The sequence below is a fragment of the Xyrauchen texanus genome, chromosome 12, assembly GCF_025860055.1.
Source record: "Xyrauchen texanus isolate HMW12.3.18 chromosome 12, RBS_HiC_50CHRs, whole genome shotgun sequence".
NCBI lineage: Eukaryota > Metazoa > Chordata > Actinopteri > Cypriniformes > Catostomidae > Xyrauchen > Xyrauchen texanus.
Genome location: NC_068287.1, coordinates 8236729 through 8380907, shown reverse-complemented (window position 1 = coordinate 8380907; position 144179 = coordinate 8236729). Strand labels below are relative to the sequence as shown.

The 144179-nt window shown below is 41.2% G+C and overlaps 2 protein-coding genes across 2 annotated transcripts in view; one reads left to right on the top strand and one right to left on the bottom strand.

Moving 5' to 3' along the window:
• The first annotated feature begins 30437 nt into the window (after positions 1 to 30437).
• baiap2l1b (BAR/IMD domain containing adaptor protein 2 like 1b) lies at positions 30438 to 141282 on the top strand. Its single transcript, XM_052140029.1, has 14 exons — positions 30438 to 30736; positions 40971 to 41046; positions 42061 to 42147; positions 82429 to 82490; positions 89381 to 89452; positions 89826 to 89960; positions 112985 to 113137; positions 114610 to 114765; positions 114882 to 114981; positions 116672 to 116885; positions 123002 to 123061; positions 128226 to 128397; positions 136707 to 136747; positions 139534 to 141282. Exons 1-14 carry the CDS (start codon positions 30686 to 30688, stop codon positions 139604 to 139606), a joined length of 1452 nt encoding a protein of 483 aa, XP_051995989.1. The 5' UTR covers positions 30438 to 30685; the 3' UTR covers positions 139607 to 141282.
• Positions 141283 to 143858: 2576 nt separating this feature from the next.
• Positions 143859 to 144179, bottom strand: part of bri3 (brain protein I3) — a 7637-nt gene continuing 7316 nt past the window's right edge. The window contains exon 3 of the mRNA XM_052139597.1: positions 143859 to 144179. This exon is cut by the window's right edge and continues 837 nt beyond it. The gene's annotated coding sequence lies outside the window, so the exon portion shown is untranslated.

Below are 144179 nucleotides of genomic sequence, written 5' to 3'. Positions count from 1 at the left end.
TTTGTAGCAGTCCTGAACACGTCCCAGTCAGTAGAGTCAAAACATGTCTGGAGATCCTCCACAGCCTCACTGGTCCACTTCCTTGATGTCCTCACTGCAGGTTTGCAGAGCTTTAGTTTCTGCCTGTATGCAGGAATCAGGTGGACCATGATGTGGTCAGAGTGTCCCAGTGCAGCACGGGGGACGGCATGATAAGCATTCCTGACAGTGGTGTAACAGTGATCCAGAATGTTCTCCTCTATGGTCGGGCAGTCTGAATTTAGGAATTCATGAGTGAGGTTTCCTTTGTTAAAATCACAGAGGACAATAACCACAACACACATCAGTGTGTCTCAACGTGCCTCACAGACAGGATAACTAGAGCTCTGGTGTAGCGCAGAGTGTGCGACTCATCATGCATTTGATATCATGGCGCACGGACACCTCAAAACTAATGCACTTAATATGAATTCTACTGAGAATCATCTCATTTAAATCGCTGGGGAACAAGTAAAACCTCTCATACTGCTAGACGGTCTCGGCATTATATACAGCACTGATAAGGTAAAGAGGAGACAACATCATTCATCAACATCAATTTATAAGGCTTTTTAAAATACACATCATCACCCTTACTAAAATGTATCATGCTTATTGTGCAGTAACACAGTGACAGAAAAGTTATAGTTTCATATTAAATCTTTTAGGAGGAATCTGTTTAACTTTATATTATTTTATAGGGATGTCACTATACCGATACTGGTATCAGAATTGGGTACGATACCACACTCGTAATCATAATTGTAATCATAAAAAATGCTCCGATATCAAAATTGTCTATGTTACTATTGTAACCTCCATTCCCTGATGGAGGGAATGAGATGTTGTGCCAAAGAAGCGACACTAGGTGTCTCTCTTGAGAGCCTCGCGCATCACTGAACTTGAGAAAAGGCCAATGAGAAATTGGCAGACAGAATTTTCATGTCCCACCCTTGGACATATGGGTATAAAGGGAGGGAAAAGCATCTGTCCATTCAGGATTTTGCCCAGAATGAGCTTTGGCCATAAAAGTGTCTTGGTTCAGCATCTTGGCCAGGAGGACACAACATAAATGCCCCATAAAATCATAATAACCTTCTGGTTCCCTACACCCTGAATGGGGGGAACAAGGTGACGTGCCAAGCATGGGAGCAAGCCGCAGGTGCCATCTTAACATTATCACATGCATCGGGGAAGGTGTTCTTTTCCAGTTTCTATTCTTTCAGGGAGAAAAGATCCCATGGAGACCACACCTGCCCAGGCTGGGGGAGGTAAAGAGTGGTGAAATATATCACATGGGTCTTCAGGCCACATGTGGAGAATGGTGTGGTAATAGATCATACCTATTGAGAGGGAGGATTTGGTACAAACACGGCTACCGGGGGGGCAGTGGGGACTGCTCAAGGAGACACGGGTCCGATCGCAAGGAGACCGTTCCGTGGAAATACACACAGGGGGATTAATCCACACGGGGGCCTGTCCTGTGGAGCACCTATTCCAGTACAGAGTAGTTTCAGTACTCATAGTGGTTCTGGTTGGGGAATTCCTCCACTGTATTTGTGGACCAGAGGGCTAGGGAGGAGTCATCCAGGGAGCTGAGTTAGTGGGATCTCGTGGGATAAGAGCACACGTGATCGCCTCAGTGGAGGGGAAAGGCTCTAAGTGCAAGTGGTACACACAGTCAGTTGTTCCGCATTACGGATTTGTACTGGCTCCGACCTGAGAAAACACGGGACGAGACCGACTCAGCTCGTAAAGGTATTGGGTGTTGCCCAGCCCGCTGCTCTGCATATGTCTGCTAGGGAGGTGCCATTGGCCAGTGCCCATGAGGATGCCACACTTCTCGTAGAGTGTGTTCGAACCCGTAAGAGGGTGGGCACAGCCTGGGTGTGATAGGCCAATGCTATGCCATCAATGACCCAGTGGGAAAGCCTCTGATTGGAGACAGCGTTCCCTTTCCGCTGTCCACCAAAGCAGACAAAAGAGCTGCTCAGAACATTTAAAGCTCTGCATGCGGTCCACATAAGTATGCAAAGCACACACACAGCAACGAAAAAGGCTGGGACTGCCTCTTCCAGGGGCAGCTTCGCTTGCAGGTTCACTACTTGTTCCCTGAAGGGGGTCGTAGGAACCTTGGGCATGTAGCCCGGTCACTGACTGAACTGCACATCTCTATGGGTCTACAGACTGGGAAGAACACCAATTTGCGAACAACTGCCACTTTGGGGCGTAAAGTTGCCTGGTAGAGGGCTTGGTTGATCGTGTCAACGATGGCAGGTGGTAGGCCAATTAGATATTCCGCATCCCATCAGGGGCCAGACTTGGAGTTTCCAGAGGTCTGGGTGCGGATGCCATAGTGTGCCCCGTCCCTGAGACAGAAGGTCCTTCCTCTGGGGAATTCGCCAGGGAGTGGCTATCGCGAGGAGCACGAGATCCGAGAACCAAGTACGAGTGGGCCAGTAGGGGGCCACCAGAATGACTTATTCCTTGTCCTCCCTGACCTTGCAAAGCACCCATGCAAGAAAGCTACCTTGGGGAAATGCATACTTGCGCAGCCCTGGGGCCAGCTGTGTGCCAGTGCGTCTGTCCCAAGGGAAGCTTCCGTTAGGGAGTTTTGACATGTGACGGGAGCGCATGCCGCCTTGGCGATTTATGTACACTACCGTCGCAGTGCTGCCTGAACGGATCAAGACGTGCTTGCCCCGAATTAGTGGGAGGAACCTCCATATGGCAAGAAATATAGTCAGCAACTCTAGGCAGTTGATGTGCCAACGCAGTGGGGGCCCTTTCCAAGAGCCAGCGGCTGCGTGCCCGTTGCACACGGCGCCCCAACCCTGTTTGGAGGCGTCTGAAGTGACCAGAACCTGTAGGGACACCTGCTGTAAGGGGACTCCTGTCCGTAGAAAACAGAGGTCTGTCCAGGGTTTGAATCTGGTGGCAGGCGGGGGTGATAAACACATGGTGCGTGCCGTGGCGTCATGCCCATCTCAGGACTCGAGTCTGGAGCCAGTGCTGAAGCGGTCTCATATGCATCAATCCCAGCTGTGCAACCACCGAGGAGGATGCCATATGCCCCAGGAGCCTCTGGAAATGTTTTTAGAGGAACCGCCGTGCCTGGCTTGAACAAGGTGAGGCATTTCCCACACTGGTATGGCGGCGGGGCATGATGTGGCCTCCGTCTGTTTCTTCACCGCTGAGAACGGCTGGACGAAGTCGTCAACAGTGTCACCGAATAGACCGAGCTGGGAGACGGGGGCATTTGAGAAAGTGTGCCAACCTGCGATATGCGCAACATCAGGACCAATATTATAGTTCTATCAGAAGGGCAACTGTTCCCTTTTGATTGTAATTTCTCGTCTTCAGATTGCATTTATTTGTGAAATTAAAATGATAGTTAAGCTGTCTAATTTCAATGAATTGTCTCAATAATCTCCAAAACCAAAACTTCAGAGGAAAAAAATTATTTATTTAGCGATTTATTTGGCGAATTAGCGATTAACTCACATTTCTGAATGGAAATGGCTTCAGGGCAGATTTATTTTGCACTAAACCAAAACCTATGTGACAAAGTGTTTTTCAGGCATGGCGTCATCATGCACAACATTTTTATCGCTAAAAGTCCATTTGAATGGAAACGGCAGAAGGCGGCAAATGTCGCAGTTTGTTTTTCCACATTTTCACTTTCTCGATAACAAAATAGCACGAAAGGTGGATGGAAACTAGGCTATAGTGACCAGCTTTTCCAGAATGGGAAGCTACCATCTTATGTGAGAGCTCCTTGGTCATAACAACACAGAAACACTTCAAATTAAAAGCTCCGCCAAAATAAAACCTCAATTTAAAGGCAAAAAGGTACCACAGAAATAGATACTTTATAGTTATGCAATATTCACTTGTATTACATTCAAGCAATATTTCACATCTTTGCTGTTATGCAGTACTTTATTTGACAAAAATAACTCCAATGTTGTATTAAGGATTGTGTTATGAGGTTCTGTTTAAAATCACTTCATTTGATAAAAATAATACCAAATCATGTTGAAAATTAATTGTTATACTTTCAGTAACTTTATTAAGTTGTAATTCATTTATTTATTTAAACACCATTTTGATGATAAATTTGAAACAAATGTCTAGGTTACGTATGTAACCTCCGTTCCCTGATGGAGGAAATGAGACGTTGTGTCAAAGAAGCAACACTAGGGGTCTCTCTTGAGCGCCAAATATGCCTCTGATCTATGAAAAAAGGCCAATGAGAATTAGGCTGACAGTATTTGAATACCCCGCCCCGGACATATGGGTATAAAAGTGGGCAAATGCATCAAGTTCATTCAGAAATTTTCTGAGGAGCCGGAAATAGTCCGGCCACCACAGTGGCTCGGCTCAGCGACGTGGCCTGGAGGACACAACGGGGTCCAATTTAAATCACGCCATGCGCTGAGCCGTGTACGTGTAAGGCTGACACAAGAGCGGGCAAGTATTTCACGTGCAAAGGAGACCAGTTGTGTCATCTGCACGTACCCTTCCCCAATGCCCCATAAAAGTTGTCAGAATCCTTCTGGTTACCCTAAACGGGCCGAGCCTAGCCGGGCCTATTTTCTCTCTATGTTTCTCGCATAGAGCCAAACGGCTGGGCCCTTACACGCATCGTGGGAAGGGGGTCTTACCAAGTTTCCTATTCTTTCAGGGTGAAAAGACCCTGCGGAGACCACACCTGCCCTGTGAGTGGCGCGGTGCCCCCAGGAACCAGTCATCCAACCGCGATAGCTGTGGGGAGGACGGAGGGTTTCAGTCCAGCCCCACGCTGGCGGCGGCCCGGGCAAGCATATCGGACATCTGTGTGTCAGCCTCAGCCTGGGCGTGCCGGCCCGAAGGCGGCAGCCCAGGGGAGTCATCAGCGTCAGACACCGCATTCTCCGATGCATCGGCAAGCTCATCCACCTCGAGCTCTAGAGGATAGGCAGGCTGGCTGTAAGTAAGTAAGTAAAATGTATTTATATAGCACATTTCTCAGATAAAAATCACAAAGTGCTTCACAAGAAAAGGAGAATACACAACATTAATAAATACATGACACTATATGATCCAAATAAATAACTAAATCAAAAACAAAAAAACATTAACAAACAAAATACACATCAGACAGGCCTAACCACCCTACAGTCTAGCTAAAAGCCGCTATAAAAGAGTTTTCAACTGTGTTTTAAAATTTTCCACCGAATCCAAGGAGCACAAGGAAGGAGGCAAAGCATTCCACAGTCTAGGAGCCACTGCTTGAAAAGAACGGTCCCCTCTAGTTTTAAAATGTGTATGGGGAACAATTAAAAATCTCTGACCAGTTGATCTCAGACTACTTGAGGACGTGAGCAGCTGTATCAGGTCAGAGATGTAAGGGGGTGCTTGTCCTTGTAGGGCTCTAAAGGTAAGAACCAGGGCCCTCATTTATCAATGGTGCGTAGAAAAGGTTCTATATTTTGTCCAACGAATGAAATTTAGAATGTGCCTAAGTACAAGAAAATCCGCATTTATCAAACGTGCGCACGCAGTTCTTACGCACATGAGTAAGCAATCATTGTTGATAAATATCACATGTGCGTAAGTACCATGCTCGTTCACATTCATGGTCATTAGCATTCGGAAACGCCTCCAATTAACCATATATGGTGACAACACTTCCCTTTAAAAATTACGTGATTGTGTTTTTTCCTCACTGCAATAATGGCAAAGAGAGCAAAGAAGAGGAACTTCACAAACACAGAATTAGAGATACTTGTAAATGAAGTTGAATCCAACGAACAGATATTGTTTAGTTCATTCACTGCAGGAGGAATTACAAATAAAAGAAAAAATGCTGCATGGGAGAATGTCACCAATGCAGTTAATTCCGTTGGGTCTGAGGAGAGAACTGTCCCAGAAATTTAAAAAAAATGGTTTGATATTAAAGTATTGGCTAAAAAACGTGTCACAGCACACAGACGAGAAATGTCCGCAACTGGAGGAGGACAGACAACAACGGAACTTTCCCCATTGGACAACCGCATAGCCTGTATCATCGGAGACATGGCTCTGTCCGGGATTACTAAGGACAGTGACATTGATGCTCTTGCGACAGAACAAACCGGGCCATCTAACACCCAAAGTGAAGGTAAAATAAACCAACTGGAATAGGATATTGTGTTTGCATGCATTTTATTTCAGTTTGTAAACTTTTAATGAAATCATTCATAGGATAAACTCAATTAAATTAATGTGAACATGTGTTTCCTTAATAGCGACACCCGTTGTGCCTGAGGAGCTTGAGGAGCCGGGCCCATCCATTGCCCCTTCCATGCGCCTTGCGCCAAGAGTGCTGAGTGAGGCGGTGCTACAAAATCAAGAGGAAACAACAAAATCCATTAACGACCTAAAGGATCAACTGAGCAACATAACGAATGTATTGATTCAAATCAACGAGTCTCTGAAACAGATTGCCTCTTGCGCAAATACAATTGCTAATAAACCATAAACCACTGACTAATGTGATTTCAGTTATTTGTTTCCACGAAGCTGCAAAACACAAAATGAAATCGCTGTAATGTTTCTGCACTCGACCAATGGCCAGACTTACCTAAAATGTCTGTATGATCCTCTGTCTTGTCTGAATGCCAGCGGCATTAGGAGGTGGCAGGGACACTGCATCGGGCATAGGGCCGTCTGGTCTTGGGGGTTCCTGCAGAGGGATGCCCTGTCTGATGGCCAAGTTGTGTAGCACACTGCAAGCCATGATGATTTTGCACGCTTTTTCTGGCTGAAACTGCAGTGTCCCTCCCGTGCTTGACAGACACAGCCATCGTCCTTTCAGCAGGCCTATTGCGCGCTCAACTGTGCTCCTTGAGCGCGCATGGGCACGGTTGTACGCCTGTTCCTGCTCGGTCCTCGGGCTGGTTAGGGGGGTCATTAGCCATGGCTTTAGCGGGTAACCTTGATCACCTAATGATGAAAAAGTTTTAAGTAATTGTACATAGCCCTACAATAGCATTTTAAACATGTTGTAGCCTTAAATTCACCAATGAGCCAGCCATCCTCAACAGCGCCTTCTTGGAGACGCACACCCACAGAGCTATTCTGCAGAACGAACGAGTCGTGTGTTCCTCCAGGCCACCGCGCAACGACGTTTAATAACAACAAATTTGCATCACAAATTATTTGCATGTTAACAGAATGAAACCCTTTTCTATTTACATAATTAAATTCGTTGGTTGATGGTGCTTTTATGGCGATGTGGGTGCAGTCTATAGCTCCAATTATGTTTGGGAATCTAGCAATGGCATGAAAGTCCCGTTTTATTGCAGCTTGTTGAGGATTTCGATAAGGGAAACACTGCCGGCATGATCCTACTCACTGATGGCTGGGATATACCACATATGTCTCCAACCTCACGCTGAAATGTGCCAGTAGCTAAAAATCCAAGGGTGGACAGGAGTTGGATGTGCACAGGAATGGCTTTCGTGCGATTTGTTTCTCTCTCCAACACTGGTCCTAAATCACGACACAAATCCAGCAGTACATTTTTGGGAAAGCGGTACCTACTTAGAAGCCACTCTGTGCTCTCGCCAAGCAGATCAGCGCGATCTTGGAAAATGCGCTCTCTGCGGAGCGCATTGTTTACCAAGTCTTCCAATAACGCAAGATAAGCCATTGCACTGAGACAAATATATTTCACATCTGTCTTTTATAGGGTTTGACACCAATTAAGCATCGTGTTTAAAACTAGACAAATTATAAATTGAGTGTTTTAAAGGAAACACAGGACATATGTGGATTGCTTAATGCTTACTGTGACACTCTTAAATGCTTTTTATGTGTAGTGTCGCTATTCTACCACTAGATTATCTGCGTAAGCATGCTCAGAGGTGTGCTTATATTTACACACATTTCTACGTATAAGTACAACTTGGTGAATCCCACACTTTGCGTGAAATTGTTCTTACGCACTCACTACGCACAAATCTGTCCGTACGCACCATTGATAAATGAGGGCCCAGAATTTTAAAACGCATTCTAAATTGCACTGGTAACCAGTGAAGAGAAGCTAAAACAGTGTGCCCTTTTACTGGTGTGGGTTAAAAGCCTTGCAGCTGAGTTCTGAACAGTCTGAAGTCGATAAAGCTCTTTCTTATTAAAACAAGTAAAAAGACTGTTACAGTAATCTAAACGAGATGAAATAAAAGCATGAATGATCATCTCCAGTTTGGCCTTAGATACCAGGACTCTTATTTTGGATATATTCCTTAATTGAAAGAAACAATTTTTGATAAGTTGTTTCGAGTGTTGCTCCAAGGACATGGCAGAATCAAAAACCACACCTAAACTTCTGAGACTCGGCTGCACAGACGAGCCTAATATACTAATGTGTTGCTTTATCTGAGAGATGCTTTGCTCAGGGGCAATTATAAGTGTTTCAGTCTAAGCCGAGTTCAGGACTAAGAAGTTATCATTTAACCACTGCTTGATACTAGTTAGACAGTTGACAAGAGAGGACAGTTTATGTAACTCAGAAGACTTAAAAGAGCAGTACAACTGAATGTCGTCTGCATACAGATGATAAGAAACCTCACTAAACTGACTGATTATCTGTCTTAGAGGGAGTATGTACACAAGGAACAGAATCAGTCCCAGGATTGAACCCTGAGGTACCCCACTCGATAAGCCTGCAGTATCTGACATGATCTGATTTATAAAAACACTAAAACTTCTACCAGAAAGGTAAGATGATAACCATTTTAAAACTGATCCAGATATCCCTACCAGATCCTGAAGTTTATTCATCATAATATTATGGTCAATAGTGTCAAAGATGGATGAGAGGTCCAATAAAACTAACACTGTGTGCTTCCCAGAATCAACTGACATCATAATATCACTGGAAACTTTAAGTAGTGCAGTTTCCATAGAATGCTTTTTGCGGAAGCCTGACTGGTATTTGTCAAAAATGACATTTATCTCTAAGAATCTTAGCTCTAAAATCTTAGCCATAAAAGGGAATTTAGATATTGGCCTGTAATTCTTGGGTTGTGATGGGTCCAAACTGGGCTTTTTCAGAACAGGTTCAACAATAGCATGTTTAAAAAAGTTGGGAACCACACGAGTTAAAAGAAAAATATTGATCAATTCTACAACACAAGGGCCAATAGAATCAAAAGCCTGCTTAATCAACACAGTTGGGAGAACATCACTGTGACAAGAAGAGGCTTTCAACTTATCTAGCAGAGCGGTGACATCATGTAATGTTACTAGTTTAAAGGAGCCAAGGCACATGCCTTCTTATAAGCAAGTGGAGGCAATATACTTGCTCTAATATTAGTAATCTTATCAACAAAGAAATTAAGGAATGCGTTACTGTCTGAAGTAGAGAGCATTGCAATGGGAGGGACAGATGGTGAAACAATTGAATTAATGGTGTCAAACAAGAATTTGGGGTTTTTCTTATTTGAGGATATTAGCTGAGAGAAGTATTTAGTTCTAGCACTTTTCAGCAGTTCATTTAAGGAATAATGTTAATTCCCTAAGATAAAGCCTATGAACTTCGAGTTTAGTTGCTTTCCATAAGCGCTCTATCTTTCGACGTTTACTTCTACAACTCTGGATAGATTTATTTATCCAGGGGCAGGGCTTTTTAAGAGAGACAATGTTTGATTTCACAGCTGCCACCTCATCTAAAATTGTTAAACATTGGCTGTTAAGAGACTGAGCATATACATTTGCATTACTGTAACCCTTTAGCCGGCATGGATCAAACAAGATTGAAAACCTCTCGGCAACATCCTGGTTTATAATTCTCCTTTGAGCCTTAATTCTCAGGGGCGGGGGGTCCCGAGGTAAGTTCAGGTCAAAGAGTACACAGCTATGTACATTCTCCACACACACATTTACTATATCTAGACCCAGTGAAAAAACAAGGTCCAGGGTGTGCCCCTTTAAATGTGTAGGTCCTGAGACATGTTGAGTAAAGTTAAGAGAGTCAGTGATGGATAGGAGATCTGCAGCTGCATTACATGAGATATCATCAATATGAAGGTTAAAATCTTCAATAATTACAACTTTCTCTAGCTTGATGATAGAGGATAAAAATTCAGTAAAATCAGTAAGAAAGATGTCTGCAGGGCCAGGAGGGTGGTAAATTATTTATTTTTATATTTTTATATTATTTACAATAATTAGAGGTTATTGCTATGCATACGAATCTGTCACGATGCACAACAGCAAGGCCACCGCCTCGGCGTGCCGTGCGACATTTAAATGTATAGATTCCTTGTCCTTTTGCCACGTTTCAGTACGAAACATAAAATCCATCTTGTCCTTGGTGAAAAGAAAATTGATAACATGAGCTTTATTAGAGATGGAGCGAGCATTGAGCAGAGCTAATCGGAGCGATGATGGCAGGCCGGCCTCCTTAACGACAACTTGTAGTGACCGCAAACACCTGGAACAATCACGTGATTTCCAGCGGTGCCGTGCGGTCAATCGCTGGTCATGCAGGTCGGCCACCAGTGGTAGTAGCCTGACTGTGTCTCCACCACTGCACCACGATGACAGAAGGGGATCTCGCCTGACAGGCAGGACGAGCCGAAGGCAACGCCGCGAAGGAGCGTCCCCACCACCTATATCCTGGAGAAAAACCGGCAGCAGCCACCGCGGCCGCCACCCGCAAAAAGGCTTGAGCATCCCCATCCAGGAACACAGCCTCATCCCGACCTGAATGCCAGCTCTGCAGCCCCTTCTCCTTCGTCTCTTCTTGGGATTACCATGGCCCCCGAATAGGAAACAGAAATCGGTATTCAGGTATGGGTAAACACACCAACGGGGGTGGAAAAGTTTGACTGTAACTCTCCCAACTGTTACAAAGTCCTTCCATAGACACTCTGATGTTCATTAGGGTGAGTCGATCGTACATCCGAGCAGCAGTGACACCGAAGTTTGAAGACAGGGTTGACAGGGTTGATGTGGCCATAAGAGAGATGAATACAAACAGAAAAAGACGACACAAATGCAACGCAGCAGCGGCCAAGCCGAACATAGGCGCCATCTTGCTGCCTTGCTGTCATGCCAGTAAGGCGAGCTGCTGTTGCCTCGAGCACGGACGGAAGTCAACGGGCAGGTGGTCCGATGGGGCGTACCCAGTGGAGCTGCACCCGCTGCCGTCCCCAGATCGCCTCCATCACCAGCCGCATTGTCCTCAATCCTGTGGGAAGAAGGAGCAATGCGGCTGGAGTGGTGTGCTCTATTGAAAGCGAGCCATGACTGCAACGTTGCCATGGTCATGTTCTCGCAGTGAACATGACCATGAACCATCCACAAACGCTGCCTTGATGTGATCGCAACCCAGACACACAAGACAACGCCTGTGGCCGTCTGAAGTGGAGAACACTCTACCGCATCCAGGAACTACACAGGGGCGGAAGGGCATCTTTATAAAGACCTGAAAGTCCTGAAAAGGACATTCAACACCAGCTGTGTATTTGCTCTTTTAGAGGAAAATACTCTTTCAGAGAAAATCACTCTTTTAAATAACTCTTTTAGTTTTGTGCTGTTGAAGCGCCCAGGGGCAAACTGCACTGTCGTGCAGAGACGGAGAAAGCCACTGAAGTGTGCCATAGATCCAACAGCAGGCAAGCATCAGAGGAAGAGGAACGGGTGTGTAACTCGCAGCTGACTGCAACATGACCATCAGCTCTGAAGAACATTTCTGAATGAACTCGACGTATTTCTTCACTTTTATACACGGATGTCCGGGTCGGGGTATGCAAATAATGTCTGCCTAATTCTCATTGGCCTTTTTCATAGATAAGAGGCATCTTACTTTTGGTGTTTTTCAGAGTCAGTAGAAAGGTCTCTTTAGTGTTTAAGTTTTTATAACTGTGACCTTAATTGCCTACAGTCTGTAAGCTGTTAGTGTCTTAACGCCACAGGTGCATGTTCATTAATTGTTATGGTTCATTGAACAAGCATGGAAAACATTGTTTAAACCATTTACAATAAAGATGTGTGAAGTTATTTGTATTTTTACAAAATTATCTTTAACAAACAGTGTCCTGAAAAAGGGACATTTCTTTTTTTGCTGAGTTCTTAACCGATTTACTTTAACCAACATCTTTGTTTATATGGTTACTTTGCTGTGGTTGCATGTACGGTGTGTGTGTGTGTGTGTGTGTGTGTGTGTGTGTGTGTGTGTGTGTGTGTGTGTGTGTGTGTGTGTGTGTGTGTCCAGGTATTCCCTACATTGTGAGGACCAATTGTCCCCACGAGTATAGTAAAACCTGAAATTTTTTATGTTGTGGGGACAATCAGTCGGTCCCGATGAGGAAAACAGCTTATAAAGCATACTAAATTATGTTTGTTTTTTTATGTAAAAATGCTGAACGTTTTCTGTGAGGGTTTAGGGTTTAGATTTAGGGTTAGGGTTAGGGGATAGAATATAACGTTTTTACAGTATAAAAACCATTGTCTATGGAGAAGCCCCATAAAATCACAGACACAGAACAACAATACCGGGACTCAGTTATTATTATTCTTGGGGACTTTAACAAAACAAATCTCACTCGAACTGCCCGAATACAGACAGCACATTACATGCCCCACCAGAGACAGGAATATACTGGATCACTGCTATAATACATTAAAGGATGCATATCGCTCTGTCACACGTGCAGCTTTGGGACTCTCTGATCACTGTCTGGTTCATCTTCTCCCATCCTACAGGCAGAAATTAAAATCAACAAAGCCAGTTGTAAGGACTGTAAGGAGATGGACTAATGAAGCAGAGCTGGAACTACAAGCCTGCTTTGACTGCACTGATTGGAGTGTTTTTGAAGCTGCAGCTACAGACCTGGATGAGCTCACAGATACTGTTACATCATACATCAGTTTCTGTGAGGATATGTGCATCCCTACTAGGACATTTTTATCATTCAACAATGATAAACCATGGTTCACAAGAAAACTCAGACAGCTTCGTCATGCCAAAGAGGAGGCTTACAGGGGTCTTGTATAATCAGGCCAGGAACACACTGAATAGGGAAATCAGAGTGGCTAAAAGAAGCTACTCTGAGAAGCTGAAAAACAAGTTTTCAGCTAACGACCCTGCATCAGTGTGGAGTGGCCTGAAACAACTTACTAATTACAGGACTCCTACCCCCAACCCTGTGGAGGACCAACGACTGGCTGAATGTGTTCTACTGCAGATTTGAAAGGCCCAATTTCACACCCCACATGCACTCGGACCTTCATTTCACACAACCATTAACACCTCCTGCAACCCCCCTCCTCCACCTCCTGCTACACTATCTGCACTCAGGATCTGTGAAGACGATGTGTGCCGTGTCTTTCGGAAGCAAAGGTCAAGGAAGGCTCCAGGCCCAGATGGCATCTCACCAGCGTGCCTTCGTTCCTGTGCTAACCAACTGGCCCCCATCTTCACTCAGATCTTCAATAGATCACTGGAGCAGTGTGAATTCCCATGCTGCTTCAAATGCTCAGTTATTATCCCTGTCCCTAAGAAACCTAAAATCACAGGACTTAATGACTACAGACCTGTCGCCCTGACATCTGTGGTCATGAAGTCATTTGAGAGACTGGTGTTGGCCCACCTGAAGGACATCACTGGACCCTTTCTGGACCCCCTTCAATTTGCTTATCGAGCAAACAGGTCTGTGGATGATGCAGTCAACATGGGTAGACATCACGCCCTGCAACATCTGGACAGACCGGGGACATACGTAAGGATCCTTTTTGTGTGGACTTCAGCTCGGCTTTCAACACAATCATCCCAGATATACTCCAGACTAAGTTAAACCAACTCCCTGTTCCCACCTCTACCTGTCAGTGGATTACCAGCTTTCTGACGGACAGGCAGCAGCTTGTGAGGCAGGGAAAATTCACTTCCACCACCTGTACCATCAGCACTGGTGCCCCCCAGGGATGTGTGCTCTCCCCACTACTCTTCTACCCTGTACACCAATGACTGCACCACCAAGGACCCCTCTGTCAAGCTCCTGAAGTTTGCAGACGACACCACTGTCATCGGCCTCATCCGAGATGATGATGAGTCTGCATATAGAAAGGAGGTTGAATGGCTGGCTCACTAGTGCAGTCATAACAACCTGGAGCTGAACACGCTCAAAACGGTGGAGATGATTGTGGACTTTAGGAGGAACACCCCTACACTGTCCCCCCTCACCATTCTAAACAGCACTGTGGCAGCAGTGGAGTCATTCAGGTTCCTGGGCACTACCATCTCACAGGACCTGAACTGGGAGATACACATCGACTCCATTGTGAAAAAGGCCCAGCAGAGGTTGTACTTCCTTCGCCAGCTGAGGAAGTTCAACCTGCCACAGGTGCTGCTGAAACAGTTCTACTCAGCTGTCATTGAGTATGTTCTCTGCACTTTAATAACTGTCTGGTTTGGTGCAGCTACGAAATCAGACATTAGAAGACTACAAAGGACAGTTCGGTCTGCTGAGAGGATTATTGGTTGCCCCCTGCCCCCCCTTCAAGAACTATACACTTCCAGAAGGAGGAAAAAGGCTGGTAAAATCACTCTGGACCCCACACACCCTGCCCACTACCTTTTCGTTCTGTTGCCTTCTGGCCGGCGCTTCAGAGCTCTGAACACCAGAACCGTCAGCCACTGGAACAGTTTTTTCCCTCAGGCCATCCAACTAATGAACAATTAAATTGCCCCATTGAGCAATAATTATGTGCAATACACATCTGTATTGATGTAACATTCTATTTATATTATCCAACATATCCACTTCTGCCATTACTTACATTGCTCTGTACATTTATACTGTTTTTTGTTCTTTATATAACAGATTGTAATAGATTTGCACTACGTGTGTGTATGTGGGTATGTATGAAGGTATTTTGTATTCTTTTTTGTTTTAATTACCTATGTCTTGCTGCTGTTTTTGGTATGGTTTGTATTGTTTGTATTGTTGTACACTGGAAGCTCCTGTCACCAAGACAAATTCCTTGTATGTGTAAGCATACTTGGCAATAAAGCTGTTTCTGATTCTGATTTCTTCTGATAAAACATGAAAGGAGAGGAGAGGAAAGGCTTCTGCTCTCCAATCTCCGCCTTCCATGGCTCTGCCTTCCACGTTCAGCGAACCAGAGCTCACGCATGCGACCGTCAACGAACCAGCGCCTGTAACCTCGACCGTGCCAGAGCCAGTGCCTGTAGCCTCGACCGTTCCAGAGTCAGAGCCGGCGCCTGCAGCCTTGACCGTCCCAGAGCCAGAGCCAGCGCCTGTAGCCTCGACCGTCCCAGAGCCAGCGCCTGTAGCCTCGACCATCCCAGAGCCAGCGCCTGTAGCCTCGACCGTCCCAGAGCCAGAGCCAGCACCTGTAACCTCGACCGTCCCAGAGCCAGCACCTGTAGCCTCAACAGTCCCCATGACCACGCCTCCTGCTAGTCGAAGGAGAAAGAGAAGGAAGAGGGCACCTTCTCCCCAGTGTCCGCTAGTACTCGCGACCACTGAGGTCACTCCCGAGCCTTCCAGGGCTCCGCCTCTCGAGCCTCCCAGGCGCTGGACTGCCTGTTTGCCCTTTGTGCCCCCTTGGACTACCTGTCTGCCCCTTGTGGCCCCCGTGGACTGCCTGTTTGCCCTTTGTGCCCCCCTTGGACTGCCTGTTTGCCCTTTGTGCCCCCTTGGACTGTCTCTTTGCCCCTTGTGCCCCCCTTGGACTCCTTGGATGGTTTTGTTTTTGTAGGTTTTTTCATTTATTTTTAGGAGCGTCTGGAATCTGCTCCTTTGTGGGGGGGGTTATGTCACGATTCCCCGTTGTCTGCTTTGTGTTTCTCCCCTGTCACCTGTCCCGAACTACACTTCCCATAATCCCCTGCCCTCATCACTGCAAGTGTCATTGTTCTCACCTGTGTGTAATTTAATCATCACCCCTGTGTATTTAAGCCCTGTTGTTTGTTCTTTCATTGTTCGTCGTTGAATGTTATGGTTGTCCTCTGTGTTTCTGCTGCCCATGCTCTCCGTGGATGTTTTTCATGTTTATGTTTTGTTTTCCCCTCGTGGATGTTTTGTATGTTCCCAGTGTTGTTTTATTTTTAGTTATCCTGTTCACCGTTTTTTCCTTCATTAAAGAAAACGTCTCGGGTTACATGTGTAACCCTTGTTCCCTGAAAAAGGCGGAACGAGATGTTGCGCTACTAAGCGCTACGGGGAACAGCTTTCGCTGTGAGCCGAGCTGAAATAATGTGTGGAACACGTCAATGAACATTGACCGGAATTTATAGCCTCGGTTGATGTAATCATTAGATGCACCTGAGGCCAGGCTATAAATGGATACGTCACCAGGTGTCGTCAGATACTTCTTTTTGAAGAGCAGTCCTGGGACGTCCCAGTGCGGCAAAGCAGCGCAACATCTCGTTCCGCCTTTTTCAGGGAACAAGGGTTACACATGTAACCCGAGACGTTCCCTTTACTTTGATGTTGCGCTGCTAAGCGCTACGGGGAACGCAATACCCACGCCGCCGCACTTGGGGCTGTCCGGACCCCTACAGTTGTGCAGTGTACTCACAAAAACGCGAGAGGTCTCAGACATGAGCTTGAGATGTCGACTCAAGGGCATAAGAGCCCGGAGTAGCATAAACATCTAAACCATTCAATTTTGATGAATGTGTGTGGAGAGGACCAGCCTGCCGCATCACAAACTTGTTCAGGCATGAGCTGAGATGTCGACTCAAGGGCATGAGAGCCCGGAGTGCAGAACATCCAAACTAAAAAAGTCCAATGAATGTGTGCGGCGAGGACAACCTGCCGCATCACAAACTTGTTTAGGCATGGGCTGAGATGTCGACTCAAGGACTTAAGAGTCCGGAGTAGCAAAGCATCTAGCCCATAAAGTTCGATGAATGTGTGCGAAGAGAACCCTATCGCAACACAAACTTGCCATAAAACTGATGAATGTGAGCGGAGAGGACCAGCCTGCCGCATCACAAACTTGCTCAGGCATGAGCTGAGATGTCGACTCAAGGGCATAAGAGCCCGGAGTAGCAAAGCATCTAACCCATAAAGTTCGATGAATGTGTGCGAAGAGAACCCTATCGCAACACAAACTTGTCATAAAACTGATGAATGTGAGCGGAGAGGACCAGCCTGCCGCATCACAAACTTGCTCAGGCATGAGCTGAGATGTCGACTTAAGGGCATAAGAGCCCGGAGTAGCAAAGCATCTAACCCATAAAGTTCGATGAATGTGTGCGAAGGGAACCCTATCGCAACACAAACTTGTCATGAAAACTGATGAATGTGAGCGGAGAGGATCAGCCTGCCGCATTACAATCTTGTTCAGGTATGAGCTGAGATGTCGACTCAAGGGCATAAGAGCCCGGAGTGGCAAAACATCCAAACTAAAAAAGTCCAACGAATGTGTGCGGAGGGGACAACCTGCCGCATCACAAACTTGTTTAGGCATGGGCTGAGATGTCGACTCAAGGGCATAAGAGCCCGGAGTAGCAAAGCATCTAGCCCACAAAGTTCGATGAATGTGTGTGAAGAGAACCCTATCGCAACACGAACTTGTCATAAAGACTGATGAATGTGAGCGGAGAGGACCAGCCTGCCGCATCACAAACTTGTCCAGACATGAGCTTGAGATGTCGACTCAAGGGCATAAGAGCCCGGAGTGGCAAAACATCCAAACTATAAAAATCTAATGAATGTGTGCGGAGAGGACAACCTGCCGCATCACAAACTTGCTGCAGAGGGAGACCTCTAGCCAAGGTTTTAGAGGAGGAGTGCCCTCTGGTAGAGTGCGCCCTGAAACCTACTGGCGAAGCTTGACCGCGCGCCTCGTATGCCCGGGCAATAATGAGGATGCCTCTTTGAGGGCACCCCGCCCACCAAGCCGTGGCAAACCGCAGTGGCCAAATACAGCCTGGCAGTGGCGAGGCAAGTGTCCGCTGACAGTTCTTTCTACAGAAAATCCAGAACTGAAGCAAACTGGCAGTTAGCTGGTTCTGTAATAATAACTTTAGCAGAAGGAAACGCATGCAGGCGCATTTGCGTTTCTACGTTCAGCCCCTCCCGAGGGGGGGGGGGACTGGGCGACTCGGGGAGAAGTAGAGGAGACATTGCGCTATCAACAGAGGCGAAGAGGTCCTCTTCTGCCCTGTAAAATCTACCCAGATCAGTTCCAAGTGGAGGGAGCCCTAGCACTTGAAATGCTCTCGATGACCTCAAGGATGAGAAGGTCCTCCCTGTTCGGAATCGCCCAAGGCGAGCCGTCGAGGAGAGGAATTAACTCCGAGAAACATATCCTGTTCGGCCAGCGCAGCACCATTAATAGGAGGCAAGACCCTTGCTGGCGAACATTGCCAAGACTCCCGGGAGCAGAGAAACTGGGGAGAGAAACACATACAGACGCATTCTGGGTCATGTATGTGTCTTAACGTCCAGACCCAAGGGGGCTGGGTGATTTCAGGGAGAAGTAGAGGAGACATTGCGCTATTCATAGAGGCGAAGAGGTCCTCTTCTGCCCTAAGATCTCACCCAAACTTGTTCCAAGTGGAAAAAGCCCGGCATTTAAAAAGGTCTCGATAACCTCAAGAGAGAGCCCTGTGTCCCTCAGTTGGTACCCTTAGGGGCCAAACATGAAAGATTCCACAATTTGGGGCAGGGATGAAATATTGCCTTGTGCCTGAGATAGAAGATCCTTCCTGTTCGGAATCGCCCAAGGCGAGCCATCGAGGGAAGAGATTAGCTCCGAGAACCAAGCCCTGTTTGGCCAGTGCGGTGCTATCAGTAAGAGGCAAAAACCCTTGCTGGCGAACTCTGGGCAACTACTACCTTAGGGTGGAGTTCTTAACTCCCCCGTTGGTATTTCCTGTCTGGACCGTAAATCTGCTCCCGTATACGGGCATCCAGGGATATAACTGACCTGAGTGACAGGAGCTTACCCTGGGCCCTAAGGAGAATCCGACGTGTCAGAAATACAGCTGACAAGAACGTGGGTCTCCTTGAAGATTTATGTAAGAGGCTACCGCTGTATTGTCCACCCGCACCAAGACATGGCAGCCTCAGGAGGAGGTATTTCAGGGCCAGAAATACAGCCATCAACCCGAGACAGAGACTGTGACAACCGAGCTGATGACCCTCCTATCCCCTTAAGCTGGACGACCACTTAATGCCGCTACCCCGCCCATCAGGGAGGCGTCTGTCGTTAGCAGTCTGCGACAACAAGACGCACCTAGAGTGGGACCCAAGGCAGAAAACCGGGGTCTGAACCACATAGGAAGGGAACGAAGCCTGAGGCGCGTAACCCTATTTAGCCCAGGGGTTTTGGCCCTTGGAAGAAATCCCCTGGCTTTTGGCCACAACAAAAACAGTCTCATGAGCAGAAGGTCCAGAGGGATCACCGTGGACGCGTTTGCCCTGAGACCTGGAAATTGTTGGTACTGATAACAGTGCAACCTTGACCTAGCCTGACTTTGCTCAGGGTGATCTGAATGGACTCAATCCTAGCGGGAGACAGTTGTGCCCGCATTGAGATTGAACTCCATACGATGCCCCGATAGACATTGTTCTGAGTGGGAGAGAGGACGCTTTTCTTGGCGTTGAGCCTCAACCCCAGAGAAACAGATGAACTAAGACGATGTCCCTGTGCTGAACTGCCAGTTCCTGGAACTGCGCTAGGATCAGCCAGTCGTCTACGTAATTCAGAATGCAGATGCCCCGGAGTCGCAAGGAGCCAGCGCTACATCATGCATTGTGAATGTGCGGGTAAAAAGGGCTAGGCTGAGTGAAAGAACCTGACCCTGGAAGACTTCGCCCCGGAAGTGAACCTCAGGAACTTTCCATGTTGTGGCAGAACTTCTAAATGAAGTATAGAAGTGCGTCATAAGATCGATGGTGACCAGCCAAACGAGTTGTAGGGCTTGAGACACGACCGTCTTGACAGGCATCATCTTGGACTTGAACACCCACGGGTAGTTCAAGCTTTAAGATCTAAGCCAGATGCCACCCCTCACCCTCCATGGGAAACGGGAAGTATTTAGTGTAATAACCTAACTCTCTCTCTAGAAGGGGAACACATACCATGGCCCCTTTAACCAGGACATTGAATTTTTTTTTTGGTTTGTTTTTAAAAAAAAGAAATCCGGTTTACGGTAGTGAGAACACGCCGTTGAAACACGGAAAAGCGGCGAGAGAATTAAATCCTGATGCCCTTATAAGACCCACAGAAAAGAATATATCCGGCAGAAGTTTCCACGCTGCCAGGATCTCTGAGATGGGTATTATATTTTAACACTTCCTGTTGAGGGGTTGTCGGGTGTTTCGCGTCCTGAATAAAATGCAGGAACAGCGAAAACACCCAATTTTGACGGAAGCCTCTGCAACCCGAAACACCAAGAGGTGGCGGGAATGGAGGGGCTTCGAGGGGGTACCGGGAGGGGTGAAGTGAAGCACGCGCCCCGTCCCGAGGGGAGCTACCCCCTAATCTAGGCGCAAGACCGTCAGGGTTTTCTCTTACTAGAATTTATAGTCCTTTGGTCTTGCTTCGGGGGCTGGCGAGGGCGGCGAGACTGTCCCCAATCCCTGGGAGGAGGAGCACGACTCGCCACGCTTTGCTTTTGAGCCTCCCTTCAGTCAGGACCGAGGTGGGTCTGAGGCTTGCTTGTCAAGCGCAGAACCCACACTCAGGTCGTCCAGGAGGTCAGCCTGGTACGCCTGAAAAACAGCATAGTGTGCAGAGCAGCACCAGCCTGACCTGCTGCTTGATAAGCCCTTCCCACTAAAGTGGAGGTTGTCCTACAAGGCTTTGAGGGGAGAGAGGGCTTCTTAAGTGACGATGCCGAGCCCGGCGAGAGATAGCCCTCAAGCGTCTCTTCGACCGGCGGCATCACTGAATACCCCCGTGCCTCAGCACCCACGATAGTCGAATATAATGACGTCGAGGGTATGTGAACACGGGAAGAAAATATATATATATATATATATATATATATATATATATATATATATATATATATTTTTTTTTTTTTTTAGGGGTTCTCCATGAGAGAAAAAGCTCTTCATGGAGGTTATCAAAGAAAGGGAAGGGACCCATGAGGCGTTCCCTTTCTTAGACTGGAAGATCAAATCTATCCCCTAATTTGGAGCGTTTGGCGGTCTCTTTTTCGCGTGGCCAGTCCAATCTGGCAACCGCAGGAGTAACAACATCGAGCAATTCCTCCGTATATTTTTTTATCGGCGAGCTCGGAGGCGGGAAGAGGCGCTTCGAGATCATGTGAAGGACCAGCTGGGTTTGGGGAGAGAGTGAGAGAAAGGGATCAACCCGTCTCTTGCTCCTCAGCCAAATCCATGCACGAGCCCCACGAACGATCTTTTCGTGAGTGCTGACTCCCGGAAGCAAGCGAGGCGAGCACGACGCACTCTGCCTGTTAAAGCAAATCGCAGTGCTCGCACCCGCCCTGCTGCAACGCGAGAGCAGTGTGCTCTTACCCCCAAACAAACAGCAAAAACTGATGTGTGCCGTCTTCAGCTATAGAGCGAGAAGAGAGGAACACGCACCGTTTGCTTTCAGTCATTCTAAACAGAAGAGAAAAATAGAACAACATTCACTGCACACTGCCTAACTGATTCTATCTCCTAACAGAGGAAAGAAAGTTTTGACAGGGTGTGTGAAACACACAGAAACAGAATCGCTCTGAAAAAAGAGTTTCTGACGACACCTGGTGACGTATCCATTTATAGCCTGGCCTCAGGTGCATCTAATGATTACATCAACCAAGGCTATAAATTCCGGTCAATGTTCATTGACGTGTTCCACACATTATTTCAGCTCGGCTCACAGCGAAAGCTGTTCCCCGTAGCGCTTAGCAGCGCAACATCAAAGTGAAGCCTTTTGTAAAGGGAACTGCATTTAGATCCTCACTCCTCGTCTGCCCTCGTCTGATTCATAACAAAATGAGAGAGAGATAGAGCAAGAGAGAGAGAGAGAGAGAAAGAGAGGGAGCCCAAGGATGCTTTTAAATCAAAATTTAAATACATTTAGGAAATAATAGACATTGTTTGTCATTTTAATCTGATGTACTTAACCAATGCCTTTGTTTTAAGTGTTTTCTCTTTGAAACAAATGAAATAATTTGGCAAAGTGATATAGAACCGTTTTATGGTCAAGACCTGGAACTACTTCATAGCCGTGCGTTTACTGGAAAATAATTGCACACCTTGGAACGTCTGTCAACCAATCAGCATCAATCATTTACCAGACCCGTGGTATAATACAGATTAAACAGTAGATTCTTTGAGGAAAGAGGATTTAACTGACATCATCTGAAAGATCTCTTCAGAGAACTACTTACATACAACATCAGTGGCAAATTTGCTGTGCTAGTCGATTCATAGCTTGTCAGATCTTATGGATCACAGCCTTGTAAAAGAGAAAAGTGGAGCACACATGTTCTGTTGCTCTTCAAAAACTGAAACATGCAGCTCTCACATGTCTGTTTGATGTTAGATTTGATCTTTGAATAGCTGGTTTATTCTAGCTATGAATACTGGCACTAACAAATGGAAAAATATATCATTTATTAAAGTCATGAAATACTTGTATTATCCATGTACAATTTCTTAGCTTGTTTAAACATATGAAGTCTTTATAAAGCTCTTTAGACTGCCTTGTAATGATGTCACAAACGGGCAGCCTTATGGGATTCCATCAAATAATTTAATTGTATTTATGGTTCCTGCTAATAAGCCCTAGATAAATGCACATCATACACACAACAGCAAAACACATCATGGCGCCATCAGGATTATCTTCAATATCTGAAAGCTTCAATGTACTGCGAATGCAAATAGTTTTCAGTTTGTCTATTTACCCATACATTTGAATTCTGAGGAGCACCATGTAATTGTAAGAACATGAAAACCAGATGTAGAATAAATCTATTTCAAAATATCAGTGATGCACTGGCATACAATGCTTTACACTTGACACACTCGATTCATTATTTGAGCTTTGGATGACCCCTTGTGGAAGGCAATGGAAACCCATACTATCGCATTCATATACATATACATAACAGCTCAAAACAATGCCAATACAAATAACATTATAATATTGTCTATTATTATTTATTTGTAGCAAAAAACATATCAGGTCCAATTCATCTCGATTGAGACTTTGTTATACTATGTTAAATATATATTTTGTATTCATAAATATAATAAATATTGCCATCTGCTGTTGATTAATTACTAGTATAAATGACAGATGAATATATGATGGATGTTTGCACTAGTCCATCCATTCATCCATCTTCTATTGCCACTTGTCCTATGCAGGGTTACAGGAGCTGAAGGCATTGAAACACCCTGGGCAGGTGGCCAGTCCATCACAGGGCAAACACACACAGACAAACACACTCACACCTACAGGCAGTTTAGGGTCTCCAGTTAACTTAACCTACATGTATTTTTGGACTGTGGAGGACACCCATACGAACACAGGGAGAACATGCAAACTCCACACAGAAAGGCCCATTGAGTCAGAACTCAAACCCAGGACCTTCTTACTTTGAGGCGACGGTGCTACTCACTGAGCCACCATGTTTGCACTAGTGCAAATGTAAATTCTTGATATAAAAAAAAATATTTGCAGAAATACCTAAACTTTATTTTGCAGAAATACCTAAAACGTTATTTTTAGATTTTTTTTGTAATAGCATTTTCACTAGTAGAATTTCACAATGATCTCAATTACAGTTCCCCTTCTGTCGCTCTTGACGTTGTGTCGGAGAAGCGACACTAGGGGTCTCACTTGAGCGCCGAAATATGCCTCTGACTTATGAAAAAAGGCCAATGAGAAGTTGGCAGACAGTATTTGCATACCCCGCCACCGGACATACAGGTATTTAAGCGGGCAAATACGGGAGTTCATTCAGAAAAATTTCTTCGGAGCTGATGGTAGTGCATACAATCTGCTGTGAGTCACACACACCAGTCCCTGTTTATTCCTCTGACGCTCTGCATGCTGTTGAATTGAAGGCGCATAACAGCGGCTTTCTCCTTCCTTGCACGGCTGTCCATTGTTGCCCCTGGGCGCTTCGACAGCGCAGACAACTCAAAAGAGTTCCATATAAAAGAGTGATTTTATTTAAAAGAGTAATTTCCTCTAAAATAGCAAAACACAGCGGCGTTGAACGTCCTTTTCAGGACACGTCTTTATCAAGATGCCTTTCCGCCCCTGTGTTGTTCCTGGATGCGGGAGAGTGCTCTCCGTTTCAGACGACCACAGGCATTATCTCGTGTGTCTGGGCAGCGATCACACCGAGGCTGCGTTTGTGGATGGTTCATGCTCTCAATGCGAGAGCATGACCATGACAACGTTGCGGTCGTGGCTCGCTTACAATAGAAAGCATGACACTCCAGCCACCCCATGCATTCCCACGGGATTGAGGACGATGCGGCTGGCGCTGGAAGCGGTCCGGGGATGGCAGCGGGTGCAGCTCGGCGGGTACGCCCCCCGGCACGCTCGTTGACTCCCGTCCGTGCTCGAGGAAATAGCGGCTCGCCTCAAAGCCAGTCTGCCTATCCTCTTGAGCTCGAAGCAGATGAGCTCGCCGCTGCATCGGAGAGCACAGCATCTGACGCTGAGGACTCCCCTGGGCTGCCACTTTCGGGCCAGCAGGCCCAGGCTGAGGCCGACGCGCAGATGACCGATATGCTTTCCCGGGCCGCCGCTAGCGTGGGGCTGGATTGGAACCCTCCATCCTCCCCACAGCCATCACGGCTGGATGACTGGTTCCTGGGGTCCGGGCGGCACTCACAGCCTAGCCTACCCCCCCCGGTCCCGTTCCCGGAAGTGCACGATGAGCTGACGTCATCGTGGAGAGCACAGCGCCACTCGCTCATCCGCTCTCGCTACCCTCGACGGCGGAGCGTGCCACGGATACACGCCGATTCCCCAGGTGGATAGGGCGGTTGCGCTCCACCTATGCCCCGGAAACCCTACCACCTGGCAGGGTCGCCCTGTACTCCCCTCCAGGCCCTTCAGGACAACATCCTCGCTGACCGCGAAGGCCTACAGCGCCGCGGCTAAGAAACACCCTGCTCCGCCTCAACCCGGGCCCAGCTCTCAGCCGCAGCATCAAGCAGTCCACAGTAGTCCTGGCTCACGGACCCCCTCGAGGACCAAGGTAAGTGCTTTGAGCTTGTTCTCAGCACCAAAGCCTCGGGACGCACCCTTGCCTCCCTACGCCACACTACCTGCTCAAAGACACAATAGAGCCTGTCCCTCCTGTTCCAACCAAAATGAAGAAGGGTTTCTACAGCCCTTACTTCATTGTACCCAAGAAAGGTGGCGGCTTACGTCCGATCTAGGACTTGCAAGTTTTCAACCGATTCGCAGCGGAAGACCTGAAGGACACGTACTTTCACGTCTCGATTCTGCCGCGACATCGACCCTTCCTACGGTTTGCATTCGACGGCCAGGCGTATCAGTACAAAGTCCTCCCCTTCGGCCTGTCTCTGTCCCCTTGCGTCTTCACGAAAGTTGCAGAGGCAGCCCTTGCCCCACTCCGAGAAGCCGGCACCCGCAAACTCAACTACCTCGATGACTGGCTCATCCTGGTCCCCTCGTGTGAGTTACTATGCGCGCACAGAGACCAGGTGCTCAGGCACCTCAGCCATTTGGGACTTCAGGTCAACTGGGAAAAGAGCAAGCTCGCCCGGTTCAGAGCATCCCTTTTCTCGGCATGGAGTTAGACTCAGTCCCAATGTCAGCACGTCTCACAAACGAGTGTGCACAGTCGGTGCTGAAATGCCTTGCTTCCTTCAAGCCAGGCACTATGGTCCCTTTAAAATGTTTCCAAAGTCTCCTGGGATATATGGCATCCTCCGCGGCGGTCGCACACTTCAGCACTGGCTTCAGACTCGAGTCCCGAGACGAGCATGGCGCCGCGGCATGCACCGTGTGATTATCACCACCGCCTGCTGCCAGACACTCAAACCCTGGACAGACCTCAGCAGGTGTCCCGACGTGTCCTGGTCACGACCGACATCTCCAGATCGGGTTGGGACGCCGTGTGCAACAGTCACGCAGCCTCGGGCCATTGGAAAGGGGCCCTGCTGCACTGGCACATCAACTGCCTAGAGTTGCTGACTGTTTTCTTTGCCCTGAGGAAGTTTCTCCCCCTATTTCGGGACAAGCATGTCCTGGTCAGGTCAGACAGCACCGCAGTGGTGGCGTACATAAATCGCCAAGGCGGAGTGCGCTCCCACCACATGTCATGACTCGTCTGTCGTCTCCTCCTTTGGAGCCAGCCACTCAAGTCGCTGCGTGCCACTCACATCCCCGGCAACCTCAATGTGATAGCGGAGCGCTGTCACGACAACCCTTGCCCTGTGGAGAGTGGAGGCTTCACCGGTCCAGCTGATTTGGGAACGGTTCGGCAAGGCCCAGGTAGACCTGTTTGCCTCCCAAGAAACCTCCCACTGCCCGCTCTGGTACGCCCGAACAGAGGCTCCCCTTGGGGCAGATGCATTGGCACACAGCTGGCCCAAGGGGCTGCACAAGTACGCATTCCCCCAGTGAGCCTTCTTGCACAGGTGCTGTGCAAGGTCAGGGAAGACGAGGAGCAAGTCACATTAGTGGCCCCTATTGGCCCACTCGGACTTGGTTCTCAGATCTCACGCTTCTCGCGACAGCCCCTCCCTGGCGAATTCCCCTGAGGAAGGACCTTCTTTCTCAGGGACGGGGCACGCTCTGGCATCCGCACCCAGACCTCAGGAACCTCCATGTCTGGCCCTTGGACAGGACGCGAAAGATCTAGCCGGTCTACCATCTACCATCGTAGACATGATCAACCAAGCCAGAGCCCCTTCTACCAGGCATCTTTACACCCTAAAGTGGCGCCTGTTCACAAATTTATGTTCTTCCCGAGCTGTAGACCCACAGAGGTGCACAGTTAGGTCAGTGCTTTTGTTCCTACAGGAAAGGCTGGAGAGGAGGCTGTCCCCTTCCACCCTCAAGGTGTATGTCTCACCACGATACAGTAGACGGCAAATCTCTGGGTAAGCACGACTTAATTATCAGATTCCTAAGAGGCGTCCGGAGGCTAAATCCCTCCCGGCCAAGCCTGTTCCCCTCCAGGGATCTCTCAGTGGTCCTCACGGGCCTCCAGAGACCCTCCTTCGAGCCGCTAGACTCAGCCGGACTCAGGGCTCTCTCTCTCAAAACGGCCCTGCTGATCGCGCTCGCCTCCATCAAAAAGGTCGGGGACCTGCAAGCGTTCTCTGTCAGCGACACTTGCCTGGAGTTCGGTCCGGCAGACACATATGTGATCCTAAGACCGAGACCGGGCTACGTGCCCAAGGTTCCTACCACGCCCTTCAGAGATCAGGTAGTGAGCCTGCAAACGCTTCCCCGGGAGGAGGCAGACCCAGCCCTTTCGTTGCTGTGTCCGGTACGTGCTTTGCGTATCTATTTGGACTGCACGCAGAGCTCTAGATGTTCTGAGCAGCTCTTTGTCTGCTTCGGGGGACAGCAGAAAGGGAACGCTGTCTCCAAACAGAGGCTTTCCCACTGGGTTGTCGACGCCATTTCATTGGCTTATCACACCCAGACCATGCCTCCCCCCCTTGCGGGTTCGAGCGCACTCAACCAGAAGTGTTGCGTCCTTGTGGGCACTGGCCAGGGGCACCTCCCTAGCAGACATCTGTAGAGCAGCAGGGTGGGCAACACCTAATACCTTTGTGAGATTTTACAATCTCCGGGTTGAGTCGGTATTGTCTTGAGCTCTCTCAGGTCCGAGCCCGTAGAACTCGGTAACACGCTGACGAACTGGCCGGGTGAATCGCTTGCGCCTAGCGCCCTTTCCCTCAGCCGAGGTAAAATAGTGCGCCTTTTTTCCCAGGAGATCCCATGTCTCGGATCCCTGGATGATTCCTCCCTAGCCCTCATGGGTCCGCAGTTCAGCGGAGGATCTCGCCGACCCAATCAACTACGGGTACTTAATCTACCCTGTACTGGAATAGGTACTCCACAGGTTAAAGGCCTCCTACGCTGACTCCCCCTGTGTGTAATTTCCTAAACTGTCCCCTTACGAGTGGACTCCCGCGTCTCCCTTAGGCAGTTCCAGCTGCCTTGGTCACCGTGCTTTAGCACCTCTCCGAGGCTGGATCTACCACCGCGCCAACTTTCCCACATAGGACCTAAGCGGCCATGTGATGTATTCGCCACCTTTACCTCTCCTGCATGGTAAGTGTGGTCTCCGCAGGGTCTTCTCCCCCTGAAAGAATAGGAAACTGGGTAAGACCCCCTTCCCTTAATGCATGTAAGGGCCCTGGCCGTGATTAGTCTATGCGAGAAACATAGAGAGAAAAGAGGCCCAGCCAGGCTTGGCCCGTTCCCAGGTTGGCAAGCATCACCTTGTTCCCCTCACTAGGGTAACCAGAAGGATTCTGATGACTTTAATGGGGCATTGGGGAAGGGTACGTGCAGCCTGATACAGCTGGTCGCGTTTGCATTGGTTACATACGTAACCTAGACGATAACTATAATTCATTTCTTACTAGTTTAATTTCTAATTACACATATTAGTTATGAGCATTTTACTAGTAAAAAATGTGTGATGATATCTATAATTACTTTGTTGCAAGTATAAATATCCATTTCTGATGTAAAAAAATGTAATTACAACTACAGCTGCTACATTTTTATATCTGTAAATATATTTCAACATGTTAGATTTGGAATTTCAGATATCAATACATTGAAGAGTATTAAAGATATCTTAATAGGCTTTCTTTGTATTTATAATTTTTTTATATAACTTAAAATTGCTACTAGTGAAAACCAAAATACCAATATCAAATATTAGCACATTTTCTAGTTGTAATTCAATTGATGGTATTAGTAATTGACATTTGCACTTTAATAATTACATCAAAAGTTATAATATTTATATTTTGGTGAAATTTTACTAGCGAAAATGTAGTTACAGAATTCTATTTTTACTAGTTGAAAATAATTTTTTATTTCCATGAGTAATTATGCCATTTTTTTATATCAAGAATTAAAGACAGACGGACGGACGGACGGACGGACGGACGGACAGACAGACAGATAGATAGATAGATAGAGAGGAACACAAACAGATGTGTGTGTATATATATATATGTGTGCATAGGGTTGGGAAGGTTACTTTTGAAATGTATTCCACTACAGATTACAGAATACATGCTGTAAAATGTAATTTGTAATGTATTCTGTTAGATTACGCAAGGTCAGTAATATATTCTAAATATTTTGGATTGCTTCTTCAGTACTGGTAGATTTTTTCACTTGTTTTGACTATAAAAATTCTGCCAGTACAGTAAGACAAAATACACATGTTAAAAATACATTCTCTGACAAACAGAAATATCTTATGCTGTGTTGTTTCTAAAACAAGATAAACCAAACTGATCTTGTTTTAAGGATTTTTAGATATTTTTACAAGAAAACAAAACAAAAATTATTAGCAAGAATATGATTTTTGCCCTAATATCAAAGGTCTTACTAGAAAAAAGAAATTATGATCCAACGTGAATTTTCTTGATAAAAAAAAACATGATCATCTGCCATCTGGTAACATGTGCATGTAAAATGGCTAGAAATAGCATTTTAGCTTAGCGTAAAGCTGACAATTTACACAAGGTTTATTTCTATTTCTTCTGCTCCAAACTTCAAACTTACTTCTCCGTCTGCTCGTATGAACGAAACACATCATAAGAAAGTGTTTCACCGCTGTTCAAATGCACTTTGGATCGCATCATTTATATGGATAAATGTTTTCCATCTGAAAGGAATAAATATTAAATGAAACAAATGACAATAAAATGTAAATTATCTCTTCAATAATCAAAATACTTTTTGAATGTAATGTATTCTAAATTCGTAGTTTAATACTTATATTTTGTATTTTAAATACGTAATGCCGTTACATATATTTCCCCAACCCTGTATGCAACATTTGCAACATTTTTCACAAGTGCCTAAAACTTTTGCACTACAGTGCAAAAGTTTTAGGCACTTGTGAAAAAGGTTGCATATGGATGTCTTAAAAATTACGCAATAAATAGTTTTCATTTATTAGGAAAATAAGGAACACAATCAATTCTTCACAATGATTGTGAAGAATTGATTGTGTTCCTAATTTTGTAAGTCGCTTGGGATAAAATCGTCTGCATTTATGACTAAATGTACATGTAAATGCACCCCATGTACACCAGTTTCTGCTGAATCAATTATAGTAAGTAATGAACAGCAGATGGCGCGATGTATTTTCTTTCTGCGTGAGTCCAGCTGTCAGAGCGGACTGTGTGTGCCCTATCTCCCGCCCCTGACGCAGACAGACACGTTCACGCACTCAGAAGTTTGAAAGTAAAGCTCTCCACAGCTCAACACCACCTGCCCGTTATTGAGGAACAACACAGTCACTCTCTAACACAAATGTATCACACAGCTCCAGTAGACGCCCGTCTTACTATGAGGACTTGTGGGAGGCGATAAAGCGTGTTGTCCTGTGCGAGTTATTTTGGACGATTGATCAGAGACTTTGGACGGATCAAATCAATCGGTATTTGAGGCGCGCGCTCGTCGCGAGAAGGGCTGAAGAATGTCGCGCGACCCGGAGGAGGTGAATAAACTGACCGAGAGCACTTACAAGGTGAGAGAAGGACACTCACCTCACGATTAAAATCATGACCTGGTTAAGCGTAAAACCTCCCAAATGTACACCGACAACATGTTGACAGTTTCTGGTTAAACCCTGTCATTTTCACTGGACAGGAAACTTTCTTTTGACATTAAACTGTTTCCAGAATGGGTCAGTTGAGGTTTATTTCGGGGAACATAGCGGTACTTTTCTTCAGGTCATTCACATTTAAGGGGTTGGATACATGTGGTATAGATTTATTTACACACCCAAACGAGTTTCAACTTTAAATCCCAGATAAACAATTAGATTTGGTGAGAACTATATTATTGATATAGTTATTTTGCCTCATCATAAACATTTGTTTTGTTACAGCTCAACCCCAATGTAAACAACATGCTTTTGTGTAAACCTACCCAAAATCATCAGACTTAATATTAGCAAAAGCTGATTTAAAGGAATATTCTGGGTTTAATAAAAGTTAAGGTCAATCGACAGCATTTGTGGAATAATATCGATTACCACAAAAAAAATTATTTTGACTCGTTCCTCCTTTAAAAAAAATAAAAGCAAAAGTATTTGTTATGGTGAGGCACTTACAATGGAAGTGAATGGGGGCCAATACTTAAACATTCATATTCTCACTGTTTCAAAAGTGTAGCCACAAGACGTAAACAATATGTGTGTAGACATGATTTTAGTGTGATAAAATTGCATCCAATTTACTATAAATGCATATTATGTTCGTTGCTATGACTACATAATGCTGTAAACCCTTAAATGACCATAACGATTATGATTTAAACAACTTTACAGCTCAAATAATACTCCAAAATATTTAATGTAAGTGCTTTAATAAAATGATATGCTTCACATTTCTGCCTTCAAACCCTACAAAAATTGGCCCCATTCACTTCCATTGTAAGTTTCTCACTGAAACTTAAATTTTAGCTTTTTTTCAAGTTAGGAGGGATGAGATGAAATAATTATTTGTGGTAATCAGTATTATACCACAAATGCTTTCGATTGAGCTTCATTTGTATTTAACTTGGAATATATCTTTAGTTTGAATATTAAATATTAACTATATATGTTGACTAGAAGTCATGCAGGTGTATATCACAAAAAAATGTGAATATGTCATTGCATTTGAAGCCTACTTTTAAGACATTATTATTACAGTTAGCCTAAGAATATCTCCCCTCCCCTCATTGTCATTACTGTAATGCATCCAGATTAGTGCCGTCATTTGATTAAAATATATAATCGAGATTAATCGCATTATCTTTTTGTAAGTGCTTAAACTTGAGTCTATTTATACATGGGCACAACTACCCATTCTCGAGTATGTATGTGATACCTACATTTATATATTTTTAAACAGGCTAAGTCTTTGCCATAGAGCTGTCCCACTGAGTGTTTTCTTTGGGAGATGTATCAGAGAGGCCTACTCCCACGCCCTATCTGTCCATAAATGCATCACTGTAATAAAGGTGCATTCCAGTATACTGTAATATCAGCCGTGCCTCCTGTTTTACAGTCACAGACGGTTCGATATGTGTCAGGGAGTGGGCTGACTTCATGAATTGAGGATTAGTAAGCATTAAGTAAGCACATGTACTGTATGTGGATTCTTGAAGTTCAGTAAATATAACCAAGCCCAAGTGTTCTTTAGTGACTCATTCAAATCTCTGCCTCCTTTCTTTCTTCAAAGTTTAAAGTGCAGAGAAAAGAAACTGGAAACTAGTGGAGTGTTGGCAACTTTTAAAACACATACAGCTTTTGCACAGGAACTGGGATCTGTAAAGGATATTGTTCTATAAATAACCGGTTCCTGGAGTTTCCAATTCTTTACTCCAAACTTCCTTCTTCCAAACTTAGTCAGATGATGTCACCAGACCATTGGAAATACAAACAAGGTGATCTCTGCATGTTAATGTCAACTCCAGATTTTGTCACTCTACACACTTTTGTTCTTGACATCAAAGAATCTGGCAAACTCAACTCATGTAGAACCTGAGTGCTCAAGAGATTGACAGCTGTCACGTGATGGAGAATAGGGCTGGGTATCTATACAGATTTCCTGATTCAATTCCGATTCACAAGTTCACGATTAGATTCTAATTTAGATTCGATATTGATTCATGTGAATATGCAGGGCTCAACGCTAAGAATTTCTTCTACTGGCCAGGTTGGGCCAGCGCTTCAGATTTTTACAGGCCCTGGCAAAATCTTCACTGGCCCCAACACAAAAATTACAAATAGCTGTTTTTATCATCATGGCTTTAAATAAATATGTCAGAAGATAAATATTTTTTACATATCTTATGTTTTTAATAGGGTTGTGCCGATGGACGATATCATCGATATCATGTAGAGCCACCATCATGATGCCACGCCCCCTTTTGCGAGTCTTGCTAGTGTGACTCACTAATCCTAGTCTCTTCTATAGTTAACCTAAAAACTTTGCAGGGATTGCTCTGTAAATTAAATTGAGAATATAACTAATGCATATATGCTATTTTAAATACTGTAGTATATGCCAGAGACGTGACGTGTTAGTCTGTGAAAATACCGTGTCAGGCAGGCTACACAAATATCGATCTTGACATTGTTAGCTTCTTGTCATTTTTTTACATGTCTTACACTGTACATTTAGATTAAAATATTTTATGTTGTAGGCTACAAGAAAATAGCCTTTATTAATTAATTATTAGTAGTTGTAGTGTCTCAGAAAATCTTGCTCATTGTCACATAGCTCTTGTTTACACTGAAGCGGCAGTTTAAGATAAACCCAGACCAGCGAACGTCAAATAACTTTTGTCTGGTTAATACTTTTAAAGAAAAATTTCCTTGGCCATAAATCCATAATGTCAAATCAAATGAAAGAAACAAGGTGAATATGAATAACACACATTTATTAAAACATAGAAGAACAACAAATAAAGAACAAGAAAACGGGAACAAAACTCGGCATTAACATTTCACTTATAATTAGCAGCACAATTAACTTCAGCACAGGCTACACAATAAATTATGTTATTGAAATATTGTAAAGTGGTCAGATGAGCTACACAAATGAACGTTTAAAAAATAATATGCAAAATCGAATAGCTCCGCAACGGATGGCGAAAAATGCAGATTGGTCGTCTGCCCATCTTTTGCGCGGATCACACATGAGCAGATCTTGCACAAAACTTCGGACGGGTCCCTTGGCTGTCCACTCTCATCAGGTCTAAATCCATATAGGCGAAGTAGTACTCTTTTTAGCAACCAACACCAACGCCATTGTATCAACTCTACGTGGAAGGAAGCTACTTTTTTTTCTTACGTGCAATATATTAAAAAGTCCGGATGAGTACTAATTAGTTTGGCTAGTAAAATAACGAAATTATAGTTTTTCAGTAGAAAAAAAAATATTTATATAAAGAGATATATTAAAATAAAAAGTGCTTAAAAGTGCACAACTCTTCTTAAGTGGAAGAAATATTTTTCCCCTTACGTGCAACCTATTGGAAAGCGCGGATGAGTCAGTTGGGATAGTAAAATAACAAAATTATAGTTTTTAAGTGGAAAATAGTATTTATGTAAAGAGATATATTAAAATAAAAAGTGCACAACTCTTCTTAAGTGAAAGCTAAAAACAAAAATGCTTCACGTGTCGTGCAACCTACTGATAAAGCGCCGAAGAGTCATTAGTTGGGTTAGTAAAATAACGAAATTATAATTTTTCATATAATTTTTTAAAATTATATGAAATTATATAACCCCCCGCCCCGCCCCACCCCACCGACGATATCATCGTCCATCGCGATGTTTTACTGTCTACATCGTCAACTGCAAATTTAGGGGACATCGCCCAACCCTAGTTTTTAATACAATGTCCCCTAGGGGCCTGGGAAGCTCAGTGAGTAAAGACACTGACTACCACCCCTGGAGTCGCGAGTTTGAATCCAGGGCATGCTGAGTGATTCCAGCCAGGTCTCCTAAGTAACCAAATTGGCCCGGTTGCTAGGGAGAGTCACATGGGGTATCTCCATGGAAAAGCACTCAACAAGCCACGTGATAAGATGCACAGATTGATGGTTTCAGACGCAGAGGCAACTGAGATTCGTTCTCCGCCACCCAGATTGAGGCGATTCACTACGCCACCAAGAGGACTTTGAGCGCATTAGGAATTGGGCATTCCAAATTGGGGAGAACATTTTTTAAATATAATGTCCCCCAAAATTGAATCACATTTATAATTTGCAAGATATGATTTATGCCTTATGTAATCCTTTATATGCGCTTTACAGATATAAATACATCATATTAACCTCAGCCGTCCTGCCATTTACACATGTGCTTTTAAGCCAGGAGTTCTGTGGAGGAGATGATGGGTTTTCGGTCACCCATTTAGTCATGCTGTCATGCAACTTTTGCCCATGTGTAGTGTTTTCACAAGAAGGATCAAAGATTATTCACTGAGTTAAAGATTTGATTATTGGCTGAGAGAACAGACTTCTTACTAAATCGTTTGTGATGTGTAATATACAGTAAGTACATATTAGGCCTAATCTGTGAATTAAAAATGTGTATATAACATGAAATCAGACAACCCAAACAAGACCAACACTTACTGATATACAAAGAACAAAAACTTATATCTGCATGGTCCAGAAATGAGACATGTAACTGGTGTTTCACGATGATGATATGAAGTATACAGTTTTAAATATTCATCTTCACCCTGCAGCTGAACAGCTGTGATTATAATAGCCATAGCGATCTTGCTTCTTTTCATATCAAACGGCAATATCATGTCAAATTAATGTTTAAATGTATACTTTTTGGATATTGAGCAGCTCAAGATTTCCAGACACATGTATAACTGGGGTTTAACAAAGTTTATTACGTCTCATTCAGCGCTTCATCTCTAAAGGCGAATTGAGAGAAAATGTGTGTTTTTACAGTGGGAATAAAACTAACGTTCTGTCCCTTTATGAGAGCACATGCGTGTTAAACAGTTTACGCTGCACGGAAGAGATGGATTTTCAGTCGTATAGAAAAAAAACTGTTGATTTCTTATGTTCCAATGTGTGGATTACTAATTTTCACCAACATGTAAAAACGAAAAAATTTGGGGATTTCATGGACTGTAAACATGGAATGTGCGGGGATACTTAAAATGTTGCACAAGACTTTAAATCCCACTACGAAATTCATTAAGTGGGATTTTGTCCTGCTATTTTCTACACATTGGTAATAGCTGCTGCTAAGACACTTGGAAAAGAGTGAGGACAGTGATAGGAGAGTCCGCTCGTTGTCTGCACGATCTTGTGCGTGCACACGACTGTGCCTTGGCGCGTCCAGTATATTATGCATTTGCGTGTCTTTAAGAGATAAATATACTTGCGCTTGCTTCTCGGTTAGAAGACTTCGTTCGCTCAGAGAATTTTTGTGCTCTCTCGCTTGTTTGCTTGCACTAATGTTATAAATGCAGCACTGGCCCGAATCTTTCTCATACTGGCCCTGGGCCATCGGGCAGTCCTTATTTTCAAGCCCTGATATGTCAGTTATTATGTTCCTTTTGCTTACAGATGAAAAACTGTTGTTTTCTTGTGTTTGATCAACAACTGGCTGTAAATAACAGAAAGATATTAAAAGAGACATTATTTAGTGACATGGAACAACTTTTACTCTCAACATGCAGTGAAAGGATCTCGCTGCTGAATACTCCACCTACATATACTACACAATTCATTCACCATGAGTGAAATCTAAACATTTACCAACCAGTTGCCAAATATTACAATTTTTAGTCACATAGCACGAAATTTGGTTGCAAATGCAAGTGGTTTCCACTCATTAGATAGATCTTGAGATTTAAGAATCGATATCGAGATCAAATAAAGATCGCAATGCATGATAAAATCTATATTTTTACCCAGCCCTAATGGAGAGTCCAGTGGATTGAATTGATCTCTCTCCATCTGTTTTTTCTTACAGTTCTCTGCCATGCCCAAACAGGATGTGCGTCTGTAGTTATATAAATGATTGGCTCTTTAGGTTTGAGTTTCCTGTGGTGTTGATAGGGAATTTAATGAGAACTGACTCTCATGGAAAGATCTGCAGCTTGCTGCTCATTAAATTAAATTACCCAGATTATTAGTATAAAAGGAGTATAATTGGGGCTGGGTAAAAAAGACCATTGTTCTGATGCATTACTATCTTCATTTGAACGATATTTATACTTAAATCCCAAGATTGATACATGCAGCAACCCTCTACGATGCAAGAAGTCACTCGCATATGCAACCAAATTTCATGCTATGCCACTAAATATGTGTGCTATTTGACGCTGACTGGTAAAGTGTCTACAATGGATGCGAGCGATGTTGCAATGCCATGCGCGTACATCCATTGTAGACATTGATTATAATGGGATCAATTTGTTTTTCACATTCATAGTGCTGTGGAAAAATTAAGTGAACCCTTGGATTTAATATCTGGTTGATCTTCTTTGGCAGCAATAACCTCAACCAAACGTATCTGGTAGTTGCGGATTAGACCTGCACAATGTTCAAAAGGAATTCCTACAGAACTGCTTCAGCTTAGCCATATTATTAGGATATCTGGTGTGAACAGCTCTCTTGAGGTCATTCCACAGCATCTCTATTTGGTTAAGGTCTGGGCTCTGATTGGGCCACTCCAAAAGGTGGATTTTCTTTTTTTTTTTAAGCCATTCTGTAGTGGATTTACTTAGATTTTTGTCCTGCTGCATCACCCAACTTCTACTGAGCTTCAGCTGGCACACAGCCATCTTGTTGGATATCTTGGGAATTACTCTTGTGGGATAAACATGGGAATTCATTTTTCCATTTGTGATGGCAAGCGGCTCAGTCCCTGAAGCAGTAAAGCAGCCCTAAATCATGATGTGCCCACCACCGTACTTCACCGTTGGGATGAGGTTTTCATGTTACACCATTTGTAGTGCTGTGTGTTTTCCCCAAATAATTCAACCTTGTTTCATCAGTCCACAAAATATTTCCCAATAGTATTGTGGAGTGTCAAGGTGGTCTTTGGCTAACTTCAGGTGGGCAGCAATGCTTTTGTTGGAAAGCAGCGGCTTCCTTCGTGGTGTCCTGCCATGAACACCATGCCTGTTTAATGTTTTCCATATAGTAGACTCATGAACAGAGATGTTAACCAGTTCCAATGATTCCTTCAAGTCTTTAGCTGTCACTCTAGGGTTATTTTTTTTTCTCCTCATTGAGCATTCTGCGGTGTGCCTTTGTGTCATCTTGGCTGGATGGCTACTTCTAGAGTGAGTAGCCACAGTACTAAATCGTCTCCATTTATAGACAATTTATTTAGAATAATTGTGCTTTTTAATATCAGCCTTTTGCAGTTTAATAATCATATTGTGTCACATAGCAACCTGCTTTTCATAGGTAAGAAGCTACTGTCAAAAACATACAGAAATGGCAAGGGCTTAACTTAAAAATAAAAGCTTCTACCAGGCACGGACTGGCCATTGGGAAGTTTGGGAACGTTCCCAGTGGGCCGGCCGTGAAACGGGGCCAACTGGGCTGCGATAATATGAAATGGGCCACCACGTTATGACAGTGACACCCCCCACAAGCTCAACAACTTCTGGGCTGGTTTCTATGTATTTAAATGGAACCAGATATGACAGAAATATATCACTTCTGTATATTTATGTAATATTCACTGTAATACCACTACTACTACTAGAGGTCGACCGATATTGTTTTTTTCAGGCCGATGCCGATCTTTTGAAATCCGGGTCGGCAGATGGCCGATTAAAGCTGCCGATTTATTTTGGCCGATATTTGGCCGATATGTGCTTGTTTTTAACCTCTTATTTGAACCTTTTATTTGAAACATAAAATGTAACACAAATAATTACTTAAGATAGACAAAATTTCTCAACAAATACATTTATTGAACACTTGACCAATCTGCCCTTGTACACTTAAATAAAAAATGTATAATGTAAAAACATATTGTATAAATAATGTATAACAAATATATTAAATAAACAAAGCAGGTGTTACGAACTACTCCGAGACACGAAGGTTGAGATCCAAATGCAGCTTTAATTAAGGGGCAATCCAGACACGTAATCCAATATTCAGAGCATCCAAGAGAAGCACAGGCATAACTAGGGATGGGTATCGTTAAGGTTTTAATGGTATTACTATCTTACCGATACTGTTTATCGATCCGGTACTTTAATGGTATTCTTAACGGTTCTTTTTGTTATTTATATATATATATATATATATATATATATTACACAAAGATAAACGTTATATAGGCACAGTGATTTAATTTCAGGAAGGTCTACTAACATTACTGTTCAGGTGTGGTCTAAAAAGAAATCTAATAAAGTAATCAATTTTAAAATAACACTGCATAGTTTATCATAGATAGATTAATGCTTATTAAAGCAGAAGTTATTCATTCAAGAGCTGTAAGTGATTTTCTCTTTGCCTTTTGTTGTTTGATTCGCAGTAATGGCTCAATCATCACATGTTTATTAGACCGCTTCCTCTTTAAGACCGAGTTCAGATCTAATAGGCTCCTGATGCAGCATATTTTCTCCCCAACTATTTCCATAACTACGTCCATTTAAGACATAAACTGTGTTTAAGTGAATCTCCAAGTCGGTCGTTTTGACATATTTTTGTGTATATTTGATCGTTTAGACGCGCACATGAAACCCACAGTAGCCTATACTTTGCTTGTCTCTTTGCGGTGTGTTTCGGAGCGCGTGCCGCCTTGGGAACGGTATCTCTTGCGCTCTTTTTATTATTAAACACGTCCCGCAATTTAGCAACAGTAGCTAGACTGCATTTTACAACAATCACCGATCGTGCTGATTCTGACGTTAAGTTTGAGTTTTAGGGAGAAATATCAGTGCACCGCTGTGAAGGGAAGGATGTTGTGCTTGACAGAATGCGGCTTATGTATAAATATTCTTTTTATAATCTTTGGAAGGCGAAATCTAAAATAAAATCAGACTAATAATCACAGATCTAAACCAGGCTATGTTTGAATGTTTAGTTCTGTCACTCATTAAGCAGGGCTCGTTTTGTGCTCGCTGTGGCACTGCGTGAGCGAGTTCTCTCTCTCACTGCGAATAGCTAAATTGCATCACAGACAAATGGTTTCATATTATTATACATAGAAATGGCTGGCAAGATAAAATAACTTTCTCTTTATAGCAATAAAGAATGTATTTTCTTAATTTCTCCAGTACCGACAGCAGAACCGATAACGTCCGAGCTTACCAAAGCAATTGCAAAATTCTTGCTTGCTTATTGTGACATGATAGCAACCCTTCTGCTGTGATCATGCAACTTCAACTACGCTATCAATATCCAAAGTAGCCGAACGTCATGTCAACTATCGCATTTGTCACGTTTTTTCTTGAAGTTGGCAGTAACATATCAAAAGTTTTTAATTAAATCTAAAGAAGTTATACAAATTTAACCCTTACTGTTTTCTCCAAGGAACTTAGCTCCTTCCTTAGGCACTGGATGAGGTCTGCTCACTCTGCTGGAAAATGACTCTAGGGGCAGCATGCATCGAACACGTGTTCCACAACAACACTAGGCTGCCCACAGATGTGCCTGCCTAATAATCGGCTTGATATGCGTGGATATTGGCCGATGACGATTATGTAAAAAAATGCAAAAAATCGGCCGATTAATCGGTCGACCTCTAACTACTAATAAATCAGTTAATTATCTTTTATCATTGGATAAAAATAAAACAATATTATATATTTATTTATAACATTTAAATAAACTGTTGAAAGTATCGAAAAGGAAGTGACAGTACTTGTACTATCCAAAAAATGGTTGTAGGATATCCCTAATGTTAAGATATGAATAACCCAAAGTTATCCATGAAAAACTGGCCTGAACCTAGCCAGAAACCAGACTGTTTTGTCGGGTCCCATTGGACTCATCATCCACACAATTAAAGTAACACTAAAAATGTTCCACTAGGCAGAAGCACTTTTACATCTTGAAATCAGGAAAGGAACTTTTGATGTAACTCTGTGCAGTACATTAAATCAGCAATACTTAAAACATGGGACTAGATAGGCTACTTGTGATGGGCAGAATTGCTCAGTCCACACTAAAACACTCTTTTGATTGCGGCTGATTACATAAGAATTGCTCATGCTAATGTATTAACCATTTCCTTCTAAAACCTCTCTTCTTAGAATGTTATGGAACAGTTCAACCCAGGGCTACGTAACCTCATAAACCTGGGAAAGAGCTACGAGAAAGCCGTTTCAGGTGAGCCTTACATTTCTATGTCCTGACCACAGGAGCATTTAGAATAAAGCACATTTACATGCCATTGGCAGAAAGGCAATGCTGTAGTGTAGGGTGGCTCTGATGTGGCATTTCATTTATAGTGAATAAAAGCTGCAGAGCCGCCCGCCTAAATGAAAGTTGCCTCTGATACTTTTTATTTGATTTAGATTGGCACGTCAGAGTAGACCTAATTTAGTCCTGCTTTTTTGCAGCATTTTTACACAGAATTTGTCATATAGCTGCCTTAATTTACCATAGAAATGCAGCCCTGTGCTGTTGCTGAAAAAATTAAGGCCACATCAACACTTTTCTATTTTCTTAAGATTCTTCAAACCTAGTTTTGGAAGTTTTGACTACCTCAATCAAAGTTAAATCGAATCCTGAGGTGGAAATAAATGAATAATATTTACTTAAAAACTAGTGGAAAATTAATTATGCATTAACAAGACCTAAGAATCTGTTTATTGGCCAAGTATGCATGGTTGTTGGATGGTAAATCAACTAATAATTGGCATTGTGAGATTATCATTATCTTGGCTAATTAACAGAGGTGTGAAGTACGTAATTCTTTCACTATTATTTATTGTACTACATGTTGTAAATGCAGAACTTGTTTGCCAGAGTTCCCACGGTCTTAGGAAAACCAGGAAATATCATTGAATTGTTAAATTATTATTTCCAGTTCTGGAAATTAGTCACAGAGATCTTAAAGTCATGAAAATTTCAATAGTCAGTACACATTTTCTATAGTTATGCTCAGCTCAAACATATTTAATCGTCTACACAAAGCTTTTACAATTTTAGGGCCCTATGATTTCTAAGAACTGGAAATGTTGTGTGAAAGTCATAGACATTTTTTTGACTAAAGGGTTGAGAACCCGATTTACCCAATTTCTTGTCAAAGCGACGGACTATTACAAGATGACTGGTCAACGGTCACAATCACAAACTATCACACCTCAGTAGAAATGTTTTCTTATCCCTGTCTTGCAGCCATGGCCCTGGCGGGGAAGCAGTACTTTGATGCTGTATCTAAGATTGGAGAGAACGCAGCCGTATCTCCCGTGTCCAGAGAACTGGGTGAGTCAAAACTAATGTACCCACTGTTCTTGTTAAGAAATGGATGAACACTTCCATTTACTCTTCACAGCATCCAAAGCTTCCCAGGTCTGGAGATATTAAATATGATGCAATGCTTTATGCTTTTCTGATTACACATGCAAAAAACATCTAATAGATGATTAACTAAATGTTATTCTCGACAAACACTGTAGCTTGCTCCTAATTAACACTGAATATTGAGAAAGAAATTGACTTTTTTATCTTTCATTATCACAGTTTACTCATGTTAAAGGTAAACTACATTATAATCACTGATGAAAAGATAATGTACAGGAATGTGTAATAAAAACAGTATAAAGAATGCTATGCTGCCAAGTCACATCTTAGTTTAATCTGCTTTTCGGCATGTTTGTTTGCATTGCGTTGTATCTGCCAGACCATAATCATTGTGAATTTATGCCTCTCTCCATTATTGAATCATCTTGGTCACATTTGAGAAATCAGTATGCGTGTCCTCATGTTCTTAGCTCGGACTAAGGAAATACTATCTCAGAAATAACACTTATTTTGCATTTTTTTATGTTGAATTAAAATGCTTTAACTATTGATTGTCCCATCGAATAATGGATCAAGATAGAAATGTAAAAAAAAGAATCTGCCTGAATCAATCAATCAATCACTTATTTTGTGAGCTCTGTTGTTTCCTGTGCATTGTGTTCAATACTTTGCACAACTAACATAATACAGTAATAGTGGTAGTATGCTGTTCTATCCGTTGTGTGAGCATCTGGGGTCTTCCATGGCTTCCTGAGACCTTTAAGACACTTTAATCTTCTTTCGCATGATGGGAGACAAAAGGACAGATAACAAGCCATTTCGATCTGTGCCTCTTCACTATCTTAAACTACAGTGACTTATGGATGGTGATTGTTTTGAAATATTTAGTCTCTGCTTTAACCAGCTCAGACTGCCGCTGGCTGACATCCTGTCACTGCCATAACCTACATGGTGATGACTTTGAGGGAGACAGTATTTGCATGTGTTTCCTGTGTATACATATAGGCCTAATGTTAAAACAGCTTTTTTCCATCAAATTCGACCCAAATCATTATCAAAGGACAAAGATTATTTACTCTAGTCATTACTAGATTATATATTGTGAACATGTATCTTTCATATAGCCTACACCATGTATTTTCAGTTACAAGGATATTGTTTTGTGGTTTGACAGCTTGAATGAAAGACCCATTCAAGGCTACATACAGAGAAATTGCATAATAAACGTCGCCATTCCTAATCGTTAATTTTGTGTAGTTTCGCCAGTTTCCTACACTATCCTGGAAAAACAACGTCACTTGGTTCATTCTTGAAGAAGTAACCTTTAGAACTTTGAACTGGCATTGTTAGTCTTTAAGGGAGCAGGGCAGGACCTAAACGCAAGAGGCAATGTCAAAAAGGGGTTTATTTACAATAACAAAAAGTTCAAACCAAAACACCTGTGAGGGGGGAAAAAACTGAAACAGTATGATGAACTTGAAAACTAAAAACTGACCATAGTCTACATAACATCTCAGGATCACACCGACTGGAGACACACAAACATTTAACAGCAAGCAACAACAACAAAGGATTCAACAAAGAACTAAACATGATGGGAGCTTAAGAAGGGAAAGGATTGACAGGGAGCAGGTGCCGCCGATGATAGTTAATTGGAGAACGAGCTTTTGTCTGGCTAACAGAGCTGGCGTACTCCACGTGGCACCTGCAAGACACAAGTGGGAGTGAGACACAAAACCAACACAAGAAAACACTCGGACGAGACAGACAGGCAGTCAGGAGAGGCACAGTCAGGCCAGACCGTGACACTGTGTGTGTGATAAATGTTATATCCCCCTCTTGTGGTCTCCCAACGCTATTACACCAGACTGTTATACAAAGGCCAACTGAGTGAATTAGAAAGCATGCAAATTAGGCTTCTAAGTTAAATGTCGGCTAATTTAAATATATCGCTGCCTAAAAAATATACAGATAATATAATGTGCCAATCAATATTTTTGACATCCATAGTTCTGCGTATTCAGTATTTATTACATGGTACTGTATGTGTGCATATATATGACCTGAGACTGTACTGAGTTTGTGTTGTTGTTGGAAGAGTAGTCTGTGATCCTCTATGGGTCTAAACTAATCAAAAGTAATTTATCACTGATTCTTTAAAGAAATGTTCCGGGTTCAATAAAAGTTAAGTGTGATCAACAGCATTTGTGGCATTATGTTGATGACCACCAAAAATAATTTTGATTTGTCCCTTGTTTATTTAAAAGGTAGTAGATACAGTAAGGAACTTAAAATGAAAGTAAGTGGGGCCAGTCCATAACATTAAAATACATATAAAATATACATAGTTTAAAAAGTGTAGCTAGCGATTTTATCACACTAACAAAAGCTAAAAAATATTAATGTGATCAAATCGCTAGCTATTATATAGGGATGTGCAAACTACCAATTTTTGTAATCGAGTATTCGTCTGTTGTTTGAATGACTAGTCAACTAAGTGCAGCATGTTAACTGACGGATATTCAACAAATAGGCTAAATAACTGTAGCATCTTATTGCACAAAAAAGAAAGAAATAAGAATGGCTCCAATACAGATTAGGGCTGGGCTATATGGACCAAATATCAGATCTCTGTAGTTTTAGGCTAAATGGCGATACACAATATATATCTCAGTATTTTCTACGAAGTGGACTAAACGTTCAGTTTAGTCTAAGTCATGTGTGAGATGGTAATTGAAGCTTGCAATGTGCTTTTTTTCTGGGCAGAAGACTTTTTGGGCTGTGAAGGCTTCACAGCCGGGGTTACAGCAGCAGCACGGAGTTTAACACATACTAAAGTTTATGGCGCTGTTGAAAATGGTAGAAAAGATTTGAAGTGCTTCCACTTTTGGATGCAACCCGTTTTTGGCATTCTCTACAGATGACATGCATTAGCATTGTGATGTTCTTGTCCTTTCGACATGCAAATTGGTCATTCAGAGTAAAAAAGTTACTTGTCCAGAGAACAAAAGGACATGTATTAGTTACATGCTCAAGTAACAGTTTCTGTTGTATGTTTTCTAAAATTATGACATGGCCAACCTAATAATATTATATCTATGCAATCAACTACATTATCTGGGACAGAACTGTAAACTGCTCTGGGTAGAGGAGGTTATTTTATGTTACATGTACGCAGGGTAGTCAAATAAAGGAAAGCCTCCATCACCACCATTTACAGCAGGAGTGCTCACACTTCTATGAAATAAGATATCCTTTTCCATCATGTTATTGCAGCAAGATCTACCATACACAATATATACTTTTATCACAATACCAAAATTTCAGTAGTCTTAGTGAAATGTGATGATTTTTATACCAGCATTAATACCACAAACAAATAATAGCCTAACTCTAATTTGGTAATTGTAAAAGTTACTAAGGAAAAAAAATAAAAAATACAAATTAAGAAAACAGTGCTTTTTAAAAGATTTTTAACAAATGTATGGTATCAAGTATTCAATTAAAGATTCAGAATGAATTTGGCATAAAACTACTATTGGTCTTCCCTGTATGAGTAATACTTTCATACTAGACTTATACAAGTAAAGTTATCCAGCCAAGAGCAGTGAGCTTGAGTGAAGTTTGAGATGCCATTTATTTGATAGATGTAAAACGGGAGGTAATGTCTCTATCTTTGGTGTAGGCCCCGTCCGGCAGTCCGAGGGATTTGTACCCGGAACCGTCATGTCCTGCCGGAGATAGGAGGCAGGGGCGAGGAGCCTACCCCCCTGCGGGACAGGGCTGAACTGGTGGTGGTGGTGGGAAGGTGGAGGTTGCAGTGTTAGCACACCGAAACAGCAATGTGATAGATTGTGAGCAGACTTATAAAGCAATGGCTTACGTGCGATTGGCTAGGAATTACCCCGCTAATGATGTGATGTACACCTGGTGGTCTTCCCGCTAGAACTACGCTCCGCTTCCATTTGTTGCCGATATATTTTCCCAGAAATAATTGCTATAAATGCTATTATTGTCATTTTAAGACCATTTTATGCCACTGATATAATGATAATTTAATAGCATAATAATGAAAGTACACCCTTTCAAAGAGCAATGAACTTTTAATTCTTAAGAATATTCAGACATTGGAATCGGAATATAAAAAAACAACGGAAGTCCACTCTTCATCTCAAACAGTTTTTTTTTTGTTCCCAGCTCGGAAAACTGGATGGAATGGTTATGTTTTAGATGAGCTTTTAGATTAAAGGGGTCGACATGAAGTGCTTGTCGTTTGGACTGTTAAAATGTTCATTTATTTGTCTGAGTAAAAATGTGACTTGTTCAGAAAGAAAAATGTATTTGTTGCTGTTGTGTTTTTTTAAATTAGCTGTAAAAATGGCTATTTAATGCCAAATGAATGCAAATAATCATTGTGGAGAACCTTAATTTTGATTGACCCATGTATTTTAAAGACCAATATGTATTTTCATTTTTTGTATATTGTTAATATTATAGTGTTTATATGACCTTTTTTATGTTTGTAGATTATTACATATTAAAATTGACTGATTTACATGGCAGAGAATACCTGTATAGGTCAGAATTAGCTCCAGAGAGATGAAGATGAGAGATGCAGGTGTTTAAACATTTCTCTTCATCCTGCATCAGGTAGCATTACACAAAGCATTTTTGCTATTTCTGCGGCTCTTTTTAAAGGTGTTGTATTATGACTTATGACGGAGGCTGCAAACCTGGATCGCTCCGATGTTACGCACTTGCAACACTGACAGCTTTGTTGTTTATAAAAAGGTACAGTACAGGCGCAGTACAATGACATTCACATGTCAAAAAATGTGTCCACTTCTTTAGCTCACACCAAATTCAACAAGCGCTGCTGCACGAGAGACAGAGAAGGATGCGCAAAAGCGGATACTCAGAAAACACTCTGATTCCTGTGCCGAATTTCAGACACTGTAAATTATTTTCAACAGCAGGATATGTTTTTTTTTTTTTTAATAAGTTATACAGGCATATGCTAAATCATAAATAATCCTGGTATTTTGTACCGTTATTAAGGCTTCAATCAGTCCTTGCAAAAATCCACTTGTCCTGGACAAGCGTTAATGTCGAGCCCTGAGTTATATTGCTGTTTTTTTTGTTGTCACTGTTTTTAAACGAAGTCGACATACTGGCTCGTTCATGTTAATGGGTTCTCTCTCACTCAGCTTAAAGCCAAAATATTCCCACACTGGAGCTCTGGAATGCGGCATTGAAACCAAGTCCATTTGACTTATTCTTCCAAACTTTCTGGCTGGAATGGCACCTGTCAGTCAAACATCACACAGCTGTTTTGCTGTTCATCTGATCTTTTACATCCAAACCATCTCCTAATAAGTGAACCATTGTTTTTATTTTACTAACCAGGTCTTCTTCGGCAGTGTGAACTGGTGCTGTGTCTCCCTCCATGTTGCAAGAGAACTTGTAAGCGAGTGGGGCCGGGTTTGCAGATGCAGAGGGAGAGTGGGGACGGGGTTGTGCAGAGAGCGTGAGAGAGGAAAGATGCAAACACAGCACGGCTTTACGGAAGAAACGGTTTACGTAATGCAACATCAAACCATATCGATATAAACGGTATTGTCTCATCCTATATCTCATTTAAAAATCTATATACTTTTAAAACTCGATATACCGCCAAGCCCTAATACAGAGTGGCACAAAATCAGTAATGCACATCCTAAATACAGAATGACGTGCTTCAATGTAATTGGAGTGCTATGGGGCGATCCAGAAACTGCAAGACGATTATGCATGTACACATCTAGTCATGAAAGTTGCAGTTTCACCACAACTTTGTTATTTATGCAGTGTCAGTCAGAATCACCATAAGACTTTAATCTCTCCATAGCACCACACAAATACATGAATATTACTCACAGCAGAGGATTTCTTGCCCGACAGTGATCTCCTTGAAATTTATTGTTGATGTGGCACTTTGCTGTAACAACAGGGCATAAAAAGACTAAATCATTAAAGTGGTGAAACTTCTTGCCTTCAGTACTACTGCGCTGACAGTTATTCCAAGAATTACGACGACTAGGGATCCACCGATATAAAATAACTTTTTGTCCGATACCGATTTTAACAAAAACTATAGGGCGATACCAATATCCAGGGCTCGTACAGAGTCTTGAAAGTTAGGTTTTCAAGGTTTGGAATATGCTTGAATTTTCAAATCATCCTTGAAAATGCTTGATATATATATATTTTTTTTACTTTCTTTAAAAATAGCCAAATCTATTTGACATTTCTTTTCATTTTCCAGTAAAAATCACATCCTATATATAACTGGTGTTGCCTACTGCAGTGGTTCTCAACCTAAAACTGCTCCTGTGAGAAATCATTCACATCTATGATTTGTTTACTGTCTTTGGCATTTTGCTCTAACACAAATCACTAATTATTAAGCAAATGCGTGAAGATATAATTGCTGTGATTATTGGTAATGTGACCAACATCTGATTTAAATTGGGATCCTCACAGAATAACTATATTAAGAGCACCTGGAGAGTGTTTGATTGACACCTTGAGTGAGCATATTGAAGGGAGTGAAGCTGAAAGTGCTCATGATCGCTCAAACAGTCTCTATTGCTCAACACGTCTGTCACGACTCATGTTACATCGTGTATGCTCAGATTTGTATTTGCATGTTTATTTGTTGTTTAGTTTGCAGTCGCTTTATCCTCTCTGTGCTCACTGTGCAAAGAGTCAGATTAACTACCGTAATGACTCTTGAAAATGGGCAACTTAATATTCATACACGTGTAATTCTTACACATTTTTAAAAACAAACCTGCATTATTCATCTAAATTACAGCAAGTTTGAAAGTTTAAATTCATGAATACTTTGAATTGCCAATAATTCACCCTCCAGAAGCCACTCTGTCATGCCTCAAGGAGAAAGCGCTCAGCAGCAGTGTATGTGTGATTCCCTGCGTGCTGCAAAAAAGATCCGCCCTGATTCTAGTGCACAATCGCCGATCACAGACTTCAGGCGAAGCTCGTCCAATTTAGATCAGTGGCCGATTGATCGGTGCACCTCTACTTAATATGAAGATGATTGATATGAAAATGTTTTATTTTGTACTTCTAAAACATTTTTGCACGTATGTTCTTTTAAGGTTTATTAATCGCACAAAGCCATATTACAAGTTCAGTCTTAATTAAATCAATTATGCAACATTAATAGATATCATAACAATGTCAAAATCTACTGGTTTCAAAGTGTTTTGAATGGTTTCCCTCATAATGTAGCCTATAGGTAAGTGCCGCTTTCACAACTGTCACGTTCATTTATGGCCATGCTGGTTCTCCTCTATCAAGTTGATAATGTAGCTTCTACGTAGCTCTCAAATCTCAGTTGTACTGCTACATATTTAAACTTGGGCTACTATTATGTTGCTTTTATGGTACTTATTAGTGCTTTTTGAAGCTTGATAGCCTCTGGTCACTGAATGCTTCATTGAATAGAAAATAACTTCCATCCTTATGTGTTACACTGAAGAAAGAAAATCACACGTTATTTTCGTTAAACTATTTATTTAAAAAAAGCTTTTTTGTGTACTTCTTCTGTTTAAAGTACTTGTTCTGTGTCTTGGTTTATTTAACTCTCCTAATGCAGTTTTTTTTCCACGGACATTGTTCCTTCATGAGGGTGTGTATGAACACTTAGTAGCATTCATACTTCAGGTTGATGGATTGTCTTTTCTTCATATCTGGGTCTTTAGTGTGGCTGATCTTTCCTTGACCTTTTCCTCCGAGGGCCATAACATTTGGACATCACCTTAGAGACCGTTAAAACAATGCTCTCCCTATCCGAAGGTGATAAGAGCAGAAACTTGCCTCTGTTTGGACAGATAACATCCAAACACAGCCATCGCATTACACGTCACTGGCCGTTCCTCAGCTAGTGGAACCTCTTGAGTTCTGAGTGCTCTGTTTAGCTGAAACTAGAGTTGACTTCAGGTAATTGAGCTGACATTGGATAGTCTTGAGAGTCACGGACATATTGACACACCTGAAACCCCCGCTTTCCTGTGGGGTCAGGTGTCAGAGCTACAGAGATGCTTTCATTCTTTACCTTACCCACCAAAGAAAACACTTTAGCCACACAGGTGCCCCCTGTGTTGTTTTTGCATCTCTAGTGTTCCCCTGTAGCCCATACAGGTATGATGTCACAATCGCAAAGAATGATGACTGCATCATCACATTTCGTTGGAGGAACCTTGTTTTGTTGTAGCATTTGACCGAGTAGGATTCCAGCGTGCCTCGTTGACAGCTGAGCATCATGTTACACTTGTGGAGTTCACTGGAATATCATTCAAATACCTGTATTTATTCCCATAGAGGTGTACTGGTATAGTGGAAATGCTGAGTAATGCATGAACGCACATGTACGGCACAGTAAAATGTATTCTTGTCTTAACAGAATTGGGCATACCAGTGGATAAACCAAGAGCCCTCATCTGACAAAAGTCTTCATGAGATAAGAGTAGGTCATTCAGTTTAAGTGGGTATTTATGTTCAAGTGTGATTGTGCTTTTCCGTTGGCATGGTTACAGAATAACAAAATAAAAAGGTGGGGAAAGGTGGACTGTGCACTCTTTATAGAAATTGCTCAAGTTTGTCATGAAGTAAATTAAACTCCCCTTGGTAATACAATTGACAATGGTTACTAAAATCGAACAAGCAATGCAATAAGCAGGTGAAATATTTGTCTTCCTGTGTCTACTGATAAGAGCTCATCAGTATTTAATAAGTCCTTGTTATTTATTTTTTGGGTGGACATGAGCGGTCAACAAACATGAGTTTAAAAAGGTTGAATCCAATGGCGATGTCTTAAGAGGAGAATGGCCGATGTAATGCATATATACACTCACTGAACTCTTTATTAGGAACACATGGTCTTCTGCTGTTGTAGCCCATTCACCTCAAGTTTCGACATGTTTCTGAAATGCTATTCTGCTCACTATAATTTTACAGAGTGGTTATCTTTTAATCCTGTCTCAACCGGAGAGACTCCGTTTGGTACTTCTGACTAGCTTGAGTTTTTCATGTGTTTCCCCCTCTGCTTTAAACTTTTCAATAAATCCAAGCATGTTTGCCAGAACCATTGCACCTGCTGTTTATTTAGCGAGTCTGAGTGTGAGAGACTGCGAGAAGGAAATTTGTATGCTTTCTGTGGTGTCTGATTTTCCCCTGGCTGCTTCTGTTCCCAGAAACTGCCTGGAGCAATGTGATGTCACCCGGTGCTTTTATTATCTGTCTTTCCCTATACCACTTCATGTTATGATCACACTTTCAACAATTTAGATCCATTAAAGTACACAAACGCATATAAACAGCACTTACTTGCATTAGTTTGCTGATATCAGTGGATTTAATGTACCCTTAATGTAAGACAACAGAATGGTGAAGGACCTGTATGACATGGTTTTCTCTCTCTGGTTTTATTTTTTGTTTTAGTTTAGTTTGTTGAGTTAAACACAACTTCACTTTGTCAGGAGTGCTTAGGTTTAGCCTCACCTGTTGCCAAAGGTTGCGTTGTTCTACTGGAAGAGCACATAAACAAAGCAGGGGTAAACCACATTCAGGAAAGATGCAAATCAGCTGTTGTGTTTCTCGAGTCGATCTTCTGGTTATCATCATTGTGTATCAGGGCTCTTGGCATGATACAAGCATCTCAAAGCCAGCCTCTGGCAATTGACTTTCTTTCTTTTTTTTTTCAGATTAACAATTTTATTGGTTTCTCTTTAAGTATGACACATAACAAAGCAAAACTTTAATGTACAGAGTCATCCATTATCCTCCTTAAACCCCATTATTTCCCTTCCCTTCCCCCCTCCCAATCCCCAACCCCACCCTGACCCCCAACAAACATCCCTGTGGCCAAAGCCCGAGTACACATGCAGGTAAAAATATATATATATATATATAGCTGCCCCACTTTTTATCAAACAACTCCCAGTTTCCTAGATTTCTATACACCACCTTTTCAAATGCCACCACCCTGCCCATCTCTGTGCACCACTCCTGAAATGAGGGCACTTTAGCCAACTACCATCCCCTAAGGATGACCTGTCTGCCATTCATAACACTGGCTAAGACCCAATTTCATATGTGCATATCCCCTATATTAATGACCGCCCCATCACAAAATTATGTCTCCCTCCGCGGATTGCCAAACTGGAACTGTGAGCTCGATTGAGTTCCATCTTAATGCCTGCAATGACGAGCAGATTCAGAAGGAGCCCATCCAGGAATTTCACCATATTCTGTCCCTTTTCGCCCTCAGGAATTCTGAAGATACGAACGTTATTTCGCCAGCTACAGTTCTCCATGTCCTCCAACTTTTCCCAGACATGCTCCAAATCCACCTTGGCCACTAGCGGATTAGCAGACTCCACGTAATCGATCCATTTTTTCTCGACATCCCCCACTCTTAACCACCTAATGTCATCAGTGGCAGTGATCGCTCGATGGATCACAGCAAGATCCTCCAAGTCAGCAACGACCTTCGTCAGCATTGCCGACATGTTCAGCATCTCTTGCCACATTTCCTGCTCCTCCTCGACTAAATCGACTCCCTGGTTCGTAGCCTGTTCAGAGGCGTCAGATTGAGCTCGTAAGTGTCTTCAATGTCTCCAGAGCCTGACGATTTTGAAGTCTTTGACATATTGTCCTCCTAGAACAATTATAAAACAGAGTGTATCGAATCTCACCGGTTTATGTCATTAAAAGTGTTAAAACTAGCAAAGTGCGCAGAGCTCTCTGCTCACACATGGTGCCACGGTTTGGTTGGTATCACAGTTTTAGGGTCACCTTTTCGGTATGAACACACAATGCTCAGGAACAAACACTGCTCCCAAATTCAAAGTAAGAATACTCTTTATTTGGTAACAAACACTTCCAACTAATTTCTCCCTAACTCTTTTCAAATCACTAAATTAAAATTTTAATGTAATAATACCTGCATTAATATGCCACATGCATCAACATAAAGTGCACTACAATCTCAACATATATTCAACATTCAGATGCTGTACATCATTATAGAATAATTTCTTTGCTATTAAAATGTATACGAGAAGGAATGTCGTAATGTGACTTGGGTATTTAATCTATATGCTAAAATACCAAATCTTCATCAACGGAGAAGGTCAACATACACTGAGTAGGGTTGGGAATTGAGAACAGGTTCTTGTTCAAAATCGGTTCCATTCTTTACAAAATACCGAAATCGGCTGATCTTCATAACTTTCGTCCCGTTATCGGTTCCCCTGTCTAAATTTCCACTGATGCGGTTGGAACACCATACTGAAATACTCTGACAGTGTTTCCAGCAGTGCATTTCTGCAGCAGCACTGCCCTCTACTGGGTCAAAAGTGTAAAACACACAAACAAATGCCTTATAAGCTTTGAATCAACAGCGCAAAACAGACAGTGCTTCTGTAACAGTCCGATTCCCGAAAGGATGACACATATGAGCTGATACTTTTGAATCTAAAGCACGAAACATACAGCGATTGCGGTCTAGTCCAGTATAGTATTAATCTTACACTTGTGTGCAAGTTATGAATGTCCAACTCTAAATTAAATAAGAACGGTTGAAGTCTTACAAGCTTGAAGTTAGGGTTGCAGCGGTATACTGGTTTCACGTATACCACGGTTTGAAAATTGACGGTTATTATACCATGTATACAACCGGTCGGAGAATATCACATGCGCATCTCCTTTATTCCTTGTCTGCCTGACAGACTCGTCAACTTGCGCATGCACGCGTGAAAATGTCTGAGAGAAGCGAGGCGAGGGGGTCTGACATGATTGTGTGTGTGAGTTAAGGCAGTGTTTCTCAACTGGTCTATTCGGACTGGGTCGCGGATAGCAGGGAAAGAGCAATGCCATGGTTCTATGGAAGATATTTCGGCGGCCGCCCAAGTGATAGACTCTTTAAGACTGCCGACGTAGATTTAATGATAATCTCGCAAACAGCTAAAGCAGACGTGGGCAACATACAGCCCGCGGGCTGGATCAGGCCCTCCACATGGTTTAATGTGGCTCTCGGCTCATTTATCGTAAAAGCGTTTTTATTTTTCATTGGATATTTCAGTGAACTTGCATTAGGACCTAACGTGTCTCCACAAGCGTTTGACATGCTCAGGGTTGCCAAATAAGAGACGAAACACCCCCAATTTGAGAATTATACTTGCGCAAATTGGAAATATTCCGCCTAATGTTATACTTATTTTGTGCAATCTGGCAACCATACAAGTCAGTGCACTTTTTCTGTCTCTCGCTTTCTCCTTTGAACAAACGTAGCGATCTGTAGTGCAATATTCTGCTCAAGGAAAAGTGTTATATGGCTACTCTGTATCCATTCTTGAGGCTGCTTGTGATGTTTGGTGCTACTAATTTTGCAGGTAAACCTTCACAGTGATTAAATTAAATATAAAAGTAGATCTCGGCATCATTGACACACGGAGGGGTAATCATTGACATGCGAGCAAAAGCAAGCCAGAGACGAATATGTAAATGTATTTTTTATTTGTGTTATTTAGAAATGTTGAAGTCCCTTCGCACCTGTATGTTAATCTAACTCTTGCAGTAATCATTTATCATATTCATGCAGCGGTGTTATTCAGTTGTGTGCTGAAAGTCAAACCATCGAGGAGACCGCATCATGACTCTTTTAGCATGTAAGCGGGTAGCGTTTTAGAAAAAAAAATAAGTAAACTCCCTGCTTTGCAACAAACATTAAAAGTTCTATAAATTTCTTTTTTATTATTATTATTAAAACTGAATAATAAATTAACAGGGAAGTAGAGACGGCAAAATAAATGTATAATCTCAGCCTTTATTCAGTTTTTTAATGCCTGCTAGAAAAGTATCTATCTTTGTAGAGCAATATAATACTTTAAGCAATTGAAGAATAGTCTCACTAGTCACAGATACACTTCAGAAAATTGAGTACACAACTATTGCTGGGCTTAAAAGATACAAAAACCAAATCAATGCAGAACATTGTATCTCAAAAGCAATACAATGTGGCCCCCCATGCACTACTTAAAGCCCGATGTGGCCCCTTAAACAAAATAATAAAATATATTTATAATTACACACATATCACCTTTTAAAAAAAATGTCAGGATTTTACATTAGTAAAAGTAACTTATATTTTGACAAAATGTTATTGTTTCATATGAAATAATCTAAAAGGTAGAATCTATTAGACCTAATTTTATATTAACAGTGGCAGTTGTAGTTTCAGATTCAAGATGTGTTTCAGCTAGTATTTATTTTTCATAAATACTGTAAATTATTATTATTATTATTATTATTACTATTATTTAAGACTAGCACACTGATCTAACAGTGGTAATGAGGAGACTTTCCTTTTGTGTAATATGTGTATAAATATGTAATATTAGGTAACAAATGGGATAATAATGGGCTCATATAAGTAAATATGCTCTTCAATTTTTAAAAGGGGGGAGAGAAAACTTCCTGTAGATTTTGTTGTTGACATCAACAACAAAAATAATGTCACTTGATGCATGTCTTTGTACTTAAAAACCATGAACAAATCTATGCAACATAAAAAGAAATGCATCCCAGGATACATTAAATACAGTTAATGCTTTTACTATAGTTTGTCGACACTTGGTTTCCAATGTAAAATCTGTCACTGAGTTAAAGGTACAGACAGGAGCAGTCTACAGTATATGGTAACTGTTAATAATCATAGGACATTCATTTAAAAGCTCACACAGCTGATGTTATTTTTCATTTAGTTGTTCATTTAACATGTAAACTAACATGCTTTAGTTATATAACATTTTATAGTTACATGATATTTTTTTATCATTGTTTATCATTCTGTTTATTATAATTCTGTTAGCGTTCTTATTTTTTCTATTTATTTTATTTTCAAAAGGGAGACTGTTTTCACTAATAATAGTAATTGTGTAATACCGTATACCGTGAAACCGTGATATTTTCTGAGACGGTTGTCATACCGTGAAAATCTCATACCGTTGCAACCCTACTTGAACTATAACATTAGACAGCAGAACACAGTCTAAACTATCTCTGGAACTGTTACTGTTATTTCATGTGACTTTAGACCTGTGAGCCTTTAATCAAGCAGTGCAGTTACTGACTGGTTGTTCATATGACAATGTTTAATTAAAGATACATGAGTTTAGTAATAGAAGAAATTGTATATTAAAAAATAAAATGAAATATGCCATCACATTTCTTGTTTGTTTGGATACAGTCCCGATATACCCTAGTTATTATCAATTATTGGATTGGATACTGTTTATGTCTCTAAAAATTCAGGAAGTCAAAACCTTTTACAAGAATTGTATTAAATGTATTTCTGATTTGTTATATCTGCTCTGGAGAAATCTTAAAGGATCTCATCATTTGGCAACAGACTGTAGAAAGGACAGTAAATCCAATAAGAATTTAATTTCTTATTTCCAAATAATTGTTCCTCAAAAGTACTAAAAGAACTACTGGAATCGTAACTGGAATCGTTAAGAGGAATCGGAACCGGAATCGTTATATTCCTAAGGATTCCCATCCCTACTGATGAGCCAAAAACATGACCCACCACAGGTGAAGCGAATAATATTGATCATCTCCTAAAAAATCCACGTTGCAAGGTCTGGGTAGATTAGAGGGTAAGAGTACAATCAGTTCTTGTAGGCAACATATTGAATGCAGGAGAAATGGGCAGGAGTAAAGACCTGAGCGACTTTGAAAAGAGTCTTTTCAAAACTGTTATGGCCAAATGACTGGGTCAGAGCGTCTCTGAAATCACAAGGCTTGTGGGGTGCTCCCAGTCCACAATGGTGAGTACCTACCGACAGATTTACAAGGAGGGACAAACAACAAACCAGCGACAGGCTGTTGGGCGTCCAAGGCTCATCGATGCGCGAGGGTAACGAAGGCTATCCCATCTGGTCCAAACCAACAGAAGGTCTACTGTGGCACATAAAATTTTAATGATGTTATGGAGGAATGTGTCACAATACAGAGTGCATCACACCTTGCTGCGTATGGGGCTGCACTGTGTAGCCCATGATGACCCCTGTCCGTCGGAACTGCCCCTTGGAGCAGTGGAAGAAGGTCGCCTTGTCCGATCGATCCAATGACCAACGATCCAATGTTAACAATACAACGCGTAAATATCGATATAGACATTTTTTAAGATGTACCTTTATTTTAATACTCTCACGTCAACCACGTCCGTATGCATTTCCGTGAGGCGAAGAAGCAACCATACATTAATTTCACTATGAGCTCTAAATACGCTTTTCATGTGGGACAAGGATGTGCGTGGGGTCTTTGAAGCCAAATTGTGCTCCAACCGGGCTTCCTGCAAAATGCCAACTGCATTAACAGGATCAGTGTGAGCACATCAACCGGGCACTCTTGTGACAAATGCAGAGCGGCTCACATGTGTGATTAATTTGGGCCTCCATTGATATTGTTGCACATGTGACCCATTTGAATTTAACATGAGAATTTGCTATTTTAATGTTCCATGGAGAAGTCCAACCATGTGAAACATCTTGACAACGGTGACATTCTGAACAGTACTAATGAGGGAAAGAGAAATCACCTGCTCAGCTCCAGCATAATTTACAAGACTTTACACATCTACACATCAACACCCTTACTAACATTTATCCCAGTTAAAGTAACAGAATTTTTCATTACAATTGTGGAAGTTGTAGCAAATAAAACCACTGATAGCACTGATAGTTGTCATGGGTATATAACTGAATTGGACTAAATGGAACAATTAGCTGTCATCAAACGAGTGATGATCACTAGCTTTGACTTTATTTTTTATATTATTTATCTGTATAATTTTTTTCAACATCTGAAGTACCTTATGTTGTTGTGGATGTCCTAATGTGGAGTGCTGAACAGAATAAACAAATTCGATTTTTGTTCGATTTGAGTGCCAAAAAATATATAATTGATTGTGTAAAAAAGGCACATGAAATCGGAATATCAATCACAGGCCTCTGAATCGAATCGTCTCGCAGCAGACTTGGAAGTATCTGCAAAAATCAGATTGCAGGCCAAGAGAATCGATACAAGATCGTATCATGATGAAACATCTGATGTACACCCCTAGTACCCATGTGTCATTTACCTGAGGAAGTGATGGGACTTGGATGCACTGTGGGAAGACAACAAGCTGGTGGATGGAGTGTGATGCTCTGGGCAATGTTCTGCTGGGAACCCCTAGGTCCGACCATTCATGCGGACATCAATTTGACACGTGCCACCTACCTAAATATTTAGGTCCCTTCATGGCAGTGGTATTCCCTGATGGCAGGATAATGCGCCCTGCCACACTGCAAACATTGTTCGGGAATGGTTTCAGAAACATGATTTCATCCATTGAGGCTCAATCTCACAACTTTCAGGACTTGATAGGACCTTCAGTGTCTTGTAGAGTCCATGCCTTGGCAGGTCGGCACTGTTTTGGCAGCACGCAGAGGACCAAATGCATATTAGGAAGTTGATCATAATGTCTAGGCTCATCAGTGTATATTTGGCAATGATCACCCCAAGTGCCAAGTTATTGCTTTGTGTTCGTCCGAATTAGCACTGAGTGCCTGCTTAAAAATGTAAGGTTTAACTGTGTCAGCCTATCTATCCCAGGGATATGTCATTGTAAATAGCTAATCCTATTCGAAGTACTAACTGTGTTGAAATTGACTGCAATATAAAATGTTCCCAGACAGAAGACTTAAATGATGCAGGGGACTTCTCTATCTGTGGCTTGTCTTCTCTGCTTGCCATTTTTAATTACACATCAACACTTATAGAAAGTTGACCCACGTGAAACACAGGTGGAGACCATTCACATACATACAGAGCAACAGAACCATACAGGCGTACTATAACTGTGCCTGTCTATTTGACGCTGTCTTCGTCAAACCATTATGCTCAGATGCATTGATAGTCTTCAGATGAACTGCAGTACAAATGTGCACCAAACTGTGGACAAACCGAGCGGTTAGTTTTTTTTTAATATAGAGAACCATTTAGGCCAAAATGTACTTTGGTTTGCCAGATGCCGTTATGCCCTGCACACAGTGTGTGGAACGCAAATCTGTCATCAGCACAGTCTGTGTGCAGCCCAGTTTTTCTAGACACATGCCTACAGTTGACTGTACTAATGAAGAGTATCACAAAGCAGTCATAGTGCACGTGTGTCGAACGCATCCGTATGTGCTTGTTGTATCACAAGATGGAACGGCATGCAGAAAAAACTAAGTAGAGGTCGACTGATAGTGGATTTTGCAGATAGCGAAAACTAAGGTGTTAAGGTCTAGAAGGTGTTTTATGCAATAGGTAAACAAAAATGTAAACTTGTTTAAGGCTATTAAATGGAATAATGCCAAACTGAACCATGTCAACACACCAAGTTCTTTACCTTCTTTGAGATCTTTTCCTCTTTTATTTTTACTTGGGACAGTCTTCAAACAGTATAAAGGTTCCTATTAGACCCATTGTTGAGTTTCTTTTACACAATGTCACCTGGTGCAGTGTCCACACCCCTCTTGCATGATTTGTGTAACAGTGAAAGCAGTAGTGGCTGCTAGCACACACACACACACACACTCCCGCTCTCACTGTTGCCACAAAGGAAGCTTTTTACCAGGATGTCCTGCTGAACTTTAGTCTCCTATGTTGTTTGAACTGTGCAAGGCTGGCCACAGGACAGTAGTCAAAACACACACACACCGCATTACCAGCCAGATCAGCCTGAAGTCGTTGATCTATTTGTCTGTCTATCTGTTTATCTGTTTTTTAGGGCTGTACAATAGTGGTTTAAATAAAATCACAATTATTTTGCTCAAAGTGTAGAGTGCAACATATCCCACTCACCTTTTCAGCCGCCTTGTTTCCTAAGTATTTTTCCCATTCATTACTTTCATAGGGATTGCATAAACGTATTCATAAGAGTTCTAAGCCATGAACGAAACCAACCAGCTCCGAGTTGAACTTTAATTTGAAGAAAAAAGATTTTTGAAAATCTGGCAAAAAGAAAAACATGAGTAAATGAACTAAAATCCCATGAAGCATAGGTCAATAGGACAATGTAATCGGATATATGAAAAATATCCTGATGCCAATTGCAACACTATTTACATTATCAGGAAATGACAAAGCCATGGAGCTGGAAAGTCACCAAATATATAAGCCCAGGGTATAAAATTAGCACCTGTCAAATGCAGGTATTTCATTTTATTTAGCCAGAACCAAAACGAAATGCAATACAAACATAAATTTGATAAGAACACCATGGAAATTATTAGGCAGCATTAATTTGGCCTCTCAAGGGAATTTATTAGGCTTATTCAGGTTCAGACCAGAGGTGTCGAGAGCGTCAAATTGACCGGAAGTCATTCATTTTCTATGGCAGCCAGCGTCTCTCGGCATTGTTGTGGGCGTCAGAGGAATGTTCAAGTGCGGGCAACATTATGGTAATGAGCTTTGACACTGTTTGGCGGCAACCTATTGGAATATAGATGTGCTCTGCTCTAGCTAAGTCTAGTTTACAACAGTGTAAACTTTGGTTCCCACCAAACAATAGTTATGAAGACAAAATAGAGGAGAAATTAATTATTGCCGTGGCGGGTTTTCCCATAATATACAATCTGTCCCTGTTTGCTTACAGGGATATATGTATTTTATTTTGTTAACAAACAACCATAATTTGAATTACTTTTTGCCATCGATCATTTGATTTCTTTCACATTTAAAAGATTACATGAGGATATACGCTACTTGTGATATGTCGGCAAAAATATTCTGATTGTCTTTAGATCCTAATTTGTATTAATAATCTTCCACCTGTTGTTTTAGATGGATATTTGTGTGAGTGCTGGTGGAGTAAGTGGGAGATTGTAAATGTTTAGATTTAGTGAGGTAATTATATACGATTTTTTGGCAACTTTATATTAATAGGTTTTTCCGTTTGTGCAAGTTGATTGTAATTTTTTAATTAAAATCAATAAGTCAAAAATATTCACCAATGCCTCAGCAGTGGGGGCAGGGTGGTTGATGATGTAATGGGATAATAAAAATATTGTGAAATTATGTATTTGTTTGCATATTGCCCAGCTGTATTGCAAATGATGCAATATAAATATTAAAATTGAGGTATTGATTATAAGTATAGAAGTAATATATTAGGTACCGTAATTTCCGGACTATAAGCCGCAACTTTTTTCCCACGCTTTGAACCTCGCTGCTTATACAATGACGCGGCTAATATATGGATTTTTTCCGCTTTCAAATTTTATATATATTAAAAAAAAAAAATATTCTATGACGTGCTCAGTTTTTTGGCGGCGTGAAGCTTTCATTAGACCAATTGAAACTGCCAAACGGGTTAAGGTCAAAACAACTTTTTTTGTTTACTGTTTAGATTAAATCGAGCGCGCTCAAACTTCCCATCATTCTGATTACGGTAGTCATTTTGTCACCCTCACCATGGCAAAGACATGGAGAAACGCATATGATGCTGCTTTCAAGTTGAAGGCGATTGATCTGGCTGTTGGAAAAGGAAATAGAGCTGCTGCGAAGGAGCTTGGTCTTAATGAGTCGATGATAAGATGTTGGAAACAGCAGTGTGAGGAATTGACTCAGTGTAAAAAGACAACTAAATCTGAGGCTATTCAACTCCGACACCGAAGGAGATGACTTCAGTGGTTTCAGTGCACAGGACGAGGAAGATAGTGACCAATGACTTTCTTGGTAGGCTACTGTTTACTGCAAATGTTTTATTACAAGCCAAGTGTGGCAGCGGGGGCATGGTCAAGCGCCCGTCCGGGAGAGAAAAGGGCGCTTACACCTGTGCTAAATTATGTCTAACACCGGTGTCTAATTTCAAGTGCCCTGCTTCACGTGTCCTTCTTGGGAAAACTGTCACACGGGCACCAGTGTGACAGTTTTCAGCAGGGCACTTGACGTTCCAGGTAAGGCTTAAGGCCACAGCAATGTTTACAATCAATTTTATAAAGTTTCTCAATTCTTCTATGCGCCAACACTAGACTGACGTGTGTCACTCTCTCAGCTCTGTGGCTGCTGCCTTTTTATGCCGCTCTCCCCATGCTTACTGAAATTAGACACCGGTGTTAGACATAATTTAGCTCAGGTGTAAGCGCCCTTACCGCTTTTCTCCCGGACGGGCGCTTGACCACGCCCCGCTGCCACACCGTGTTTCGTTAAAGCCTATTTATTTTTGTTACAAGCCGTGTTTCGTTAAAGCCTGAGTAAAGTTCATTTGTTTCAATGTACCGGTAGGCACCTGCGGCTTATAGACAGGTGCGGCTTATTTATGTTCAAAATAATATTTTATTTAAAAATCAGTGGGTGCGGCTTATATTCAGGTGCGCTCAATAGTCCGGAAATTACGGTATATTGTAAAATATTGACATATACTGTATACAAAAATATAAGTAGTTTGACAGTTTAGGGAGACGGACTTGCTGCATCATTTGCAGTGTGTCATGGGAGTGGACGATCACTGCAGAGCTCTTTTACTGCGTTTTGTTTGCCACGATTCTCTGATTGGTTCATCTTTCTTTGCTGGATCATGGGAATTCAGCTGTTAAATATGACTTCTAAAAATGAAGTTGAAATAGCACAGATTTCAACAGAAGCATAGGCTATACCATCAAATAACAAGAGGTCATGGCAGGCCTGTTTTTAAAGGTTTATAATCTAATAATCTATATAAGTTTCGTTAATAATCAATTCCCCTATGGAGAAAAGATTATAATTACTCCATTATAATCACGCTAATTCTGTCATTAAGACATTTTTTTAAACAGATTTTGTTTTTTTTATTACACATTTACATTATCTTAAATCAGTTTACTATACTATACTATACTAGTAAAAATACTATTAATTAAATTAGCCTTACTGGAAAGGTCATAGAAAAGTCATTTAAATGTATTCGTCAGAAGGTATAGGAACCCTGTTGGCAGAAGTATTGTTTATGATGATTATTATTATTAATAAATGTGATTATTTAATAAGCATTGCTGTTTACACCTTTTTTTACATCATACCAAGATATGGTAAAATCTCTGTAATGCATGACCTCTGCGAGCTTAAGTTCTCTTTTGGGATCTACTGTCCAGGATGCTACTCAGTGCTTAGAAGCATTCATTTAAATCAATCTAGAAACTGTGCAGTTGAAGGGAGTGAGTTTTGATTCATTTCAGGCTCACCGGCTATGTCTCTGTTTCACATTCATTGTAGATGGAATGTTTGCTGTCTTTGTCTTTGATAGTACAGAAGCGTTGGATGATCTATGATCTATTGTATCACATAGTAACTGTCTACTGTAAAGCTCTGGTCATGTCACTGTTATGTCTCTGCCATCATTGTCCATCCCCACCCTGCCTACAGCTTTTGTTCTTAGCAGTGGAAGTTTCTATGAGTGACTGTTTAGCACCTACAGCAGCCCCTGCATCAACCGTCCCATTACAATTCAACCTAACATTCAGGTTTGATTACATGAACAGCTGAATTCAAATTTAGGTGGGTCTACCAACAAGCCCTTATAAATCAATATTTGACTAAGGAAAGGTTTTGACATATATAGGCCTAAACTATCTTTTTTCCTAAATGTGGCCTTATTGCAACTTTTTTTACAAGGCCTGTGTTGAAACAATCATATTTTATATTCATATATGTGTGCATTCCTATCATATCCTATAGTTTGGTGCTTCTCAATGTTGTCGCAGCTGCTTTTTTGGGACAAAAATCCAGCGAACTTTGCAAGAGACATTAAAACTGATCTCACAGCTTTAGTCACTCCAACGCATTTGATGCAGTTTCAGTTGCAATCCCGTTATGACATTGTGATGGATTGTGACTAGAGGTCGATAGTGGATTTTGCGGATACGATAACTAAGCGAGCGGGAAAGTCAGTTAACTGATTTATCGGCCAATGTTTTTTGTTTTTTTTATCTATTTATTAAATTTTATTGGGAGAAAAAATCTAAGTGTTTCCTTACTGTGACAGGCAAATACATAGAGGCAACAAGAGTTCAAAATGATTACGATTCCAGATGCAGTTTATTGTCTAAACAAACTTTTTTACTATTAACAGGCTTTCAATAAACCAGGGGAATCTGTAACGGTTACCCTGTCTTGTCTCACTGTTGCCCTTTGTTTGTAATTTTGTCACTTTTGTTATTCCTTAGTTTTCACTTTTGTCACCCTTGTACCTCCATAGTCTTGTTTTCCCTCGTGTTCACTGTTCATTGTTTTCACCTGCCCTTGTTAATTTGCCTTTGGTTTCTGTTAATCACCTTGTCACCTAGTTTGTGTTCTGTTTGATCATTGGCCCCTTTTTCCCATGTTTTTGTATTTATATCCTGGTTTTTGGTTTAGTCCTTGTCTGTCGTTGAATGCTGTTGTACGTAGTTTGTGCTCGCTCCCATGCCTGTGTTCCGTGTTCCAGTTCCTGTGTTTTCGTGTTTTGTTTTCATTTGCCCATCGTGGTAGTTTTGTTTATTCCATGCCTGTGTTCCCGTGTTCCAGTTCCTGTGTTTTACGTGTTTTGTTTTCATTTGCCCATCGTGGTAGTTTTATTTATTCATGCCTGTTTGTTTCCTTTAATCAATAAACCGCATTTGGATCCTCATCCCTTGTCTGACTCCGACCTCATTAGATTACAGAGCGACAGACCACACAATGGATCCAGCGGTTATTCGGACCAACTACCGGTTGCTCAGCCTCAAACAAGAGGACCGCCCTGTTGAAGACCACATCAGCGACTTCCTTGCGCTGGCGAAGTTCAGGGACTTCCGGACTCAGCCCTGGTGGTTTTCTTCAGGGACACTTTACACGTTTAAGCTCAGGGAGCGTTTGCCGCCGGCTACGCGTGATTGGACTCTCCACGACTTCCTAGAGGCGACCTTACTGGTCTGCGGCTCGCCGTACACAGTGGGCTTCGCCGAGAAGGACCCTACCTCTCCACCCACTGTGGAGACCCTTCAGCCGTCCGGGGCTCCTCCTGTCACGCCTACCCCGGTCTGCAAGCCAGAGCCTACTCCTGCCCTGGCCAGCGAGCCTGAAGTCACGCCAACCAGGAACAGCGTTCCAGCATCGCCAGTCGCCTTCCATGAGCCAGTGCGGCCCACTTCGTCTGCCCGGAGGAGGGAGAGAAGACGGGCTTCCGCCTCCCGGCCCGCGCCAGCCCCGGTCTGCGAGCCAGAGCCCACACATGTCACGGTGAGCGAGCTAAAGCCCACGTATGTCACTGTGAGCGAGCCTGAGTCCTCGTCAGCCACGGTGAGCGAGCTAGAGCCCACGCATGTCACTGTGAGGGAGCCTGAGTCCTCGTCAGCCACGGTGAGCGAGCTAGAGCCCTCGCATGTCACTGTGAGCGAGCCTGAGCCCTCGACCGTCCCCGAGCCAGTGCCTGTAGCCTCAGACGTCAGTGAGCCAGTGCCTGTAGCCTCAGATGTCAGTGAGCCAGTGCCGATAGCCTCAAACGTCAATGAGCCAGTGCCGTTAGCCTCAAACGTCCCTGAGTCAGTGCCTGTAGCCTCAGATGTCCCTGAACCAGCGCCTGTAGCCTCGACCGTCCCTGAGCCAGCGCCTGTAGCCTCGACCATCCCTGAGCCAGCACCTGTAGCCTCGACTGTCCCTGAGCCAGCGCCTGTAGCCTCGACCGTCCCTGAGCCAGAGCCTGTAGCCTCGACCGTCCAAGAGCCAGTGCCTGAAGCCTCAACCGTCCAAGAGCCAGTACCAGAAGCCTCGACCGTCCAAGAGCCAGTGCCTGAAGCCTTGACCATCCAAGAGCCAGTGCCAGTAGCCATGACCGGCCAAGAGCCAGCGCCAGTAGCCGTGACCGTCCAAGAGCCAGCGCCAGTGGCCGTGACCGTCCAAGAGCCAGTGCCAGTAGCCATGGCCGTCCAAGAGCCAGTGCCAGTAGCCAGGTCCGTCCAAGAGCCAGCGCCAGTGGTCGTGCCCATCCTAGAGCCAGCACCTCTCGAGCCTTCCAGGGCTCCTCCTCCCGAGTCTTCCAGGGCTCCGCCTCCCAAGTCTCTCAAGTCTTCTAGGGCTCCTCCTCCCGAGCTTTCCTAGTTCCGCCTTCCGAGTTTCCCGAGCTTTCCAGAGCTCCGCCTTCAGAGTTTCCCGAGCTTTCCAGAGCTCCGCCTTCCGAGTTTCCCGAGCTTTCCAGAGCTCCACCTTCCGAGTTTCCCGAGCTTTCCAGAGCTCCGCCTTCCGAGTTTCCCGAGCTTTCCAGAGCTCCGCCTTCTAAGCTTTCCAGAGCTCCGCCTTCTGAGCTTTCCAGAGCTCCACCTTCTGAGCTTTCCAGAGCTCCGCCTCCTGGGCTTTCCAGAGCCCCGCCTTCCGAGCTTCCTGAGCTTTCCAGAGCTCCGCCTCCCGAGCTTTCCAGAGCTCCGCCCTCCGAGCTTCCTAGAGCTCCACCTCTCAAGCCTCTAGAGCCTTCCAGGGCTCCGCCTCTCAAGCCTCTCGAGCCTACCAGGGCTCCGCCCCTCAAGCCTCTCGAGCCTCCCAGGGCTCCGCCTCTCAAGTCTCTCGAGTCTTCCAGGGCTCCGTCTCTCAAGCCTCCCGAGCTTTCCAGAGCCCCGCCTTCCGAGCTTCCTGAGCTTTCCAGAGCTCCGCCTCCCGAGCTTTCCAGAGCTCCGCCCTCCGAGCTTCCCAGAGCTCCACCTCTCAAGCCTCTAGAGCCTTCCAGGGCTCCGCCTCTCAAGCCTCTCGAGCCTACCAGGGCTCCGCCCCTCAAGCCTCTCGAGCCTCCCAGGGCTCCGCCTCTCAAGTCTCTCGAGTCTTCCAGGGCTCCGCCTCTCGAGCCTTCCAGAGCTCCGCCCTCCGAGCTTTCCAGGGCTCCGCCCCTCAAGCCTCTCGAGCCTTCCAGGGCTCCGCCCCTCAAGCCTCTCGAGCCTTCCAGGGCCCCTCGAGCCTACCAGGGCTCCGCCCCTCAAGCCTCTCGAGCCTACCAGGGCTCCGCCCCTCAAGCCTCTCGAGCCTTCCAGGGCTCCGCCGCTCAAGCCTCTCGAGCCTTCCAGGGCTCCGCCTCTTGAGCCAACCGAGCCTTCGACGGCTCCACCCTCAGAGCTTCCCGAGCCTCCTACAGCTCTGCCTCCCGAGCCTCCTACGGCTCCGCCTCCCGAGCCTCCTAGGGCTCTTCTCCCCGAGCCTCCTGCGGCTCCGCCTCCAAAGCCTCCTGCGGCTCCGCCTCCAGAGCCACCTGCGGCTCCGTCTCCTGAGCCTTCCTCAGCTCCGTCCCCGGAGCCTTCCAGGCCTCCGCCTCTAGAACTGCCTACGGCGCCACCGCCCTCGGCTCCACCTCCTGAGCCATCCTCGGCTCCACCTCCTAGGCCTTCCTCTGCTTCGTCTCCTGAGCCTTCCTCTGAGCCTCCAGAGCCTCCCTCAGCCCCGCCTCCTGAGCCTCCCTCAGCTCCGTCTCCTGAGCCCCCAGAGCCTCCCTCAGCTCCGTCTCCTGAGCCCCCAGAGCCTCCCTCAGCTCCACCTCCTGAGCTCCCAGAGCCTCCCCCAGCTCTGCCTCCTGCTCCGCCAGAGCTTTCCATGGGTCCGCCTCCCTTGGCTCCGCCTCCTGGGCCTCCAGAACCTCCCACAGCTTTGTCTCCAGAGCCCCTCTCAGCTCCGCCTCCGGGACCTCCCCCTGTCCTGAGGTTGCCTCCCAGGCCTCCGGGACCTGTCCCTGTCCGATGGCCACCTCCCAGGTCCCCTGAACCGGCCCTTGCCTTGTGGCCAGCTCCCAGGCCATCCAAACCGGCCTCTGTCCTGTGGCCACCTCCCAGGCCCCCCGAACCGGCCCCTGCTCTGCGGCCATCTCCCAGTCCACCTAAACCCGCCCCTACCCGGTGGAAGCTTCCCAGGCCACCCGACCTGGTTCCCAGCACACACCCCCAGAGACTGCTAATCTGCCCTCTCGCCCTCCTTTGTCTGTCTCCGTGTCCCTTGTGCCCCCCTTGGCCTGCCTGTCCGCTCCTCGTTGCTCCCTGGACTGCCTGCCTGCCCCTCGTCACCCCCCGGACTGCCGGTCTGCCTCTCGTTGCCCTCTGGACTGCCTGTCTGCCCTTTGTGCCCCCTGTCATTTGTCAGTTGTTCTTCCTGTTTTTTTTGTTTTGTTGATCGTCTGGTATCCGATCCTTGAGGGGTGGCTATGTAATGGTTACCCTGTCTTGTCTCACTGTTGCCCTTTCTTTGTAATTTTGTCACTTTTGTTATTCCTTAGTTTTCACTTTTGTCACCCTTGTACCTCCATAGTCTTGTTTTCCCTCGTGTTCACTGTTCATTGTTTTCACCTGCCCTTGTTAATTTGCCTTTGGTTTCTGTTAATCACCTTGTCACCTAGTTTGTGTTCTGTTTGTTCATTGGCCCCTTTTTCCCATGTTTTTGTATTTATATCCTGGTTTTTGGTTTAGTCCTTGTCTGTCGTTGAATGCTGTTGTACGTAGTTTGTGCTCGCTCCCATGCCTGTGTTCCCGTGTTCCAGTTCCTGTGTTTTCATGTTTTGTTTTCATTTGCCCATCGTGGTAGTTTTGTTTATTCCATGCCTGTGTTCCCGTGTTCCAGTTCCTGTGTTTTCGTGTTTTGTTTTCATTTGCCCATCGTGGTAGTTTTGTTTATTCATGCCTGTTTGTTTCCTTTAATCAATAAACCCGCATTTGGATCCTCATCCCTTGTCTGACTCCGACCTCATTCGTTACAGAATCGCAGCAGTATAATCATCTACAAATGATTACAAGAGAAACACTACAAAAACATTGTCATATAGGCTAATGAATACTGTACAGATGTAGCCTTTAAAAATGCAAATGTTTTTGTGGGTGCGTCATACAATAGATCTCATGTGCATTTTAGTTATGACCTTGTAAGACAAGTGTTAGAAAATATTTAATTCAATGTGCGGTAATGAGAAACACTGGACTGCAAAGGTGATTGAAAGTGAGACTGATTTTATTGCGAGTGTTTCCAACGTGTGAGCCATACGCATATGCCATATTTAGGTCACGAGTTCCTTGAAAATTTGTTTGAGGCTATTTAAAAATATATACAAATTTCATTATGTAGGGCAAATGTATTGTTGTTTTTAAATCATGTTTTATTGCAATAAAAATGGGTTACTATATGAAATAACTATATTGTACTGCTTATTTTTGGGTAAGTCAGTCAGTGAATTAAATACTTCCTCTTATATCATTTTCTCTTTATTTGGAACTTGCCAGTAGTCTAAGTAAAAAAAACAGAAACTTGGTTTTAAATCATTTTTACCATAATGCTAAATTTCACATTTCAGTTTGATATATTGTTGACCAATATTTGTATTATTATAAATATTCTTCAAGTTTATTTGTGCCTTATGTCAAGTGAAACCAGACAAAACTTGGGAAAACCACAGCATTATTTATTATAAATATTTCTCAAGTTTATTTGTGCCTTATGTCAAGTGGAACCAGACAAAACTTGGGAAAACCACGGCATTATTAACAGAAAGGTTGTGTGAACAACCTTGATAAACCTTCATAAGCTTGTAAGTTCAACATGCAAATGGCATTATACCACGTCTCTGTGAGCAAGTGATGTGATAAAACTATCACTCCTGTTTATAGTCAACAAGGCTACATCACAAGCGCACACAACGTTGGCACAATCTAGTTTTGCCTTGTGACATCATGTTGCTCCATAATAATACAGCACCTTTGACAAGAAACAGCAAAAATTATTTGTGTAAAGCTACCAGAACTACAGCTGCAGGATGAAGAGAAACACTTAAACACCTGTTACCTCTCTCATCTCCATCTTTCTAGAGTTCTGCCTGATGTATACAGGTATTTTCTGTGCACTGTGAATCAGTCAATTTTAATAAGCATGTAATAATGTACATAATAAAAATATTAATGCTATAATATTAATTAAATGCATAATATGGAAATATACACTCACCTAAAGGATTATTAGGAACACCTGTTCAATTTCTCATTAATGCAATTATCTAATCAACCAATCACATGGCAGTTGCTTCAATGCATTTAGGGGTGTGGTCCTGGTCAAGACAATCTCCTGAACTCCAAACTGAATGTCAGAATGGGAAAGAAATGTGATTTAAGCAATTTTGAGCATGGCATGGTTGTTGGTGCCAGACGGGCCGGTCTGAGTATTTCAAAATCTGCTCAGTTACTGGGATTTTCACACACAACCATTTCTAGGGTTTACAAAGAATGGTGTGAAAAGGGAAAAACATCCAGTATGCGGCAGTCCTGTGGGCGAAAATGCCTTGTTGATGCTAGAGGTCAGAGGAGAATGGGCCGACTGATTCCAGCTGATAGAAGAGCAACTTTGCCTGAAATAACCACTCGTTACAACCGAGGTATGCAGCAAAGCATTTGTGAAGCCACAACACGCACAACCTTGAGGCGGATGGGCTACAACAGCAGAAGACCCCACCGGGTACCACTCATCTCCACTACAAATAGGAAAAAGAGGCTACAATTTGCAAGAGCTCACCAAAATTGGACAGTTGAAGACTGGAAAAATGTTGCCTGGTCTGATGAGTCTCGATTTCTGTTGAGACATTCAAGTCAAGTCAAGTCAAGTGGTTTTTATTGTCGTTTCAACCATATACAGTTAGTACAGTACACAGCAAAACGAGACAACGTTCCTCCAGGACCATGGTGCTACATAAAAACAACAAAGGACCAACACAGGACCACATGAGACAACACAACGAAATAAAATACCTATATAAAAAAACCTACATATACCTATATAAAGTGCACGTGCAAACATGTGCAAAAAGTACAGGACAGTACAACAAATTTCTGACAATGAACAGGATAATAGACAGTGCAGCGCCGACCAGTACTCAGTAGTGCAAAAAGATGACAGTTTCTAAAATGTAAACATAACATACTATGAGATAATGTTCTATGCACATAGCAGTTATTGAGGTAGCAGACAGTTATAAAGTGACAGTAATTAAAGTGCAACTCAGGACACGTGTGTGTCAAACCAGTCTCTGAGTATTGAGGAGTCTGATGGCTTGGGGAAGAAGCTGTTACACAGTCTGGCCGTGAGGGCCCGAATGCTTCGGTACCTCTTGCCAGACGGGAGGAGGGTAAAGAGTTTGTGTGAGGGGTGTGTGGGGTCATCCACAATGCTGGTTGCTTTGCGGATACAGTGTTTTTTGTAAATGTCTTTGATGGAGGGAAGAGAGACCCCAATGATCTTCTCAGCTGTCCTCACTATCCTCTGCAGGGCTTTGCGGTCCGAAGCGGTGCAAGTCCCAAACCAGGCAGTGATGCAGCTGCTCAGGATGCTCTCAATAGTCCCTCTATAGAATGTAGTGAGGATGGGGGTTGGGAGATGTGCTTTCCTCAGCCTTCGAAGAAAGTAGAGACGCTGCTGGGCTTTCTTGGTGATAGAGCTGGTGTTGAGGGACCAGGTGAGGTTCTCCGCCAAGTGAACACCAAGGAATTTGGTGCTCTTGACGATCTCCACAGAGGAGCCGTCGATGTTCAGCGGAGTGTGTTCACCTTGTGCTCTCCTAAAGTCAACAACCATCTCTTTTGTTTTGTCGACATTCAGGGACAGGTTGTTGGCTCTACACCAGTTCGTCAGCCGCTGCACCTCCTCTCTGTATGCTGACTCGTCGTTCTTGCTGATGAGACCCACCACGGTCGTGTCATCGGCGAACTTGATGATGTGATTCGAGCTGTGCATTGCTGCACAGTCGTGAGTCAGCAGAGTGAACAGCAGTGGACTGAGCACACAGCCCTGGGGGCCCCAGTGCTCAGTGTGGTGGTGGTGGAGATGCTGTTCCCGATCCGGACTGACTGAGGTCTCCCAGTCAGGAAGTCCAGGATCCAGTTGCAGAGGGAGGTGTCCAGGCCCAGCAGGTTCAGCTTTCCAATCAGGTGCTGGGGAATGATTGTGTTGAATGCTGAGCTGAAATCTATGAACAGCATTCGAACGTATGAGTCCTTATTGTCTAGGTGGGTGAGGGCCAGATGGAGGGTTGTGGTGATGGCATCGATCCGTTGAACGGTTTGAACGATCACGCAAACTGCAGTGGGTTTAGTGAGGGGGGCAGCTGGGTCTTAATCTGCCTCATGACGAGGCTCTCGAAGCACTTCATGATGATGGGTGTAAGTGCGACGGGACGGTAGTCGTTGAGGCAGGACACTGAAGACTTCTTTGGCATGGGGATGATGGTGGTGGCCTTGAAGCACGTTGGAACGACGGCGCTGCTCAGAGAGATGTTGAAGATGTCGGTAAGAACATCTGCTAGCTGGTCTGCACATCCTCTGAGCATTCTGCCAGGAATGTTGTCTGGTCCAGCAGCCTTCCGTGGGTTGACTCTACATAGAGATTTCCTCACATCTGCCGTGGTAAGACAGAGCACCTGGTCGTTGGGAGGAGGGGTGGACTTCCTCGCCATCACGTCGTTCTGCACTTCAAACCGAGCGTAGAAGTCGTTCAGCGCATCTGGAAGGGAGGCATCTTTGTCACAGGCAACTGATGTTGTCCTGTAGTTGGTGATGGCCTGGATGCCCTGCCACATGCGCCGCGTGTCACCGCTGTCCTGGAAGTGACTGTGGATTCTCTGGGCGTGTGCGCGCTTTGCCTCTCTGATTGCCCGTGACAGTTTGGCCCTAGCTGTTCTTAGGGCTACCTTATCGCCTGCTCTGAAGGCGGAGTCTCGGACCTCAGCAGCGTGCACACCTCCGCAGTCATCCACGGCTTCTGGTTGGGCGTGTGGTGATGGTCTTGGAGAAAGTGACATCATCAATGCACTTGCTGATGTAGCTGGTCACTGATGCTGTGTATTCCTCCAAGTTGGTAGAATCGCCATATGTTGCAGCCTCCCTGAACATGTGCCAGTCAGTACACTCAAAACAGTCCTGAAGAGCAGAGATGGCTCCTGCTGGCCAGGTTTTCACCTGCTTCTGAAGCGGTTTTGTGCGTCTGACAAGCGGTCTGTATGCTGGAATTAACATAACAGAGATGTGGTCTGAGTAGCCGAGGTGGGGGCGGGGCTCCGCCGGTATGCGCCTGGGATGTTTGTGTAAACAAGATCAAGCGCGTTCAGCCCTCTCGTTGCAAAGTCCACATACTGATGGAATTTAGGGAGCACTGTCTTGAGATTTGCATGGTTGAAATCTCCGCGACAATAAACAGTCCGTCGGGGTGAGCGTTCTGCAGTTAAGCTTATAGCCCCATACAGGTCACAGAGCGCTTCCTTAGCGTTAGGCTGGGGAATGTAAACTCGGTTATGCAAACAGTGGTGAATTCCGTGGTAGATAAAAAGGTCTGCATCTAACAGTCACAAGCTCCAACAGCGATGAACAGTAACTAGAGACTAGCATAGAGTTCTTGCACCATTCCGTGTTGATGTAAACACACAAGCCACCACCGCTGAGTCTTACCGCAGAGAGCTGTATTTCTGTCGGCACGAAACGAGGCGAGCCCGTCTAGCTGAATGGCGGCATCCGAACTCTGTCGCTGAGCCACATCTCCGTGAAAACAAAGACGCAGCAGTCTCTAAACTCACGCTACGTAGCCTGCTGGAGTCAGATATAGTCCAGTTTATTGTCCAGGAGCAAACATTTGAGAGCAGGATAGACGGAGAGCCAGCCGGCTAGGGTTTGTTTTAGCCTAGCATGGACCCCGCCCTCTTTCCGCTTCGCTTTCGCGACACTGCTTACGACGTCCTCTCCCCCGGCCACCGGCATCAGGCGACGCCGAGGGCTGGAGGCCTGGTCTCCGCAGCAAGCCGAGTACGCGTAGCGCCTCCTCCAGGTCATCATGCAGCTTGGTTTTTGCATGAGTCTTATATTTCAGTAGTGTCTGGCGATGGTAGACACGAATACCGGTTGCTCCGATGTCCATGTGTTGCAAAAGTCGGGCTTTTTTAACAAAAATAGCACCATTGTGGATCCGGAGTGGCCGCTGCGTGCTACCGCGCCGCCATCTTGGATCAATCCGATGGTAGAGTCAGAATTTGGCATAAACAGAATGAGAACATGGATCCATCATGCCTTGTTACCACTGTGCAGGCTGGTGGTGGTGGTGGTGTAATGGTGTGGGGGATGTTTTCTTGGCACACTTTAGGCCCCTTAGTGCCAATTGGGCATCGTTTAAATGCCACGGCCTACCTGAGCATTGTTTCTGACCATGTCCATCCCTTTATGGCCACCATGTACCCTTCCTCTGATGGCTACTTCCAGCAGGATAATGCACCATGTCACAAAGCTCGAATCATTTCAAATTGGTTTCTTGAACATGACAATGAGTTCACTGTACTAAAATGGCCCCCACAGTCACCAGATCTCAACCCAATAGAGCATCTTTTGGATGTGGTGGAACGGGAGCTTCGTGCCCTGGATGTGCATCCCACAAATCTCCATCAACTGCAAGATGCTATCCTATCAATATGGGCCAACATTTCTAAAGAGTGCTTTCGGCACCTTGTTGAATCAATGCCACGTAGAATTAAGGCAGTTCTGAAGGCGAAAGGGGGTCAAACACAGTATTAGTATGGTGTTCCTAATAATCCTTTAGGTGAGTGTATAGTATATATCTTTAATATATATATTATCTGTTTTCCATATACATCATAACTGAGCAGCAAGGTTCTCTCTCAGGATTTAATCTGCAAAAATGTTCAATGTATTTTGTCAACACTAAACAGCCATTTTTAATGTAACTGGTGAGAACTGATTTGAACTCTTTAATGGATAGTTCATCCAAAAATGTAATTCTGTCATCAGTACTTGCCTTCATGATGTTGCATACTTGTTTGACTTTCTTTCCTCTGTGGAACTCAAAAGGAGATGTTAGGGAGAGTTTCAGTCACCATTCACGTTAACTCAATGGAAAAAAGATGCAGTGACAGTGAATATTGACTATTCTGCCTTATATCTCCTTTAGTGTTCCTTGGTAGAGAGAAATTCATATGAGCTTGAGGGCGAGTATTTTATTTAGCTTACAGAAATTTCATTTTTGGGTGAACTGCGCTTTTTTTAAAGAATTTGTTAAAGGTATCAGCCAAGAACAACAACATAAAAGTAAGTCAGCATATGATTGCATCACGTCTTGCTGGGAAACACGTGACTGAAGGACAAAATGTAGGCTGAAAACTTTAAAAACATTTTCATGTGAGTAAAACAAGGTAAAAATGTTGAAAAGTACAGACTTATGTCCGTTGAGTAAGTTGTTATGTGTCTCCGATAGCCAGAGGCTAGAGGGTGTGGCACGTGCTGGCCTAGAGGTAAGAGGACAGACACTATCAAGTTATTAAGTTAATGTTGAGCAAAGGGCATTTGTTTACATCAAGGGAAGTAATTAGTGAATAGAAGGGATGCTGAAACCATAGAAGAGAAGTGAATGGGAGAGGTTATGGTGGAAGGAGCCGTACAGCCAGTAAAGACAATTTTGGCTGGCTCAGTTATCATATAGTCATTTTACTTGACGAATGGGACAATACAAACAGAGAAATAAGATCACAAAAGTGAGTGAGTGAGAGATATTTACAGCAATCCATCGCATGTATTTCCTGAACACTGGCCCAGAAAACAACCAGAGACACAGCTCCGGATAGGATGGTTTACCCTTTACTTTGCCTAATCTTTTTTATGGCATTGCCGCAGACACACATAAACAAACTCACATGCCTTGACTGAAGCCGTTGATAAGACATCCAGGCTGAATTAGGGTCAGAAAGCAGATAAAGTTAAAGTGGGTCAGCAGATGCAGAGGAGGGAACCAACACCTGCTGATGTCATGTGGCCTTGTGACTCATGAGACGTGGGACCGAGGCAGGCTTGATGTTCTGGATATCTTGTAGAAAGTGCAAGGACCCCTCCGCCCCTTCTCTTATTCACATGGCCTCACATTGACCTTTTTGCTCTGAGGCAGAAATTCATAACACAGTCTATTAATCCTCTGGTGTCTGAGGGTGTTTTGGGCCCTGGAGATGTTTTGACATGCCTTGACATTTGTGCTTTTTCAGTTGCTTAAAAACATATTAATGGCTAAAGTCTGATAACACTGTATTCAACACAAGCTGGGTTACAATAATATGTGTGTATATGTTTGTATTTTTTGAGAAAATAAAATTTTATGCATGGTTTTTTTTTAAAAAACAACAATTGTATGTCATTGAAATAAAGCCATATAACACATACTCAACATTTGTCCACAAGCCTTTTGAGAACTGGATCTTGTAGCCTTGAGTTTGTGTTACAAAATGATGTGACAACCATCCTGATCACTCATTCATACAAAACAATATAGTAATTTATCTTTTGTAAGACACTTTTAGTGTTAGAAAGGTCATATGCGAGGAGGCATGAATATTGATTGTAATTCACACCTGAGGAGACAAATACCCCTCCCCTGGGCCTATCAATGAGAAATATGACAGAAAGAGAATGAATGTGAGGAGTCAAGTCAAGTGGTTTTTATTGTCGTTCAACCATATACAGTTAGTACAGTACACAGCGAAACGAGACAACGTTCCTCCAGGACCATGGTGCAACATAAAACAACATAAGACAAACACAGAACCACATGAGACTACACAGACTAAATAACATTTCTACATAAATTGCACATCCAAACGTGTGCAAAAAGTACAGGACAGTACAATAAATGTCTAAAAGGAACAGGACAATAGGCACAGTGAGAGACAGTGCAGCGCCGACCAGTACAAATTTGTAATCGAGTAGTGCAAAAAAATGACACTTTCTAAAATGCTAAATGTAAACATAACATACTATGAAATAGTGTTCTGTGGACATAGCAGTTATTGAGGTAGAAGCCAGGTATAATGTGACAAGAGGAGACTTAATGATCAAAATACATTTTTAAGTTAAATGAAGTAATCGGACTATACATTTTCTTTACATAAAGACTTAAAATAAAAGAAGTATCTTCTGCTCACCAAGGCTGCATTTTTTTTAATCCAAAATAGAGTAAAAATATTGATATTGTGAACTAATTTGAACAGTTTTCTATTTGAATATATTGTAAAATGCAATTTGTGATCAAAGCTGAATTTTCAGTATCATTACTGCAGTCTTCAGTGTCACATGATCCTTCAGAAATCATTATAAGATGCTGATTTTCTAATATGGGCATATTTAAAGTGCATTTTACTCATTTAACCCGAACAGATATTTGCAAGATAATTTTGATGATAATTGTTGATGATAATGAGGCATTATAAACACTAGATAAAATATAATCTAAACATTCATATTATTTTTATATCATATTACATATCATATTTATATCATACAGCATACAATTGAAATACCTGCTTTAGCCGAAACAGCATTTAAATGTAACTAAAACTTGCTTATTAGGACATATTTCAAATGTCAATACTCTGAATCCTGGCTGGCAAGTCTGGAAACAGTCCCACTAGTAAAATATGTACATGTTTATAGAAAATAGCATGTCAACTAATGAAAACTAAATTACTTACTCATCCAAAATTGTATCCTCGGCTGGATCAAGTCTCTCTTCAAAATACAAATGTTCATCGGAGTCCCGTTCCTCTTCTGAAGAAAATGATAAGTCTTTGTCACTATCCAGGAGTTTTCTCACTTGTGTATCGTTACAGATGTGCAGAAAAGTGTATGAACTTTGTTTTTAATGCACAGTCGGGGGCGTTTACCATTTGCATTGATCGTCTCAGCACATTAGCGTAGAATAGCTAATCCCATTTACAATCCCATTTAAATCTGGTATAATCTTTTTTAGCAATTTTGTGACTTTGACAAGGTTAACTGGGACAAATAAGGTTGTCCGAGATTGTTAAAATAAGAAATCTTTTCAAAATCTAGTTCAAAACACTTGCATCACATTCGTAGAAATGTAATATTTGTTTCAATATTGGTTTCAAATTTTTTTATATGTATAGCATTTTCTACAAAAAAATAAAAGAGAATTGAATGACTTTTAAAAAAGTGGTGTAACATCAAGACTAAAGGATATTAAAATATTTTTATTGCACCTTGAATGCATGTTAATGTACACTAATACGTCATAAACATTAATTAAAAAAAAAAATCAAGGTAAAAACATATCTTTTTTTTATAAGTATGATGATTGTTTTGAGTCACAAATTTCAATAACTTTTCTTAGGGTTACACCATTTGACCCCAACAAAAAGAAATTCATAAAAATTTCAAAATATTATATATATTTTTTAACATCAAACACAGCCACGATGATCTAAGACCCCATTTCCACCTGTATTAAGATGTGTTTCAGGTGATCCGATCACGTTGACAGTAGGGCTCAAACGGTTATTCAACAACGTTGACAATAAAAAATTGTCGACAAAAAAATGTTGTTGTCCAATAGTCGTTTGATCTCATTTAATGTAACATGAGATAACTAAACTCTAATGATGAGAGCAGCACTGCAGTTCACTTCTGACTGAGGAGAGGAATAATTACGCAGCTCACAGTCCAGATGCATTCTAAAAACAACTTCAGGTGATGTAGATCGCAAAGTATGAGGGGAATTATACAAAAATACCAAATAAGTAAATACAGAAGCACTCTCGTTGTGGAATAAGTGGAGCTGGAGCTGCCACTCCACTGAAGAAAACTTGCGTGTCGAACGTCTTTAAAGGAAACACCCCGACGTTTCATCTTAAATGCAGTTTTAATGCGTTATAGCTTTATTTAAGTTCTAATAATACAGAAGCAAATCATGTAAATAACTACAAACTCCGAAACTGGCATTTTTCTGTGCAGTCAGCACCTCTTCGATGATTGTTCCGATCAAAGGGGGAGAGACTGAAACTGCATCCGGCTGATGTACATTCTGTCACGTGGACACTCGTCCCTCGAGTGCACACACTTAATGCAGCTAGATTATAATGTATTGACTCGCTACTTATTGAATCATAATATATTTCACTGTACATTTCTTATCGGGAAAAAATTGGCAATACACAGCTTATTAATAAGAGAGAGTTTGTTTTTTGTGTGAAAGATGGATTAAAGTGAACAGAAAAAGAGAGAGGAAGTCTTCTTCCCATTATACATTGCAACAAAAGTTTTTTGATTTGTTTTTCTTTTGACTTGTTTTCTTATATATGTAAAACTCTTTTAAAACAATGTAACATTTTTTAGAAACTATACTGCAGAATAAAAAATTGTTATCTAAGAATGTTGAATATAATATTAAAAATACAAATATTTTAAAATATCTAAAAATCCTTTAAGAAAAAGACGAATTCACCTGAGAAGCAGCATATAAGATATTAATACTTGCTTTTAGAGAATAGACCTTGAATATAAGTATATTTTGTATTTGCTGCACTCACAGAAGTATAACCAAGTCAAAAATACACTTATATACAAAATACACTTACTGTATATTTAATATACATTCTCTTAAAGCAAGTCTAAATATCTTATATGCTGCTCAAGTAAATGTATCTTTTTTAAGGATTTTTAGACATTTTTAAATGCAAAAACACTTGATAACAGTAGGATTGTTCTGCAGTGAATTTCTTTACTGAATTAAACTTATAAAAACTATTTTTTCCTTCCATTAATTCAGTGAATGTCATTTAGAGGTATTTTTAAAAGAAAATTGTTTTCCTCTGTCAGTAAGCACATTTAATTCAACCTTTTAAGTCGGGACACAAGCAGAATAATCGGTTAAGAGCTAATGATTAATCGTTGCAATAATCGCTGAATATTCGGTCTAATAATCGTTAGTTTAATCGATTATCAAAATAATCATTAATTGCAGCCCTAGTTGACTGCATTAAATACAGGTCTAAACAGGGTCTAAAATATTTTTTGATCAGATCACAAAAACCTTATATGAATGTGATCAAAAACTCATGTGACCACATCACATTTATGGTGTAAATGCTAATCCGTCCTGTATGCATCCTGGCATCAATGATGTGCCATTCCTTACCTGTCTGTCAACTGCTGCGCTTAAACAAGAGATTAAACTTTGCCGGTTAAGAACAGCTTTAAAAGGAAATAACCGTCCGATCGGAACATTTAAAAAGTGGATACATACACAATCACAAGAGCTTCACAGATCTTCTTCAATGTGTCTGATATCAACACAGATTTGATGCACGAACACCTGAAGCTCTAAAATAGGTAATCTACTAAAATAATGGATTAATTCTGCTTGACATGTTGCGTTTGTGCTCAAGATCAAATTAAACCAAGATTAATGGTGAGGTTGTGGTCAACAGATGAGTTGGCAAGGTTGACCTGGAGATGCCGTTCCTTTATCCAGGCCGAGATATCTGAGAGGCAGGCAGAGATATGAGCAGAGACAGTGGGGTTGTCAGGCTGGAATGACAGGTAAAGCTCTGTATCATCTGCGTAACAGTGGTAGGAAAAGCCATGTGCCTTTCAGTCTGAGTGACGATCAGTCTGAGTGATGTAGTGTAGATCAAGAAGAGGAGGGGTCCAAACACTGATCCCTGGGGAACACCAGTGGTTAACTGGAGTGACTTGGACACCTTGAAGGATCTGCCTGTGAGGTATGACTCAAACCATCCATTCCTGTGGTGCCAGGTCGGAGAGGGTGGACGGGTGGTACAATGTTGAAAGCAGCAGACTGGTTAAGAAGCATGAGGACAGATGATTTGAAGTTAGCTCTCGCCAGTCACAGGGTTTCAGCAACGGAAATGAGGGCAGTCTCTGTTGAGTGTCCTTTTTTGAAGCCAGACTGAAGTCTGTCGAGTAGGTTGTTCTGTGTCTCCGACAGCCATTGGCTAGAGAGTGTGGCCTAAAATAACAGATATTTCTGCTTGACATGTTGCGTATGTGCTAGGACAAAATTTCAACGTATCTGTGAAAAACAGCGTGCAGTTTCTGACGTTGTTGTGCTTTAATATCATGCAGGAACACACTGGCATAGTGTTTGATGTATTTCATCATAAAACATAGACCCTCTCCTCCAAATCTGAACACAAGTGGTCACAAGAGATGCATTTAAGTGACCAGGTGTAAACGGCGACGTGTCTTTCCTCACCACATGTGGAATCACCCGAGACGCATCTTAATACCAAGTGGAAACAGGGTCTATAGGGATCTTTTCTGGGGTCACATGACAACAAAATGGCAACTTGCTTGTTGGTTACACCACTTGACTTTGATTTGGTGGACAAGGTTTTAAAATATGAATTATATGAATAAAACTTTTTGAATAATTTTAGCTTTTAATGAGACTTTAATTACTAAATGTATTTATTTATTACTGTTTATGGAAAGTTACACCACTTCAGCCCCATAAAATATTATTTTTTAATAATTATTTTGTTTGAATTGTATTTTTTATGTATTTTTTTAATAACTTGAAAAATCTGGACAAAAAAATTAGCATCACAGCATTGGCCCAACTGCTTTATACAAAAAGTCAGATTTCCTTGCTTCCATTGAAGCGCACAAGATGCTTTTTGAAAGTTTCTTAATTTATGCTTTGACGTTAATGAAGAGTGTGTAATGAAGTGAGATTCTTTGTTCACCAACTCTGTCATTTCTTTGTTTTATTTTCACTCTGGTGCTAGTTACATGTACATGTTGTGGGAGAGTGACCTGAGAAGTCACACCGACAGATGATAGAAGAGAGAGAGACTTCAATATTGTTTTATGGAAAATGCTGTTATTTTCTCATTTCATATCGGCATGCACCAATCCCTTGGGCAGGGATAAAATCTTTCTGCAGATGTCAGAGTGAATTAGCTCTCGTTAAAGCCAAGCAGGAACTCGGTGTCTGTCCTGTCCTCTGTCTAACCATCAAATCCATTTCTTAAGGATGTTTGAGAATCAGCTCTCGAATAAGTGTTGACTAAGTGTGTGGTGGGTGTATTCTTTTTATAAATTGCTCTGATGTACGTTTTAGCTTTTGCATTTTAATCCTCATTTGATTGCAACGAGTAGGAGCTGAGGATCCATGCTGGCAGAGCGTGTTTTAATTACAGTAGCTGCTCCGAGGCATGACTGTTCTTGGAAAACAAGGCCTTGTGGGGCTTTATTAGTCAGGGGAATTATCTGGATTATTATAATAAAAACAATGGATGTGTTAATGCCCTTTGTATTGGTGTGAGAGCCTAATTTTATTTCTCTCTCTCCTTAGGGGTTGTTCTTATGGAGATCTCAGACGTCCAACAGAAAGTCAATCTAGAACTGGAGGAGAATGTGAGTTTGTCTGTTGTGTGCATGCGTGTGTGTGTGTGTGTGTGTGTGTGTGTGTTTGTTTGTTTACTTTCTGTAAACACACCCTAAAGCTGACTGTACACTCATACACCCAAACAAATGATCACTATCTGCAATTTAACACCATTATCATATATCAAAGATATCATTTTCCATAAACTTTGTGAATGCAGCTCTATTTCCTATTTATTTTCATGCAGTTATATTTAAATACACAGAGTACGAGTAGAGGAATAAGCTGGACACACCTACTGTGTGTGAGAGCAGGTTTGAACATGCTCGCTCATACACCTGAGCCCAGCGCCTGATGATGACACGGTTGTTCCTGCTAATGCAACGCTCACATGCTCGATCATCTGCCAAAAACAGACAATGTAACAGAAGTCCATTTTTAAAGAGTTTTTTCCTTTATGTGTACTCTGCAGAAAACTATTTGTAACACTCTTCATTCATTAACATTTACACATCCCCCACCCCTTTTGTGTTTATTTATGTAACAAGGTAAAAGGAAAAGGAGGAGGAGAGAATCGGCTTAACAATATAAATAACATTTACAGGGCAGCTGCCCATAACTCACTCTCTCTCTCTCTCTCTCTCTCTCTCAAACTGCTGCCTCCGGTTGCCTTAATCCCTCTCGAGGGCTTGATTAGCCTGATTAGGGGCCGGGTCTGCAGCATCACGACCCGGCCCTGACCTCCTCCCTGCCAAAATGTATTAAATGTTTTGGTTCTCTCAGCTCAGTTTAATATATTTTTCATGTTTATATCTGTTTTGCAGAATTCCACAGATTTTCCACCCAAAACGATGCTTAAATGTAAGAAGGTCCCCTGTATAAATAACAGCATTAGCTGGGAGAAAATGTATTTCATATGTAAGCAAAAGGGATATTATAACTGAAACATACCCACATGAATCAATATAAAATGGAATTGTATCCAAATTGGAATTTAATTGAATCGAGAGCTTGTGAATCGAATCTGGAAATCTGTAGCAATACCCATCCCTAGATAGCATTATGTAAAAAACATATAGCATATAACCGATCTAAACATTGCACTTTCCTCTGCGTATCGCCTGATGTCACTAGCCGCTTTTCCACTATCGGGCCAGTGTGAGCCAGGGCTACCATCTTGTCAGCCGTGTCCAATAGCCTTGGACCGCGAGCCACAAGACCAAAATCGATCTGGGTTCCCATCATCGAGCCAATAGTTCTGCAGCGTTGCCTTAAAACCCACCCTTACTACACTTTCCTGGTGCCAACTTCACACACCCCGCCCATTTCACAAGCAAGGGCGAAGCTCAAGCTGATGTATCATATTATCTAGTTATCTAGAATATTGAGTTTATATCTGTGATAAAATAGAGTTCATGGGCATTGGAGCAGTCAGGAGACAACAAAACAGGTTCAAGGTCAGAGTTTATTTTTCTCAGGTTCACACACTTTAGATACTGTTCCCCTTCTGTCACTCACTTCAACGTTGTGTCAAGGAAGCGACACTAGAGGTCTCTCTTGAGAGCCTCGCGCATCTCTGAACTTGAGAAAAGACCAATGAGAAATTGGCCGACAGAATTTGCATGTTCCGCCCCCGGACATACGGGTATAAAGGGAGGGAAATGCATCTGTCCCTTCAGAATTTTCCTTCGGAGTCGAGCGGTTGTGTGATCAGCGAGCTGCATTCACGAGACTTTTCACTTCATCTCTGCAAGAGCATATGCTGTTGGATCTATGGTGCATATCAGCTTTATTTCTCTAAAAGAGCTATACACAGTGGTGTTGAATGTCCTTTTCAGGACACGTCTTGATAAAGATGTCCTTCCGCCCGTGTAGTTCCTGGATGCGGTCGAGTTCTCTCCGCACCTGACGGTCACAGGCACTGCCTCGTGTGTCTGGGCCACGATCACACTGAGGTAGCGTTTGCGGATGGTTCTTGTTCTCACTGCGAGAACCTTACCATGGCAACGTTGCAGTCACAGCTTTCCTTCCTAAAAAGGAACGCCACTCCGACCCGGCTGGCGATAGAGGCAGCGGGCTCTGTTTCGCCGGGTACATCCCTACGAACCACCCACCCCCCGACACACTCGTTGACTTCTGCCGGGGCTCAGGGTGACAGCGGCTCACATCACGGCCAGTCTGCTTATCCCCTTGATCCCCCCGAGCTGGATGATGAGCTCACCGCTGCATCGGAGAGTGTTCCGGCATCTGATGCGGAAGAATCGTTTGGGCTGCCACCCTCAGTTCGGAGCGCCCAGTCCTCCTCAGAGTTGTCTCTCCACTAACAGCAGGACGATGTCTCAGCACACTGTCCATGATCTCGAGCCATTGTTTTTTTAACAGAGTTGTACTGTTCTCGCATTTATTTAATTTTTTTTCCTGAACCTTCACCGTTGTGCATTGGATACACAACCTGGCAAGTTTGGCGAAACTCCACCTGACATTGGCTCAGTTTACATGTACACCAACATTAGGTATAATTAGATTAAGATGTTTACATGATTTGGGCCAACCATTTCAATCCCGTTTACATGCTACTAACCATTACTCAGATTTTTTTTACTGAGAAATGTATTGTTTTAATGTTTTTTTATAAATTAAAAATAATGTCTCTTTAATACAGCTTGGCATAAGGAAAATTATTCTGTGAGTGTTTTCGAATATTTAGTAAGAGAGGCACTTCATAGAAGTAATTTTCGCCTACAACGGATGATTTGGTTCATAGGAGTCATTTGTTTGTCGTACTACACTGGTTGCTCTGTTTTGATTCACTCAAATAAGAGTCATTTGTGTGAATTGGATTACATGCATTGGATATAGTTGTGTTTCGCCAATGAGCACAAACTCATGACATCTCAAACATACACTCACCTAAAGGATTATTAGGAACACCATACTAATACTGTGTTTGACCCCCTTTCGCCTTCAGAACTGCCTTAATTCTACGTGGCATTGATTCAACAAGGTGCTGAAAGCATTCTTTAGAAATGTTGGCCCATATTGATAGGATAGCATCTTGCAGTTGATGGAGATTTGTGGGATGCACATCCAGGGCACGAAGCTCCCGTTCCACTACATCCCAAAGATGCTCTATTGGGTTGAGATCTGGTGACTGTGGGGGCCATTTTAGTACAGTGAACTCATTGTCATGTTCAAGAAACCAATTTGAAATGATTCGAGGTTTGTGACATGGTGCATTATTCTGCTGGAAGTAGCCATCAGAGGATGGGTACATGGTGGCCATAAAGGGATGTACAGGGTCAGAAACAATGCTCAGGTAGGCTGTGGCATTTAAACGATGCCCAATTGGCACTAAGGGGCCTAAAGTGTGCCAAGAAAACATCCCCCACACCATTACACCACCACCACCACCAGCCTGCACAGTGGTAACAAGGCATGATGGATCCATGTTCTCATTCTGTTTACGCCAAATTCTGACTCTACCATCTGAATGTCTCAACAGAAATCGAGACTCATCAGACCAGGCAACATTTTTCCAGTCTTCAACTGTCCAATTTTGGTGAGCTCTTGCAAATTGTAGCCTCTTTTTCCTATTTGTAGTGGAGATGAGTGGTACCCGGTGGGGTCTTCTGCTGTTGTAGCCCATCCGCCACAAGGTTGTGCGTGTTGTGGCTTCACAAATGCTTTGCTGCATACCTCGGTTGTAACGAGTGGTTATTTCAGGCAAAGTTGCTCTTCTATCAGCTTGAATCAGTCGGCCCATTCTCCTCTGACCTCTAGCATCAACAAGGCATTTTCAGCCCACAGGACTGCCGCATACTGGATGTTTTTCCCTTTTCACACCATTCTTTGTAAACCCTAGAAATGGTTGTGCGTGAAAATCCCAGTAACTGAGCAGATTGTGAAATACTCAGACCGGCCCGTCTGGCACCAACAACCATGCCACGCTCAAAATTGCTTAAATCACCTTTCTTTCCCATTCTGACATTCAGTTTGGAGTTCAGGAGATTGTCTTGACCAGGACCACACCCCTAAATGCATTGAAGCAACTGCCATGTGATTGGTTGATTAGATAATTGCATTAATGGGAAATTGAACAGGTGTTCCTAATAATCCTTTAGGTGAGTGTATGTTCCTTCCATTATTTTGTGGCATATGGTCTTCTTATCTCCCCAACATTTAATTCAGAGGGCAAATGGACATTCACAACTCGGAAAAATATGTTTTTTTTTCCTTGGGGCTGTAGATGGGGTAGCACCACTGCTGGAAAACGGTGCATGGTGGTCAGAGTGGAAGATATGCGATTAAAGCATTTACATGCCAATATGAAGTGATTAAAATAGGAGTATTCCACATTAGGGCTGCAACTAACGATTATTTCGATAATCGACTAATCGAACTATTATTAGAACGATTATTCAACTATTCGGTTGATTATTGCAACGATTTATCATTAGCTCTTAACCGACAATTCAGCTTGTGCCTAGACTTAAAAGGTTGTATTAAACGTGCTTACTAACAATAAAGAGGACAAAATCATCTTTTGAAAATCTCTAAATGACATTCACTGAATTCCAAAGAAAAAAAGGTTAAATTCAGTAAAAAAAAAATCACTGCAAAACAACCTATTGTAATCAAGAGTTTTTGTCTTGTTTTCCATTGTTTTCCACATATTCTCTAAAAGCAAGTCTAAATATCTTATATGTTGCTTCTTGGGTAAATGTAAGCAGGCAGTTTTTAGATATTTGAAAATATTTAAATATTAAATATTGTATTCAACATTCTCCAATAACAGTTTTTCTTCTGCAGTATAGCTACTATTGTAAATGTATGTTGTATTAAAGGAGTTTTAGATATTCTTTTTGGAAAACAAGCCAAAAAAGGCTGATCAAAAACTTGATCAAAGACTTATCAAAAACTTTGTTGCAGTGTATAATGGGCTAAGACTACACTCTTTCTCCTTTATTTTCACTTCGATCCATCTTTAACAAAAAACAAACAAACTCTATATTCTTAATAGAGCTGCGTATCGCCAATTTACTTCACAATAAGATACACGTGACACATAGGCTACAGTATATTATGATTCAATACGTTGCAATCATCACATTATTAATCTAGCTACAGCAAACATGCATGAGGAGAGTGCCTCAGTCGGGTGCAGTTTCAATCTCTCCCCCTTCACGCAACTCATAGACGTGGCGCTGACCACACAGAGAAATGCCATTTTTGTAGTTTGTTTATGATGCACTTCCTTATATACTTTAATAAAGGATGCATTAAAGATATAATGCCAGGTTGTTTGCTTTTTAGATGCTCTGACATGCAGGTTTTGCTTAAGTGGAATGCCAGATCCGGCTCTGCTGTTTTTCATGATGACAGTGCTTCTGTATTACTTTATTTAGCATAATTCCATTATATTTTGTGATCTACATCACCTGAAGCTGTTTGGAAAGTTTATAGTGCATCTGGACATGTGTTTTCTTCCTCTCCTCTGTCAGGCACGAGCTGCTGTGCTCCTCTCTCGCGTCATCATTAAAGTTTCATATGATCTCATGTTACGTTAAATGAGATCAAACGACTATTCGACAATGAAAATTGTTGTCGACACTGTTTTATTGTCGACGTTGTCGATAATGTCGACTAATCGTTTCAGCCCTATACCTGATAGACTATACAGTACCTGTATATATATTTAATTATAGGCCTATTTAATATTTATTTTTACAAGTTGTTTTTAAATTGAAATGTAATTCATTACTGCTGACGGTTACTTGAGACAAAAAATGTTTGAACATCAACTGAAGGGCTTTTCAGCACTTCTGTTTACAAATATTGTATCAATAAAGATAAATGTCATATGATGCGAATAAAAAAAAAATTAAATGAGGCCTTAGACACAGCTGGTGCAACCCTACTCTGAAGTGCTGTGATGCACTGTTTGAAGACATTTACACCAATCTCTCGCAAAATAAGCAATGAGTTTGATAGTAAACGCAAAGTGCTCCGGATTCACTTTAATTTAATGATCACGTAATGGCAAATGTTCTGGTCATTGGGGTTCATACAGGCAGTGTTAATGACAAGCAGTGATTCAGAGGAGGAGATGCTCACTTACTCTATTTCTGTGGAGATGATAGAATGAACAAAAACAGAATCTTAAAGGTCTTTCCTCTTGAGAAATAAACTCAAGAGTTTTTAAAATAACATGCGAAAGTGAAGAATTTATGAGAGAAATATTTTACTATAGCATAATATTATATATTATATTATTATAGTTATTTAGTTTGTCTAGGTTTGAAAAACAACATTTTAAATACAAAAATGTATCAATATTATGATATTTAAAATAATAAGTTTTTAAGCCTTAAAGGAAATCATACATCCCTATTTTGTTATATGATTCCAAGTTAAATATGAATAAATTACTTTAAGAGGTGTGACAATTTGTATGACAACTAATTGTCATAATCGACATTGTTTGACAATTAAACGTCAGCCAAATTTCATAAATCGTGACAGCCCTTGCTGACAGTGTGGGATCTTACTGAATATCTTAAGAAAGATAAAATGGATGATAACTCATTATTGGAATAGAAATGAAGAAGAGGGATGGGGCATGTATTACTGTTATGAGGTATGTTGATTTAAGCGTTCTCGCCCTCGTTCATTAGGTCGATGGGTATAGTTAGTGTATGTGGTATCCCTGCATCTATCTCTGACTCATCTCCTTTTTTTAGCACGTTGGCTTACACAACAACAACAGACAGCCTGCCGACTCACTTAATTTCTTCCTCATCTTCTTTATTGCATATGTGTTTATCAATGTAGGCCACCTACCACAACGACTCCCCATATTTTATTATTCACTCTTTGTTATTGTTACATAAATTACATTTTGTTCTTTCTCTGTCCCTAGTTTAAACGTTTCCATCGGGAGGTTATTGTGGAGTTAGAGAGGAAAACGGAAATGGACGTGAAATACATGACGGTGAGTGTTGGGGAAGCCACGTTGAAGCTACAACTGGTTACTGGACAAACTACACTATTTTGAAAACATCTGCTGTCACGCTACTGAAAAATACAATTACGTTAATTGCATTTTTACTTTTAGTTACTTTCTCCCCAATGCTGTTGTCTATATATGGTTATATGGAGATGCTGCATCTTTGCCTTTTGGGAATGTGCTTCTAAACTGCATTTTCTTGGGGAATGAAAATCATGCAGGCTCATGTCACATTCTTTGTTTCTGTCTGCACCAGCACAGTGGTCATTCAAACTCATCTCTATAGCCTTACACTGGATGCGTGTAGACACATCTCTGTGTCCCGGAGAGACACTGATCAAATACTGTCTGTCCACAGGCCACGTTTAAGAGGTACCAGACCGAACATAAGATGAAGCAGGACTTGTTGGAGAAATCGCAGTTAGACCTGAAGAAATTCAGGAGGAAGAGTCAAGGAAAGAATGCTTCTAAGTACGAGAGTAAGGAGAACGAGGTATGTGTTTTTTTACATTCAGCCATACTGCCCTACACACACACACACACACACACACACACACACACACACACACACACACACACACACACACGTTGTGTTTCCATGTTTTATGGGGACTTTCCATAGACATAATGGTTTTTATACTGTACAAACTTTATATTCTATCCCCTAAACCTAACTCTACCCCTAAACCTAACCCTCACAGAAAACTTTCTGCATTTTTACCTTTTCAAAAAACATAATTTAGTATGATTTATAAGCTGTTTTCCTCATGGGGACCGACAAAATGTCCCCACAAGGTCAGAAATTTCGGGTTTTACTATCCTTATGGGGACATTTGGTCCCCACAAAGTGATAAATACACGCTCACACACACACACACACACACTTGTTTTTAAATTTGTCTTAAAATCTGGTTTGAACTTCATCTACGTTACAATAATGAACAAACACAATCTGATTTAACTAAAGACACAAATTATTGTTTTGGTCTTGTACATATTGAATACATCATTAAAATATTCACAGTGTAGGTTTGAAAAAGTATGTGAACACCCAGGCTGATGATGTCAACAAAAGCTAATTAGAGTCAGGAGTTGGCAAATCTGGGCATCCGATTAATGTAACAAGTTTGGAGGTGTGGATTAGAGCTACTTTGACTTTTTACATTTTAAGTTTGCAATTCACAAGAAGCATCTGCTGATGTGGAACATGGTTTGCAAAAGAGACATCTCAGAATACCTACGATCAAGAATTATTGCTTTGCATAAAGCTGGAAAGGGTTAAAATGTTGTCTCGAACTTAGAGATTCATCTGTCCACAGATAGACAAATTGTCTATGAATGGAGATGATTTCATACTAGGGATGCACTGATCCGATACCTTGATCGGTATTGGCTCCGATACTGAAGCTTTTAGACGGATCGGGTCTCGGTCCAACGAGCCCGATCCGAATCCGATTCTGTGTGTTAGTCATGTTGGAGTTGCATTTGTCAGTGGTCTAGAGTTTGATAGAACAATAATGTTATGATGACAGAATACTTAAACTGGTTGTATAAAGTGCTTTGTAAAGGCAAAATGTTCTTAATTGGCAACTTCAAAATGCTTCTACCGTTTTGGTGACTGATGTTTTCATCTGTTTTGGTGCACGTGTGTTTCACCGGCCAACATCAGTTACATATAAATAAGTCGCATCGGACTATAAGTTGCAGGACCTTTCATATGATGAAAAAGAAAACGTGACTTATTTTCTGGAAAATACAGTATGTGCGTAGGCAAGGCAAGTCAAGGCAAGTTTATTTATATAGCACATTTCATACACAATGGTAATTCAAAGTGCTTTACATAGAAGAGATTAAAATAAGAATAAAAAATTAAGAATAATTGAAACAGTTTAGAATAAAATAAAATACAGTACAAACAGTCGGACACACAGTGGCACAGTGCTCATTCAGTAAATGCACAGCTAAACAGATACGTTTTAAGTCTGGATTTGAATGTGACTACTGTAGGAGTACATCTGATCTCTTCTGGAAGCTGGTTCCAGCTGCGGCTGGCATAATAGCTAAAAGCAGACTCTCCTTGCTTAGAGTGAACCCTTGGTATTTCTAGCTGATGTGATCCTAATGATCTGAGTGATCTGTTGGGTTTATATTCAGTGAGCATATCTGCAATATATTGAGGTCCTAGCCCATTGAGTGATTTATATACCAGTAATAATACTTTAAAATCAATCCTAAATGTAACTGGGAGCCAGTGTAAAGACCTGAGGACTGGTGTGATATGTTCATATTTTCTGGTTCTGCTCAGAATCCTGGCAGCAGCGTTCTGTATGAGCGGCAACTGTCTTATGGTCTTTTTGGGAAGGCCAGTGAGGAGTCCATTACAATAATCCACCCTGCTGGTGATGAAAGCATGCACAAGTTTCTCTAGGTCTTGACTGGAAACAAAGCATCTAATTCTTGCAATATTTTTCAGATGATAGTATGCTGATTTAGTTATTGCTTTGACATGACTACTGAAACTAAGGTCTGACTGTAGAGACACACCAAGATTCCTGACTTGATTTTTAGTTGTTTGACCCCAGCGCCAAGGTATGCATTCGCCTTGAGAACTTCATTTTTTTTTCCAAATGCAATGACTTCAGTTTTGTCTTTGTTTAACTGAAGAAAGTTTTGGCACATCCAACTGTTAACTTCATCAATGCATTGGCACAGGGAGTCAATGGGGCTGTAATCGTTAGGTGATAGGGCTAAGTAGATCTGTGTGTCGTCTGCATAGCTGTGGTAAGCAATTTGGTTCTTTCTCATTATTTGGCTCATTGGCAGCATATACAGGTTGAACAGGTGTGGCGCAAGAATTGAGCCTTGAGGGACTCCGCATGTCATGGACGTCCACTCAGACTTATGGTCTCCTATACTCACATAATAACCTCTCCCTTCTAAGTATGACCTAAACCATTTTAGGACCATCCCATACAGTATATTGGCTATTTTTCAATAGCTTCAAACGTGGCTTGTCTAATCAGTTTAACATAACTATATGCTTTATAAGTATACTTTCAATATAGAAGCATCTTGCAAATCCTATTCACAATAGAGAAATGAAAAGGATACTTAACATAATGAAAAGGATTGTTTCCCCATGCAACATGTTCAAAAGTATGAGGAATTATTGCTTATCTTGTCATCAAATGAGGGTGAAACCTAACATGCCCACAGACATACACCTCTCAAATATACACGCATACCCTCACACACACATAAAGAACCACCTCCATAAAATCTAAAATCTATCCTCCACCATGGCAACATGATGGAGGGTCCAGCCCCTACTAGTGTTGTCAAAAATACCAGTACTCCGGTACCAAGTTGGTACTCAAACAAAAATATATTTACGATACCAGAATTTCTGAAGGTACCGGAGTACCGGGTCTACCCATGCAGAGTTGGGAACTTCCGAACGCTCACAACAAGCAAAAGATGGTGACAAGCAAAGTAGCTGCTGCTGCGGAGGCTCAACTGAATCTTGTAGAAAAGAAAAGTGGTAAAAGCCAGGTTTGGAAATTCTTTGGATTTGAGGCTGATGAAAAGGGAAACATCATAAATCAGCAAAAACTTGTTTGTAAACGGTGCTTCTCAAATTTCTGACGAAAGGAGGAAACACGTCAAACCTAATAAAGCACCTGAAAGACAGACACCCGGATTTACTCAAGCAACTAAAGCAGGTGAGTTTAAAAGCATATTATCATTTGCATTATGAATATGTTATGTCAATAGAGAGAGTGAGAGAGTTAAATCGCAAAAAACATCACCGTTTATGTAGGCTACTTTATGGTTTGCAGCATACGTTCGGCTTCGTCTAGCAATGTCATGAATCCCTACTTGTCTTTATAGCTAGCCTACTGCTATGCAATACCTAATACTGGGGCATACGAAAGGAGAGCACAACAGGGTTTAGTAATTTTACAGAGGCTTTTAGATGACATAGTTTGCCGAAATTTGTGAGTTGGGATTTGGGAAGTATATTTATGTTTAACAGCATTTGTAAAGTAGCACAACCAAACCTTTAAAAACCCCATGAAGCATTTTCACTCTTTCTACTTCTTGAAAATAATGTTCAAGATTTTTAGTTTTGAGCTCTCTTTGAGTTCGCATAATGTCTACAACACTCAGTCCACACACATACACACAGCATTGCCTTTACATGCATTGTAATTGTACTGTCATGTTCTGTTGTTATCATAATTAAGTACATATAGTATTATGATAATGATAATTTGGTATTATACTCATATACTCTATGGCATTTTCTCTTAAATACAGAACTTTTGTTATTAAACATTACATTTTTTTTTTCTAAAATCTCTTATCTTTTTACAGAATCAGTCTGAGGGAGAGCTTGTTGAGCATGAATGTCTCCAGCAAGCATATACACAGCCAACAGTTGCTGAAGCTTTTCATCTGCAAGTCAAATATGACAAAAAATCAGCCGAAGCAAGAAAACTGAACCGAGCTTATGCAGAATTCATATGTATGGATAAAGTTCCTGTCTATACAGTTGAAAAAAGTGGATTCCAGCAAGTGCTTCAACAGTTCAACCCCAAGTATCAGCTGCCAAGTAGAAATTATTTCATGTACACAGAGATACCTCACATCTATAATGAAACCAAAGACCTCATAAATTATCATCTCAGACACAAACCATTCTACAGTTGTACAACTGATTTGTGGACAAGTAGAGCTGTAGACACTTTCAAGTCTGTAACTCTGCAGTACGTAACTGAGTCTTGGGAGTTGCAGTACTGGTGTCTAGGCTGGGCTAAATACAGATCACACAGCTGAGAGTTTGATGGAGGCCTTTGAGGAAAAAATTGAAGAATGGAAGTTGGACATTGCAAGGATGGCAGGCATCACAACAGATAATGCCTCAAACAACAAGAAAGCCTTTCAGGAGTACACGTGGATTCCTTGTTTTGGGCACAATCTCCACCTTGCTGTCAACAAAGCAATTGAAATAAACAGGGTGTCCGTAGCACTGTCAAGGCTTCGAAAAACAATATCTTCCTTCACCAGAGCCCCAAAACTTTCACGCCCTTTCACTGATGCACTTAGTGGTGAGAAACATACCACCCTGTCCTCAGTCTTGCCATTAATGTGGAAGATTTTGAATGCCTTAATCTTGAACAGAGTGACTCTGCTTTAGCCCAGGAGATGAAGGAAAAGATAAGTGCATATCTTAAGAATCGTCATGAAGACATTCAGCTGCAACTTCTTTTGAACACTGCGACCTACCTTGATCCAAGGTTTAAGGACCGTTTTGTAGTCCTTAAGGATAAAGTCAAAGAAAAACTCCTGAATGAGGTGAGAACAATTGATGTCACTCCTCTGTCTGGAGAAGAAGTGTCAAGTGAAAGGAGGCCATCAAAAAAATCAAAGAAAACTGATCTCAAGCTTCTGCTCTCCAGCATAAAGTGTGAAAAAAAAGAAAAAGGAGAGGCTACCTCTAGCAACACTGCAAGCAACACTTTCTGCAGATAATAAGTTACAAGATGAATGTTTGATTTACAGCCTGATACCAGAAGTCAGTGCGGAAGATGATCCACTTTGCTGGTGGAAAACAAATATGAAAACACTACCTCATCTATCCGAGTGTGCCAGGAAGTATCTGTGCATTGCTGCATCAAGTTGTTCATTGGAGAGAGTTTTCAGTGATGCAGGGTATATTGTAAGCCCAAGATGCTCAAGACTGACACAGGAAAACATTGACATGCTTTTGTTCCTTTCAGCAAATCTAGAAATAGCACCAAAAAAAGGAAAATATCTACTGATGTTTGTAATTGAATTTGTTTGAACAGGTAAGAAAGAGTTTTGCTTTGGTAATGGTAACCGATAATGGTATCGAGTACCGTGAAATTTCACTGGCATTGGTACCGACTACTGAAATTTTGGTACCGTGACAACACTAGCCCCTGCATGCATGAAATCCACTATCAAGTCTGAAATCTGACCCCAATCTTACGGTCTAAAAATGACAAGCTCATTTACACATTGTAAACATCTCATCAAACAAACCCTGATCACAAGACTGCATACAGGATGTTCATGAAGGTTACCTACAGAGATTAATTACTGTTCTCTGCACGTCTGCACCTTGATGGCTAATGTCTCACCTCACCATGGAATTTACTGAAGGATTATTCCCTCTCTAACCTGCCGATGATAGATGCATGTGTTAGTCTCGGCTAGGAACATACTTCCTCTCTTTGTTCCAGACAGCACATCATTGGCAGCTTGACATTTCACCGTTCCCGTGCTTCTAGTTATCTGTCTCCATTCATCTCGACAAGCTTTTGCTGCTATTTTCCATTAAATAAACTTTAGAAAAGGTTGAACAGCAGGCTTGCAAGTGAGGAGGTGACATTTAGATATCATAGTAGTTTCGCTTGTTAATTTTGTCTGGATGTGTTCAATATGAGCACAACTGTATGTGCTCAAACAGTTCTATAAACAAGATAAAGCATATTTTCTATTTGTTCAGACATTTCTGATACTAGATTCTATCAAGTAGTGCGCCAAACCTTGTGTCTTTCTCTGCTGTATTAAATGGTTTTTCAATGTAAACATGCACTAGACAACTTCTGTGATTGTTGCACCAAGTTTTTTAGATGCTGTACCAAGGTAAAAAGAATGTCTCTAAAGACACCCATGTTCTGTTTTGTTCATTGCAACAAGCTTGGTGAAAAAGATGGTGGACAAGGCGAGAGAAATGTTGATTTTAAATATATTTCATTAAATACTGAAAAATGTAGATGCAAAACTTTCCATATAAATAAAATGCTATTTTCCCAATTGTGTGTTTCTTTAACTTTGGGCATTTTGATGTCCTAGGGGTTGCTTTTTATAATAGATTTAAAAATATATTATTTTTGCTATATGAAGGTCTCATTAAAACTGATTTGGAAACCAGTCCTTCATAATTTATTTTTGGTACTTTTTAAATGTTTTTATTTAAAGATACTATTGTTTTAGCTTTTTCCTAGACCCAGACTTTCAATATTAATCTATGAAGATCTAGAATAAAAGTACAATGTTTCAGTGTAATTTTCTCCACACCAAACTAGTTTACCCCTAATAAAGTTTTACAAACTTTTACAAAATAAAGTCAACAAAGGGGAGATGAAATGTGAAATATGAGAAGTGATGTTTGAAAAAAGAAAATTCAATGTAAATATCACTTATGTGCAGATTTTTATTGGGACTCATTTCTATTCAAGATGTAATTTTGCCAAATTAAGCAAAAAGTATGAAAAAAATTACATAATTGTGTGTATTTTGAATAAATAATATTCTTATTTATTTAGCTTGACAAAGGAATCGGATATTTTTTTTCCAAAATGTTTTACAAATGTCCAATTTCCATCACTGTCTTTTCCAGCACAAAATTCTATTAAACACAATACAGAATTTGAGATATGCTGGAAATGAAACTCTGTGATTGGAATTTTCATGACTTTCAGAAAAAATGACATTCATTTCCTGTGATTTCGACAGACAATTTAAAATTTCTAGGTAGAGGTCATTTGGCACATTCCGTCTATGGTAAGTCAAAATGGACAAAAGTGCAGACAGGTGTTTTTTATAGGACAGCGATGAAAAACTGTTGGACATTGTTATTAGACAAATGAAAGTGTGAAATTTGTTTTTGCTCTGTGGCTCAGTTGGTAGAGCGGGTTGCCACTAATCGCAGGGTTGGTGGTTCGAATCCCGGCCCACATGACTCCACATGCAGAAGTGCCCTTGGGAAAGACACTTAACCCCAAGATGCTCTAAATGGCTGGGTAGCACCTTGCATGGCAGCCCTGCCGCCATTGGTGTATGAATGTGTGTGTGAATGGGTGAATGAGTCACAGTGTAAAGAGCTTTGAATACCGTTAAGGTTAAAATGGCGCTATATAAGTGCAGACCATTTACCATGTATGGGTTTTATGTATTTCAATACATTATGTATTTTTAGAGCAACATGCTAACATAAAACTCAATTGGAATTATTCTGGCATTATTGGAGTCAGGGTTAGTGAAGTCATGTGATTCCCATTTTGCTGCCCACGTAGAGCATGCCAAATGAGTCACTAATGAGGTTTCCTAAACATTAAGATGCTGCCTTAGAAGGCAAGCTATCTGCTTAGAATGTGGACAGCAAGGCAGCTCACTAGAGTTTGGAACAGAGCTATGGTATCTGTCTGTCTTTTTGAGGTTAGAATAGTGTTTTTCATTTTGTAACCCCAGCGTGTGGCATGTCCTCTATTTCTTTTAGCTTCCTCCACAGGGGAGAATGAAGGTGCCCATAGCAACAGACTTTACAGCGTGTCTGTGATGATAAACAGCACAAACAGCCCCTTTTACGCCGCTGTCTATCTCCTGTGATTCCATCACAGCTCTCTGGGACATGTTTTCCTGGACAAATCCGCTGGTGCATTGAACTCTGTGTGTTATCTGTAATGGTAAAAAAAAATGCAACAGTTATCACTGCTGACCAGACTTTGTGAGTGTGCGCCAGACTACTGTATGAACATATAACCCTGGTTCATGTGTCCTCAATGCATGTTTTGTTTTTAACCTGATCACTTCAGCCACAACATTTGCTCTGTCATGCAGGGATGTGCAAAAACAGCATATTTTCAAAATCAACTAGTTGGTGGGTTGTCTAAAGGAAGTTCTGTAAGCTATAATATTTAAGCTGGTTAAGAGTAATGTCCCTTAGAACCCAATCGGACACAGTTCTAAATGGGCGTTATTGCATTTAAAATTAACTGGATAGAGCGCAACCTAATAGAACCGAGTGTGTTTTAAAAAGGAGCATGAATGCCGTGAGCAATGACCGAAGATGTCTCTCCTGGATTTGCCTTAACCGGAAATTTTTCATTGGAAGAAGAAGAACGGAAACATTGATAGATAATTCCAAATGCTTTCCATTATGTTGACTGATAAAAAAGAAACAAGGATACCATTTGAACCTTGCGCATCAGTTTTTTTCGACTCTCTCTCTCACACACCTCTGTTCAGATTTTGAGGGGAGTGTCTCTGATTTCATGACTGCATACAACAATTATTACAGTATGGCTCACCGTTTCTGACAATTATACTTGCATGCAGTATCAGGCACACTGACGTTCCAAGAAGTCTTGTGCATGAGTGTTTGCGGTTTTTCAAATTCAAAATACTTTTTTTTTTCTTCCTTTTAAGCCACACGTAACCAGCAGAGTTTAAAAAATCTTGTTTCAGCACAGTGGTTTATTAACAGGTACAACTTTCACCTTTGAACTCCTTGGTTTCAACAGACTCACGGTTTAATTAAAAATGTATTATATCACTGTCATGTAATGTATATGCCATTTTAATAAGGCTGCGCCCCTTAATGGAGCCATTTCTGAAATGAAAACAAGAAGAAGTATAAACATAGACCAATATTGAAATTCCACTACTCAGTCCGTCAGCGTGACAGATAAAGTTTGTTTCTAGTACAAACTCTGTGTCTGTCTGCATTTGTACAGACCAACAATTAAATACTTGCACAAACTAAGAACATGCATTTAAGCTGCAGAGGATTTAGGAACCCTCTGACTGGGTTTTACCATGCTGATAGTTTAAAGGTGCTGTAAGCCAGTGGTTTCAAATTTATTTGGTCACGCCCCCCTTTGAAAAGACAAAAACTTTGAAAACTATGAAAACTGAAAGAAAAGATTCTGAAATAGAATCTGAATGAATGAACATTTGTCACAATGCCAACATTGTTCTGTTACATAAATACATAAAACATTTTAATGATGCCTATACACTTTCACATCATAAAAAAACAGAAGGAAAAGTAAATAAATAAAATTATATTGCTGCCGGAGCAACCCTTGGACATGAGCACATTGCAAACCGAATCCTCCATTCATCTGCATTTAAATAGCAGAATGATTTTCTCTCAATGAAGAAATTTACACTGCATAGTTTAAAAAAAATTAATAATTATAATAATAGCAAGGATTCATACCTGTTGATCCGCCTCAGTAGTATATATAAAAGCATTTTTAAACTCCAGTAAACTTCCAGGAAGAATAAATGACTGTGATTGGCCCATCCTGGCCAGCGCTGAGAAAATTAACAAGTACCATGTATCAGCGACAAGACTGAGGGATGAGAGGATGGTGATGGGCTGTCCAAGTTCCAAAAGTACCATACAAGTCGTGCTTAACTCTTGTGCCAATATATTTTCTTCTGAAGACATTCAATAGTGTTGTGTGAGGGACCGACTTGAATATCAGTGTTAATTCATCGTTTCCCCCTGTAAAACTCTCTCTGCAAGGACAACAGGAAACAGGTCTTCAGGATACGGTAAGCTTTTAATTATCTTCTTTCCACACTATTTTACAGACACTACATATAAATGGCAAAACACTGGGTCTGCTTGTCGGTCACTCTCCCCTCCTCTGTGGCTGCTGGCATTTTAACCGCTCTCCTCACTCTACTGCAATTAGAGACAGGTGTTAGACATAATTTGGCCCAGGTGTGAGCCCTTACCGCTTCTCTCTCTCGGACGGGCGCTTGACCACGCCCCGCTGCCACATACCCCACCGCCCGACTCAGGCCGGGCGTCATCCGACCTGCCTACCACTCCCCATTTCTGGAGAGGAAGTCGGCGGCAGCCATCTGCACCCCGGTCTGTGGACCACCTTGAACTTAAAAGGCTGGAGAGCCAGATACCAACGGGTGATCCGGGCGTTAGTATCCTTCATGCGGTGGAGCCACTGGAGTGGGGCATGATCCGAACAGAGGGTGAAGGCCCGCCCCAGCAGGTAGTATCGAGGGTGAGGACCGCCCACTTGATGGCCAGACACTCCTTTTCCACGGTGCTGTACTTAGTCTCCCTTAAGGAGAGCTTCCGGCTAATGTACAGCACCGGGCTCCTCCCTCCACCAGCTGCGAGAGTACGGCCCCCAGCCCTCTGTCTGAAGCGTCCGTCTGCAATAGAAAAGGGAGAGAAAAGTCAGGTGCATGCAAAGCGGCCCCCACAAAGTGCAGCTTTAATCTGCGTAAGCGCCTGTTGGCACTGCTCCGACCATTGGACCGGATCTGGAGCCCCCTTTTAGTGAGGTCAGTCAGTGGGCTGGTGACGTCCGAATAATTAGGCACAAATCTTCTGTAATAGCCAGCCAGCCCCAGGAACTGCCTCACCCCCTTTTTGGTCTTAGGTCTAGGGCAAGTCGCAATCGCCGTGGTCTTATCAATTTGGGGACGCACCTGGCCATGACCCAAGTGGAACCCCAGATACCGTACCTCCACACGCCCAACCAGCGCACTTCTTAGGGTTTGCTGTGAGCCCGCCCGCCGCAGCGATCTCAGGACGGCCCTCAGATGTTGCATGTGCCGCTGCCAATCATTGCTATAGATGATAATGTCGTCTAAATAGGCAGCGGCGTACGCGGTATGCGGTCTGAGGATCCGATCCATGAGTCGCTGGAACGTGGCTGGTGCCCCAAACAAACCGAAAGGAAGCGTCACAAATTGGTGTAATCCAAACGGCGTGGTGAAGGCTGTTTTCTCGCGGGACATTGGTGTCAAGGGGATCTGCCAATAGCCCTTTGTTAAATCCAGGGTCGAGTAAAATCGAGCAGTACCTAACCGATCGAGCAGTTCATCAACACGGGGCATTGAGTGCGCGTCAAATTTAGACACCGCGTTGACTTTTCTGTAATCCACACAGAACCGAACCGACCCATCACTCTTGGGAACAAGAACAACCGGGCTGGACCAATCACTGTGGGATTCCTCTATTACGCCCATATCAAGCATTGCATCTAATTCTTCCTGAACGATTTTCTTTCTATGTTCGGATAGCGATAGAGGCGACAACGCACCACCGCGCCCGGCTCGGTCTCGATGTGGTGCTGTATGAGGTTTATACGGCCCGGAGAGGGAAAACACGTCCGCAAACTCCTTTTGTAACTCAGAAACCTCTGTGAGCTGCCGCGGTGAGAGTTGGTCTCCACAAGTGACCGGAGTGTTGAGATTGTAGTCTTTGTTTATCTCCGGTCCGAGCTCCGCCCTCTCGGAACTACCGTGGCCAACGTCACAGAGGCCGCCTCCTCCCTCCATAATTTCAGGAGGTTGAGGTGATAAATTTGACGCGCCCCTCTATCGTGCACGTACAACCTCATAATCGAGATCCCCCACTGGTCGTGTGACCTCAAAGGGTCCTTGCCACTTAGCGAGTAATTTAGAGCTCGATGTTGGGAGTAATACTGAGTACCTTGTCTCCGGTGCAAATTCCGTAGCCTAGCACCCCTGTCATACAGCCGGCGTTGGCGTTCTTGAGCTTGGAGCAAATTCTCCTGTGTTAGTCGCCCCAGTGTGTGGAGTTTTGCTCTAAGATCAAGAACGAATTGAATTTCATCAATCAGGGGCAGGAACGGACCCTGGGGAGAGAGCAGAGCGAGAGGGAAGAGGGGAGGGAAAAAAACAGGGGAAGACACAGGGGAAGGGGAGACAGACAGAGAGGGCTCATCCGCCCTAGGAATCGCCGCCATGTGGTCCTCCGCGAGTTGGACGGCTTCCTCCAACGGACCCACTCGGCCGTCTTCCGGGGCAGACGTTGAACAAACTGCTCCAGTACCACCTGGTCGATTAGTTCCTCGACGCCGCGGTCCCTCGAGAGCAGCCACCTCCGACAGGCATCACGGAGCCGCTGAGCGAACGCAAACGGGCGGTCGGACTTTTCGAGCTTCAGGGCCCGGAAGAGCTGGCGACTTTCCTCCGGGCTCCGACCAACCCGTTGCAGGATGGCTTTTCTCAGGTCGTGGTAGGCCAGGAGGCTTATTGCCGGCAGTTGTTGTGCCGCGAGCTGTGCTTCCCGGACAGGAGAGGGACTAAACGGGCGCCCACTGGTCTTGGGGCCACCCCAAATTTCCGCCGTTCTCTCGAAGAGGTCTATGAACGCCTCTGGGTCGATCCGCCGGCCCCATCTTCTGTAACGCTGGTGGGGGCAATGTGGCGCTGGTGTCCGGGGTCGCGGCTGCGGCTGGAGCGGCCTCCTGGCTGAGGAGGCTCGGATGGCGTGCCGGTCCTCTGCTTGAGCCCGCATGATTTCAAAGAAGCGACGATCCTGGTCTTGCCGGAGCTCAAGCAGGGATTGTTGGTGGCTCTGATGGAGTGTAGCGAGGGACTGGAGGACTTCCGCCAGCTGGGAGGACTCTACGGGGCGATTCTGTTCCATCCTTGGAAGACAGGTGTTCCTAATAATCTTTGTTCCGGGTTTCAGCACCAGTGTAAAACTCTCTCTGCAAGGACAACAGGAAACAGGTCTTCAGGATACGGTAAGCTTTTAATTATCTTCTTTCCACACTATTTTACAGACACTACATATAAATGGCAAAACACTGGGTCTGCTTGTCGGTCACTCTCCCCTCCTCTGTGGCTGCTGGCATTTTAACCGCTCTCCTCACTCTACTGCAATTAGAGACAGGTGTTAGACATAATTTGGCCCAGGTGTGAGCGCCCTTACCGCTTCTCTCTCCCGGACGGGCGCTTGACCACGCCCCCGCTGCCACACCCCCATTTGAAACTGGCACGCACGGGACGTCTATGTTTACATAAGCGCGGCAGAGAGCACAAATGGCACTGCTTCATGCTTTGTGCAGTTCATGCTGTGGTGCCTGCCGAAAGTTTAAACAAGGCAGGAGAGAAGGCAGAGGTGAAGAAATTGCGCACATTGGTTCTTGTGTATTGATAGTGTTGTGTGAGGGACCGACCGAATTATTAGTGTTAATTCATCATTTCCCCCATTTGAAATTGGCGCGTATGAGACGTCTTTGTTTACATAAGCGCATCGAGAATGTACCTGACACTGCTACATGCTTTGTGCCGTTTATACTGTGGTGAATGCCCAAAGTTTAATAAACAAGGCAGGAGAAAAGTTGAAGAAATTACGCACATTGGTTCTTGCGTGTATTGTCACTATTTTTGCTGAATGTGTGGAAGTGATTTGAGAAAAGGTCAGTCTTCCATGCCTCCCTTGCAATACCTTCAGCCCCTCTAAAGGGCATGCCCTACACTTTGAGAACCACTACTGTAAACGATTTTGTTTTTTTTTTAATGGAAAGTTATGCAAAAAATTTCCTACTTCCTGAAAGATATTAATGAAATAAGTCTTGTGGGATATCTCACCGGTCTCTTTGATAATTCTCGACTCTGTAAACAGCAAACAAAAATGTGTCTGCGGGCCACAGACAATCACATGACACATTCTGCCTGTCAATCATTTTGCGTGTTTTCATATTATTGTAGTTGCAGTGAATTATTGAGGCATAATGCAGTTTTATGCCATGTTGTTCATAACAGTTGCCAGTTGAGGGTGCTATTTTGCAGCTGTTGTTTTTAACCAGGATTCCTGCTCTCAATAAATCTCATTTTGTTATCTTTGGAGTGGAGGGTTTTAGAAAGAGAGGGCGTGGCTAATCAATGTCTCCTTCTCGGGGAAGAAGAATGGCTGAAATCACTTACAGCACCTTTTAACTTGCAACCTTCCTAAGACTCTGGTATGCTTCATATGAAATTGAAGAATGAATGGGTGTGATGCCATTAAGAATAAAATCTGGTAGAAAAATCAAGGTGTTTTAAAGTTTGTTTCGATGGTACGAAACAGCTCGCCAGCATGAACTTCCAGGAAAACTTTGGATCGGTTGCTAAACACCTTTTTACTGCCATTGGTCCACATCATCGGTAGGTGTGACCTGGCGCTCCACCTACTTTGAGGCCAACAGCTAATTCCAGTTATGTTGTTCAGTCGGATAATGTTAGTCAACATGAACATACCGGCTGCAGAGTTATTAGCCAACTGGTGCAAACTTACCTACATCTAAACAGTCATTCTCGTAAAGACATTTACCAAAAACGTGTCATGTGATTTTTTTTTTTTGTTGTTGTTGTTGTTTTTGCAGTTTTTTCCTTGTTTTGTTAAATTTGTCCACAAAAGGAATCAAATATCCTCAAATACTCTTAAGTGGCCATTCACTCTGTTGTTTGAAATGCTGCTACACTCATGTACCGTCTACAGTCGAAACCCATTCACACATCTGCCCAAGTAAGATATGCCTATCGTCATTCTTTTGTCTGTATTCTGCCCATTATACACCCACCTTTGCAGCAGTATCATTGTCCTCATAAAATACAATAACAGTGTATATATAACCAGCGCATATTATGGCCATGTAAAGCATGTTAGTGCATTAGCGTTATGAATTCTGAATTTAAACAAGAATAATTGCACATTATCCATGGCATATACACTGGTTGCCAAAAGTTTGGAATAAGGTATAGATTTTGCTCTTATGGGAAAAAATGGGTACTTTTATCCACCAAAGTGGCATTCAACTGATCACAATGTATAGTCAGGACATTAATAATGTAAAAAATGTATATTTCAATTTGGAAAATAAAAATCCTCCACATGCAGCAATGACAAAATGCAGATCCTTGGCATTCTAGCTGTCAGTTTGTCCAGATACTCAGGTGACATTTCACCCCACACTTCCTGTAGCACTTGCCATAGATGTGACTGTCTTGTCTGGCACTACTCACACACCTTACAGTCTAGCTGATCTCACAAATGCTCAATGGGGTTAAGATCCATAACACTCATTTCCAATTAGCTGTTGTCCAATGTCTGTGTTTCTTTGCCCACACTAACCTTTTCTTTTTGTTTTTCTGTTTCAAAAGTAGCTTTTTCTTTACAATTCTTCCCATAAGGCCTGAACCCCTGAGTCTTCTCTTTACTGCTGTACATGAAACTGGTGTTGAGTGGGTAGAATTCAATGAAGCTGTCAGCGGAGGACATGTGAGGCGTCTATTTCTCAAACTAGAGACTCTGATGTACATATCCTCTTGTTTAGTTGTACATCTGCTCTTCCACATCTCTTTCTGTCCTTGTTAGAGCCAGTTGTCCTTTGTCTTTGAAGACTGTAGTGTACAACTTTGTATGAAATCTTCAGTTTTTTGGGCAATTTCAAGCATTGTATAGCCTTCATTCCTCAAAACAATGACTGACTGATGAGTTTCTAGAGATTGATTTTTCTTTTTGTCTAGTAATAAATTTACCAATGTTTTTCACATCAGTAATGTCTTGAATATACTTTTTGATCAGTTGAATGCTGCTTTGGTGAATTAAAGTACCAATTTAATTCTGAAACAGCAAAATCTGTACATTATTCCAAACTTTTGGCTGCCAGTGTATATTACTTTAAATCATCATTGAATGGATAAAACAGCTTCTTTTATTGATCTTGTGTGAATTCTACTCATAGAATGAGGCATATAGTCATTTTCCATTAAATTTTTTTTATTTATTTATTTTATATTTATTTTATATAAGTTTCCCATATCCCTCTACCTCGGTTGAGTATACAGTACATATATACTTAAGTACAAAAATAATGACCATAATAGTAAATAAATAAAATATATATACAAACTGCATACACATATACATACTGTACATATACACATACAAGCATATTCATATTCTGTATATATATATATATATATATATATATATATATATATATATCAGTATTTCACAAAAGTGAGTACACCCCTTACAGTTTTGTAAATATTTCGTTAAAATTTTAACCTTTATTTGAAGTAAGATAATTGAAAGGGGGAAATCTCATAATTAAATGTTTTTTCTTCAAAACATCTTTGCCACAATTATTGGCACCCCTAGAAATTCTTATGAGTAAAATATATCTGAAGTATATTCCCATTCATATTTATAATTTTTAGTACACAAAGTCATCATCACAATGGTAAGACCAAAGAATAAAGTTATGATGTGTGGCAAGGTTGTTGAGCTTCATAAAATGGGAAGTGGCTATAAGAAAATGCCCATTTCCACCATCAGGGTAAAAATTAAGAAGTTCCAATCAACTGGAGATGTTAAGAATCAGCTTGGAAGAGGACATGTGTCTATATTGTCTTCACGCATGGTGAGAAGGATTGTTCAATTGGCCAAAAATTCTCCATGGATCACAGCTGGAGAACTGTGGAATTTAGTTGGATCTTGGGGTTAGAAACTCTCAAAAACTACAATAAGACGTAACCTACATTACAACCAGTTTTTTGGGAGGGTTTATAAGAAAAAAGCCTCTGCTCTCCAGACACCAATGGAACTTCAAATTGGACCAGGTCCTGTGGTCAGATAAAACAAAAATAGAGCTATTTGGCAGCAAACACCAGAGATGGATTTGGTGCACACAGAGATGTAGTCATATGGAAAAGTACCCCATGCCCATGGTTAAATATGGTGGTGGATCTTTAATGTTCTGGGCTGTTTTTATGCCAGAGGTCCTGGACATCTTGTTCAGATACACTGCATCATGGATTCTATCAAATACCAACCTGACTGCCTCTGCTAGAAAATGCTCCACTAAACGCCTCCCCCAGCGATGTGGCCGTGTCTGAATGTTTGCAAACAGTATACCATTGCTCAGCTGGAATGAATTTGTTTTTGGCTCTTTTCAAAGAATGAAGAAGAACTTCACCGTGAGTATGCCAGACCTTTAACCCCAGCATGCTAAAACCCTCTCACTAATCAACTAGTTCTTTGTTTGTTGGATGTCTAGTCAACCATCATGACCCATTCCTACATCCTCTACTGGATGGTTTGAGTTAAATTAAGGATGGTGTAGGCCTGTTTAAATGGAGACTATTCAGACAGACAGAAATATGTTAGTTAGCCACAAAAGTCTCAGGCCTTTTCCTCCCACTGGTGATTAGCAGTTGCCCCCGGACTAGGCATCAGCCAGGCCCTTCCTGCCACACCAGCCTTTATTATTTTTTCTGCCATTTATATTCAGTACCTGTGCTTGAAAACAGCAGAATAACAGGCTGGACCTTCCTCTTCATTAACCATTGATCTAGATGGTTTAATGGCTGGAGGAAATCTATTGAAAGGTGTAGTGTGTAGATTACAGTCTGTGAGTGGGGATTATGATGTTTCCTGTTTTGTGTAGAACAGGTGAAATCATAAAGGGGAGGTGCTACAGACATTTTGGTTTGATTGAACTTTCTACTGTTTTGCAATATCCAAAATAACAGTCAATGGAATTTATGTATATTTCATCTGTTTGATTAGGTATTCATGTATATATCATTACAGAAATATATATTTTTGACATGGAGTGCCATTTTTATATTTTCCTTGTTATTGGCTGTGCCAACGCCCTCGATCCTTGATGTAATCCTTACTCGTGATTAAAGATCCTCCAGGATGGCAAAAGAGAAATCTGTGCTAGCGTTGCATTAACTTTTTGGTGAATCTCATGCGTAAATGCCCACAAAATCCTAAAACTTCATTTCCTGGTAACATTTTTATTTTGAACTCATGATGTGTTAATGTTTACTCTTTTAATCATTTAATTTAGTTTTGAGAATCACCGTCATCTGTGGTTTGAGGGGGTATGCTGGATTAAAAACCTCAAAGTTTGAAAGCGGTGTCTTACTTGCATCACGTGTTGTTCTGAAAGCAAAAAAAAGCACAAAAATGTAGGCTGTTGGCCAAAGCAAAACGGACGCATTTAAGGCAGATTTACTGTATACTTCTGCATCATAACTATACGGTGGTTTGCATTCATAGTTCTGTGCTGGTGTGTGTCTGTGTCATTCTTTGAGTACACATCCAGTGCTAGTATATAGAGAAAATGCATTTATTTCTGAAATAATAAAAAAGATTGATAAATTACCAAAAGCAATGCAATTTGTGGATTCAAAAGTGTTTCTTAAATTACTGTAGCATTAAAAACAGTTAATCAAAGTATGAACATGTTAAGCTACAGATACATACAGGGTTTGGGAGTACTGAAACGGGAATACGTATTTACAAAATAAATTACAAAATATAAGCAACTGTATTCCATTACAGTTACAATTTAAATCATTGGCAATTAGAATACAGTTACATTCAAAAAAGAGATTACTTTGCATTTTATTGTCATTTGTTTCATTTAATATTTAGTCCTTTCAGATGGAAAACATTTATACCTAAAAATGATGCGATCCAAAGTGCATTTGAACAGCAGTGAAACACTTTCTTATGATGTGTTACATTCATACGTGCAGACGGAGTAGTACGTTTGAAGTAAGTTTGGAGCAGAAGAAAGAAATAAACCTTGTGTAAATTGACAGCTTTACGCTAAGCTAAAATGCTATTTCTAGCCATTTCACATGCACATGTTAACAGACATGATCATATTTTTTATCAAGAAATTTCACGTTGGATAATAATTTCTTTTTTCTATTAAGATCATATTCTTGATAATAATTGTTGTATTGTTTTCCTGTAAAAATATCTAAAAATGCTTAAAACAAGATCAATTAGATTGATCTTGTTTTAGAAACAACACTGCATAAGATATTTAGATTTTTCAGAGAATGTATTTTAACATGTGTATTACTGTACTGGCAGAGTTTTTATAGTCAAAACAAGTGAACAAATCTACCAGTGCTGAAGAAGTAATTCAAAGTATTTAGTATACAGCCGTGGCCAAAAGGACTGGCAGTGACATTTTGTGTTTTGCAAAGTTTGCTGCTTCAGTATTTGTAGATGATTTTTTTTTTTCTCAAATGTTTCTATGGTATACTGGAAAACGATGATAAGCATTTCATACCTTTTAAATGCTTTTATTGGCAAAAACTTTCAATATATGCAGAGAGTCAATATTTACAGTGTTGAACCTTGTTCTTCATAACCTCTGCAATTCACTCTGGCATGCTGGATATCAGCTTCTGGGCTTATTAGTGCTCGGAGATGATCACAATTTGTGGGCTTCTGCTTGTCCACTCGCCTTTTGAGGATTGACCACAGGTTCTCTATGGGATTATGATCTGGGGAGTTGCCTAGCCACGGATCCAAAATTTCAATGTAATGATCTCTGAGCCACTTCATTATCACACTTGCTTTGTGACATGGTGCTTCATCTTGCTGGAAAATGCACTGATCATCACCAAATTGCTCCTGGATCATTGGGAGAAGTTGCTCTTGCAGGACGTTTTGATATAATTCTTTATTCATGGCAGTGTTTTTGGGCAGAATTGTGAGAGTGCCCACTCCCTTGGATGAAAAGGAACCGCACACATGGATAGTCTCAGGATGCTTCACTTTTGGCACAACACAGGACTCATGTTTTTCTTCTCTAGACTATCGTTTTTCCAGATGTCCCAAACAGTCGGAAAGGGGCTTCATCAGAGAAAATAATTTTGCACCCGTCTTCTGCTGTCCAATCCTTGGCTTCTTTGTTGCCCTTCTTGACACCAGGTCATTGTCCAAAAGTCTTTGCCTCACTGTGCGTGCAGATGCACTCACACCAACCTGCTGCCAATATTGAGCAAGCTCTGCACTGGTTGTGACACGATTCCATAGCTGACTCCTTAGAAGGACACGGTCCTGGCGCTTGCTGGACACTCTGGGACGTCCTGAAGCCTTCTTCACTGCAGTTGAACCTCTCTCCTTGAAGTTCTTGATGATCCGGTAAATGGTTCTTTCAGGTGCAATTTCCTTGCACGTAAGGCCATTTTGATGCAAAGCGATGATGGCTGCATGTCTTTCTTTAGAGGTAACCATTGCTAACAAGAACACAATGATTGGAAGCACTTCTTCCCTACTTTTATAGCAATCAGTCTGCTCTTATAATCCAGTCAGAATGATAGAGTGATTTCAGCTGACTAGTACTCGTTCACACTTTCCCAGGAACTGCTGATATGATTAGTGAAATTATGTTAGCTGGTCATTTTGTGCCAGGGCCAAAAGACAGTGAAATATGGGTTTTTGTGATCAAGTAAATTTTTTGGCCAATGAAGCTTTTTTTAATTATTTAAAATGCTTCTGATCACTCTGCACAATAATCTAGAAAACAATGTGAATCAACACCACAACAACTGAAGCAGAAAACTTTGCGAAACACAACATTTATGTGATTAATATGTTTCAGCTGGCAACAATTCTTTTAACCCTAACTGACCCTCATTTCTTATCTACGTATCTCGTGGTTGTGGAAAACAACTTCAATTTGCTAGGGAGCATAAAGATTGGACTGTGGAGCAATAGAAAAAGGTCATGTGGTCTGATGAGTCCAGATTTACCCTATTCCAAAGCGGTGGGTGCATCAGGGTAAGAAGGGAAGCGCATGAAGCGATGCACCCGTCATTCATAGTACCGACTGTACAAGCCTCTGGAGGCAGTGTTATGATCTGGGGTTGCTTCAGTTGGTCAAGTCTAGGCTCAGCAACTACCTGAATGTACTGAATGACCAGTACCCATCAATGGCCACCACAGAGTCCTGACCTTAATCCAATTGAAAGTCTTTGGGAAGTGCCGGAGAAGACTTTATGGAGTGGTTCGACTCTCCCGTCATCAGTACAAGATCTTGGCCAAAAATGAATGCAACTCTGGATGAAAATAAATGTTGTGATGTTGCATAAATGTTTAGAAACAATGCCATGACGAATACGTGCCATAATCAAATCTAAAGTCTGCATATTAGAGTATGCAAATTTTTTTTGGGCCAGGCAGTGTATATACTGAGTAAAAACCCAGAGAAGAAAAAAGTTTATAAGTTGTAAACAGATCTTTTTGTCTCATTTTCACTTGTAACATCATGAAACATGATGTGATTACCCCTCCACATGCTTGCCATAGGTTGTCGATCCCTGGATTATATCATACATAAATCATTTTTTCCTATCCTCTTGCAGTCTCTGAAATTAACTTGTACATTTAAGAGGCAATATTTGCCCCCAGGATATGATTTTAAGGTGCATTATTTACCTTTATTAGTGCATATGTTTTTCTAACCATTTAAAACAAAAAAAATTTAGCTCTTACCCTAGGAATTAAATCATCATTAATTCACATGTTATGCCAAAGTAAGTATAAGTAGGTCTATAATAGAATATTAAGAACTATATCAGATGTTACAAATTAAAAACATAAGAATTCATTACAAGGGCAGTTTTCCCCCACATTTGGTTTTTCGGGGCATTTTTGTTGGCATTTTGGCCAGATATTAAATTAAATATGTCATGTTTCATAATAGAGTTAGGTAGAGCATCTAGTTTTTAGATATTGCTTCTTTAATGATATTGCTGGTATTTGTTCAAGGAGTTTTTTCTTGGCATTTTATGTCACGTTTTATCTTAAATGCAAAAAACATATTCATTTACAAAAATTGTTAAAAAATTATTGTATTAACTTTTTAACAAATGGTCTATTGCCAAGTAGTTGTTCATCACAGAGTTGTTAAATAATATGCAAATGTATGCATGTTTAATAAGATGGTGCATAATTTACATAATTGAAACATTTAAATGGATAGTCACAATGCAAATGAATCAAGTGTATTTTAATATAGCATAGTTTCATTTTGATTAAAGGTAGGGAAATGTTTTTGGCTCTTCACCTGTATCTCCTTGTTGTTTAATTTTGACCTTTGTCCCAGATTTTTAATGCTGCTGGGAGAAGTATTACGCAAGATATCCAAACATGATTTCCATAAAAGCCTAGTAGCAACATGAAATAGATTAAGTCACACTTCTATATCCTGTCTTGCCAGTCTACGGGTGGGAGGGGTTGAGTGAGAGACAGGGACAGAGAAAGCTCAGTGAAAGCAAAACCACAGTGACTAATGACACTGAACCAGCAAATCTCCTTTTTTTCCATGACAACCAGTGAGGAGGGGGAGGAGGGAGAGATGTGGCTTGTTTCTTTGGCTTTCATTCTTCAATATGATCATGATAAAACCCATTGTGTGATGAATGCTCTCTTACGTCACCTGCATTATGCTCGTATGAGGGTGTGTCTGTGTGAATACACCTGTATGGAAGACTTCTACGGCCACATATTTAGCATGTGCAGAGTAATGTACCCGCTAGAACTTTCCAAACTTGTATCTTATCATAATTTAGTTTTAAAGGTTAGTTCACCCAAAAAAGACAATTTTGTCATCATTTACTCACCCTCATATTGTTGCAAACCTTTATGATTTTCTTTCTTCTTATGAACACACAAAGAGATGTTTTAAAGTATCTCCGAGCTGCTGTTTTCCATACAATGAAAGTGGATAGTGACTAGTGCAAATCTTCTTCACATTTACGCACATTTGAATCTGGTGTCAGGATTATTCATATACACATTTATTGCGTGTGTCCATGCCTTATCATATTTTGAACAGTCATAAGGTAAGATTTTCATCGAAAAGTGACACAAAGCTATCATTTGACTTCAGAAGACTTGGAATATAGCAAGTCAAATAGACTACTTTTATTTTTTGTATTTGTGTTTAAAGTAATTTTTCACAGCCCCAGTACCCAATCACGTTCATTGTGATACTTGTCAATATGGCTGGGTTTAAGGTCTACATTGCCCCTCTAGATTTGCCATGAGCAACCACTGATGCACTGATCAGCCTTTTTTCTTTTTACTTTCTGCAGTGTCTAGAAACACTCACTTCTCGTCAGATGGAAATGCAGAAATTCATTGCTGATGGCTGCCATGAAGCTCTCCTGGAGGAGAAGAGGAGATTCTGCTTCCTGGTTGACAAGCATTGCATCTTCTCCTACCAGATTTCTGCTTTCCATGAGAAGGTTCATTCTGAAATTTTTATTTGAACTAAAACAACTTGTTGAGCGAGCAGAGGTTTAAAAGTGAAGGATTGTACACAGAAGTCATATCTATGCCTGTAAAGTGTTCTGGAGCTACTTTATAGATGTTTAACTTAAAGCTATTAGGGGACATGGGGCTAGTTGTCATGTTTTACTCCTGTAAATATTTCTGTATTTTTGAAAGTCAATTTCTTTATAGCCACATACTTTAAGGTCTTGACCACAAAACATTTATTATACAATTTCAGTGTCATTGTTCAGGAAAAAAGATTGACCTTTCATGAAAATACCTTTGTAATAAGAACACATTTAAGTCTTTCGGTAAAAATCTGCTTTCATAACATAGTTGACCCTTGCCTTAATAAAGGAATGTTCAATACAAGTTAAACTCAATCGACAGTATTTGTGGCATAATGTTGATTACCACAAAAACTTATTTCAACTCATTCCTCCTTTCCTTTAAAAAAAAAAGCAAAAATTGAAGTTACATTGAGGCACTTACAATGGAAGTGAATGGGGACAATTTTGGGCGGGTTTAAAGGCAGAAATGTGCAGCTTCTAATTTTATAAAAGCACATTCATTCTTCTGTTAAAACTTGTGTATTAATTGTGCTGTAAATTCGTTTAAATCGTAAGTTTTACAGTCGTTTTATGTTTTGTTGACGTTACAAGTGCTGTTGATTGAACTTAACTTGTCTTGAACCTGAAATATTCCTTTAATGTACGTCTATGTGGTTTGGTTATGCTCGCTTATTTACCCATTAACTATAACAAAAATAAGATGATAGTGCAAATTAACAAACCCTCAAAAATTATTCTAATTTAAGAAAGGGTTTAAGCAATTGTAATTATTGACTCCAAATCTTATCATCATCTTATCATTATCATTTAGCCCTTGTAAATGCGTTTTCCCATTTACCATAAAACTTTTAAAAAAAATTACAATATATATGTATATTTGTTGTTCATTTGTAAAGAAACCTTAATGTTTAATTAAATATATTTTTGCTTCTGACTTGTGAAAAATAGCACAAAAAAAAAAACATGCCGCAGGACCATTTAAAATGCTGGTAAGGCAAGTAAAAATCTGAACTACTGGCTTGGGCCAACAGAAAATTTCCTTACTGTTGAGCACCAGGCAGTGTGGGATTGAAATATGATCCGTTCAATATGTTGTACTGTTTTGCGGTCCTAGAGTACATCTATTTTCCCAAAACATGTTTTCCAGAGTCTTTTTGTCCACCGGAAAGACACATTTTCAATATTTTATCGACAAAACAGCACAACATATTTAACAGACTGTTTGCCTTTCCCTCACTCCCTTATTTACATTATTGTAAAATTAAGTATATAATATACTGCTTATTAAATATACAGTATCGCAGCTGCTCCTGTGCTATCTCAGTGATTGGACTATTTCATCCATTACTGTGGTCTTTCTTGGCTTCTTGAAGGCTCGAGAGCTGCTGACAGAGAACCTGACCATTTGGCAGGACAAATGCACTGATGCTACCAACGTCCCGGAGAGCGTGATGTCCATAATAGAAGGTCTGCGCACGCCAATGTCCATCACTCCACAGGCGTCTCCAGCCCCCCAGCACCACAGCAGGGTGAGGACACCACCTCCTGCACCACAACACACATTTACATTAGCTGATGCTCGTACTGTTGGATAAACATGGAGGCCCAAACATGTTCTAACTTGCATTTTGCTGTACTTTTACAGAACAACTCGGGAGCAATGATTCCACCTCCAGAACCTCCCCAGACGAGTCCACTGGTCAACATGTTCAATCAAAACCATTCCAGGCAGGAAAAGGAGTCAGGTGACTGTTTTTACTTTCAAATGTATCCTATTAAACAGATTTATCCTGTTCATCCTATTCGACAGCTTTAACCTACCAGTCTCACCTTGGAATATTAAGTTATAACTTGGCATAATTTAAAGGTAAATTGAAACAAGAATTGTCCATATTTACTTTCTAAATACAGGTTTTTGGTCTTTTTGGGCACGATTAATCATGGCACATTATTTAAAAGAAATAAAAATGTTTCATCATTTGTGATCGTACATCAAAATGTATTGACTTGTTCTGCCTCTGAAATGACGTCCTTTTCGGGCTGACATCACCTAGGCTGTACAGTCCATTGGATAATTTTTACTAGTATAAGTATTAGTTCATAATGCACTACCTATAGTTAACCTCCTGAGACCCGAGTGTGACTGCTGCATTTTCCATTTCCCTTTTTGAAACTGAAACTGAACTTTTGATAGGTAGTTTGTATTGAATGCACTTGGAATTATAGTAAATCTAAAGGATGCTCCTTCGCTTTATATTTAGTGAATAACTTAACTTCCAGTATGCTGTCTGTCTGCCTGCACTGGTCTCAGAACAGTTGGAAATGCACCTTATTTTCATCTAACTCCATATAAATCATCTGAAAGCAAAAATATTTTCTCATTGTGAAAATGCACAGTCAATTTAGGATTTCTAATGAAAACCTTGTGCTATTGTACACATTAGTGTACATTGTGTTTAGCAGTGTGGCGTTTCGCGATACATCTCTCAAATGTAAAAAATGGCAAATCGGATGATACTCGAAACTCTAATCTTTTAACTCAAATAGATTTGAATGTAAAAACGTAATTCATTTTTTTTTTTACCAGATGTAGTTTTGTTGGCGTTTCTCCCAAAGACAAACTCCGCTGCGATCAGCGCCATGTTGTTTTTTTTTCACGTGACTCATCGAAAATACATCGAAAGTTTAACTCTTTACTGACAGCCCAGAGTCTCCTGAACTGAGATCTGTTGGTTGAAATTAAATTATGCATTACATATAGCGAAGCCAAATACAACATCCACTTTTTGAAGTAAAAAAATTTAAATGTGTTGTAATGCAGTATGTGTAGAAATAAACATTTATCAAGATTAATAAATGCTGTAAAAGTATTGTTCATGGTTAGTTTGTTAACCATTGCGTTAACTGATGTTCGAAAACAACCTAGTTATAAATGGAGTGGTGGTGGCATAGTGGTTAAAGCACATAACTAGTAATCAGAAGGTCAGAGGTTCTAACCCCACAGTCACCACCATTGTGTCCTTGAGTAAGAAACTCCGGGGGGATTGTCCCTGTAATAATCTGCCAAATGCATAAATGTAAATGTAAATAAAGTGTTGTCATTAGGATGCGACGAGATGCTCTTGAGGTTAAACATGACCTTCAGCCGCCACTCAAAAATCTTCCTCAAAAGCTTCCTTTTATTTGGAAATGTGTCAAATTGCAAAAATAAAATGGGTTGTAAATGCCATTTCATGTTGACTTTATGAATAGCAGTGAATTTTGAAGTTTTTGTGTACTGTTCAAATTTACAATTGAAATAACAATTCAAGTTGGAATGGAATAGTGGTCTATATGCCAAATTTTCAATTTCTATACTCTATTGTATCATCACAAACAAGCAATGAGGTGATTTGGAGGCTGTTTAAGAAAGTGTGTCTGTCTTGTCCTCTCCAGACTACACCAATGAAGACAGTGGATTGTCCAGATCTGTGTCTATGGCCACTGGCCTCAATCTCACAGACAAAAGACCCAAAGTACGCACCATTTTCCCCCACAAATCTGGAAACAACAACACACTGCTGAGCTTCGAAGAGGGAGACATCATCATACTGCTGATTCCCGATGAGAGGGACGGCTGGCTGTACGGAGAACTGCAGAAATCCAGACAGTAAGTAAAACTGTACTTACTGGATAATTTGTCTAATTATAAAAGTTGAAATTAAGTTCACTGTTTGCAACTCTCTGAAAAATTTAGCATGTTAATATATGTATGGCAAATTGATAGGATTTGGTCCTGGCGGGCCAAACTAGATCTTCTACACTGCTGCTGCTGTAGAGCAAGCACTGAGACTTGCTACTGCTAGAACAGACATATTGAGTTAACCATGTGGACATGCTGCTGCACAATTAGCAAAACACAAGACATGCTGCGTCATGCATATATGACATTCTGCTGCACAATTAGACATAAATACAATCCACCATGTAGCAGATCTGGACATGTGGAGGTGGAGGGTTTCAGGGAAAACTCTTACTTGCAAACTGAGCAAATTGAAATGGTAGGCAAAGAGAAAGTTGATTGTCTACCCAATTGCACGTCAAAGGACCTATATGCTTACACTAAGTGAGCCAATTGGCTTGACATATCACATGTGAGTGAGCTGATTGGCTAACAGAAAACAAGCTTGCATCATTCAGAGTTTCATGCCTAAACCATCTCAACACTCTTAAACCGGCTGTTTTTGCTAATGTACTTTCTACTAAGACCTCTAAATGCAAATAACCTCTGTTATGATTGGGTAACCTCCGCATACTGGAGTAGTTCATAGTCATTCATTAGGTCAGGTCAAGTTGGTAAACACTAAAGATGATGACATGCAAATGTGGGCGGGCATAGGTTAAGGTTTTGAATGTTAAGCTGATTTTGATGCTTAGTTTCAATAAATTTGTCTGGGTGGACTGGGAAGGAGCTTTGAATTGTGAACATTAGAGCAGAGGTTACCAGCTGGTAGGTTGTGGCCCAAAAATGAGTCACAGTTCTGTTCTGATTCTGTCCTGTGGATAGCAGGGAATGTTAATGCTATATCCATATAATAAAATGCAACTAACCATAGTTAGGACATCAAAATAAACAGGCTTATCAAACCTGTAAAAGGGAGGAGAAAACACAGCATATACTGTATTTTGTTGTTAAAGTCAATGACACTGCATCCAATCAAATGGTATGTTGCAGCAAATTCATCTATCCCTTGGTTAAAACAAGTCACATTAGGCAAAAACCAGCATGGACAGGTCATGTAACATGCCCTCATCCTCGAAAACCATGTACAAAACTATGCAAGATATGACCAACATTAATTTGTGGGCTTACATGCAACAAGGATTAACAAAAAATGTCATGATGTTAATTTTACATATTGTTGGGCCTATGCATTTTATGGTAATACATTTCTATCTTTGATTTTAAGGACAATTTGTTTTAGGGCGGCCCCCGACCAAAGATTTTCCTAGTCGACTAGTCCTTAGTTTAAGCCATTAGTTAACTAGTTGTCGCCTGTTTATGATATTAATTGAATTACTTACATATTTTTTGGGGGGCATCAGAAAAATGGTTTGAGTTCCAGTGCTGAGAAAGAACGTTTTAAGTAACATTGCAAAAACATTTCTAGCGACACTGGCAAAAGCGGTAATGATTCGGAATGTGTCAGAAAAACCAGCAAGGAGTTTGTCTGAACATTTTTACATTTTTAGAGAAAATTAAATGCACGTTAAGTTAAACATGCAGTAAGCGAGATACTAATTTAGCTTCCCCACTTCCCACGAACATTTGGATAAACATAATAACACATATTTATCTAGGTTATCTAACGTTAGAGCGAACGGCCATGCTAAGTGGCTAACGTTAGGCTACTTGCATGTTTCAAATGATAAGCCATGTTTGAGGTTGACGAATGATAGGTGAACATTTGTCTGCAGAGTTTGCATGTCACCTTCTTTGAGTCAACCATTACCCTCTTGAAATGATCCCACTCTTTGGATTTCCTGCCCAACATAATTAATTACTGCATGGACCATCCGTGTAAAGGATCATGTGTGTCTGTCAAAACACAGTTGTTTTTTTTCTGCGACCAACTGTCCCATCAAAATTGGTTGACCAAGACTCATCTCATTGACTAACATTTGGTCGATTATTAGGGGGCAGCCCTAATTTGTTTATATACGTACGATAAACAACATTGGCACATTGTTGGGGTGCCACCAGTTTAAACACCTGGGTCCTGATGCATAACCAGGTGGGAATCACTGCATAAGAGCATGTCTATATAGAACATCAAACTATTTCATTTAAAAAAAACTATGAAAAGAGGATGAATGAAAGGTTTGACAGTGGCTTGTTTAATACTTTTTATTTAATAACAGAAGCTGGAATGGACTAACATTTTTAAAAACAACATGCAGGTAAAGTTGTTTTTCTATTCTAATCAGACAGGCAGACAACTAAAATGTACAGAGGTGGCTCAGAAACTGGAGAGCCCTTATGTTTACACAGCTGCTGGTGCCATTCTCCAAACCAGCTGTGAAGAAGAGCCCTCAGTTCATTGAGGTGTCAATCAAATCGGTGTGAAGCCCTGTTAGAGAGAACAGACGGGCCGGCAGCTTATCTGAGATGCAGAACGCCATCTCCCAATAGGCCTGGGGACTTTCAGCAGGTGGAGGAGTTACAATCAGAATAACACAGTAATGGCAGAGAAAATGATCTTAACATGCCAACATTCCTGCCAAAAACTGATGTTGTTTTGAAAGAATTCTACCAGATGGCAAAGGCAGGCAGGGTGTGTTCTATGAATGCATTCCGAGCCATCAATTTCTTTGCCACAAGAGTGAAGTGAGAAGATGAAGTTAATTGGAATGGACTGCTTAAAATAATGCAGAAACCCAAGCTTAGAAAATCTCAAAGTGCGTAGGCATACATACTCACTGTGCACTTTATTAGGAACACCTGTACACCTACATATTCATACGATTATCTAATCAGTCGATCATGTGGAAGCAGTGCAATGCATAAAATCATGCAGATACGGGTCAGGAGCTTCAGTAAATGTTCACAGTTACCATCAGAATGGGGAAAAATGTGATCTCAGTATTTGAACTGGGGCATGATTGTTGGTGCCAGACGGGCTGGTTTGAGTATATCTGTAACTGCTGATCTCCTGGGATTTACACACACACAAGTCTCTAAAATGTACTCAGAATGGTGCCAAAAACAAAAAAACATCCAGTGAGCAGCAGTTCTGCAGATTGAAACATCTTGTTGATGAGAGAGGTCAAAGGAGAATGGCCAGACTGGTTGGAACTGACAGAAATACTACGGTAACTTAGATAACCCATCTGTACAATTGTAGTGAGCAGAATAGCGTCTCGAAATCCACAACACACCGAACCTTGAGACGGATGGGCTACAACAATAGAAGACCATGCCGGGCACTTTATTAGGACCATAGTGTTCCTAATAAAGTTCTAAGTGAGTGTACATGTAGCTGAAGGAAGTTCTTCTAAAAACTTGGTGTAGCTAATTAAGTTATTTGTGTTTTAAAGGATTAGTTGGCTTGAAAATTTAAATGCTGGCATCATTTACTAAGGATGGGGGTGCATCTTTGGCTGCTGCATTGCATCTCATTGTTGTTCCAGAGTCTCATTTATTTATAGGCTGTTATAACATTGTCTGTTACAAAAAGTGGCATAATCAAAATATATTGCATCATATTTTGCCATTATGTGAAGAATCACTGACTCAGAAAGTGCTCTCTGCTCTTTTCCTCAGGTTACCGTTACAATCTTAATAATCGCGCACTGCTGTTTTCAACATGGCTGACTAAATAATAATCAAAACAAGCAAGTACAACCCCCCAATATTTCTACCATAATCAATGGAAACTTGTATATGCTTCATGCTGCAATTCCCACAATATTCAAGCCAAATCTACACCCTTGACTATACATCTTTTATGCCCAATTATTAGTTTATATACTGCCGGTGTTCTGCTATAAAACTAAATCCTACCATCTGAACCCTGTAGAAAAAGATGCACGAAGTCAGACCTGTCACCTAGCAACCCATTAATATGTGCCAAATGACATGCAAGCACCATTTGCTTAGTTCAGACTGAGTGCTTCTATTTAAAGTAAACTTCAGACTGATCGACTGTTATTATTAATAATACTTTTGCAAGGTCTATTAAAAGTCCTCTCATGTTCTTGAATGGCAAGCAGGAAATTGGCTTAAAATCACAGGTGAAACTTTCCGACCCATGTCTAATTATTCTTGACACAGTATCGCAGATCTTTCACAAGCTCCTTGTGTCCTTTGATTAAAAGAAAATAGTTAAGCACACACAAGCACAGATGAACAAATATTAACATTTCCTGTTAATGTACTGGAACGAAGGGTTCACTTGAGTTATTTTATTTTTTTAGTCAAGAAATTTTTTTCCAAGAGTGTACAATAATGGTTCTTTGAAGCACCTTTCATATCAAGAACCATTTTTTTAAAAAATAATCTACACAGGCTATTGCAGGTTCTTCATATCAGAGTATTAGTTTTGAGGTTCTTTAAAGCGCCAGTGTATATAGATGGTGACAAACATTTAAATTCTATGAAAATCTGCTCAGATCTGTGGCCACATATTAAAGGATTAGTTCACCCAAAAATGAAAATTCTCTCATTATTCACTTCCCAGCAGAACACAAATTAAACATTTTAGAGGAAGGTAGAGCTCTGTAAGGTCTTATAATGCAAGTACATGGGTGCCAGCACTTTGATGGTCCAAAAGTCACATTTAGGAAGCATAAAAGTAATCAATGCGACTCCAATGCGACATTCAATTAATGAATGTCTTCTGAAGCAAATCGATATGTTTTTGTAAGAAAAATTCTCGTGTGAACTCGCTGAATCGCTTGCATCACGCGACAGCTATGTGATGTGTCAGCTGCTGGCAGGAAGCGCTTTTTAAAAGATAACATTTTTATTAGCAACCTATTTTTACACAAACATATCGATTTGCTTCAGAAGACATTCATTGATCGACTGAAGTCAGAAGGATTACTTTTATGCTGCCTAAATATTACTTTTGGACCGTCAAAATGCTGGCACCTGTGAATTTCCATTATAAAGACCTGACAGAGCTCTACCTTCTAAATATCTTCATTTGTGTTCTGCTGAAGAAAGACAGTATTACACTTCTGGGATGGCATTAAGGTAAGAGAATATTGAGACTTTTCAATTTTGGGTGAACTATTAATTTAAGTGTGGGCCTACTTTCTGATTCGATTATGTCATTCTCAATTTTTCCTGGGATGGATTTATTCATTCATTACAAATTGTTAAGGAATAGCTTACTCAATTAAATAAAGGTCTGACATAATTTACAAACCATTGTTCTGTTATTTAAGTGGAACACAAATTGTTTTTTTGTGTGTTTTTTTTTTACTTAATTGCATTTTTTCTGTACTGTGACAGTTTGTAGTGACCACAGAGTGTCAGGCTCCTTAAACTGAAAGAAATAAGCACCATAAAAAATAGTCTATGTGACCCCAAAATAATAGATTTGTGTGAGGAACAGGCTAATTTAACTCCTCATTCACTCTCAGATGATTCATACAATTTGCAGCTTTCAGATCAAATACAGCATCTATAGGACAAGTTGGATGTCAGTAACATCACATGTTATTGGTTCTCTCATGTCTCAAAACCAAACAGGATGTCAAACCTATGCCATAGACCCATTTGAGATTTGAGAGCCACATATGGAGTTGAATGATTTGACTTGAGAGTAAATTAAGACTTGGTTTTTATTCATAAAAAATTATGTAATGTTTTGATTCATCTCGGACTCATGACATAGTTTCTAATAGGAACCTTTATTCTTAAGTGCACATGCAGTGTTAACATTGAACAAAGAGAAGTGCTGCCATTAAATGAGTCTATATGAAACTCAACAACAATTCTAGTAACTGAATTTCCCATGATTATTCACATTCCCTTGGATCACGTAAGGTCACACCAAGACAAATACAGTCATTGTGTTTTAAGTAATTACAATTTGTCCTGTTTGAATTTGATATAATGTCAACAGTCATCTCGCAACGATCCAAGTACCCCACAATTTTAGCCTCAGCTCAGCAAACATTCAGCAGACATTTCTCCAAGGCTTGTGTCCTGATAAAAGCATATTTTCCCTGTGTAATTGACTTAAACTTGCTGTCTCTCTCTGTGTATTTTCACAGGCGGGGCTGGTTTCCATCATCTTACTGTCATGCATACACAGAGCCAGCAGTAAATAACAGGTAATCAGACACCATGCACACACACATACACACACTAACACAGCTCTTTGTTGTCCTGATTAGCTCTGATACTGATCGCTGCACCTCTGAAGAGAAGGAAGCACAAGCTTCACAACAGTCAAGCCTTATTTTAGAACAATTACAACCTTTATCTTCTAATTGTCAAATACTGCATACACCCAAATTAGATTTTATTTTTATGTGTAACACTGCTTATAAATAAGCATCATCTATTTGATTAAAAGATTGATTAATGTGTTTTAACTAGTAGCCGACTGATATGGGTTTTTTAATGGCTAATATCTACACTGATGTTGTGGTGAGCAGGGCGGAGCCGAGCAGAGTCTGGGCAGAGCAAGGCCGGGAAGATAATTGCGTATGACTTTCACCTGCGTGCCACACCAGTCTCGCGTTCCAGCGAGGGGTGGCGGGAGTACTTGAGGAGAGGAGAAAGCGGCAGATGGGAGAGAGAGATGCGTGAAGCTGTTTGTGTGTTGAGCTGAAAAGCAAACCTTTTTTGTACTGCTGAAAAGCGGCCTTATTGTGTGCGACTGAAAATTGTAACAATAAATGTCTACGTGTTTTGTCAAGCCAGCCACAGCATCCTCCTTTCCACGAATGGTTACTCCAGTGCCGAAACCCAGGAAGGAAGGATGCGCTCATCCAAGGAGTCCTCACCGCTGACTGAGGGTCGCGACACCGAGGGAGTGTTCGATCCGGTGGCACTGGAGCCCTGTGTCAACAGGCAACCAGAAGGAACAGCTAAGGGGTCCAGTGCCATCACCCGGCGTTGCGGACAGCAGCAGGACAGCGGGCCGAGGACCACTCGATGGCGTATCTGGGGCCAGCGAGTGCATCTCTCTCTCCCGTCTGCTGCTTTCTTCTCTCCTTAAGTACTCCCGCGGCCCATCGCTGGAACGCGAGACCAGAGTGGCAAGCGGGTGAAAGTCATTCGCCACTTATCTTCCCAGCCTCACTCTGCCCAGACGCTGCTCGGCTCCGCTCTGCTCACCACATACGCCCATTGCTGAACTCCAGTCTGGATTTCTCCGGACTGTGACCTACTCCCCCTGCCACATTTCTAGGGAGGGAGCATCGACGGGTCACACCGGTCTCCGGATCTGGCCTGTGTGTGCCTGGGAGGGGGAACAGGGAGAAAGAGTGGAGAAAGGGAAGAGGGGGCGGGAATACAAAAGAGAGAGAGAGAAAACCGAAAAGGGATAGAGAGGAGTTAGCCGACCCCAAGTATTTTTTTTTTCTGAAAAAAAAAAAAATCTAATTGTTATAGTAATTTTTCATGTTATTAATGTCCTGACTATACATTGTGATCGGTTGAATGTCACTTTGGTAAATAAAAGTACCAATTTCATTCCATAAGAGCAAAATCTATACCTTATTCCAGTGTGTGTATGTGTGATTATTTATATTTATTTATATATATATATATATATATATATATATACACACACACACATATATATATATATATATATATATATATATATATATACATACACACATATATATACACATATATACACATATATATATACACATATATATATACATTATATATATATTGTATATGTGTATATATGTATATTAAAATTGAATTGCATTTTATATAATATATATTCATATGTATATATGCTTAATGACACTTTCTTAGAGACTCCTGTACACCTACTTATTAATGCGATTATCTAATCAGCCAATCGTGTGGCAGCAGTGTAGTGCATAAAATCATCAGATTCGGGTCAGGAGCTTCAGTAAATGTTCACATCAACCATCAGAATGGGGACATTTTTTTATCTCAGTGATTCTGACCGTTGCATGATTGTTGGTGCCAGACGGGCACAGCATCTCAGCATGCATAACACATTGAACCTCGATGGGCTACAACAGCAGAAGACCACGTTGGGTTCCACTTCTGTCAGCCAAGAACAGAAAGCTGAGGCTACAATTGTACAGAGTGGTTATCTGAGTTACCGTAGCCTTTCTGTCAGCTCAAACCAGTCTGGCCATTCTCCTTTGACCTCTCATCAACAAGACCTTTCCATCTGCACAACTGATGCTCACTGGATGTTTTTTGTTTTTGTCACCATTCTGAGTAAACTATAGAGACTGTTGTGTGTGAAAATCACAGTTACAAAAATACTCAAACCAGCCCGTCTGACACCAAAAATCATGCCACGGTCTAAATCACTGAGATCAATGAGATATTTTTTCCCCATTCTGATGATTGATGTGAACAATAACAGAAGCTCCTGACCCTTATCTGCATGATTTTTGTATTGCACTGCTGGCACATGATTGACTCTTTAGATAATTGCATGTAAGTAGGTGTACAGGTGTACCTAATAATGTGATCGGTGAGTGTATACAGTATGTGTGTGTATGTATATATATATATTTGGGCTGTCGATTTAACGCGTTAATTCAGTGCGATTAATTTTACAAAAATTAGTTTTTCTTCCAATAAGGAAGATTCCTGAGAAATGCAAGCTTGTAGTACCACCTGTTTACTCCAGAGGGCAGTAAGTGAAATTTCAGCTGTATGAGCAAAGGGCAGTTTATACAGTGAAGAAAACACTTCAGTAGCAGAACATCACAAACATGCGTTACATTCTTGCGTTCTAAACACTTGAAGGAGCGCAAATGCGATCTAAAGGATCTCAAGATGTGTTTAAAGTTTGAGTATTAAACTTTGAGTATTAAAATATATATTTAACTTGACACAGTGACCTAAACATTTTATGTTTATGACGCAACGCACCCGAGACACAACACAAGCATGTCTGACACAGGGTGTGGCTGGATTGAGATGGTGTTAAATTTGGAAATTACCCCATAAATATTTAATCACAAATAAAATCAAAGAAATTTCCTTCAAACTTATTTATAAGTACTACCTCACTAATTATTTTCTTGTAGAGAGATTGAATTGTGATGTCGATATATACTGTACATTTAGTGGTCTGCAGGAAGAAACATTTTTTCATTTATTTTGGAGTTGTCCCTACTCGACTTGTTTTTGATCTGATTTCTGCAATATTGTTAGAGATCATATTATTCCCAGCTTTCAACTTTGTTTTGGAAAAAGTTTTATTTGTTTTTTTTAGCTATGACATGTCTCTTCATAAGGAATATTATATGATTAATGTTCTGCTTTTGTTGGCAAAGTTTAGTATTCATAAATATAAGTATGGTGGTTATAAACCATTAGTTTTCATTTTTAATTCAGAGGTCCAGCAATACCAAAGAACAATTTCCAATTTGAGTAACAAGAAAATATGTAAATAATTTGATATTTTTATTGAAACGGTTTATTTATTTATTTTACTTTTTGTTGTTGTTTGTTTTAATATACCTCTTGGCTATAGATATAAAGGTTTTGTAAGCATTAATAAAAACAAATCTGACGCAGGTGTACATTAACGGGTCCTTAAACAAGCCCTCATAATAAATCTCCAACTGACTGACAAATTCACTTGTGAAATGGATTGTTGTGAACTGTGTGTCAATGATTGACTTATGATCAATAATATGGTAATAAACAATACATTGTATTCTAAAGCCGCTTTTTGTATCGTCTTATCAATGATTACCTCTTCTGCTACAAGAATGTAATGCATTTTAATTATCTGATATATATATTAAAGATTTAAAGATAACTATGTATAATTATATATTGATGTAAATATGTATAATCATTATATATTGAATTATAGTTATATGAAGGGCTTTCTCAGCAAATATTTGTATATGCGCTTAATCGCGATTAATTAATCGGGACACCATGTAATTCATTCGATTAAAACTTTTAATCGATTGAGAGCCCTAATAAATAAATAAATAAATAAATATATATATAATGCCTCTTCAGCACAGTTCAGATAAGAGTGCTTGAGAGCTTTAATTTTTTTTAAACTGGCTTTGGCACACAACAGTGACACAGTGCTAGCATGCTGAGAGTGAAACATGGAAATAGGTCCTAAATAGTCTAAAACCTAGACTGACCAATCCATGTTGTTCAAGACTACTAATCTCACATGCTGTACTCTTCATGCTGTGTGTGATGTCATTTGTCCAAAAATATGCACAATAAGTGTTTGAAGTACACAAGAGTTTAATGCTTTCCCATGTCGAACGAAACAAACCTCCCCCTTCATCATAAATAAACAGAACTTCAGTGGTGAATATATAGTATGATACTGTATATTTAGTATGGATTGTGTGGATACTACGTTGACTATAATATTTTATAATTCTGTTTGGATTCCTAAAATAATAATAAAAAGAATAACCTTGGATAATTCAACCAATATATAATATATGCAATTTCAAGAGATGTATGGATGGAATACATGGTATTTGTACATTTTTAAAAAAAAAACTCAAATTTAAAACAAAATTATGAAAAACTAATGATAACATTTTTTGTAAAATTGGAATTTGTTTGTATAATTAACAGCATTGGCTGAGAGAAAATTTTTTTCATCTGTAAGCAAAATGGAAATTACAACTGAAATACTGTATATCCAAATTAATTGGAATCTAATCGAAACGAGACCTTGTGAATCGTAATAAAATTGGGAAATCTGGATCAATACCCAGCCCTAAAAACAAATGTAGACTCTTTTGTGTCTTTAAATTCAACTTGTGTACTGTCTCTTCATGTCGCACTTGGTAAAAACAAACATGAAATATTATGTAAATATGTTAGGTATAAAACATGCCACCCAGAATCACATGATCATACACAGCACAATGACTTCCTTGAAGTTACTATCGCATGCCTTCTTTCGTTTATGGCCTGTGGAAGGGCCATTCGTAAAAGGAATAAGTTGCTAATTTTCATTTCTAAAGACTCTTTAAGTAGCACACCTTCACACAATGTCCTTCAGGCACACAAATTGTTTGGAATTTCTAATTACCCACCAAACTGAATAACCAAAAAAAATGTTTTCAGTATTTTGAGTTGTATGCAGTTGTTCTGAGGATTTCGCTTGACTCCGGCCGTAATGCAAAACTTTGGACTATTCTGGAACCCGTTATTTGTGATTGTAAATTGTTATAAAACATTTTAAAATACTTCTTCTGCTCAATGGATGGATTCAGTTTTTGCAGTATGAGGGTAATGTGGCATGATTTTGTGTTGTAGTATCGCTGGAAACCCTCCGATGCGCAGTAAGAGTGTGGCCAACCTCATGCAGCAAGACAAAGAGGACAACATGATGGTTCTGCCTCCTGCAGACTACAGCGACTCCCCCATCAGAAGAAACTCCACCAAGAGCCTGTCACATATGTACACCCCCTCCTCATATGAAAACTCGGTCAGTATCTTAATCTTCCTCTCCTTCACCCACAAGTTGAACCCTGTTTTTATTGTATCGTTCATGCTGGGTTCATAGAATCTGTTCAGATTATGGGTCGTCTTTATCTTTTTTCCTTTGATAAATCAGATTATCTTGACAGCTCTATGTCTTAAAACTGTCAATTATCTGAATATAGTTGCCAGATATTCTTTTTATCAATGTGCAGACATTGTGATGGACAAAATAAATAGATCTAGGCCTAAAATGCAGTATACACAACATGACCTAGTTCACATTTGGGGTTGTATAGACCAGTAGACTATAACTAATGTAGTCATCATGTCGCTTTCCACATGATCTATAAAATGTGTCTGTAGGAAATACAGCAGGTGGTGAATTTCCAAAAGGTAATATGGCAAGGGAAGACTCATTCATATTAACGAGAAAAGCTCTACCTGATTTGTTAGGTTTAGGTTTAGGAGTTGGGTTATAGCTTCTTTGACAAATCAGGTAGCACTTTCCTGATGAATATTACTGAATTGTTCAATCAGTTATCGCTTTACTCATGAATATAATACTCTTCCCCTGCCACCTTACATTTTAGAAACTTGCCAGTGGGTGTGAACGCAAATGACACAGATGAGTGGCACAAATGTACTTAGATAAAGATGACACAGATGCTACAGTAACCTCCAATATATGTAAAGTGGTCTTCAAATATAACAGAAATACTATTGCTATGTATAATCATTTAAAAAGGCATCCGCTAGTGCTAGTTAGTGATTTTCAACATTATCTACACAATTTTGTGTGTTTGGACATCGGACCTATTTGCTCCTTTAAGAATGCAATTCAGTGACAATTACAAAAATGCTTTAAAGGGTTAGTTCACCCAAAAGTGAAAATTATCCCATAATTTACTAACCCTCAAGCCATCCTAGTTGTATATGACTTTATTCTTTCACCCAAACTCAATCGGAGCTATATTAAAAAATATGCTAGCTCTTCCAAGCTTTATAATCAGAAAGAATGGTATTCCAATTATAAAGCTTGGGAGAGCCAGGATATTTTTTAATATAACTCTGATTGTGTGAGGCATACCTTATGATCCGACCCCTAAGAACAGCCTCAAGTGCCTCCCAATCCACGCCCAGAGAGGATACAGAGGACCAGTTGGTCTCCATATAAACATTGATTTAGAAACAAAACAGGCATCCCGGTTCCTCGGATGATCAAGATCCAAACTCACTCTGAGGCCGCAAAAAAAAAAAGAAAGAAAAATACACCATGACTTACTCAGCCCATCAACTTTATAAAAGACATCGTTTGTGTGAGCATGTTCATATTTTGCAATCATCCATAGTGTCCTTTCTCAATCTGGCCAGGAACTTCAGTGTAAAAACGATCTGCCGTCAATGTATATGTTTCTTGAAGGAAGTGTAATTCCACAAAACAAACTCCAGCCGCTAGGTGAAGCCAACACAAAAAGAAACAAAAATGGTGCCCAGCTTGCCAGAATTGATCGCGGCCTGTCTCCCTCAGCAGATCTGCGAGCCGGGACTCTGTGAGCTCGCACAATTCTATCAAAGCTATTAAATCGAGCAGACTCGGGAAGAGCTCGTCAAGGATTTTCACCATATTTCTGCCTTCTTCATGCTCAGGAATTCCAGCAGTCCATATGTTATTCCTTCGGCTCATATTTTCAAAATATTCCAGTTTTTCCAAAATGTGCTCCAAGTCTGTTTTGGACGCAGACGGATTAGCGGATAATTCCCTTTCCGATGACTCCAGACAATCGATCCGTTTCTCAACATCTTCCACTCTTGTTACCTTGTTTCCATCGCTGTAATCAATCGACGTATTACAGCGAGATCCTCAAAGTCAGCAACAACCTTCGTCAGCATTACCGAGATGTTGGACAGTTGATGCTGAATTTCTTCTCCCGCCACGCTTTCCAAATCGAGTCCCCGGACCGCAGGGCCGCCAGAGGCCTCAGCTTGAACACGTAAGTGTCTTTTAATGTCTCCAGAGTCTGAGGATTTTTACATCTTTGCCATGTTTACCTCAAAGAGCAAGTATGTAACTGGGTGTATCGAATATCACCGGATTATACGATAATGAAAATAATAAAAAACAACTGGCAAAGTGCACAGAGCTCGCCGCTCACACGTCTGCTTCTCGCATGGCATCACATGTCTCCGGTTGCCTCCACTTCTGAGACAGTCAATCCACGCATCTTATCACTTGGCTCGCTGTGCATAACTCCACAGAGACTCACAGCATGTGGAGGCTCATGCTATACTCCGCAGTCCATGGACAACTTAACACAGACCACATTGAGAGCGAAAACCCATAATCGCGACCACAAGGAGGTTACCCCTTGTGACTCTACCTTCCCTAGCAACTGGGCCAATTTGTTTGCTTAGGAAGCCTGACTGGAGTCACTCAGCACGCCCTGGATTCAAACTCGCAACTCCAGGGGTGGTAGTCAGCATCAATACTCGCTGAGCTACCCAGGCCCCCAATTGTAGCACATTTCTAATAAAAAGGTGCTTACAAGGAGATACTTTAATGGTTGATGTTTTTTCAATCCACTCATAATTTTCCCCTCAGGTGTCAAACTACATACACGTGTTTCAATGGAAACCTATATCACCCCAGGCACAGCCTAGTTGTCTAATGCCTGATGACATGCAGTTCTGTTGCTGTTTTTTATTCCATATAACTAGCTAAATCCCATTACATTGTAGTGAACGTTTATATTTTGATTGTATGCTGGAACGCAGAGGAGGGTGGGGCCCCCAAAAAAGCCGAGGAGAGGGATAAGTGCAGTGGGATGCGGCAGTTTGAGAGAGAGAGCCACACGCAGCTGCTGTGTATGCATTTATGTTTTTTTTTATGTTGTCTTTTTGTTTGTTTAAATAAAAATATTATTTTGACTGTTCAGCCAGTTCCCGCCTCCTCCTTTCCCATTTTAACTTTGTTACAAATGCTTTAATAGTCAATGGGTAGGGGAGTGGAATTTTGTCATGACTCGAAAATGACTCAACTAATGGGCTCGACTAGTCGACTATTAAAAATCAGTAGGCATGCAACCTATAGTTCATATCAAACTGAATGGGTGGTTAATATCAAAGCATCAGTCAGACAGCTAAACGCTCAAGGAAATACTAGAATCTAGTTATTCTTGAACCGAAAATAGAAAAATCTAGATAAACTTTAAAATGCTAAAGGTGTATAGAAAACCCGAAATTTTTGACGCTGTAGGGACAATTTGTCGGTCCCCATGAGGAAAACAGCTTATAAATCATACTAAATTATGTTTTTGTTTTTTGTTTTATGTAAAAATGCAAGTTTTCTGTGAGGATTAGGTTTAGGGGTAGGATTAGGGTTAGTGGATAGAATATAAAGTTTGTACAGTATAAAAACCATTATGTCTATGGAATGTCCCCATAAAACATGTGTACAGGTTTTGCTATACATGTGAGTGCCACATTTTTTAAAATGTCCTCACAAGTATAGTAAAAGTGCTAGAAAATCCATTTGTGAGGACATTTTAGCTGGTCCTTACTAGTAAAAAGGCTCATTAATCACCTACATTATGTTTATATTTAAATCTAATAAAATGCACAGGTTTCTATGAGGGTTAGGTTTAGGGATAGGGTATAGAATATATCTTTAACCTGCTATAAAATGAATGAAAGTCTATGAGATGTCCTCACAAGTATAGCAAAACATGTGTGTTTGTGTGTGTGTGTGTGTGTCTAGCACCGTACCTTGATGTATACAGTTACAGTCCATGTGTCTTGAGTGGATCAGGGGATCAGGATCACTTTAAAGAGGATTGCCGGTGGAGCAATGCTAAATACAAACTGCTCCGACAGACAAGTGTCAGCCTAAAAGTGAACAAAGAAAAGCCAACCTTTCAAACCCACCTTAATCTTCCACCACCTTTCACTGTTTATTTTAGCTCGGTGGCTAGAAAGTATGCACTCTGTTCTGGCTTATAAGACTTAGTCATTGTTGACTTAGTCATTGTTGGTCAAATGTTAACGTAGCCTGCTGATTACATTATAGATTGCATGTATGTTTGTTTCTATGTGTTTATAACATCATAAAATTGAAGGGCTCAAGCTATCATTATATACAGAAACCTTCCTCCTCTGGTGCAGCAAGTCTTTTATTTACATGCATGCAAAAACATAAGCAACACAGTGGCAGTGACAAATGCCTATCATTGCATGTAAATGACGGGATTTTGTTTATTCCCAGAGGAGCCTGTGCTCTGTTCACCAACAGCGATTTCTGACACAGAGCAGTGCGTTATGTTAAGCCTCTCGTCAGGCAACGCAGCACCAGAACTACTTGATGTCACGGTCCACATCTATTGTATTATACCTATGTTAATTTTAGTGGTTGGGCTAGTCAGATGGGATATATGATCTCATTTCAAGCTCTCCCTTGAAGATAATGAACTCTAATTCTGCTAAAAGAATCACCTGGCTATCTAGCGCAAGCATAAAGTGGATGGGCTGTGTGGAGGGAGCCCTGATTTGTGATATTTGTGGGTTATCGGGTTTGAATGGCCAGTCTGTGAAAGAGGATACTCCTCTCTTGTCTGGGCGCGGTGAAATATTCATTGCTCACCAAATCCTCTGGCGAGCCCCTGTCTCCCGTCACACTCACATCCGGGCCACGGCTCAAGCTTTCCGATGGAATTCCACACTGACTTCAACCTGAAACCCGCTCCTGGCTACAGACTGATCGTACTGGGGTCAGTTCAAGAAAATGTGCACAATCATTTATCCTGTCTGGTGTCATGCAAGATTCTAATCCCCCTCAGCATACTAAAAAAAATCTCAAAGCTATTGTGTTGGCTACAAGAAATGTATTGAGTACTGTATGTGGAGCCAGATCGAAATCCTACAGAATTACTTAGAGGAACAAACATGAAAAATCAGGAGGACGTGGAATGCATCTATTGTGAGCTTTGGGATGTGCTGCGATCTTCCTGTTGGGCTATTGCCAATCCCAATACGTTTGTAGCCAGTGAGATACCTACTGGCATTATCACACACCAGTTTTGCAGGACTGGTGACACATTAAAAGACTGAAGTCAGTTAACACTTGTTTCCTCGATGTGTTTATTACTTTATTAAAAAATAATGCTCAACAAAACAATAAATGTTTATGGTGCATGACAACTCTTCACGTGTGTCAGACTTTCGCGAGCTTACAGCAGGAAACTCTTGAGGGGAAACACAACAATAAATGTCCTTCGTCTGCCACCATATTGCCGCTATCATTTTGTGACTTCAAATGGGCTCTTGCCCATAAATCACCACAAGAACACAAGAATGCACATTGAGAAACACCTTATTTATTATGAAATTCCCATGCTCATGAAAAACCTGGAAATAATTTTTTTATTATTATTTTCCAGTCATGGAAATGATAAAATCTCAAAAGTCATAAAAAAGTCAGGTAAATATTCATAGCGAAACCAATTGGCTAAATATTGCTTTTTTGTAGAGTAAAATATGCTCACAAGCCATACTGATGTCTGATTTGTCAGTGAATCATTCTTTTACAATGAATTATGGTTTAGAAATCGGTGAGGTTTTCTTAACTTAAGGTGTCTTTTGCAGCTGGGCCCAGAATATCGTAGCTTACCGCTAACTGATTAGCCTGCTAGCATACACGATGCAAGTTTCTACAATAATCATACTTTTTTGTTGTTGTTGTTGCTACCATTATCCTATTGCTAGCCTGTTAGCATAGCTTACTGCTAACTGATTAGCCTGCTAACCTAGCATATACCCTATGCAAGTACTACACTATCATTATTTTGTATTATTTAATATGTGTTGCTGCTACTACTATAAATAACTTTTTCTTTTTCTCTGCTTGCAAGCTAACGGTTAGTCTGCTAGCTAAGCCTACCTCTAACTTATTAGCCTGCTAGCCTAGCAAAAACCATTTGCAAGTTACTACACTATTGTTATTTTTTTGTAATATTTATTATTTGTTGCTACCACTACTACAAAAGGATAACCAGAAAGGCTATTTTGATTATCTAGAACAAGAGATTGCAATAACTCTTCAAGCGGCTACCTCTTGGTCAAAGGAGAATAGGATTCTGCAGAGGGGATCAAATATTGCATGGCACTAGTGACTCTAGGTAACCTCAAGATATCATGTCCTTGATGTGTGAACACAATAGAAGTTTTCTAGCCAAATATGTTGACGTGAAACCCTTTTGTTCAGCACCTGTCCTCCCCAATGAGGGTCGTCTCATCACTGTGGTGTACAAGGAACTCGTGCCATGCAATTACTCAAGTAATGCTTGGTTCTCTGCAATGAAAAGCCCTGGAAGGCCATGTGGTAAACATAGACACTCTTCATAAAATTCTGTGTATTAGTAGCCATCAAGTAGGATGGGTGATTGTCTTGTTCAAGAGAAGCAGGGGCGTATTTTTCTGCAAACAATGTTTTATCGTTGCAGGTCAGGGGTGGGGGAGGATGATTCTTGAATGCCCGCCTTTGAATGCATTGTGTGAAAAATGCTCCCTACCTGGTTTTCTGTTTGTTCAAAAAAGAAAAGGGAAAGCAAAAAGACAGTTTTGAATCTGAAAAGAATGCAAATTGTGATCACATAACCATGAAAGAGGCTGAGGAAATGTAGTGGTGATGCTGTGTTCATCCAGTTCAGGAATTATTAATATCAATGGATTATTATGCAACTTCTGAAAATATATGACCTGTTCTGCGATTTTGAGATTTATGCACTAAGGTAAAATGGGAAGTCTTAGTCAATTTATTTATGATAATTTTAACAGTAATTATATAATAAAGCAGAGACTAGTGCATAAAACTCAATGTTTTCAGGGTCAGAGTGACTCACAATGATAGAGCAGATGACATTTACCCTGATTGCAGTCTTATACATTGTCAGTTACATTATAGGTGAAATTGTAAATTAAATTAGGGAAGCTCACTTTCCATCAACACAAAATGTCAACATTTAACCAGATAGTTGAGACAATTATGGCAGAGTTGATGTCACAGACAAGCTATTTCTGTTGTGTGGAGTAAATATGCACAGCTGAACAACAGTAATGGACTGTTATTATGCCAGATGCCCACTAACTGAATTAAGAGGCATCCCTGTCCTGTGTACACTATTTGCCACGGTATACAGCTTCCCTCTGCTGGAGAGACAGGGTTAGTGCTGATTTCCAACACTCATTGGTGGTGTTTGCTACAGTGAGCATCAATATTACGATTGCTCATTCATAAGGTTAGGTACCGTAAGTTTGAGCCTAAGAATTAACCATTGTGCATAACTCTTCCCACATTGCATGAATGATACCCTTTAAATTGTGCTGCTTGTTGTAAACCTTTGATGACAATATCCTTAAAGTTATAACTAAGGGTTTTCTTAACTTAAGGTGTCTTTTGCAGCTGGGCCCAGAATATCGTAATGACTTGGGGGTGAGCTCTTTTGAATTGGGCCACTTATATCTTAGGGTGCTTTCACACTTGATTTGATTGCCGAACCCGAACAAACCAGAGTTTGTTTCCTCCCCTGCTGGTCTCTGTTAAAATCATATTATTTGGGTCCGAACTGTGTGACTGCTATAGGAAAGTTTGAGCTTCCACACTGTTTTGAGCTATTTTTTTTATTTCTTAGTGATTTAGGGGTTAGTTATCATACATATCATAGAAGCTTCTGTGTCAATTCATTAAAGTTAAGTTTCACAAGTTCTTGTGTCTAACAAAAAAATCTCTCTTCGGTCTGTATGTTGTCTTTTTACTGCTGTGGACAGAATACTACTACTATTTCTGTAGTATACAAGGTTTCTGTATGCATGGAATAATCAGATGACCTTCTATGTATGCTAAAATTTGCAGTATACAAACAGAGCACACTGCACAGAATATTGTATTCCACAATGCATCGCACTTGCAACTTTCCCCACATGAAATGAATGAACCAGAGGAATTACAGCCACACTTTTAAAATCTCATTCTTGGCTCATTATTTGACTCATTATGACAACTTACAAAAAAATAACCATATATACTGTATATATAGTACAGTAAGCAATTCGCCACTATACCATTGCGAACATAGCCACTGTTCCTCAGACATCCAAAATTGCAGATCCGAATATTATTTAATTACTCAGCCACAGAACTGAAAAAGTTCCTGTGGTACCTGGCTGTCTGCTTTGAATCACATTATATGAGCATGTGCATGAGTTCATAAATTGTTGTCTTCTCTGTAGATTTGTGACTTGTCCTTTTCTCTTTTTTTCCTGTAGGTGCCTCAGTCAAACGGGTTGCCAAAGCACCCTATCTTTGGGTGAGTATTGCTTAATTGATCATGTATGTTGTCTGTCATTTCAAATGAAGACATTTGGAATTGTGTGAACTAGTGAATATATGACCAGTCAATACTATGAACTATATGAATAAGATGGAGATTGTTTTGCACTTAAGTTCAAGTTTGGTGAACTCTAAAGTGGCGGTCACACTAGGCTTTGAGCACGAAATCACAGCGGACCAGAATATGACGTTACTTTGGACGGCTTCTAGTTTAGTAAATAGTACATCACAAATAAAAATGTATTTCAAATGTAAAAATATATCATCTACTCATCTACTCATCCTGCAGCGATGAAACACACTGCTTTGAAATATGTAATTTTTTTGTATTGAGCAAAGAGGTCAACGTGTAATGTTTCGATCTTCTATTGGCCATAGAAACCAATAGATATCCATACGGATTCACAGGTCAGTACGCAGCCCAGTACGTAATGACTTTGCATGAGCTTGTGTTTCTGGTCTCCTGCATTCTGATGCATTTCAGTGGGAGTGAATGGAGCACAAAGTTTAGTGTGTAAAGTATAATCGATTTATCGGCTGAGAGTTTTTAAAATTTATTTATTAAATGTGTTTTGTAAGAAAATAGTCTTAGTCTTCCTTATTGTAATGGGTACAAAGGCTACAAGAGTCCAAAATAAACAAAATCACAGATGCAGTTTATGGTGCAACTAAAATTTTACTACGCTAAGTGGCTAACCTGGGATAGAAGGCACACTGGATCAACTTGGTGAAGGGCGCTGTGTGCAAGCGGAACACCCGGTCGGTTGTGCCGCGTTACCGAGTTCTACCAGCTCGGACCTGACAAAACACAGGACGAGACTGACTCAACCCTGAGATTGTAAAATCTGGCAAAGGTATTGGGTGTTGCCTAGCCCGCTGCTCTGCAGATGTCTGCTAAGGAGGTGCCATGGGCCAGTGCCCACGAGGATGCCACACTTCTCGTAGAGTGTGCTCAAACCCAGAAGGCCAGGCACGGCCTGGGTGTGATAGGCTAAGGAAATAGCATCAACGACCCAGTGAGCTAACCTCTGTTTGGAGACGGAGTTTACTTTCCGCCATCCGCCGAAGCAGATAAAGAGCTGCTTAGAACATCTAGAACTCTGCGTGCGGTCAAGAAGGCTGGGTCTGCCTCCTCCCGGGGCAGCTTGCTTGCAGGCTCACGACCTGAAGGGGGTCGTAGGTATCTTGGGCACGTAGCCCGGTCGCGGCCTCAGGATAACGTGAGAATGTGCCGGACCGAACTCCAGGCAAGTGTCACTGACAGAGAACGCATGCAGGTCCCCAACACTCTTGATGGAGGCTAACGTGATCAGGAGGGCCATCTTCAGGGAGAAGGCCTTGAGCTCAACTGAATCAATCGGCTCGAAGGGGGTCTCTGAAGGCCCGAGAGGACCACAGAGAGATCCCAGGAGGGGCACAGGCTAGGCCGGGGAGGGTTCAGTCTCCCGGTGCCTTTCAGGAACCTGATAATCAAGTCATGCTTACCTAGGGACTTGCCATCTACAGGGGCCAGACGTGGAGGTTCCAGAGGTCTGGGTGCGGGTGTGGGTGCCAGAGGGTGCCCCGTCCCTGAGAAAGAAGGTCCTTCCTCGGTGGAATTTTCCAAGGAGGTGCTGTCGCGAGGAGCATAGTATCCGAGAACCAGGCCCGTGTGGGCCAGTAAGGGGCTACCAGGATGACCTGTTCCTCGTCCTCCCTGATCTTGCACAGCACCGGTGCAAGAAGGCTTACTGGGGGAAATGCGTACTTGCGCAGCCCCCGGGGCCAGCTGTGTGCCAGCGCGTCTGTCCCGAGAGGAGCTTTTGTCAGGGAGTACCAGAGCAGGCAGTGGGAGTTGTCTTCCGAATTTGTCCCATATCAGCTGGACCATCTGGGGGTGGAGCCTCCACTCTCCGCTGGGCGAAACCTGCCGTGACAGCGCATCTGCCGTCGTGTTGCGTCTGCCAGGGATGTGAGTGGCGCGAAGCGACCTGAGTCGCAGCTGACTCCAAAGGAGGAGATGGCGGGCGAGTTGTGACATATGACGAGAGCGCACGCCGCCTTGGCGATTTATGTACGCTACCGTCGCAGTGCTGTCGGAACGGATCAAGACGTGCTTGCTCCGGATGAGTGGGAACTTGACATTGGCATTTTCTCAGGTTCAGAGGTACGTTTGGCATCCCAGGAAGACTTCTTGTGTCACTTCATTCGCCACAACTTCGAGTGAGTGACAGAAGGGGAACTATTTTTGCAAATTGATTCAATTTGATTCGATTTGCAATGGCATTTTTTTCAAATCCTTCCCCTAATGTGTCTTAAGCAAGAAAAAGAAAGGCAAACTACTTAAGACTGTTAATTCCATCAAAAGTAACTTTAAAAAAAGGAGCACATTAAATACATGTACTGTACAGACATACAGGCAGTATTTAAACAGTACAAGAGTACAATGTGCTAATAAAATATTTCAGAGCTGACCATAGATAGAAAAGTATTCCATAGGTTTTTGTAAAAATGTGCATGACTTTTCCAGTCCATGAAATCACAAATGAAAAATTCCCTTTCCAGGTTAAATATTTCCAGGTTTTCCATGACCATGGGGACCCTGAATCAGTAAACGAATCCAAATATTACAACATTAAATTAACATCGGTTACACTTTATTTGAGTGTTTTTGTTACTCATTTTAACATGTATTGACTATAGTAATAATAGTCAGTTATGCATAATTACAAGCAACTAACGCTAAAACAAACCCTTACCCTACACTGTATTTTATGTCTCTAGGGGAGGGAATCCATTTGCTACAGTGAAACTTCGGCCCACAGTCACCAATGACCGATCAGCCCCCATCATTTGATCAACACCACAACCGGCCTTCCTGCACTCACAGTGCAGACTACAGTGAACTTGAATGCTTTAAACACATGCACTTCCACGGGGCTCGCTTGATTTGGACAGAGACCCCCATCTGAGTATGCTGTGTTTCACAATAACACATGTATCCACACCGCCACCACATACTGTTCACCACTTTATTGTCAATCCCTTAAAACCTCTGTCTCACTATATACAGTATATTATGAATGTGTGTTTATATAGAGAGATAGAGTGGGACTCAATGTATAGCAATTTGGTCGTAAAGATCATTAAGGTATGTAGTCCGCTGTTTGGCTTCCATTTATTGGAGTATCATTCTGTAAAAAAAGTGAAGGTGGATGTGATCTAAATTTTTATTTAATTTTTTTTTAAATCATTGTCAAGAACTTTTTATTCTTAAAGAACATTTTACATGTACAAGACTAGATGGGACTATGCACTAGCTGAAAGGTCCTTATGATAGTGAACTGTAATACTGATAGTAGATAGAGAGTTATGAAAAATTATCTGAACATTGACAACAGCACTCTTCCTTAACATGTTTGATCTGCATTATCCCAGTAACTGGAATGATCTGAAACTTATGAATACATTAAAGGAATATTCCGGGTTCAAAACAAGTTAAGTTCAATCGACAGCATTTGTGGTATAATGTTAATTACCACAGCAAATATTGTCCCTCATTTATTTAGAAAACAAGCAAAAATCATTATTACAGTAAGGCAGTTACAATGGAAGTGAATGGAGCCAGTCCATAAATGCTAAAATACACATTGTTTCAATAGAATAGCACAAGATGTAAACATTTTTGTCTCTGTTCTGTATAATTTTAGTGTGATGAAATCAGTATAAAGATTTCATCACATGTGTAACATGTATAAAGTTTACGCCTTGTGGCTATACTTGTGATTCAATGTGCATTTAATTATTTAAGGACTGGTCCATTCACTTTACGTGCATCACTGGAACCGTGTTTTTTGCTTCGATTTTTAAATAAACAATAAGTACAAAATATGTTATATAAATATGGTAATAAATGGAAATTAGTTAAATGGAGTTAGCTGGCCCTGAGGAATAGAATCAAGCTCCAATTCCACAATCTACAGTTTGGACCCTACGACATCTATGTGTAGGTAATGCCATAAACTACAAAAGCACTCTTAGCTAAATTAGTCTTTATATAGTAATCTTATTCTTTTAGAAATAGAGAACTTTGCTTTCATCAGTCTCAACACTAAATAATGATCCAATGTTGGTCAGTGGATAGTGTTTTATTTAATGCTCGGGGGATTAATTTGCCTTTGATTGTAGCAGTGCACATTTCTGTTGCTGTTGGCCTGAGATTTTTAGACCATTGCTGTATAAAAATAAAAATAATTTTATTTCTGAATGTGTTACTGTAAAAAAATGACTTGCTGAAAGTTACTGTATAACAGGACTATGCAACCTCAAAGGAAAGAATGGATACCATACAGGTTTTTTTTAATGGCAGATGCCGATATCCAGAGAAGCAGGATGGACGATGCAATGACGATATATTACACAATTTAATATAGTAAATAACATAAAATTGCTACAAATATACTCTTATTTAAATCTCCTGAAAGTTTAAATAGCCTGCTTGGATTGTCATCATGATTTGTGAATCAGAGAAACTTTTGATCCTGACGCTGAAGTTTTGATTCTGGTAGAATATGTGCTTTAGAGGAAGATATTAGCTGAGCACTCGACGGGAAGAAAATGCTGGAGTTTCATGAGGTTCATGAATTACATCTGTTTAAACAAGATATCTGCATATTTGCAAACAGTATAATAAAATATTTATTGATGTTTGCCTTTTATCATTAGATAAGAAAGTTAAAAGTTACAGGGAACTGTTGAGGAGAGACTATTGGAATACATGCTTTAGAGGAAGATTTATGATCGCTCCACAGGATGCTGGAGCTGCTGAAGTTGTGTGAGGTTGGTTTATTTCATCTTTTTAAACGAGATGCGCATATTTGCAGACGGTATATATGATATTAGTTTTATTGATATTTGCCTTTTTATCATTAGAATAGGATAGTTAAGAGTAACAGGGAATTGTTGAGGAAAGAGAGGGAGAATGAAACAGATGAGCACTTTAACATTATGACCTCAGATGTGTCTGCCGCGGGCGGCTCTGATATGTGGACCGCTTAAATGAGACAATGTTGCACATGGATCTATTCTTGTAGTAACATGATAGCATGAAACATCAAAACGAACTGTGACTGGTCGTTATAAAATATATATATATATTTTTTATTTATTTTTTCACATTTTAGAATAATAGTAAAGTCATCAAAACTATAGAATAACATGAATGGAACTATGGGAATTATGTTGTGACTAAACAAAATCCAAAATAAATCAAAACTGTTATATTTTAGCATCTTCAAGTATTCACCCTTTACCTAGAATTTGCAGACGTGAACTCTTGACATTTTCTCAACCAACTTCTTGAGGTGTCACGCTGGGAAGCTTTTTAAACAGTAATGAAGGAGTTCTCATCTATGTTGGGCACTTATTGGCTGCTTTTCTTTATTATTTGCTCCAAGTCATCAATTTCAAAAACTTTTTTTTTTTAAATTAATATGGTGGCACAATTATATTTTTGTCTACAAAACTATTTTCAAACATTTAAGCATATGTCTTCAGATCAAAAGATTTTTAAGATCATGAGGAACATTTCAGTCAAGTGTTTCAGAACCTTTGAATGGTGGTGTATGTGTATATATAAAGTTTGGAATAATGTCATAGATTTTGCTCTTATGGAAAGAAATTGTTACTTTTATTCACAAAAGTTGAATTAATTAATAACGTGAAAAATTACTATAAGAAATTCTTAATATTTTTTTCACTTACCTACTTCAAAGCATTCTCATAAAAAAAATCCTCCACGTGCAGCAATAACAGCTTTGCAGATCCTTGCCATTCTAGCTGTCAGTTTGTCCAGATACTCAGGTGAAATTCCCCCCCCGTAGCACTTGCCATAGATGTGACTGTCTTGTCGGGCACTTCTTACACACCTTACAGTCTAGCTGATCCCACAAAACCTCAATGGGGTTAAGATCCATAATACTCTTTTCCAATTATCTGTTGTCCAATGTCTGTGTTTCTTTGCCCACACTAACATTTTATTTTTGATTTCTGTTTCAAAAGTAGCTTTTTCTTTACAATTCTTCCCATAAGGCCTGAACCCCTGAGTCTTCTCTTTACTGCTGTACATGAAACTGGTGTTGAGCGGGTAGAATTCAATGAAGCTGTCAGCTAAGGACATGTGAGGCGTCTATTTCTCAAACTAGAGACTCTGATGTACTTATCCTCTTGTTTAGTTGTACATCTGGTCTTCCACATCTCTTTCTGTCCTTGTTAGAGCCAGTTGTGCTTTGTCTTTGAAGACTGTAGTGTACAACTTTTGGTAATTTCAAACATTGTGTTGCCTTCATTCCACAAAACAATAATTGACTGATGAGTTTCTAGAGAAAGCGGTTTCATTTTTCCATTTTTTACCTAATATTGACCTTAAGACTATTGCATACTGTGGCAGCTCAAAAACAAAGACAATGTTAAGCTTCATTTAATGAACCAAATAACTTTCAACTGTGTTTGATATAATGGCAATTGATTGTCTAGCACCAAATGATCAATTTATCATGATTACTCAAGGATAAAGTGTTGGAGTGATGCTGCTGGTAATGGGGTCTGTCTAGATTTGATCAAATATTACTTTTTCAGATAGTGATGGTGCTGTTTTTTACAGCAGTTAATGTCCTGAATATACTTTGTGATCAGTTGAATGCTGCTTTGGTGAATTAAAGTACAAATTTCCTTCCGAAACAGCAAAATCTGCACATTATAACAAACTTTTGGCAACCAGAGGATGTGTGTGCGCTGTATATTCTTTATGAAAGTTTAAGACACTGGTTAAATAATTGCATTTCTCCAAAAAATACAAATGAAATCTGAAAACTAGTTTCAGTATGTTCATCTCTGAACATGTTAATATGAAATGAATTCATGTTTTGATGTCAAAAGCAGAGAACAATCCATTGATTTCAAATCTCATGTAAACACATGGTTATTGAATAGCCTAGTTTTCGGTAGTTATCAGCACATTGGTGTACATGTACACTCAATTTTAAACGTTGACCGTTGACCAGTAAGGCTCACTGTGCAACATTTAGCGAGTCAGAGATGGTTGATATGATCAATACAGACACGACAAGAAAACACTTGTAGAATTTATTTACAATCTCTTTTTAAAAATAGGTAGAACCAATCATAATAGCGTGCATAGTGTTGTATAGCACACCAAAAACATGTACATAAAATAAATGTGGCAATGGCACTATGACCCTAACCTCCATTATGAATTGGATCACATTGGGCAAGCCCGAGACTGATTGTCCAAGAGTAACTCTACAGTACCTGTCCTTAGGTGACATTTTCTAGGCACCAACTTCCCTTGATTATTGCAGGTTTTATTTTAACTCGGAGTAGCCAAGGACCTTGAGTGAAACAACTGCACA

Coding starts and splice junctions, on each gene's coding strand:
- baiap2l1b (XM_052140029.1), top strand. CDS start 30,686: ATGTCGCGCGACCCGGAGGAGGTGAATAAACTGACCGAGAGCACTTAC. Junction 82,491..89,380: donor ATCTAGAACTGGAGGAGAAT/GTGAGTTTGTCT, acceptor CTCTGTCCCTAG/TTTAAACGTTTCCATCGGGA. Junction 114,982..116,671: donor CAGGCAGGAAAAGGAGTCAG/GTGACTGTTTTT, acceptor TGTCCTCTCCAG/ACTACACCAATGAAGACAGT.